A 111,082-nucleotide genomic window follows, 5' to 3' on the forward strand; every position below is an offset into this window, starting at 1 on the left:
GAGGAAGGAAGGAAGATGAAGAGGAGAGAAAGAGAGAATGAAAGAGAGAAAAAGAAAAGAGAAAGCAAAAAAGGAAGAGAGAATGAAAGAGAAAGAGAAAAGAGAAAAAGAAAAGAGAAAAAGGAAGAAAAGAGAAAAGAGAAAGGGAGAAGAGAAGAAAAGAGAGAAAGATATACAAGCTTATATTAGAAATTAAAAGAGATTAGATTAATTAGATTAAAGGGGATCATCATAGACTTCTAGAAAGTGGAATTTTAGTTAATACTTGAAGGAAATTGGGGAATCCAGGAGGTGGTGAAATAAGGAGGGAGCATATTCTAGGCATGGGGAATATTCAGTGAAATGCTTGGAGTAGGGAGATGGAGTGTTTATGTGGAAGAAATAGCAAGGAGGCCACTGATATCATATTGTAGAGTATGTGTGTATGGGGGCGGGGAAGGATTAATGTGTAAGACTGGAAAGGTAGGAAGGGGTCATGTTATGAAGGACTTTAGATACCAAACATAGGGTTTTATATTTTATCTTCAAAATGATAGAGAGTCATTAGAGTTTATTAAACAGGGAGATCTATTGACATGACCAGATGTGCATTTAGGGGAAAAAATAATGAGTTCAGTTCTGGACGTGTTGAGTTTAATATGCCCATGGGACATTCAGTTTAAAAGTCTAATAAGCAGTTGGAGATGGAAGACTGAGGTCATTAGAGAGGTTAGGGCTGGATAAGTTGGTTTGAGAGTCATCAGCATAGAGATAATAATTGAAACCATGGGAGCTGATGAGGTCACTACATGAAATAATGTGGAAGGAAAACAGGAGAATCTTGGTCCAATACAGATCCCTGAGGAGAATTCATATTTGGAGGGTGTGATCTGGACCAAAATCTAGAGAAAGAGTAGTCATACAGGTAGGATAATCTATTCTATTCAGACTGCACAATGGTTCTTCTCCATGAAGGTGTCACACAGCTTTGGCTCATTGTCTGATGCCTTGCTTGATATTAATGATCATAAAGCTGTTGAAAAATATTTCTATTTTTTTATCTTTCAAGAAATACTTATACAATTATGCTATCGGAGTTGTAGGTACCTTATTGAAGTAATGTATTTAAGGAGACATTCTGCTCCACTAAATGAAATGTTTTTATTCTTAAATGATAAATAAAATGAGATCTCCTATGCTCTAAAGTTTTCAATCAATTGTGTTACTTTAAAGATGTAATCTGCTGTAATCAATCACTTCAGAAGGGCTACTTGTTCCATTTTCCTATTTTCATCTTTCACAGGCCTTTGGCATCCTCTCTTCTTTCATATAACTTAAAGAAATGATCACTCAGAATTTTAGAATTATTTTGCTTTTGGCTTTAGGTTCTTCTATGTATATTTGGTCTGTTTGAGCTACTCTTCCCACTTTTTAAAATATTTTGGCTATATTCTGCTGTCTCAGGTGGCATATCTTGGACTGTGAAATAAGAGACCAAATGCAGTGACTTCACTGTCTTCAATGGTATTGAGAGTTTTTAAAAAAATTTTTTTCAATTTTTGTTCATTATATTTTAATTACATTTTTCAAAGCTCTTACCTTCTGTCATAGAATCATAACTATTATTTCAAAGCCAGAAGAGCAGTAAGGGCTAGACAACTGGAAGGAAAGTAGCTTCTGTATTCTAGCAGATATGTAGTTTGCACAATATTTTCCTCTTGAAGAATAGGGAATCAGATGGTGGGATACAAGAGAATAACTGAACATATCACTTATCTCCTTGGAGCCTCCATTTCTTCACATATAAAATGAATCTTTAGACTTTCTTTTAACATAGACATTCAATGATGTCTAAATGTTATTTGCCTTTCTACCCTATTTGGCAAAACCTTTTAAGGATTTCATCTTAAAATCATAGGATTAAATTGTAGAGGAACTTAAGAGATCATTTAGTCTAAGCTTCTTATTTTATAAATTGAGAAACTGAGGCCAAGAGAGGTGATGTTGACTTGCCCAATGTCACATAGGTAGTAGCAGCAGAGCTAAGATTTGAACCTAGTTCAGAGAAACATAGATTTAAAGTTGGGACTTTATAGGTCATCTACACCATTATTTTCATTATACAGATGAGAAAACCAACGCCCAGAGAGAACAGTTATAGATCTAGAGCAGTAGGGGATCTCATTGGCCAGTCAAACCTTTATAGCTGAGAAAACTAAGAACCTAATGAAATTTAGTGACTTGTCTAAGGTAACTTGCCCCAGGTACTGTCATAGGTGATATATCAAGGTCCTCTTAAGAGGTTAGGTGACTACTTAGGTTTAAATGACAATAGGGTGATCCAATTGTTTTATGGGTTTTTATTTCTTTTTTCAGTGGGGAGGTATGGGAGAGAGAGAAAATGGATTTTTGAAACTGAAAATGTTTTTTAACATTATTGTAAGAAATATTGTAAGAAATGGAGGTATACATGATCATGCATTTCTCTTCATCATCCATTTCTCTGAAAGATTAGCTGGTGAAACGATGTGTTGGCAGTTCATCAATATTTACTCAGATAAAGAACAGATGTTTATTTTTAATTTAAGAGATATTGTAAGAAGAGAAAAAAGGGCTCTTTGTTTAAGGTTAAGACACAAGTCAGTATGAATCAAAAGAAAGAAAATGTAGATCTTTCGAGCCAGACTATGGATTTTTGTGCTTTAGCCTAAAACAACTTGAAACCACTGAGTATTTTTAGTGTGAGAATTAGTCTATTCCCTCCTGGTAAAAGGCATGGATTTCAAGAATGAAGATGAAAAGTGACATTTAGAGACTTATAATGATAAAACCCTAGGAATCTAAAGGCCTGTATTCACCTTAAAGTGACAACTGCAGTCAGTCAATAAATATTTATAAAGCATCTACTCTGTGCCAGATACTATACTCAGGATACAAAAAAAGGCAAAAGAAAATCCCTGTCCTCAAGAAGCTTATGATTTAATGGAGGGAAGACAAGATACAAAAGAAATAAGAAAAATAGGTAGAAAGTGGTAAAGGTTCCCAGTGCAAGGGAAATCCATGATCCAGTGATAGATGGAATCTTATTATTTAATATGAAAAAAACAACATTTTATGCAATGTTTGCTATGTACCCTAGCACAAACACATAATATTTATGCAAAAAACCTAAGTCAAGAATTATTCCTTTTGAACCTGTCTTTTCGGTTTCTTGGTCCTTTAATGCCAACTACTATTGGCTCACTATCTGGTCTGGTTTTGTATTGAGGGAATACTCACCCCAAAAAACCCAGATTCAAGGTTTTTAAGGCAATAGGTAGGCCTTTTCCTAGTAGTTGGCAAGGATGATAAACTCTGCTCATTTTGGGGGCAATGGTAGCTTCTCTAACCAGTCTTCTTTCAATTTACAGTCTCACTTCTAAGATGCTTCAATAACTTCCCTGGTTTTCTAACCCTACCCCTCAACCCCCCTCTCCTAAATGCCTGCAAAGTAGCTGAAGGTTACTGAAAAACAAAAGGACTAAGGAATTAAGGGAACACAGTTATTTCCCAGAATATGTAGTGGCTTGTGACATAAAACATTTTTTTTCTAGTTTGAAAAATGAAGAACTAAATTTGTTAAATTTTTCTCGTCAAGTTATCAAAATTTGTCTAATGTCAAATGTTAATTTATTGCAATAATCTCCTTTGTAGCTTCTAACTGGTTGGGTACTATTCTACAGTATCACTAACGATGTCATCAACAACACCATGAGGATGACCTGCCATCATTGTTGTAGCCCAGTCTAGGCTCTTTCAAGTATTTCTTTAATGGTTTCAGAGAGGTCTCTTGTTGGGAACTGGTGCCTCATCTGTTGAGTAATATTGATAATCTCACTGAGACTATTTAATTTTCTGCTTCTTTCTTTCCTGAGGAGGTTCTTTTAAGGGTTTGATGATTGAGGCTGAGGCAGAAGACAAAACCTCACTCTGGATCACCTGGTACTGAATGATGTTTCACTGTGATCCTTAGCCCTTTCCTATCATCAGTTGCCTTGGCAATGTTATCACCAACCATTTTTGGGAACAAGCCCCAAGGGACCAATTTTTGGGTTGAGAGTAGATATGGCACCAACTTCACCATCAATGACTCTGATTTCATTAGAGCCAAACTTGGGCAGCTTGGTGCAGTGGCAAAGCTGGAGGCTTCAACTGGATGCTGCAGGGCAACTTCCAGTGTCAGATGAACCCAGATTTGGGATGACTGAAATTGCACCTTACCTCTCATGAGCTGGGAGCCAAAAGCTGGATGGAATATTTCAATGGGAAGAGATTCTATATATAGTTTCAGATAAGAACAAAATTAATTTTTTTCTAATATTTAAGCCAGCCATCATACAAGTCTGGCAAGAAGAGTTTTGAAGCCTTTCTCCTTCCTCTCTACTTCTTCTGAACTTCCTTTTCTGGCTTTTATTTCTTTTATCAATCCTCAAAGGTAGATGCTCTGGCCATCTCTTTTCTCTCTGCGCCCTCTCTCGACAGTCTAACTTATTCCCTAAATGTCAACTACTACCTCTTGGTAGATAATTTAAAATTTTATATTTCTACTAGTGACCTCTCTTGACCCACATTCAAGAGGTACATTGCTTAACCTCGTAAAGAGTGAATTTTCTCATCTTTAGAATGATCTCAAACTATATGATCTCCAAGTTATAAATTTTTCTTTTAGTTATAAATCTCACCATTTCCCATTGTCTGATGGACATTTGCTATTACCTACTAGAAACTCAGATTTAAGGTGTCCAAAACCAACTTTATTATCTTTTCCCCAAACTTGTTCTTCCTACTGACTTTACTGTTTCTATCTGTGACCACATCATTTCCTTAGTCATTACCCAAGTCTGAAAGAATGGTAGGATCTCTGACTTTTTCCTCCTCTTCATTTATCTTTTCCAATCAGTTACTCTATTGATTCTAATTCTTACTATTACTTAAATCTATCCCATCTTATCAATTTTCACCATTGGTGGACATCTGGAATTCACTTTCTGTAGACATTAGTAAGCCAAACAGTAGCTTTCTGGGATAAACCGAATTGGAAATAAGGTGATTACATGACCTCCTGAAGTCCTTTTAAGTCCTCAAATTCTCTGATTAGTTAAATGGATGTAGCTTCCATAGCTTCTAGTGCCTGAACAGTACATTCTACTAATGGTGCTTAATATATATCAATTAAGTTTTGTTGAAAAACAGGGTCACTACTAGAAAAAATGAGGTGGGCAGTTGATCTTAGTACAGCTTGATGGAAAGGTGAAGTGAAAGAACTCAGTTGGTTATACAGATGGAATCTCTGCAGTGGGTCCCTTCTCTTTATCCTGCTCTTCCCTCCACTGCCTAGAAAATAAACATCAATTGATGATGTCATTATGATATCCATGAGTATGATTTGGCAGCAACATCAAAGCACTTCTCTGTCTCTCCTCGTCAGCACTCTTCCAGATGCAGGATGGATGTGGTATCCATGGGAACAGTTACAGGATTTAGACCATAGCCCCATTTGGCTTCTACAGATAATGGAATTGGCTTGCACTGTGGTCTCCTTTGCAAGCCTCATGGCTTGGCTGGATTTTGCAGGAGGAAAGAACTTTGAAGTTCTTTGGTATTAGAACTGAGCCCTGACAAGCTGCTTTGATACTTTGCTTTTGGATGGCAGCCACAGAAAGCCTTTTGCTTTTCTTTGTTAGATTCTGAAATGGGTTGGGCATTAATTAATTGTTTTTAAGTTTATGAAACCACACTAAGGTATTGTTTGTACCCAATTCAGAGAAACTTGCACCTGATGGCTGATTAGATACCACACAGACTATCCTTTCAGTGGTATTAGCAATGAGAAGTTAATGATTCTTATAAGATTTAAATCTCCTAATAATACAAAGTGAAAAGGAAACTCTGATCACATAATGTGAATTCAGAATTTTTGAAGGAGTCAGTCACACAGCATAAAAGACAATTATTTGCCTCATATTACTGATATGTTTAAAAAATAAGCTGAATTAGCACTGATAACAAGTTATAATATCTTACACTTATAGAGCATTTTCCAAGCTCTTTCCAAGCAAGTCTGTAAGGTCAGTAGTGCAAGTATTATTATCTTCACTTTACAAGTAAGGAAACTGAGGCTTAGAGAGATTAAGTAACTTGCTAAAGGCCACACAATTATTAAGTGGAGAGCCAGGATTCCAACCTAGGCCTCTAATGGAGTTCTGATACCAGGTGTCTAGATTGTTCTCAAGGGACACTATTTACAGCCTTCAATGTTTTTTTGAGAAAAAACTTGATCACAATAGTTACATATCATTCACTTTCATCTTTAAATGTACTTTGTTATTGTCAATGCTTAAACTGTTTTCTTGGTTCTGGTCATTTAACTTTTTATCAGACCATATATCTTCCTATCTTACTCTGAATCCTTAAGTCATCATTTCTGACACAATGATCTCATATTCATGTACCAAATTTAATTTGGCTTTCTCTAATTGTTGGATATCTACTTTATTTCTAGTTCTCTGCTACTATACAGTGTTTATTACTTCTTTTTATTATGTTACCTAATAGCTTTGCATTGACTAATAGTTTCATTTGACAAATAAAAGTAATCATATTGGAACAAGCCTGTGATTTATAATTTTGGGATGGATGTGAACCTACAGAGTACTTTAAGTCTGGAGTAGTCTTTTCTGGGGGAATCTATGTGTGAGCTACAGGGGGTAACCTTTCAAGTGATACTATGGCATGAGTTATTATAGTAGTATAAAAGATTATGGCTTCTATTTCTTCTAAATCTTCTATTTTCTAACTTAAAAAAAATCACATGTCCCATCTTTTATTGAAGTCAATTAATAAAGAGGTAAGTATTGACTTAGTTTGGTTTGGAAATTTCATTCACTAATGTCTATCAGTAACTTACCTATAACTTAAAGAGTTTTAGAGAAATAGTTAAGACCCTGAGAGTTTGAGTGACTTGCCTATGGTCACACAGCTAGAATATATCAGAAGGAAGACTTGATTGAACTCTAATTTCTTCTAATTTGAAAATGAGCTTTCTACCCCATGTGTAAAGCTATCATTTTTACATATATATGTATATATATATATATTTTAAATTTTTAAATTTAAAATATCTTAAAGTGAGGTTAGGAGTGATTAAACACCTTGTCTGGGGTCTCTTGAGAAATGTGAGGTGTAATTTAACAATTCAAGAAATATTTATGAAACCCTTTAACTATCTTTTATATAAGGAGGATTGTGTTAGTCCCTCAGATAAATCTAAAATTTAAGTTGAGAGTCCTGTCCCAAAGGAATTTATAGATACACAAATAACTGTTATAGAAAATAGTATACAAGAACTACAAGAAGGGATGTAAAGAAAGTAGTAGTCTAGTAGGGGAATTTGAAATATACCAAGTAAGGTATTACCTTTAAAGATAATAAGGAATTAAAATGTTGGGGGAGAGAACATTTAGTATCAGAAAGTGTAAGCAAAGGTAGAGTCAGGAAGTGTTGCTAGTGTATTACTAGGACAGTGAAGAGGGAAGTTAGATTTGGAAATAGAATACCTGGGGAATAAAAGCTTAGGGAGACCTCAGAGGTCCCTTAGTCTATAATCTCTTCATTGTAAAGATAAGGAAACTGAGGCTTAGGGAGGTTGAATAGGTAGTAAGAAGGGCTTTACTTCTAATCTAGGCATTCTGATTCCATATTCAGTCCTTCCTACTATATTATGTAGCCTCTGGTTGTATTAGCCCTTGGGGCTAAGACATATGAACTTGATTTGGTAGGCAACTGGGAGCCAGTGCAGATCTATGACCAGATCTTTGTATAGCCATTATGTATTCATTCAAGCACTTCATCTAAAATTAAAACACCCCAGAATCAGAGGGAACCTTAGAACTTGAAGGGCCCTTCACCATTGGCTCCAAACTCCCTTGTATGGCTCTTATGGTGCAGTCATACTGTTTAAGTCTAATTTCATCCTCACACTCAATATGTTTCTCTTGGTAGGACTGGTTTCCCTTCTCTTCCACCTCTTTTACATGTTCTCTCCCTCTCCCTCACCTTTCCTCATTCCTCCTCCTTTTCTTTGTTCTCCCTTTTCTCATTCTCTCTTGGCTTTCTCTCCCCTCTGCCCCTCAAACCTTTATTTCTTTTTCATTTCTACTCATGGCTGCCATCTCTTCTGAAGTTCTTCCTAATTCTTGCCTCCCTTAGACCTCAAGCTGGTGCTTCACCCCAACCCCTTTCTCCCTGCCCTGCCCCACCCACTCCTCTTTCCTCTCACCCCAGCCCTCAAACAAAAATAAATAAAAAGACCATAATGTTATTATTTGGGTGTATGGGATAAAGTCGTGTATTATTTCCCAGCATACATTAATTAATATTGATCATCTTAGACTGGCAACTTCCTATAGAAAATTGATGAAAGTTAGGTGCCCTTCAGAAGGGAGACACCAATCTCTCCTTATGAAGAGTAGAAAAATCCCCTTCCCCAAGCAGCTTTATATATACATAAATATACATCTTTAATTCACTCTTTTCTAATGTGGCCAACTCCCTCCCTCCCCCTTTTTCTTCTTCCCATGGGAAGAGTCTTAAAACTTAGTTATAATCTTAGTTCCCTGTCCTAAATGTTTCAGCCTAAAAGGCCTCTGACATGTCTAAATTCTGATTCATCTTAGAAATTGCAAACTTAAGGAATGCTTCCATGGGTTTGAGAGTGCTGGGAAACTTAAGAAGGGTAGGACAAGATAAAGAAAATATAATATACACAGATATTGTGTTACATACAGGTGGTGGACGACAAAAAAGAGGAGCATTGTGTTAATTTCCTATAAATTCTGTGTGTGAATATCTTTGGACACTTGCTTTGGGTCCACCATTCAGAGAAGTGCCACCGTCCCCTTCTCTTCCTATTAAAGGTCGCATTTTCTCTGCAAGCATCTCCTGTCTGCTCATTAGAGTGACTTTGGGGTGTAGACCCCAAATTTCCACTCCACATATTATGAATACTAGTATATGGCACCTTGAAGGAAGGGTTGTTTCACTTTTGTCCATATTCTCACAGTAGGCGCTTCACAGGGCTTGAGATCTGGACCAACCGCCTCACTTTACAGGTGAGGCCACTAAACCCCAGAAAGGTTATTCGATTATCTAAGGGTAGACAGGTAGAAATGAACAGGGTGGAGAGTCGAACCCGTGAGCTCCCAAATTCTTCATTCATACTTTCCCATACCCCATCCTCTCTTCCCTTCCCTCGCCCCAGCTCCTAGACCCCACCTCTCCCAGGAGACCCAGCGCGTCGCTTCGCCCTCTTTGAAGCCTCTTCCGGTCCCAGGTGGGGCCTCACTGCGCAGGCGCCAGCGCAGGCGCGCTCGGTTTGAAAAAAAATGGCGACCGCGTCTAAGTTAGTACTGTCGGAAGAGAAGATCCAGGAGAAGATCGGCGTCTGCTTTCGTGATATGGGTAATCTGGGGAACCACTGCCTCCAAACGTCCTCGGGGCCCCGAGAAACCTTCCCATTTTCATCCTGTCTAGCGGCTCCAAGGCCCTTGGAGCCCGCGCTCCGCTAACCCCTGGAGGGCTTGAGTCCCTCGGGTTAAAACGGCCCCAGGCCGCTGGGGAGCCAGGTGGGAGTGGGGTGGGGTAGGGTGGGATGGGGGGAGGGCGGGACCAGGGCCTGTTCTTGTCTGGACCACAAGAGTAATCAACACACCCACAGACCTCCGTGTTTTGCAGCCCCTCCCCCACATATGTGTGTACACTTCAGGACAAACCATGGTTAACCCCCTTCCCCACATGTGTGTTTACCACCTCCACCTCCTCTCCCCACTGCAACCCCATGGTTAACTGCCCCTTCTCACATACACACCCCTCTACCCAGGACAGCCTGTTGTTTATAGAAAGTCATTCACATAGCAACCAATTCTTTGTGCTTCCAGTGCAACTCAGACTGTTGTACTAGAGTCAGCTTGTGGAAGCCAGCTGTAGCTGAATTGACTAGTAGTTATTTATTTTCGGGTTTGAAAAGGGGTAGTAAGTATATTTGCAACAATTATAGTTTCAGTTTCCTCTTAAGCCTGAACATTGACCTAAGTTAGTAAGGTTAGATTAAGGACTGGTTTAAAAAAAAAAAGCATCACTTGTGATTACTTTTATAATTTCATATTGAACATGAATAAAGACACTGATATTTGACAAAATAATTTTTTGAAGCTCTCCAATTTAGATTTTTATATATAAAATTTCAATTGTTGTTCTGGTTAAAATGCTTTTTGTTAGAAGAAATGAATGTGTTGCAGCAGAGCTCTGCTATGGAAGCCAGCCCTTTCTAAAGGACAGCAAAAATAAGAGAAGGGCTAGTTTTGTTTTAAGAAGTGCAGGTTGTTTGAAAATTGAAACCAGGTATCCCTTTGATGCTTATTAGAATCTTCTTGGGGGCAGCTGGGTGGCTCATTGGTTTGAGAACCAGGCCTAGAGATGGAAGGGCTTAGGTTTAATTCTGGACTCAAACACCTGTTAGTTGTGTGACACCGGGCAAGTCACAACCCCCTTACATAGCCTTACCACTCTTCTGCCTTTGAACCATTACACAGTATTGATTCTAAGACAGAAGGTAAGGGTTTAAAACAAAAAAAAGAATCTTGATTAGCAAAGCACTGATTTCCATTTAGGGGAGTGATTTTCATTTCTTTAGAATGGTAAAGAGAATAGTGTTTAAAGTTGGAAGAGATCTTAGAATCTATTATATGGCCATTGGCTTCTCCATAATGAATTGTCTATACCAGAAAAACGAGGAATTTTCTATGGACATACGTAATGGCTATTGAGACCAGTGCTATTTGTGGGAGGTATAAAGAGATAAAGCCACACAATCAACAAGCATTTGTGAAATACCTACTGCAGAGGGCTACCAAATCCCACCCTGAATTATATATTCTAGATTACTGAAGACAGTTGTCTGAGTTGAAATTTGAATCCAAGTATTCCTGATCCCTAAGCCTAATGCCCTAGTCTATTCTGTCTTATGCTTCTCATTCCATGGGACTGGTTGAATGACCAGATTGAAAAAAGTAATCTTTAATGGATTGATGTCATCCTGGAGGGACTTTTTCAATGAAGTGTTCCAGGGAATTATATTTGGACTTGTGCTGTTTAAAGACATAAATGGAATGCTTATCATATTTGAAGGTGAGAAGAAGCTGAAAGGAATAATTAATACATTAGATGACAGATTTGGAATTCAAATAAGATTTTGAATGACTAGAACTTTGGTCTAGGAATAAATGTAAAGCTTTATACTTGGTTTCAGGATCAAGTACAAATTAGGGGAGATAATGTTTGTTTTGAAAAGATCTGACAGCTTTGGTGGACTAAAAGCTTCATTATGTCAAGCCTGAGGTGGCATGCTTAAGAAACTTATATTGTCTTAGGTTGTTATGACACATGCAAGATGACATTTTGCATTGATATTGATCAGGAGAGAGATTTAAGACAAAATTATGCATTCAACTGCCCAAGTGAGATAAAAACTTTTTTGATTGCATGCATGAAGAATATATGGAGAAAAACACATCTGCAAGGTAACATTTATAGAACCATAAAGTGACCTTTAGGAATTAAAGTAGCTCTATCAACTTCGCACATTTGCATATACTTTTCTATAAAAGGCAACAGCATCTTTGTGCATAGAACATCAATACAATAACTGAAAAGGCAAGTAAGGCAGATTTTAGGTATAAGTAAATAATTTTTTTCCTACTCTAGCTGTTAAGAGGCTGTACATTTTTCAGGATTAGAAAGATTATATTTTGCCTGTCAGACCATATATTATGTTCTGTTTGGAGCACCATATTTTAGGACGTTGATAAACAGGATCCAGAGAAGGACATCTAGGCTAGTGAAAGACCTCCAATTTATGCAGTATAAGGATTAGTTTAAATAATTGGGAATGGTTAGCTTAAATAAGAGAGTAGAGGCATGTTAGCTTTCCTTAAGTATTGTTATGTGAGAAAGGGATTGGAATTTTTCTGGATATATCACAGGGCAGAACTATGACTTGGATAGAAGTTAAAAAGACAAATTTAGGCTCTATGTACAGTGGATGATTTACAGTAGAGCTTAGTGAAGATTAGAAGTTAGTCAAGATTCATTCCTTGAAAGATATGAACAACAGGAAGAACCTTGTTCTGCAACCCATTGATCACAAATCACAGGCAAGGCATAAAACAAGTATGGTTCTACGTAAATTAACTGGAACAAAGTAAAATAATTACATTTATTGATTTAGGTTTTTTTTTTTTTACATATTTCTGTCCTTTTGTTTCATTCATTTATTTTACATGATTTTTCATGGAGTTCACAGTATTTTAACACATATTATTCAATTTATCATGAAACCTCAGGTTTACCATATTGGATACCTTTAATAATCCAGTTTTCCAAATCTAGCTTGGGTCATAGTAGGTTTTCAAATGGAGTATACATCAGGTACATTCCTAGATCATTAAACTTCTTTATTACCATATTTCAGAGAAATTTATTAATCATTTGTGATATATAGTTGTTTATGCCAGTTTCTGGTGATTTGGAAAGAATTCTTCTCAGTATGTAAATATACTTATCTGGGTTCATTATTTCTTAGTGAGGACAAGGCTTCCACAACCAGTGGAAGTAAAAAAATCCCTAAAATACTTTTTTTCTGGGTGGATGTTTTGCAGTCTGTTGAAGATGCTCAAATATTACAGGCAAATGAGTATGAATTCTGATAAAGGTTTTGGTATAAACTTGAATAAAAAGGTGAGTTTCATTAGTAAAAATGACCTTTTTATTGTTGTATAACTTTGCATTTTTGTTTTTTTTTTTTTAAATATAGCTCAATGGTTAACATCTGTTAGATTTTACTGTTTTCCCTGTTCTTCCAACTTGGAAGTCCATCTGGTACTGTAGATTAATCACTATACCTCCTAAATTTTTCAGGTTCCTTTGAAGTGCTTTACTTTGATATTGAATTAGGCAAGTTTTGCAACAATAATTTGCGAACTTGAGACATTGGTTTTTGTTTTTTTACTGCATCTCTATTTGCACTTCAGTGCTGACTGATTTTTTATTGTTGGCTTAAATGATCCTTGAAATTCTTTATTTTTCTCCAGCAACAGCCATTGCAATATCTAAAACAGACATTGAAATATGAATTTTTGGGGGGATTCTTTGGTACATTTCATTGTAGTAATAGCCATTCTTAAAAACTTCAGAATTAAAAACAGCAAAAGTGCAACGAAAAACATGTACATGGCCTATGAGTTTCATCACTAAACAGAGAAGGAACTAACTAAAAGGTAGGGAAATCTGCTAAATCCTATTTCTTTCGCTCAAGGACACACTTCTGAGTTAGAGTTATGAGTAGAAGCACACAAGAATGGCCATTGATAATCACAAAATGAAACCATATCAAAATTATTGGTTGTTCCAGCAATTTATGTACTGCCATATATTTTGATGAGAGTGTTCACTGTCATGAAGGAGATCCAGCACAGATTTCAACTTGGAAATGAATTCCCTATGGATGGTGAAATTCTCTATGTACTTCTATTTGTGGATGGCATTGAGCTGGAGCACTACAGAACTTCTTAGAAAGTATCTGTAACCACTAAGAAGAATTTGGCCTCGCTCTCCATCTAGAAAAAATCAACAGCAACAAGTGGATGAAGAATTCCTAATGTTCAAATTGTGATGTAGAGCCTGTAGAACTTCATCTTACAAAGTATGTATGTATGTGGATGGACAGTCCAATTGCTTAATTATATGTAAATAAGAGGAGAGTGGGTTTGGATTGCACATGAGTATTTTCATAGCTCCTTTAATGACCTCAAACTTAGGCCCAGAAATGTTAGGTCTCATGGAAACAGGATTTGAACTCAACTCCTCTTGCTCCAGTCTATGACTTTCTTCCATCTAACACCAACCTACTTTTCCTAGCTTAGCTTAACTTTATCAATAGAGTTGTGAACACTTAACCTTATTGTAAGGGGTTGAGGAAAAAATTGAAGGTATCTGGCGTAGAGAAAGTTGAAGTAGGAGTTGGATGGGTTTGAAAAGATTGAGCTTTGGGAAGACCTGATTATATTTGTAAATAGATGAGGAGCCAGAAAATGGAAGATTGAACATACATGTAAGAGGGAAATCTCTGCATGTCAAGGTCTTATATGGGTGAGGTGAGAGGGGATAGGATCATAGGCATTGATAGGAGATATGTTTCTGGCACTCGACTCAATGATTGGAAATGCATTTTCCAATAGAAATATTTTTACAGAGAACAAGACAGCCTCTTCGGTACCAAACTTTGGATTACAGTGATCCCTCACCTGTTGCAGGAGTTACATTCCAGAGATCCCTGTGGTAGGTGAAAATCTGCGAAGTAGTGGCATTCAATGCCAGAAGCCTCAGAAGGTGCAGAACTTTTGGGTGGCATAAATAAGGCTTGAAATAAATTCAGACTTCTATGAAAACTTCACAAAACCACACCACCACAGAGCAACACTATGTGCAACTTAAGTTGCAAGAGCAGCTATCAGATGTGGATGTGAGGTGGACAAGGAGAGATGCTGAACTTATGGGCACACGGTGGGAGAGCAAACAGACCAGTGCTATAATCACTGAGCCAATCAGCGCCCATGATACAGCACACAGTGCTGTGACTTTTATCCCATCAGCCAAAAGAATGCCATGTAGAATCTCACTTTCCCAAACTTGCATGGTGGCATACTGCATTTCCATTGTGTACAGTACGGTACTCATCCGCAAAAACCTGTGATATGGCGAAAAATCCACGATATAGATTTAGATTTTCTTTTTTTTTTAAACCTACAATACAGTGAAACCATGATAATTGAACCATGATCTAGAGCTGAGAGACTGTATTCCTTTGCCTAGGAGGAGATAGGTGAATGATAATTCAGCAATGGAGTCTGAAAAGGAGGGCTGGACATGTAGAACTAAGAGAACATTGTCATACTATCCAAGATAGGAGAGACTGTCTTAGATGAGGTCAGTAGATTAGGGTCAGTAGTGTCTGAAGCTACTGAGAGGGCAAAGATGATGAAAATGGAAGTTATTTTATAAAGAATTCTGGATATCAATCAGTCTAAAAATTGATATTGCTGTTCATTTTTATTTCTAGGTTTCTCCTGGTTACATAAACAGACTCACTTTACCATTATTTTGTTTGTTGTCAGTGAAATACAAACTTATTTTATATTAACAAACCTTTTAGAAAGGTATCACTTAAAAATCATGTGATACATTCTAAAACCAAATTTAAAAAAATGCCTTTTTTTGTAGTGCACGTTCAGTCTTGTTTGTGTCATCTTCAGTATCAGTGCACCTTGTTGAGTGCTGACTTCTCAGTTGTTATATCCATAAATAGAACCAGAAACCTTTTTGTATTAAATCTCTTAAAAGTTCTTTAAGATAGTTAAAAGAAGCACATATGATGGTAAGATATAAAATAGGTTGTTATCTGCGTAGCTGGGGTGGTATCCATATCATTGATATCAGAGATCTTTCAGTGGAATACTTTAATGTAGTCAACATTTTACAAGGATCTGGGACGGAGTAAATAACTCATTTTGACTTAAAAAGTAAAATATAGTGACAGTCTTAAAATTTTCTATTCTTAGGTATACTTCATTCACTATCTATACCTGGAACTTACCAAGAAAAGATAACTCATCTGGGAAATTCTTTGAAGAATTTAACTTGTTTAAAGTCTCTAGACCTTTCACGAAATTCATTGATTTGTCTAGAGGTAAATTTTTGTGTTTTTTTTAATTTGATAGAAACAATTGTAATTAAGATTAAAGCAAAAGAAAATAAAATTAACTAATAATATAATTTCCTTTAAAAGTAAATTAAGTGTATTTGTATTTATTTTGTACTGTAAATTAGCTCTCATTAATTGAGGTGTAATATAAAGAAATAAGTAAAAGAAAATGTCTTGGATGAAAAATGAATAACTACTTTTATTGCAAAAAAGATTGAAATACTAAGAAACACATCCCAAATTTTATATTCATGACAAGATTCAGACAAATTTTTAAACTTACATTGAAAATAAGATGACTAATTTTAAAAATGAGGACCCTGTGAACTTCCCCAGTAGTCATATTACTGTGTCAAAACTCTTTTTGGATATCTGCCTTAATGACAGTGGTAACATATTAGAATATTTTCTAAAGATTGTAAACCAATTTTTCTTTTTTTTTTTTTTTTTTCTGTTAACAGGGTATTGAGTACCTCACATTGTTAGAAAGTCTCAATCTGTACTACAATAACATTTCCTCACTAACAGAAGTATTTCGGCTTCACCAGTTACCTGAACTAAAGGATGTGGATCTGCGACTGAATCCTGTAGCTAAGAATGAACCTGATTATCGTCTTTTTCTTGTGTATATAATTCCAAGACTTAGACAATTAGGTAGGAGAGACAATATTTATCAAAGACTTAATTTTTTTTTCCCTAAATGTTTATACTGTACAGAACTGGAATGATAATCTTTTATATATATATAGGCAACTATACTGAGAAATTCAGATTTGTGTGTTTTTTTCCTCATTTGTGATAATGTATTTGCTTTTATATTTCTATTTGGACCATTGTCCTATGTTTCTTTGAAGCATGAGTTTTCAAAATGGGTGGCTTGGGTTAGGAGAGCAGTTTTTGAGCATGTAAAAATGGACATCTGACTAGCCTCAGTGATAGATCAGTCTTGTGATCTTGGCCTTGATTTGGTTGTAGTGAGTAAAACTCAGTTTTTTTTAATTGTCTAGCAAAAGTAAATTAAATAGTTAAGTAATTCATTCATATAGTGCCTAGTGTCACATTTAAAACTCTGATAGATTAAAATTTTCTTTTTTCCATACTTAGAAAAAGTAATAGGTCACACAATTTTCTAAGGCTTATATAATGAACTTTTCTCACAATTACCTCTACAGTATGCAGTATGAGTAGACTGGTGAAATTTGAGAAGAGACAGTTGCTTTCTTCTTTGGATTAAAATATTTCAAAGCAGGAAATTAAAAAAAATATTTCCTTTAGATAAACGCTATATAAAATTTATTTAAGAAAGTAAAATTTTATTTAGCATTAAAAAATTAGAACTGACTTGTAGGCCTTAAAAGTCAACCCTATCTGCTATAAAAATTGTAGAACCAGTACAGAATTGTGAGTCAGAAAGATAAAATGTAATCTTATTGGTCTAATTTTTCCACTTACAATGAGGAAAAATAATGCTATGTTTCTCAGAACAATATTGAGAGGGTCAAAGTACTTGGAAAATATTTTGATATTTGTTAAATTTGTTAGACCTAATTATCCTTTACATAGGTCCCATCATGATAAGACATTAACGCCTTTTTGTCCTTTATCAAAAGTGAGAGGTGCTTACAGTATAAAATGTGGCATTCTTATGTATATTGATGGTCTACAAGACACTTGGAGAGTTGGTTTATCAAAACCCCACTTCATTTTATTATTACTACTTCTACTTTCCATAAATTAGACTTGAATAATGTCATCCACACTGTTGACTTTTTCATATCTTTAAAGGATTTATTGAATTCTCCTCAGTTCTTCAATGTAGTATTTTATTCCTACTAGTATATAGTGGTTGGAGTTTGAATGAACTCTTTATTTCCTTTTACTAATCATTTTTAAAGCCCTACATACCCTGGCTTCAGGCTATCTTTCCATCCTCATTAGATATCATCCTCCATTTTTACTCTCTGTGATCCAAACTGGTCTTCTCTCTTTTTTTTATGTGCCACTTCATCTTCTGTCTCTGTGCTTTGCACTGTCATTCACATGCTTATGATGTAGTTCCTTCCTTACCTTCACCTTATAGAAGCTGTCTCTACCCCTAAAATGTATCTTGACTTCTTTATGAAGCCTTACTTGGTACCATCAACAGTGTCCTCCCCACAAAACTACCTTCTATATAATTATTTTCCCTATACTTCTATGTTTTTATATTTTATTGTGTGGACTTTTCTCCCTCAGATAATCGTTTAGTCAGAGAGAGTGAACGAAAAGCATCTCTTGCTCATTTTTCTATGGAAGAACCATTTGAATTGAAACAGATGTCTTCAGATTCATTGAAAAATCAATCAGAAAGGTATGAACAAAAATGATATTTAAATTTTCAGAAAATTAAGTTTAAAAGTGTCAAAAATTTAGGCCCAAGTTAAAAACATGTTAACTGAGTACATATTCTTTTTTTAAAATTATGTTTATTTTTTACCATTCATTTTTAAATTTTGCAATCCAAATTCTCTCTCTTTCTCTAACCCTTCTCCTATTCACTGAGAAGGCAAGCAGTATGATATCCATTATACATATGAAGTTGTGCAAACCATTCAATAATGGCCACGTTGCAAAACAAAACCAAAACAAGAAAACTGAAGAAAATTGAAATATGCTTCAATTTACTTGAGTACATAGTCTTAATTTAAGTGTCTCCCTCCACTCCCAAAAACCATGGCATCCCAATGTAAGATTTAAAATTAGGTTTTAGCTCAGTATGAGAGTTATAAAAGTGGTTTCTGTTTATAAAATATTAGCCCCTCAGTCAAAATGACTGTTAGCAGCTTTTATTTACAACAAGGTAGAGATAGTGAAAATGGGAAATATAGGAAGGAGACAAAGCCTGGTCTAGTCTACCAGCCCTAAGTGCTTCTCTGGTGAAAATCTGGCTCAGCCCCCAGCACAGTCTCCCTCAAGTCACTATCTCCACATGGAAGTCCCAGTAGTCCTCAGCTAGAAGTCCTGGTGGTGTCTGCAGCCAGAGTTCCACCAACCCAGAATGACTCCAAGAAAAAGTGTATCTCTTCAGCTCTACTCACCTACACAGAATCCAAGGGAAGAATTTCTCCAAAAGCCAAGTAAGGAATGGTCTCCAAGGAACCAATCTCTCTAAAAACCAAGGAAGGAAAGAAAAGCCCAGACCATGTTGGTCTCTTCTTTTATACTCCTTTTTTCCAAGTCATTTCCTGTCTCTCCCTCTCTTCACAGGAACCAGTTGCAGTCTCCCAATTTGCCTAGTGGCAGTGCTTTTGTGGCTTTTGGGGGTGTGAACTAGTAAGTGTGAGCTCTCTTACCTAATGGTAAGCTAGCTACTAGGTAGGGGTACTTTAAGTTCTTGATTTGCTTAAATAAAAATAGACAAAGGGAGAGTTAATTCTATCTTCACAATCCCCTCCATTATTCTGTTGGGAGACAAGCATGTTGAAATCTCTCAGATTTATATGCCTAGTCTTCCCAATGAATCATCTGACATAACTAGCTTATACCTTTAAAGATCTTCTAGCTAAAGGTGCATACAATATTGCACTTTCAAAGAGGAAATTACAATAGCTGGAGATAAGAGGGAAATAAAGGAGAGAGAGCAAAATCAATGATTGGTAGGCGCATTGACAAAAACTAATTAGGTGGCAATCCCCATTGGTATAAGAGTTTACGTTCAGAATAAATGTGTCCAATCCCCTTCAGTTTGGTTGACTACATCCCAAAATTCATTCTGGATCTTCGATGAAGTTGTGTGGTTTCTGCAAGCTTCTTTATGGCACTTTCTCCAAACAGTTCACTTTTCTCCATTCAGGGAGTTGCAAGCTTCTTTTTCCTGAAATTTTTCTCAAAAATTTTAAAATCTTGGATTTTGCGAAAATTAATACTTTACTTAATTTGTGGAATGTTTCTAAAAAGTCCAAGGTCAAGAATGACTAAAGCTAATGCATTAAAAAAATATATTTTAAGGTAATACTCTTTAGTAGCATTGAGTAGAAGTCATTCGTTGCTACTTGAATTTATATATTCTTGTAATATTTCAAAACCCTAGAGGATTGGACCTTTGTTAAAAGTCCATATACAGATATCTGGGAATTTTTGATGTTTATAAGCACAGTATTATCCACCATTGTGTTATCTGTAGGTATAAAATAAAATTCTAGAATTTTAGTCTGTATTAACAGTGTGGGATGCTGTCATTAAAATGCTTTAAAAACGGGCAGCTGGGTGGCTCAGTGGATTGAGAGTCAGGCCTAGAGATAGGAGGTCCTGGGTTCAAATCTGGCCTTAGACACTTCTCAACTACGTGACTGTGGGCAAGTCACTTAACCCCCATTGCCTAGCCCTTGCCACTCTTCTGCCTTAGAACCAATACAGAATATTGATTCTAAGATGGAAGGTAAAGATTTAAAAAAAGAAAGAAAGAAAGAAAGAAAGAAAGAAAGAAAGAAAGAAAGAAAGAAAGAAAGAAAGAAAATACTTTAAAAACTTATGTAAAGCTCAATAGCCATTTTCAATGTAATATTCAATGTAAAAACCAAATATTCAAGTAATAAGTTAGAGGAATCCATAAAATATATTAACTAAAGAAGATAATTTTCTTGTATCCCATCCTGATTTCTCTTTTGAAAAATATTGCTATTTATGTAGTTGAAGTCACTGTATGTATTTGACTTATATTCTTTACTCTTAACAATTAATAATTTTTCCATATTTCTTTGTATTTTTTAGATTCATTTCTTCTTTTGCCATAGTAGTAGGCAATTGTTTTCATAAGTTATTTAGTCATTTCCAATTGTTGGAAATAGTTTCCACTCTTTTATTATTATGAATTAATTTAATTATTTAAATAATAAGATAATTTAACTTAAAATTTTATAATTTATCATTAATATTTTACACAGTAAGGTTTTGATTACTTTTAGTAACATTCTCATTGATACTGGTTGTATGTGATCATGAGGTCAAAGAGTATGACCAGTTTTGTAATTGTTATATCACTCAATCAACAAGCTTATATTAAATATCTACTATGTGCCAGTCATTGTGTATGCAGATACCAAATAAACAAATTTCTACTCTCAGGGAACTTATATTCTATAATTTTGTATTTCCATATTTCTCCATTTCTTCTTTCTTTTCTAAAACCCTTACCATCTGTCTTAAAATCAATACTAAGTGTCAGTCCCAAGACAGAATCACAGTTAGGGATAGGCAACTGAGGTTGAGTAATTTGCCCAGGATCACATAGCCAGGAAGTTTCTGAGGCCATATATGAAAAATAGGACCTTCTGTCTCTAGGCCTGGTTCTCTATCCCCTGAGACATCTATCTGTCCCTATATTTTTAAAAAATATTGTACCATATCACAATTCCAACATCTCATTTTTAAAGTTAGCTACCAAGTAAAGGATATAAAGTAGTATTTCGGAATTGTATTTTAACTCTTAAGTATCAATTCTTTTGTACTCTGTACTGGTTAGACTGTATATCTATAATATTATGTTAAAATTCCAGTCATTACACTGTAAGAGGGACAGTGATAAAATAGAATATGTACAGAAAAGATAGTGAAGGGGACTATTTTGAATTAACCTCTTTTAATACAAAAGAGAATGGCAGAATTTCAGGAAAAAAAACAAAAAAAATTTGTATACATGAAACTTGAAACTAAAGATATATTTAGAGCAACTAAGAAGGAGGTCTCATTGAATCCAAACCCTTGAAACCCTTATTTGGAATATTAAGTTTAATTGTGCATGCTGCTGTTTTTTGTTTTTGTTTTCAAAAACTTTACCTTCCATCATAGGATCAATACTGAGTATTGGTTCCAAGGCAGAAGAGTGGTAACAGCTAGACAATAGGGGTTAGGTGACTTGCCCAGGGTCACACAGCTAGGGGATATCTAAGGCTGAATTTAAAGTTTAGGACCTGGCTCTCAATCCACCTTAGGTACTGCTGGTTTAAGAATATTTATAAATTGTAACATGTCAAAGAGCTACTGGAAGTGTGAAGAACCTTCTATTCATAACAGGATTGAAAGAATGAAGAAGAAGGTTTTGTCTGGAGAAAAGTTTCTGAAAGACATTAACTGACTTAGGTGTAGGAGGCATTAGCCTTGTTTTAATTGGTCCTGGATGGTAGAACCAAGAGCAATGGATGGAAGGTGCAAGAGGCCAATTTTGTCTTAATGTCAGGAAAGATTTCCTAATAAGTAGAGTTCTTCAAAAGGAAAATGGGCTTACTTCAGAGATGAGGGTTATTGCTTAGAGGTCCCAAACAGAGACTGATTAATTACTTGTAGGCTAAATTATAGAGGGGTTTCCTTTTGGTGGTGGGTTAAACTAGGTGACTGCTGAAATACCACTGCTTAAATTCCATAATTCAATAAAAATCACCAAAACTATCAGCATTTTAATAAAGTAGTTTTTTTAAAAAAGCAATTGGAAACCTGCAAAAGGAAAATTCCATTGAAAGTATTCTACAAAATCTATGAAATGTTTGAGTGTAATATGTACTGAGCCACATTGATGACTAACAAAGTACTTTTAAATATATTCAAAACACTATTCAGTATCTAATAATAATGAAAGAGAGTAAGCTCCGGGGATTCTGGGAAGATGGTGGCTTAGACGCAGCAAAACTCTGATCAAAAACAAAGTGCTTTGAGGGGACAGAAAACCAAATCTAACAGCAGAACAGAGCTAGGGAATCCTCCTGCTGGACCCAACTTAAAGGCACATAGAACCAAAAAGCCTGAATTCTTGGTTCTAGGGAAAAGAAGAAGGAAGATCCCAGGTCCTCTCCCCCACCTACTGTGCTGAGTCTCCAGTGGATCCTGGAATCTCTGGGTGTGCAAGGGCACTAGTCCGGAGACAGTGCCTTGCTGGCACAGCTGTGCCAGGCTCAGGGTATTGAACACAGATGGCAGGGAGGCAGCTGGAGGAGAAGCACTGAGAGGGCAGCGTAATCATAGCCAAAACACTCCATTTTGCCCCCCACCCTTTCTCAAAGTTTTGGCTTCAGGGGACATCCAGCTCTGTCTCTCAACTCCCACCTGGCTTAATTTTATCAATAGGGCAGATAAGTCTTCAGAGGGTAGGGAAGCTCCAACACCCCTCCCCCCATAGACTGCAGTGAATGTAGCTGTAATCATATCTTCGTCTTCTGCTGCCAGCTGGGGAAGATCTGACCTCAGGGCTCATTAACCTAATAAATTGGCAGAGCAGTGAAGAAGCCCCTTCTGGACAGAGTAGCCCAAACCCACAGATCCAGCAAATAATCAGAGGAGCAAGAATTACAGGGAGGGAAGAAGGAAAAAATATGAGTAAACAACAGAAAAAGAAAATATTGCAATCAACAGCTTCTATCCAGGAAATGAACAAAGAATAGATGGAACAGAGAAGGACCAAGCAACACCAAGAAAAAACACAGAAACTCTAGTGAAATAGATGGCTTCCGAAAAACTCAAAATTCAATTAACTCAAGAACTCAAAATTCAATTAATTCAAGAACCCCAAATTCAATTAACTTAAGAACTCAAAAAACAATCAAGAGATGCTGAAGACAATTGGGAAAAGAAAATACATGAAGTAAAACAAGAAAATAGTGTCTTGAAAGCCAAAATTGACCAGCTTGAAAAGGAGGCAAGGAAGATGAAAGATGACTAACAAAGAAAATCAGACCAGAAGGAAAGGAAAAATTGATGACAAAAAACCAGGGATGAAATTCAGTCTTTAAAAATTAGAATCCAACAACTAGAAGCAAATGACTTCACAACGCAGCAAGAATCTATATAACAAAATCAAAAGAATGAAAAAATTGAGGAAAATATGAAATGCCTCATTGACAAAACCTCAGATCTTGAAAACAGATTGAGGAGAGACAACTTAAGAATTATTGGACTATTGGAAGATCATGACAAAAGGAAAACCTGGCCATCATTCTATAGGAAATTATTCAAGAAAACTGCCCTAACATTCTTGAACAAGAGGGAAAAGTGGAATTTGAAAGAATCCACAGATTACCTGCTACATTTAATTCCCAGTTGACAACTCCTAGGAATGTTCTAGCCAAATTCAAGAACTACCAGACCAAGGAAAAAATATTAACAAGCTGAAGTCATTCAGATACCATGGAGCTATAGTTAGGTTAACACAGGATCTATACTGAAGGACCAGAAGGCATGGAATACAATATTCTGGAAAGCAAGGGAACTAGGCCTACAACCGAAAATCAACTATCCAGCAAAACTGACTGTATTCTTACAGGGAAAAGTATTGTCACTTATTAAAATAGAATTCCAAGCATTCATAAAGAAAATACTGGACTGAAACAGGAAATTTGATGTCCAAACACAGAACTCAAGATAATTACCAAAAGGTAATTCAGAGAGGGGAAAAACAACAACAAAAAAAAAAACAAACTTTTTTTTAAGGGACCCAATAAATCCAAATGATTTGTATTCCTATAAGAAAAGATGATACTGGTAATTCAGAAAAATTGTTATTGTCATTAGGACACCTAGAAGAAGTATACTTAGAGGGAACAGTGACAAACACTGTATAGGATGAAATGTCAATATATATATATATATGTATATGTATGTATTTATAAATATATATAAAAAACTAGAGGTAAAGAAAGAGGATAATATTAAGAATAATGGGAAAAGAGACAAAATGGGGTAATTTATATTTCATAAGGAAGCACATGGTAGGAGCAGGGGAGAAGACCAATGCACTGGAAGGGTAAAGAGGTTGGAGACAGGAAATACTTAATTCTTAATGTGCATTGAAATTGACTCAAACAGGGAAGAACAATCAGATCCATTGGGGCAGAGAATTGATTCCTGCTCTATAGATAAGTAGAAGGGTAACAGATGGAATGGTGTGGAGGGAAGTAATACTAGGGAGGGAGAATGTGTGGGGTAACTCAAAACACTTTCCACACAATTAAAACTAGTTCTAAGTAATTGGAAAAACATTAATTGCTTTGTGGGAAGGATGAGTAAACATAATAAAAATGACAATCCTACCCAAATTAATCTCTTTAGTGCCATACATATCAAACTACCAAGAAACTTTTTTACCAAATAAGAAAAAACTATTAACAATGTTCATTTGGAAGAACAAAAGATCAAGAATATCAAGGGAAATAATGAAAAAAATGTGAAGGAAGGTGGCCTAGCAGTACCAGATCTTAAATTGTACTATAAAGCAGTGGTCATCAAAACAATACAGTACTAAGAGACAGAAGGGAGGATTAGTGGAATAGACTTGGGTTAAGAGACCTCAGCAAGATAGTCTATGATAAACCCAGAGATCCCAGCTTTTGGGACAGAAATCCACTATTTGACAAAAACTGCTGAGAAAATTGGAAAACAATATGGAAGAGATTAGGTTTAGATCAACATCTCACACCCTACACCAAGATAAATTCAGAATGGGTGAATGACTTGAATATAAAGAGGGAAACTATAAATAAGTTAAGTGAACACAGAATAGTATACTTGTCAGATCTCTGGGAAAGGAAAGATTTTAAAACCAAGCAAGAGTTAAGAGAAAATTACAAAATGTAAAATAAATAATTTTGATTATATTAAATTAAAAAGGTTTTGTACAAATAAAACCAATGCAACCCAAATTAGAAGGGAAGCAACAAATTGGGAAACATATTTATAACAAAAACCTGATAAAGGTCTAATTGCTCAAATTTATAAGGAGCTAAATCAGTTGTACAAAAAAAGCAAGCCACTTCCCAATTAATAAGTGGGCAAGGGACATGAATAGGTAATTTTCAGATAAAGAAATCAAAGTTATCATTAAGCACATAAAACAATGTTCTAAATCTCTAATAATTAGAGAAATGCAAATCAAAACGACTGAGGTAGCACCTCACACCTAGCAGATTGGCTAACATTGGCAAATGTTAAGATTGGCAAAGGAAAGTAATAAATGTGGAGGTGATGTGGCAAAATTGGGACATTAATGCATTGCTGGTATAGTTGTGAATTGATCCAACCATTCTGGATGGCAATTTGGAACTACGCCCAAAGGGCACTAAAAGACTGCCTTTCCTTTGATCCAGCTGCCTGGTTTTACTCTAAAGAGGTCATAAGGAAAAAGACTTATAGAAAAATATTTATAGCTGCACTCTTTGTTCTGGCAAAAAATTGGAAAACAAGGTATGCCCTTCATTTGGAGAAAGGCTGAACAAATTGTGTTATCAGTTGGTGATGGAATACTATTGTGCTCAAAGGAATAATGAACTGGAGGAATTCCATGTGAACTGGAATGACCTTTAGGAATTGATGCAGAGTGAAAGGAGAAGAACCAGGAGAACTTTATACACAGAGAGTAATACACTGTGGTATAATTGAATGTAATGGACTTCTCTACTAGCAGCAATGCAATGATCCAGGACAACTCTGAGGGACTTATGAGAAAGAGTGCTATCTACATTCAGAGGAAGAACTGTGGGAGTCGAAACACAGAAGAAAAACAACTGCTTGGTCACATGGGTTGATGGGGAATATGATTGGGGTTATGGACTCTAAATGATCACCCTAGTGCAAAGATCAATAATATGGAAATAGGTCTTGATCAATGATACATGTAAAACCCAGTGGAATTGTATGTTGGCTGTGGGAGGAGGGGAGGGAAAGAACATAAATCCTATATCCATGGAAAAATGCTCTAAATTAATTAATTAAATGAAAATTTAAAAAAATAATAAAAATAATGAAAGACTCAAACAGTTGGAAAGATTTCTTGGGGGCAGCCCATATAAAGAAATAATATTACTTAAATTTATATATATATATAATATGCCTGTCAAGTTGCCATAATAACACTTATATGGCACTTTAAGATTTATAAAGTATTTTACATATGTTATCTCATTTGATCTTCATAATAGCTCTGTGAGGTAAGTGCTTTTATCATTATTCAAGTTAGAGGTTTCTTTAATGATGGGAGTAATATAAATAAAATATCATAGAAAATAGATGATTATGTTTTTGACACTGCCATAATCTAATACTTTATAAATACTATTGTCTGGTTGGAAGTTCATATAGTTGGAATCTTGGTGTAGTAAAATTAGTGCTAAACTTGAGGTCTTGAGAAGAGATTTGTGTTTGAATCCCAGCTTTAGCTGAGTGATCATGGACAAATAATTTTTTCCTCATCTGTAAAATAGAATACTTAGACCAGAAGAACAAAATGCCAAGAGTAGGAAAAGAATTAATTTTTTAAAATGTAAAGGAAAAAGGTCCTAGCAGTACCAGATTTTAAACTCTATAATAAAACAGTAGTTAATAAAACTATCTCCTACTAAGAAATAGAAAGGTAGATCAGTGGAATAGAACAAACAGAAACAGTAGCAAAAGCTTATAGGAACTTTACATTTCACAAAAATACAGATCTAGGCTTTTGGGATAATAAACCACTATTTGGTAAAAATTGCTGGGACAACTGGAAAGTAATTTTGCAGAAACTAGTTATAGACTAAAAGCTTACCCCATTCATTCGCCAAGTTAAGATCAAAATGGATACATGACCTAGATAAAAAATGTAATATGAGCAAATTAGAAGAACAGGGAGCATATTGCCTATCAGATTTATAGATAGGAGAGGAATTTATGAGTCAACAAAGGATGGTGAGCACTTACCAGATGTAAAATGGATCATTTTGAGTGTATCAAATTGAAAAGTTTTTGTACAAATAAAACAAATGTTGTCAATATTTGAAGAAAAGCAGAAACTATTAATGTTCACCTCCAGAGAATGAATTGAGAAATGGAAACAAAATACAATCTATGTTTTGCTGTATGTTGCCTTTTTTGGTGTGGGGAGGGGAGAGGTGCTCACTAAAATAATTTTTTTTTTAAAGAAGGAAATCAGATAATTGGGAGAACATTTTTATACAGTCTTATATTGAAAATATGAGGTGTCATATTGAAAATATATAAAGAACTTTGTAAAATTTATATGAATAAGAGCCATCTCTCAATAAATAGGCAAACAATATGAACAGGCAGTTTTTGGATGAAGAAATCAAAGCCACCCAATGGGTACTTGTAAAAATGCTCTAAAACTACTGATTAAGGAAATGCAAACGAAAACACTTCTGAGGTATTTCATACCCATCAGACTGGCTAAAATGACAACAGGACAAAATGGCACATGTTGAAGGGGATGTAGAAATTTTTTAATTAATTACTTCTGGTGGAACTGTGAAATGATTCAGTCATTTTGGAGAACAATTTGTAATTAATGTCCAGAGAATTATAAAACTGTATACCCATTGATTCAGCAATACGATTGCCAGGCCCGTTTCCCAAAGAGATCATAGAAAAGGGAAAAGAGAATATATATCCCAAAATATAGCAGCTCTCTTTATGGTGGCAAAGAACTAGAAATCAAGGGGATACCCATCAGGATATGATGAGGAGTGGCTAAATAAATTGTGGTATATGATTGTGATGGCTAAATAATTGTGGTATATGATTGTGATGGAATACTACTGCACCATAAGAAAGAGTGAGCAGATTAATTTTTTTTAAAACTTGGAAGGGACTACATGAAATAAAGAAAAGTGAAAGGAGTAGAACCAAGAGAATGTTATATACAGCTACTAGTTTAATATTTGAAGAATAACTTGTGAATGTTTGCCTCTAAAGAATGAGCCGAAAAGAAGAAACACTAAAGACATGATTTGCCAAATGGAACATTTTATAATATGGTGAGGGGAAGAAGGGACTGAATAAAAAAAAAGAAAAAGAAAAAAAAGTTAAAAAAATAGAACTTGTATTATCTCAAAAGAGTACTTTGAGGAACATACTTTATAAGCTATCAACTTTGTTATTTAAGCTACATTATTTGAGCTTAAGCATGAATCAAATTGTCTTGTAATGTCTTTAGATTTCCTTTGCTTGAGAATGGCTAAATTAATCATTGAATTTAGAAGATAACTTGGAGAGACCATGTAATCCAGTTCTTTACTTATGAAACCGATTCAACTATAAAAAAATTTAAATTAAATATAGATCATAGCAATAATAATAAAAAGACTATTTTAACACTGCCTTTCTTTGCCCACCAAAAAGCAAGAAATTTGATACCAATTATATATATATATATTATGTAAAAATCCTTCCCAGTCAGTATCTATATACTATAGAGCAACAGTTGGCAACCTTTTTGGCCATGAGAGCTATAAACGACTGTGGAAGGAGGAGGATGGAGGCAGAAGGTGCTGGAATATGGGGCGGGGGCTGAAGGGCCCCCTGGGGCACATCCTGGGGCACTGCCCGGACTGAAGGTCAGTAGGTGGAGCCAGATATGGCTCAAGAACCATACATTGCCAACCCCTGCTATAGAGCCATGTTGTCAAACTCAAGTGAAAAAACAGTCACTAAATTCTACAAAAGGATCCCAGCAGCTATTCCTTATATTCCTTAGAAAACTTCCTTATTAACATTTGTATTGTACTTTTATTTTGTTAAATATTTTCCAATTACATTTTAATCTAGTTTGGGTTTCATTTAGGAGTGTTACAGAAGGTGACACTTCAGCTATTGAGAATAGTGCTGATATAGAATGATAATTAATGTAATTAATGATTTTGCTTTCTTTGGTAGAGATCGACAATCTAGAACAAAATACATTGATTCTCTAGCAAAGAAGTGTTCAGTCATGGATGCAGAAGATGAAGCTGTTCTAAATCTAATTGCTGAATGTGAAATGGATTTAAGTAAACCACCTGGGCTTGCAAGTACCAGTAAAAAAGACTGTGCTGTACCTGAATTTCATAATTTGTCAGGTATTATACTATGGCTAATGTTTAATCATTATTGATTGTGGGCCATACCACACATGCTACTCTTTCTAATTAGGGTTTTTTATTTTTTAAACAATATGATTTTGTAGCAATAGCTCTGCATTTGGAGTTAAAGGCCCTGGATTTGAATTCTGATTGTTCGGACCACCCAGGAGAAAATCTGTAAAATAAAGAAGTTTAACTAGGTGACCATTAAGGGCCCCATCAGTCTTTTGATCTACATTTTGGACTCTGTAGAAAACTTGGCTTATTTATGCAGGGTCTTCCTAAAGTTTTTAAGAAGTTTTAAATTTTAATAATTAAAGTTTTAGATATGACAAAAAGAAAACAACAAATGGCGTTTAAAAGAATTTATTAAAGTTTAGGACAGACGTATTAGTTTCACAGTGTATAGTTATTTCAGAGCTGACAAAAAAAAATAAAAAATGTCTCTTCCAGAAAAGATTTTTATTTTTTTTTTCATCTTTTGTTTCCTTATCTTGCCTAGTACAGTGCTTAAGAATGTTCGTTGAATTAGATCGAGAAGGTAAAATATATTCTGTCCACTCTCAGAAAAAAATTCTGTGCCTTCAAATGTTATTTATAGATCACTTTATAGTTTACTATGCCTTGATAATTTCATAAGTACTTTATTAAGATTTTGTATGTTTATAAACTTTTATTGTTGAAACTCCCCTACTAATACAGGTTAGCACATTCTTTGAAGAGATGTCAGTCTCTCCTGAGTGCCTCTGGAACCAGATTAAAATTGGAAAATATTTAACTAGATAAATAAACTATAGTAAAATGTATTAATAGGAGTTGTTTTTTTTTAAAAAGACAATAATACCTCTGCAGGGATCCTTTTGTAAAGTTTTAATAGCCCCTATTTCTCTTTATTTGACATTGGCCTTATTAGAGAATTGCCTGGAACACTGATGAATTAGTTAACTTGCTTAGACTTACACAGCCAGTATATAACAGAGGCAGAACTTGAATTCGGGTATTATTGTCCACTGTCTCTTAAACTCTACTCCATGCTGACAGTTATCTATCTCGTTTGTGTGTTTATTCATACACACATATGTGTTTAAAGTTTCTCATTATTTGATGAAATCTTCAATTATGGAGAATACATATTTTCATTTTTCTGAAAAAAATTTATTCAACAAAGAAGACAAAGCTACTATATTCTGCTCTAAAAGAAATTATATTGTTTCAAATTGTCTACATGAGATCTTAAAAAAAAACTTTCAGGGAATTCCAGCCAAGCAATATTATCTTTTTGACATTAAAGTAAATTCTGTTGTTTATTAACTTAAAATTCAACCATAAAAAGGATCATTTAATATGTACAGATAAAGAAAGAAAGTAGAATTGCATATGAAAATATAACTACCATAAAGGCTTGTTATTGTTGTTTTAAGTAAATATTAATTTCAACATGATAATAATACTAATATGAAAAGAAATATCATCTTTAAGTAATTCTCTCTTTGTCTTTGCAAATATCTTTACTTTTTTGGCCATGTACTTTGTTTTTAGACTGAATACAGTTCCCAGCAACTAATTAAATATGATTGTGATCAGAGGTAGTGATGTGGATATGGAAATGATTTCTTTCTGAGTATAATTTTGATAAATAAAACTTCAGTTTTTTGCTATGATTTATCATAGGACAAGGCTGTGTGTTCATATGAACAGATTTCTGCCCTCATTATTGAGTAAAATGGAAAGGGAAACACAATAGCATGATAATCAGCTGGGACTGTATTCTTAGAGTCAAAGGTCATATTCCAGCTCTTCACCTTAGTAAATTATGACCTTTTAGTAGTCTACTTGTAAATCCACTCAGTAATTCAATGATTAATTTTATCATCAAATAAAATGAAGGCTTTGGAATAGGTATTCTCTAATATCCAGTTACAAATTATTTATTATGAACTTTTAAAAAGTCATTTAATTGATGACATTTTCTAATCATCCCCAAGGTAGAGAAGAGTAGATTAATTCCTTGAGATATGCAAAACTATATGTAACACAGTAGGTATGGGATATCTAGATAGATAGAGAGAGAGAGAGAGGTAGATACAGATAGCTATGGATATGGAATAGATATAGATATTTTCCCCCTTCCTTTCTCTTTTGTACTCAAGGAACTCAGAATCCAGGGAGTATCTCAGGAAAAGGTGAGATAACTTTCTGGCTGAAGTCAGAGGCACCAAGGTACCATATAGTATAATTTGTCTGATATTAGATTGATGTCAAGTGACATCTTTTAAAAAATGGCTTGTTTAATCTGATGAGGATAAGAACTTGTCTGAGAATAATCACTCTGAAAGATCCAAGATTTTTGTAGAATTCTTGCATATATTTGCTCTATCCAATTCATGCCTTTGTTCCTGGCCTTGAGGATATTAAATTTCATTAGGTGAAAGGAGAACACACAACATGGAAATGAGTAAATACAATGATGGAGAGAGCAGTAATTATTAGAGGGATCAAAAAATTCTTCCCAGAGAAGGTTGAGCTTTGAAGGAGGAAGGTCAAGATCCTAAGAAGTAGAAGCTAGGGGAGAACATATTCTTGGTATGTGACAGCTTGTGCAATAGCACAGAGATGGGATATTAAGTATGGAAAGATGGATTAGTGGACCAGTCTGTGGTTGTACTCTAGAAGAAGAGAGTACATTTTTGCCCCAAGCAAGCTGCTTGTGTGGGTAGAATCCCTTTTCCTTCCCTTTCCCTGCCCCTTTCACCACCTCCCTTTCTGTCTGCTGTTTTCTCTGAATAAAGCAGCTTTTCTCTGCCAGCATCTTATCAAATCTCCTATCTGCTCATTAGAGTGATTTCTGGAGGTAATGAGCCCCCCTCAGAATTCCACTCCACACACTACTGTCCCCATTATCCCATATTCCCACCATTTGTCATTTTAGCCAGTCTAATGGGCGTGAGATGATATCTCAGAATTGTTTTGGTTTGCATTTCTAATCAATAATGATTTAGACCATTTTTTCATGTCCCCATATGTAGCTTTGATTTCTTCATCCAAAAATTGTCTGCATATCTTTTGCTCATTTGTCAATTGGGGAATAGCTCTTGTTCTTATAAATTTAACAAAGTTTTCTATATAGTTTAGGTATGAGACTTCTATCCAAGAGACTGTCCATGAGAATTTTCCCCCAGTTTTCTGCTTTCCTTCTAATCTTGGCAAAATTTGTTTTGTTTGTAAAAAAAAAAAATCTTTTCAATTTAATATATTAAAAATTACTCATTTTACATTTCATAATGCTCTTCATTTTTTGTTGACTCATAAATTCATCTCCTATCCATGAATCCTATAGGTAATATATTCGTTGTTCTTCTAATTTACTTATATCACCTTTTATGTCTAGACTGTGTATCCATTTTGATCTTATTTTAGTGAATGGTGTAAGATATTGGTCTGTACCTAGTCTCTGCCAATCTACTTTCCCATTGTCCCAAAAATTTTTACCATGTAGTGATTTCTTATCCTTAAAACCTGGATTTATGCTTTTGTCAAATACAAGGTTACCTTTTAGTGCTATTTATTGTGTGTCTGTTTAGGGCTATTTGCTGTATGTTGTGTGGAACACAGGAAACAGGAACAGGAACTGTGATCTACCTTTGTTTCTTAGCTAGTACCAGATAGTTTTGATATTTACTGCTTTATAATGCTATTTAAAAATCTGTGGTCTGATCCTTTGCTTCAAAGCAGCTTTATTTCAAAACTTAAAAATCCTTTAGGACTGTATTTAATTATCACTTATGTGTTTTTGAAACAGAATTTCATATTTTTATTTTCTCATCAGTGAACAACTATATAAAGTTTATTGTTTTAGATGGTTTGAACTATTTTGTTTTGGATGTCTGAACTATAATGTTTAGTATATATTGCTAATGAATTCTTATCTACTAGTTATCTTAACTCTTCACCTGTCAAAATAAGAAGTGAGCAGTAGATAGCACATGAGGCCAGGGGGTTAAGTAATTGAGTAAATTCTCAAGGTTTCATTTCTTTTCCTAGATGATCACAGGGGGAAATTTGATAACTACCCTGGATTTACTTTCTTGGGAGTTAATTGGGAAATTGTTTACCATTTAGCATATCTAAGTGAGAATGCTTGTCTTCGTATAGATATTCATTATAGTAAATTATGGTGGAATAATTTCTATAGTTCCATTTTAATTATAACTAATTATTTATAATTATTATATTTATAAAGATTTATACTTCTAACCCTTTAAATTGGTTTCAGAGTTGGAGCAAATATCTGATAGGTCATATTTTGCTATGACTATATTTGTACATAGGTATACTTTTCCTTTATTACTTTTTTCCTCATGCTGATTAAGGTGCAGAAAAGGGAACATAATGGAAGGAATGCATGTTGCCATTACCCTCAGTATTTCTCTTCCTTGGTTCCATTTAGTTGTTTAATATTAGAGGATGACTTTATGTAAAACCTAACAACTCGGTCATGGAAATAGCTTGTTTTTATGATCCTTGTTTGAATAATGTGGGCCTGGGAAGACTTTTGGTTTCATATAATGGAAAAGGATTTCAGAATTGTTATAATAATTTTATTATAGCATGAACTCTAGAAACAGTATAGTTTAGATAATTTTCAAAACAAAACCATTGCCATACATTTTAAAAATAGTTATACATGTATGATACATGCATGTACATATATATACATATACACACGTGTGTGTGTATGTATATATATATATATATATATATAAAGTGTGCTCTGAAAGTTGATTTTAAAGGCCAGTTCTTTATTTTAAATGAAATTTTTTTTAGACTTTGAACTTAATTGTCTTGCTAGTAACTAGCTGTGCATGACATATTCAAATTGTTTCACTTCTGGGCCTAAGTTTCCTCACTGGCTTCTAGCTATAATATGCTGTGGCTCTTTGAGAAAAAATAGAACACTGTTCTATTTTGTATAGCCTGAACTTTGAACAACTCAAGTAATTTTCAGGTTAAAATGTTAAGCTTATTGAGAATATAGGTTTGATCATCTTTGTGGAGAAAATGAAATTCTTTCAATTTAAAATTATACTTAAAACATAATATTTTCTTACCTTTGGAAAATAATTTTTCTACTGATCCATTTTGTTTTGTAGTAATGGACATTGGTTATAATGTTAGATGTCAGATTATTAAACTATACTGACTTTCATAATTGAATTTTATTTGATATTTTATACATTTTAGGAAAATATACTTTTCTGATGTTACTTGTCCATTTGAAAATGTATTTATATTTGTTGTTTTAACTGATAAAGCTACTTTTTATAATGTTGATTTTTAAAAACCCAGGTTCTAGACCTCTCCAAAGTCCTAAACCAATGCCACGTGCCTCTGAAGATACCTTAAGGGGCTATGATAAAAAAAAAAGCAGTAGCAAAGTGAATTTTCTGGATGATAAACTTCTTGAACATTCCAGTGTGAAAAGTCAAGATGAAATAGAAATGCAACGTAAATATATGTCTTCTGGCCATTTTGACCTCCAACTCTCAGGTAATTAAATTTGAAATTTCTATTTAAACAAGTTTTTTTGTTTTTGTTTTTATTATATGTGATACAGGCTTATCCTTTTCTTTGTTTATTGAAAGCATATTTAATACATCTTAGTTTGCTATCAAATTGCATATTAGTTTTCTATATTTCCTTTTGAATTTAGAGTACATTTTAAAATTTCATCCCCTTTTTCTTTTCCTATAATTTTTTTCGTGGCATCATGTTACATAATATTATGTAGCTTTTGTTAGTTAAGTGGCATCATGGAATAGTGGATAGAGAACTGCCCTTGAAGTCAAGAAGACCTGGAATCAAATTCTACCTCTGGGTTGTGATCCTGGGCAGAACACTTACTCTTTCAGTTCGTTAGGCAGCTAAGAGTATAAGTTGCAGAGAAGGTATGTATTGCTAAGATGTTCCTCACTAGAATCTCCCTAGATTAGTGAGATTCCATCTTGGCTGTCTATCTGTGTAGTCTTAGTTTTAGCCGTATAGGTGGTAAAGTTCTCAAGTGGAATTTTCTTTTGAAGATTTTTTGATTCAAAATAAAATATTTTCAGAATATACATTACTATTTAAAATAATACATATAAAGTGGTATTCTTTTAGAACATGCTGTATTTTAAATTGGTAATTGATTTATTAACATCTAGGATTATCATATTTTTAAATTCTTTGAATAAATCTCATATTTTGAATAATTATTGTTCCATAGATTAGGAAGTTTTATATTTTTTGGTTTTTTTTTCCCTCCCTTTATCTAGGACACTACCTACTGTAATTAAATTTAGTTTTGGTCATTTAAAAGTTCAATGAATCATAATATTTTTGAAGTTAAAATGCTATTTTTGAATTTCACAATATTTTACCTTTGCAATATGTTAAATAATTTTTAGTCTTAAAGTTAAAATAAATTTTGATTTTTTTGAGGATTTCATTGATTAACTCAAGAAAACTAGAAATATTGTTAACTCTTAGTGTTTAAAAAATTTCTGTATATTTTCTTACAACTTTAATGCATGCTATCTTCATTTGTGTTTTACATATTTTTATTGTAAATTATATTTTTTCCACATGATAGAAACATTCATAATAATTTTGCTGCTACCAAACCAACTAACAAAAAAAATTTCTATAATCATTGAATAACACAGAAGCATAGGAAAGGCCTATTTCATCTATCATCTATTCTAGGTTTCATTTTGTTTTAAACTCATGCTCATATTTTCTTTTTTTTTCCTTTCACTTCTTTCATCTCTTTTTATTTTGCTTTACTCTGTTATTCCCCTGACTCTTACAGAATTTGACATTTTTAACAAAGCCTTTTTATACAGAAATGGTGATTCTTTGGTATTTACTTTTTTCTTTCAGTTTAGACCTATTATTAATAGCTATTAATAACCTACCTCTGACAGATATTTCTTATGGGACCATTATCAAGTTACTTAACCTCTCCTTGTCCCTAGTCAACTCTCTAAGACTTGTTGCAGAACAGTTTCTCATTTAGAATTTATAGAGACTGTTTTCTCATCAGGAATTTAGTTTCCAGCACTGTGCAGAGCATTGTGATACAAACACAAAAGTGAAAATACTCCTTGAGTTTAAGAAGTTTACATAGTAATGAAAGGAGACAACACATGAAATGATAGGGGTATTGGTAGTGGTATTTTGGTTTGGAAATTTTATAAGTGTTGTAAATGGAGACATAGAAGATGTATTCCTTTCTAGGAGCAATTGCAGTTTTGGTTTGATTATGGCTCCAGAACAGAAAAGCAGGAGTTAGAGGAAAAGAGTGGTTTATTAGACATGTGCATGGTGGCAAAGAGCTTAATGAGGAGTTGACTGAGTAATAGTAGGAAGCATGGTTAAAGTCAACCTAGCAGGATATAATTGGTCCCTATGATGTACTTCATCTATCAGGACAATAGGGTCCTGGTTTGGCAGTTATGACTGTAAAACAGTTAAATCCTTCAGTGCATAGTCTCTGATCTGGATGACAAAGCAGATAATGAGGACATGGGTGAAACTCAGCATGGATGGAGCTGGCCTAATCTCAAATAATAGGTCGCAGAAAGGGGATTGGAAGTGGTTAGGGGAAGGTAGGAAAGGACACAATAAAAATTCTGGAGATGAAAGGGTTAAATTCTATAGGTGTTGCATAGTCTTTGGACTGGATGGCAGGGTAGATGGTTAGGAGCAATCTCTTAAAACAATAAAAAAAATTAATGAAAAAAAGGCAGTTTTAGGGGGCAGTGGGGTAGCTCAGTGGATTAAGAGTCAGGCCTATAGACGGGAGGTCCTAGGTTCAAATCCGGCCTCAGACACTTCCCAGCTGGGTGACCCTGGGCAAGTCGCTTGACCCCCCATTGCCCACCCTTACCACTCTTCCACCTATGAGCCAATACACAGAAGTTAAGGGTTAAAAAAAAAAAGGCAGTTTTGCAAAATTCCCAAGGTGTGTTAAAATTTGATAGTATGGATCATCGCATAGTCAGTCAGCAAGCATTTAAGTTCTTTCTATGTGCCAGGTACCGTGATGAAAGATTGGGATACCAAAAAATTGCATAAATAGATAAACACACAACCCTTGCTCTCAAGGATTGATTATATTTTCTAATCGAGGCTACAATATGTAAACATCTAAATGTATATGTAAACTATGTACAGCCTATATGAAGGTATGAATAAGGCATTAGCATCTGATAAGACCAGGAAAGGCCTACAGAAAAGTAAGATTTGAGCAGAGAAGAAAGCTAGAAAAACTTAAGAGATGGTAGTGTGGGGGCTGAGTATTCCAGGCATTGAGGATCACCAGTGCAAAGACACAAAAATGAGTAATGAATGTTGTTTTCAAGGAACTATAAGTAAATGGATTATAGGATTAGGAGTAAAATGTGAGAGGGCATAAAAGGTAGAAAGTGCATACTATGAAGAAATTTATATACCAAACAGTGGACTTTTATATTTGATCCTAGAGGTAATTTGGAGCCATTGGAATGAGTGGGGTTACATGGTTAGATCTATGCTTTAGGAAAATCACCTTGGCTGTTGAGTATAGGAATGGGGACAGACTTTGAGGCAAGGAGATCATTCTAATAGTCTAGGAGGCTATTATAGTAGTAGTATTCTATTAAGAAAGCAAGAGGTGCTAGGGACCTGGACTAGAGTTATAATTGTATGAAGGAAGAGAAAAACGACATAATGAATATAGAAGTGACAAGGCATGATAATGAATTTGGATATATTGGGTGAATAAGAATGAGGAGTTGAGAAAAACACCAAGATTGCATTTAAAACATTCAATTTATCAAATGTATTTTTGCAGTGAAGCATGTTATCAATTTTTGCATAATTCAATCCAATACTAAAGATCTGTGAACACATAGTTTTCTTAAGGAAGCCTAGAATATCTTAATAGTTCATTCATTAAGTAAACTTCAAATGTGAAAAATCATTTTTGTTACCGCTTAATTTCTTTTTTTATTTGTTATTTTTGTTATTTTTGAATGGTGATGTTAACTTGAGAGTACCAAAACTAATGGGTTAGGGGATATGATAATTTGCTCCTCACTTTGTAGAATCTACAGGAATAGAGGGATCATTCAATAGTCCAATACAGAAGAAAGTTACATCAGCTCAAAAGATGCTAAAAACTTTAGCTACTTCTGGAATAATATATAAAAGAAAAATGCTTAACAGAAGATTACAGTCAATTCAAGAAGAGAATTGTCAGGATCTCTTGGAAAGAAATAGTATGTTGGAAAGAAATAGTAGATTATCCAGTTCTGACGAAAGTATTTTCAACCAACAAGTGGAAAGAACCCTAGAATCAGAAAGAAAAAATGACAGAAGCTTTTCTAACTTTGATAGATCTGAACCTGATAGATCTGAACAGCCAAGGACTAAAAGCATAAATGCATCTCTCAAAGAGGTAAGCCAGAAAATGTGATCGTTTTGGCAGAATATAAGACTCTAATAATTCTTATTTAATAATCATTGGATATTAATGTTTCTTTTTTTTTGGTTTATAGATTATAATTTTTTTTATCCTCCGAGTATCATTAAATGTTTAATATTAACTTAGATATATTAAATTTGCTTCCATGATAAATATAGTTTCATAAACTTTATTAGTTTTGGTTATATGGTTACATATTTCTTTAAAACTTATTTCTCTGCTTTAAAAGATCTTATACAATGTGAAATTGTTGAATTAGAAATATAATAATAAAGATTATATACTAGAATTTAGTTTTTGCTTTTACATGTCTATTTTTTTAATGTTGTAATTCAGTCATTCCTGCCACCTGGTGGCAGAATCATCTTTATCACTGTCAGAATCCTGGAAAGGCTGGTTCAGTTGTGAGACAAATGTCTCAGCTTACACTGACCAGTAATACTCCTTTTATTTTTTTGTTTGCTTGGCTCATTTGTAGCTTTGGATATAATTGTCTCAAACTGGGGGGGGGGGGGTGTGTGTGTGGAAGACAACAGTGTCCTTGCAGCTAGAATACAAAGAGGTTTGAATTTGAAGTCAATCGGCCTCAAATCCTTACTCTGTTTTCGCCTATCTATGTAAACTGTGGGCCTTAGTTTCTGTGAAATATAGGGAAAGATCACCCATTAGCTTCAAAACTATGACATTGTGATTCCCTCAGCCAGATAAGTTTTACTCTGGAGAAGGAATTTCTAAAGAGAATATACCAAGTAGGGCATTAACTATAACCTAGATTTTAGTCACATCTTCCAGTTGATTTCTAATATATTTATTGCACCCAAGGTCAGTAGAGATTCTTGGCTGTCAGGTTGCCCTTAAAGTTGGAGAGAATTTCAAATGGCTAGTCCAACCTCTCCCCAAATCATGAATCAACTCAACAGCATTCTCAGTAAGTGGTCATCTATCCTCTTTTTAAAGACTTTAGTGATGGGAAACTCACTGCCCCATTAGGCAATAACATAATTAGTTGCAGTACATTTCTCCATTTTGGAGTCAGGGAATACATTCAAGCCCAGGCAGTAAACTGGGAATAATAATACTTTTTGCATCCCCCATATGACTGGAGTTAGGAAGATATTTTTAAAACTTGATAATACTATGTAAATATGAGCTTTTACTACTATCTTCATCATTATCATTCCATATTTGGATAGTTCTGATTTTTAGGACATTTTTATATGTATTGAGCTGAGTTCTACTCCTCCATGATTTATTTAGCCTTAAGTTGGATAGGGCAGTCATGTAAAAATAAGTCTGATTCCTACTCCATAAAATACTTACATGATTACTAGCTAGCTACCTATGAGATCTTTTACACTGTCTTTTCTAATCTAAGCTAAAAATCTCTTCCTTTGACAGGGTTTCAAGTACTCTTGCTATACTAGTTATTGTTCTTGGATTTAGAGTCAAAAGATCTGACTTTGAACCCTTGCTCTGTTCTTGATTTCCTCTGTGGCCTTGAGCAAATGACTTAATTTCTTTGGGTTTCAGTCTTCATTTATAGAATAAGGAAATTGAAATAAATGACCTCTAAGGTCTCTCCCAGCTCTAATTCATTGATCCTATGTTTTGTGAAAAGAGTTAAGGACACAGTTGTCAGGGTATGACAATAGAATTGGGCAGTTAAAATGAAAAAAAAAATTCTCTTAACAGTTCCTGTGCCTTCCTTTTCTCCCACCCTAATCTCTTATTCACCAAAAACTTGACCTCCTGAGGAGAATTTAAATCAGGTCTTGTAGTCCTACAACTACTTTTCCTGCTTTGACTTCCACTCAAAGTCATTAATAATATGAACAGACAGGAGCAAGAAACACCAGATATTTACAAGTACTAATGAAAACTCATTTCTTGACAGCTGGTACATATTATTTCCTTTTTCCCATTTATCAATTCCTTGTCTAGGGCCTAACAGTTTTGTTTCTTCAAATGATCTTCATATGAAGTAGTAGAGAATTTCCTATCTCCATGTAAAATAGAATGGGGACATAAATCCTTCTCTGGCTATTACATGGATTATGGAAGTTATCTTAAGCCAAAAAGCTTCCCCAGGATGAGTGACATAATTATAGGGATTGTGGTGGTACCAGCTGTTAGGTATAAATACATTTTGGGGGCCTATACCTTATTAATAAATGCTAGAATTTAAGCAATAGTACATTTGATGTTACACAAAATTAAAAAGAATCTTTATAATCTTATTTTCTAATTCAGGCATCAAGTTCTCATTCAACACAGACACTGAATAAGGATGTATTCAAAATTACTCTCTTGGATACTCTTTTGGATTTGGTGGATAAATATTGGAATGGTCGTAAATCACTGCATTCCAATGAGAAGTTTCTGTGTAAGTCAAAACAAAACAAGCAAACAAACATAGTGCTTAATAATTAATAATTATAATTATTAATAATTCCAGGAATTGATGAGCCCAGCATTTGATTGTTGAATTGGGTTCTTAGAAATACATTAATTTTACTTGTTCCTTAGATACTTACTTTGTATAACCGGGGGAATTACATGAATTTTTTTGTTATGAGACATTTCAACAGGAGAGAGAATACAACTGGCATAGTCAGGTGCACGGTTGAGAACCCATATAAAACTTTGCTAAGGTTGGATTGGGACAAACCTATACTGCTTCATCCAAGACCTGTGCTTTTTTTTAATTTTTAAAATTTTTTATTGATTAAGAAAAATTTTCCATGATTCCATGAATGTTCTTTCTCTCCCCTCCTCTCACTCCCCTCCCATAGCCAATATGCAGTTCCACTGGTCATTGATCAAGATCTATTTCCATATTCTTGATATTTGCACTAGGGTGATCATTTAGAGTCTACATCCCCAATCATATCCCCACCAATCCCTGTGATCAAGCAGTTATTCTTTTTTTTTAAAACAATAATAAATTTTTCACTTAAGTTTTCTGAAGTTATATATCCAAATTGTCTCCATCTCTCCTCTCCTCCCCACTCCTGGAGATGGCAGGCAATTCAGTTTGGGTTATATATATATATATATATATGTATTATCACGCAAAACACATTTCTATATTGTTCATTTTTGTGAGTGACTAATCTTATAAAACCAAAACACCTAAATATACCAAATAAAAAAGGGAAAAATCATCTGCATTCCTACTCCTGCAGTTTTTAGAGGTGACTAGCATTCTTTGTCATAAGTCCCTCAGAGTTGTCCTGGATCATTATATTGCTGAGAGTAGTTAAATTTAGCATTTTTGATCACTTTCCACAATATTGCTTACTGTGTACAGTGTCTCCTGGTTCTGCTTATTTTACTCTGCATCAGTTTACCTAGGTCTTTCCAGCTCTTTCTCTTCAGCATTCCTTATAGCATAATAGTATTCCATCACCCATTCCACAATTGATGGACATCTCTTAGTTTCCGATTCTTTGCCACCACAAAAATATTTTTGTACAAGTAGATCTTTTCCCATTAAAAAAAATCTCTTTGGGATACAAATCTAGCAGTAGTATTACTTGATCAAAGGGTATATGCATTGTTTTAGAGCCCTTTGGGCATAATTCCAAATTGCCCTCCGGAATGGTTGGATCAGTTCACAAACTCCACCAGCAATGCATTAATGTCCCAATTTTGCCACATCCTTCCCAACATTTGTCATTTTCCTTTACTGCCATATTGGCCAATCTGATAGGTTAGGTATAAGGTGGTACCATAGAGTTGTTTTCATTTGCATTTCTCTAATCAAGAAGAATTTCGAACTTTTTTCATATGGTTATTGGTAGCTTTGATATTTTTTCCATCTGAAAACTGTTTATTCATCTATTTTGACCATTTGTCAGTTAGGGAATTATTGTTTTTTATTTTTTAAAGAAATTGTGACTACTGCTATTGCATCTACAAAATTTCTATTCTATGACTCATGTTTGGTATTTTGTGCCCTGGATTTTCCAAGACTTTATCAATGGAGCATAACTTTGACAGCTTCCGCCAAGTTGCAGATAGTTTAAATATGAACCCAGTAGCATAATATGTCTTGTGGACAAAGATTAGCTAAGTTATAGAGGTCATTGCCAGTAGATTGACTACAGAATGATGAATTCTTTAATGATGGCAATCTATGAAACAAGAGTAATAAGTGATTCAGTGCTGAGCGGTCCGTTTTTGTTGAGAATGTGGGTAGAGAGGTGCAAAAGGGCACTGAGGTTACAGAGAATTATATCGTTTTTGTTCCCACAAATAAACAACTGTTGTTAAATACGAACTATTTGTTCTGAAACTATGAATTGATATATTGCTGGAAGAATTGAACTGTATCAGTTCTTATAGTTCTTAATGTAAATGAACCAGAAATCATAAGGAGCTGCTAGTAAATTAAAGGATTAGTCAATCAACAAGTATTTCTTAAGTGCTTACTAAAGATAAAAATACAATGAATAAAACAATCTCTACCTTTAAGGAATTGCATTCTAATGGAGAATTTATGGTTGATTGCTATCCTTTGTACTCAAATACTAAAGGGACATCATTGGTATGATGTCATTTGCCTTAAGCATGAATTGGATTTAATTGAGGCAGAGATGTTCTGTGTCACCCTCAATGTCTCTTCCAGAGTACCTAAAGTCCAATGACAACTCTAAAATCAAGATGACTGATGATGGCCTGGGATGCAGTGAATGACCTTGGCTTCTATGTCTAAACAAGCTCTAAACACTCCACAGCCCTTGCTTCTTTGGAATTGTTCTCAACTGTCCTTTCTGTGGGAGGGCTTCGTATGCATGCCCCTCTAGCTCACTGATGGATTTGAGGCCTGTGGGTTACACTCAACCTGATTTAGCTGGCCTGCTGAGACTGTTTACCAGGGTGTGGCCAGTCCACATGCCACAGGTTTTTTTTTTTTAATTTATTTTTATTTTTTAGAAAAATTTTCCATGGTTACATGATTTATGTTCTTACTTTCCCCTTCACCCGCCCCCCTGAGCCCCCCTCCCCCATAGCCAACTCACATTTCCACTTTTTTTAAAAATTTTTAATCATTTATTAATATTAATTTTTAACATGGTTACATGATTCATGCTCCTACTTTCCCCTTCACCCCCCACATTCCCCCCACCCATGGCCTATGCACATTTCCACTGGTTTTGTCATGTGTCCTTGATCAAGACCCATTTCCAAATTGTTGGTAGTTGCATTGGTGTGGTAGTTCCGAGTCCACATCCCCAATCATGTCCTCCTCACCCCATGCATTCAAGCATTTGTTTTTCTTATATGTTTCCTCTCCTGTAGTCCTTCCTCTGAATGTGGGTAGCATCTTTACCATAAATCCTTCAGAGCTGTCCTGTGTCATTGCTTTCTGCTGGTACAGAAGTCCATTGCATTCGAATTTTACCATAGTATATCAATCTCTGTGTACAGTGTTCTTCTGGCTCTGCTCCTTTCACTCTGCATCAGTTCCTGGAGGTCTTTCCAGTTCACCTGGAACTCCTCTAGTTTATTATTCCTTTTAGCACAATAGTATTCCATCGCCGGCATATACCACAGTTTGTTCAGCCATTCCCCAATTGAAGGACATACTCTCCTTTTCCAGGTCTTTGCCACCACAAAAAGCATGGCTATAAATATTTTTGTATAAGTCTGTTTATCTATGATCTCTTTGGGGTACAAACCCAACAATAGTATGGCTGGATCAAAGGGCAGGCATTCTTTTATAGCCCTTTGAGCATAGTTCCAAATTGCCAGCCAGAATGGTTGGATCAGTTTACAACTCCACCAGCAATGCACTAATGTCCCAATTTTGCCACATCCCCTCCAGCATTCATTACTCTCCCCTTCTTTCATTTTAGCCAATCTGCTAGGTGTGAGGTGATACCTCAGAGTTATTTTGATTTGCATTTCTCTAATTATTAGCGATTTAGAACACTTTCTCATGTGCTTATTGATACTTTTGATTTCTTTATCTGAAAATTGCCTATTCATGTCCCTTGCCCATTTATCAATTGGGACAATTGATTTAGCTTCTTGTATATTTGAATAATTAGACCCCTGTCAGAGGTTTTTGTTATAAAGATTTTTTTCCAAGTTTGTTGTTTCCCTTCTGATTTTGACTACATTGTTTTTGTTTGTACAAAAGCGTTTTAGCTTAATATAATCAAAACCATTTAATTTACATTTTGTAATTTTCTCTAACTCTTGCTTAGTTTTAAAATCTTTCCTTTCCCAGAGATCTGACAAGTATACTATTCTGTGTTCACTTAATTTACTTATAGTTTCCTTCTTTATATTTAAGTCATTCACCCATTCTGAATTTATCTTGGTGTAGCGTGTGAGATGTTGATCTAAAACTAATCTCTCCCATATTGTTTTCCAATTTTTCCAGCAGTTTTTGTCAAATAGTGGATTTTTGTCCCAAAAGTTGGGCACCTTGGGTTTATCATACACAGTCTGGCTGATGTCATTTACACCAAGTCTATTCCACTGATCTACCCGTCTGTCTCTTAGCCAGTACCATATTGTTTTGATGACTGCTGCTTTATAGTATAGTTTAATATCTGGTACTGCTAGGCCATGTTCCTTCATTTTTTTTTTTCATTATTTCCCTTGATATTCTTGATCTTTTGTTCTTCCAAATGAACTTTGTTATATTTTTTTCTAATTCAGTAAAAAAGTTTTTTGGTAGTTTGATAGGTATGGCACTAAATAAGTAAATTAATTTGGGAAGAATGGTCATTTTTATTATGTTAGCTCATCCTACCCATTAGCTATCAATGTTTTCCCAATTGTTTAGATCTAGTTTTTTTTTTTTTTTTTAAACCCTTAACTTCCGTCTTGGAGTCAATACTGTGTATTGGCTCCACAGCAGAAGAGTGGTAAGGATAGGCAATGGGAGTCAAGTGACTTGCCCGGGGTCACACAGCTGGGAAGTGGCTGAGGCCAGATTTGAACCTAGGACCTCCCTAGGGCTGGCTCTCAATCCTCTGAGCTACCCAGCTGCCCTCTAGATCTAGTTTTAATTGTTTGGAAAGTGTTTTGTAGTTGTGTTTCTATAATTCCTGTGTTTGTTTTGGTAGATAGATTTCTAAGCATTTCATATTGTCTAGGGTGATTTTAAATGGTGTTTCTCTTTCTACCTCTTGCTGCTGTGATGTGTTGGAAATATATAGAAATGCTGATGATTTATATGCATTTATTGTGTATTCTGCAACTTTGCTAAAGTTGTTAATTGTTCCTACTAGCTTTTTAGTTGATTCTCTAGGATTTTTTAAGTATACATCATATCATCTGCAAATAGTGATAGCTTAGTCTCCTCATTGCCTATTTTTATACCTTCAATTTCTTTTTCTTCTCTAATTGCTACTGCTAGTGTTTCTAGTACAATGTTAAATAATAGAGGTGATAATGGGCATCCTTGTTTCACACCTGATCTTACTGGGAAGGCTTCTGATTTATCCCCATTGCATATGATGCTTGTTTATGGTTTATATATACTGTTTACTATTTTTAGGAAAGGTCCTTCTATTCCTATACTTTCTAATGTTTTCAATAGGAATGGTTGTTGTATTTTCTGAAAAGCTTTTTCAGCATCTATTGAGATAATCATGTGATTTTTGTTTGTTAGCTTGTTGATATGGCCAATTATGTGGATGGTTTTCCTAATGTTGAACCATCCTTGCATTCCTGGTATAAATCCCACCTGATCATGGTGGATGATCTTCTTAATTACTTGCTGGAGTCTTTTCATTTGTATTCTATTTAAGATTTTTGCATCTATGTTCATTAGGGAGATTGGTCTGTAGTTTTTTTTTCATCTGTTTTTGATCTACCTGGCTTTGGAATCAGTATCTTATTTGTGTCATAAAAGGAGTTTGGTAGGATTCCTTCTTTGCTTATTATATCAAATAATTTGTATAGTATTGGGATTAGTTGTTCTTTGAATTCACTTGTGAATCCAACAGGCCCTGGCAATTTTTTCTTAGGGAGTTCTTTGATGGCTTGTTCAATTTCTTTTTCTGATATGGGATTATTTAATTAATCTATTTCTTCTGCTATTAATCTAGGCAATTTATATTTTTGTAAATATTCATCCATATCTCCTAGATTGCTGTATTTATTGCCATATAATTGGGCAAAATAGTTTTTAATGATTGCCTTAATTTCCTCTTCATTAGAGGTAAGGTCTTCCTTTTCATCTTTGATACTGTTAATTTGGTTTTCTTCTTTCTTTTTTTTTTTATATTAGATTTACCAGTACTTTGTCTATTTTATCTGATTTTTCAAAATACCAGCTTCTAGTCTTATTTATCAATTCAATAGTTCTTTTACTTTTGATTTTATTAATTTCTTCTTTGATTTTTACTATTTCTAATTTAGTTTTCATCTGAGGATTTTTAATTTGTTCATTTTCTAGTTTAAGTTGCATGCCCTATTCATTAAACTCTGCCCTCCCTAATTTGTTAATATGTGCACTCAGTGATATGAATTTTCCCCTTAGAACTGCTTTGACTGTATCCTATAGGTTTTGGTAAGAAGTCTCATCATTGTCATTGTCTTCAGTGAAATTATTAATTGTTTCTATGATTTGTTCTTTTACTAAATTATTGTGGAGAATCATATTATTTAATTTCCAAGTAGTTTTTGGTTTGCCTCTCCATGTATTTTTTTTTTTTAACCCTTGTACTTCGGTGTATTGTCTCATAGGTGGAAGATTGGTAAGGGTGGGCAATGGGGGTCAAGTGACTTGCCCAGGGTCACACAGCTGGGAAGTGGCTGAGGCCGGGTTTGAACCTAGGACCTCCTGTCTCTAGGCCTGACTCTCACTCCACTGAGCTACCCAGCTGCCCCCTCCATGTATTCTTACTAATAACTTTTTATTGCGTTATGATCTGATAAGGTTGCATTTATTATTTCTGCTTTTTTGCATTTGTTTGCCATGTTTCTATGCCCTAGTACATGGTCAGTCTTTGTGAATGTTCCATGTGCTGCTGAAAAGGTATATTCCTTTTTGTCCCTATTTATTTTTCTCCATATATCTATTAACTCTAATTTTTCTAGGATTTCATTCACCTCTCTTATCTCTTTCTTCTTTATTTTTTGGTTTGATTTATCTAGATCTGATAGGAGAAGGTTGAGGTCACCCACTAGTATAGTTTTGCTATCTATTTCGTCCTTGAGTTCCACTAGCTTCTCCTTTAGAAAATTGGCTATACCATTTGGTGCTGCATACATGTTGAGTACTAATATTTCTTCATTGTTTATACTGCCTTTTATTAGGATCTAATTACCTTCCCTATTTCTTTTAACCAGATCTATTTTTACTTTGGCTCTTTCCGAGATTATGATGGCAACCCCTGCCTTCTTTTTCTCATTTGAAGCCCAATAGATTTTTCTCCTTCCTTTCATTTTCACTCTATGTATGTCTGCCTGTCTCGTGTGTTTCTTGTAGACAATATATGGTAGGGTTTTGGTTTCTAATCCACTCTGCTATTTGCTATGGTTTTATGGGCGAGTTCATCCTATTCACATTCAGAGTTATAATTATCAACTGTGTATTCCCAGACATTTTGATTCTCTCTCCTTGACTTGTCTTTTCTTCTTTGGCAGGATAGAGGATATAAGGTAGCCCTAACAGCCACTTAGAGAAAGCTTCAGGTGGGGGAAGGGAAGCAGGAACGTGAGACTGAGAAAGGACCTGCCTTAACTCAGCTCTCAGGTGGTTTTGTAATCAATGGGGTTAGGAAAGTTGGATACAAAGATTCAATAGATAATTTGTTGCAAGGGTAAGCCCTATTTGACTATTTAAAATATCAAGTTTAAACTAACACTCTGAACTACCCTCCTTTCAAACCCTCACAGAAATTCAGGCAGGGAAGGTAGGTTAGAAAGATTCAAAGGAAATAACTAAGCTAACAAATTTTTAAGAGAAAAGCTGCAAAATATAGGCCAGGTTTCAATCTAAAGAAGGAGCTCAGATGGACCCTGGTTCTCTCCATGAGTTCCTAGGACTAACTGTCCTCTTTCCAAGATTCTAAACTCTTCTTAACTTACAGGAGAATTCTGCAAAGCAGTTATGCCCCATGTCTGCACCACAGTTATCCTAACTATGGCTCCCTGGTATTTGAATGACTTCTTCTTAGCAGCTTGTAATATTTTTTCCTTAGTCTGGTAGTTTTTGAATTTGGCTATAATATTTTTGGAAGTTGTCAGTTGTGGATTAAATGTGATCTGTGGATTCTTTCTATTTCCACTTTCCCCACCTTGTTCGAGAATGTCAGGACAGTTCTCTTGTATAATTTCCTGTGGGATGATGTCCTGTAGGATGATTGTCATGATCAGTAATTCCTAAATTGTCTCTTCGAGATCTGTTTTCCAGATCAGTGGTTGTGTCAATGAGGTGTTTCATATTTTCCTCAAATTTTTCATTTTTAAAATTTTGTTTTATATATTCTTGCTGCCTTGTGAAGTCATTTACTTCTAGTTGTTGAATTCTAATTTTTAAAGAATGAATTTCATCCCTGGCTTTTTCCTCATCCTTGTCTGGTTTTTCTTTGTAGATCAGATCATCTTTCATCTTCTTTGCTTCATTTTTCAGCTGGTCAATTTGGGCTTTTAAGACATTATTTTCTTGTTTTAGATCATATATTTCCTTTTCCCAATTGTTTTCAGCCTCTGTTGATTGTTTTCTGAGTTCTTGAGTTATTTGAGTTTTGAGTGCTTGAGTTGATTGAATTTTGAGTTCTTCCAAAACCTTTGTCCATTTCACTGGAGTTTCTATGTTTTTGCTTGGTGTTCCTTTATCTTCTTCTGGTCCATTTGCTCTGTTCAACTTCTGGATAGAAACTGTCTATTGTGGTTTCTTTTTTCTTTTTCTGTTGTTTACTCATGTTTTTTTTCCTTCTTTCTCCCCTGTAGTTGGCTGTAATTTTGATCCTCTGATCATATTTTTTTATCTGTGGGTTTGGACTATTCAGCCCTGGGAGGGCTTCTTTTCTGTTTTGTTGATTAATTAGGTTAGTAGGACCTAGGCCAGATTTTCCCCAGCTGGTGGCAAAAGCTAAAGAAGTGAATTTGACTACTTTCCTTATAGTCTCTGGGGGAGGGTTGTTGGAGCTTCCCTGTCCTCTGAAGACTTCTGCAATTCTGATAGGATTAAGTCATGTGGGGATTGATCTGCACAGCTCCAAGTGCCTTGAGGTTAGATTTTACCCAGCTGGTAGTAAAAGCCAGAGAGGTGAGTTGGGCTTCATTCACTCTAGTCTGTGGGGGAGGGGTGTTGGAGCTTCCCTGCCCTCTGAAGACTTCTTGTCTGCTGTATTGATACTATTAAACCTGGGTGTGGTCTTGAGGTCAAAGCCTCAAGGGAAAGGGCCCATCCTCTCCCCCCCATGATGGAGGGTATGTTCACTTTCTCTGGGTTTATTCAGCAGGTTCCCTGTTGTCTGATCAAAGCCTTGAGTTTGACACAGCTATGCCAGTGAGGCACTTCCTTGGACTAGTGCCCCAGGCCCCCCCGCCCCATATTCCAGGATTCACTGGAGACTCGGCTGGGTTCTTCCTCCTTTCTTTCCCCTCCCACCTGAGAGTTCCAAGAATTCAGCCTTTTTTTCCTCTCTCTACCCCCACTCCCCCCATACCTTTTAAGTTGGCTTCAGTTGGAGGATCCCCTGGCTCTGTTGTGTTTTCATATTTTGTTTTCTGTTCCCTTGGAGCCCTTTGGGCTTGATTGGTGATGAAGAGCCTTATGGAGGTCTGGAGCCTTGCTGCTTCTAAGCCACCATCTTCCCAGAATCCATGCCACAGGTTCTTGAAGTCACAGGTTGGAGTTGGGTGATAGGTAGAAACCAAAGAAGTCACATTGAAAAAGGTTCAGCAAGCCCTCACACCAAAGGTATTAGTGTTCCCTGAACACTCCATATACCCCAGAGTATCTGGAGAATTTATACATATACAATATGAATAACAAGTATATTTTTTACCTATATGTTTATGTCATAAGCACAAAGTAGTTACATATAGCACAGTTTGAGTCAGTCAATAAGCACTTATTAATTACTTGTCATGTGTCAGACACTATACCCAATGTTGGGAATACAAAGAAAAGAAAAAGATAGTTCCTGCTTACAAGGTTTCTGATATAATCATCCTCAGATAAGAATATACAGGAGCTCCTTGGCTTCCTGTTTTAAAAAATATCCTGGGTAGGAAATGCTTCTACTCATTTAAGGCAATAATATCTCTTATAATAAAATATATAAAAGCTTTATCCTTTAAGACAACAATTCTTAAGGATTTAAAGTAAAAGTTAAAAATACCTCTTGTAAAATTACAAGGTAATATTCAAAGCATGGAAACTTCAAGGTTCTTTACCAAGACAGAATAAATTTTAAAAACATGTGCTCTTATAAATACAGTATACATAAGGCAAGTTACAACATAAAAAATGTGTAGGAAATATAACGTGAGTATCAGAGTAACAAGCTGGTCAAAACCTCTTACCACTTCTAATAGATTTTTCTCATTATTTGGGAGTTACAATAAAATCATAAACAGAATTAATCTAGCAGCCACAAACTTCATTAACGTAAAATGATTTAGTGCAACAGGAAAATCAATGAAATAAACAAGATTAATTTACAAAACTAATTAACAAAATACAGTAAGATATAGTCTTTTTAAAACAGAAATAAAACTCATTCAGTTCCGAGGTTTAAAAGTTCACCCCTTGTTCAATTTAAGGTTCTTTTGATTTAGTTCTGCTGAGTTTAAGGAGTTTTTTTTATAATCAGTCTTTGCTCTCAGTTCAAAGTTCTGAGCAGGTATGGGGGTGAATATTTCTTCCCCTGAGTTCAGTTTTTAATCACAAGCAAGTCTGAATAGGCCATGCGGCCCCATTAAAGGTAAATGCTAGGTCCACGTGGTGTCGGGTCATGGGCTCAGGGCTAGAGAAAAACTTAAAGTCAGTTTTGTAGAAAATCCCAGGTAGAGCTTGTGGGGGTGCCTAAATTAGGTCTTTAGAGAAACACGTGGAGGGCTAGAATGCAGGCCATTACCAAACCAAGAGGGGGGGGGGGTAGTGGGGACAATACCAAATCCTAAGGAGCAGCGGTGGAAGTCTCCGAAGATCTAGGCAAAAGTGGTAGGTCATTGCTGTTGGGGCTCCGGGTTCTGGAACTAGCAGGATTAGCAGCAGGATCGAAGAAGAGGCACTGGAATGCTGGCAGGCTTGTGGTATGGCAGGAATGTAGATCAGCAGCAGAGACACACTGGCTGGGCTCTGGCATTTTAGTTTTAAAGCCAAAAGCCAAAATGGGCTGGCCTTACCTCCCAAGGTGTATTGGGCTAGACTGGCTGGCTGAGTCCCGCTGGAGGCGAAAACGTGTTGTTGCTTTTAGCAAAAGCATGGCAAGGAAAGCCACTTTCCTTTTTAAAAAAAGTGCTCAAAAGAGCTGAGCCAGATGGCCAAAAAGCAGGCATGGCTATCGTTTCTGAAAGGCTATCTGGAAAATTGAGAATTCGAATTTCGACCGTGTGGTTGCCATAATTATAACAATAAAAAATGATAAAGGCTGCTATAAATATAAAAATTAGTAATTTAATTAAAGCCATGCTGATAGATAAAGTCATTAGACCACGCGCTTGTAAGAATTCAAAACTGCTGCCCGCGCCATTATTGTCTCCCGTCTCTTCCCGAGTCTGCTGGCCAAGAGGCCACTCCCCCCTAACCCAGGAGCTTTTAAACTGTTCAGTGTGGAGACGTAGGCGTTCCCACACCCAAAGAACCAGAAACGGAAACCCGTTGGAACACGGGAAATGTAGTTTGATAATTTCCATGTGTCCATAGAAAATATATATACTTTTAGATGGCATCTCCCAAATTTCACTTTTACAGCATAGAGGTAGTAAATTAATCCATAGGAGCTGATGAGATCACCAAGTGAAATAGTATATAGAGAAAAGAGCCTAGGATAGAGTACTGTGGAACACTGACTACTAGCAGGTGTTAGTTAGATGAGGTTACAATCAGATAGGAAGAACATGATAGTGTCATGAGAAATTAAGAGAAGGGAGTATCAAAGAAATGAAAGATCAGTAGTGTCAAAGGCTACAAGACCAGAACAGTAAGAACGAGAAAAAATGTATTAGATTTGATGGTTAAATCATTGGTAATGTTGGAGAGAGTTTCATTTGAATTATGGGGTTGAAAGCCAGATTATAGAGAGTTTGGAAGAAAGATGAAAGTAAGTGGAGGCATTGGTTATATTTGACCTTCTAATGGAAATTAATCATAAAAAGGAGACATGGAGAGACACTTGTTGAAATGATTATCTGGGACAAGATGGATGGCACTTTGAATGACAGGACCGGCAGTTGAGAACCTTGTAATGTCCCTAGGTGCCATGAGCCAAGGGCAAAAAGCAGTTGGCCCCAGTCCTATAAATACCCCCAAGTGAAAAGATAAAGAGGCTCAGATTGGAGCAGGGACTTGGGAAGGTGGGAGGTGAAGGATGAAGGGTAGGCCTGAAACCTGTTATCCTAATGAAAGAGCTAGAGAGCAATCACCATCATTGTTAATAAAGCTGAGAGAGTTTACTGATATCATCAATCAAGATCATCAAATAGCCTTCCCTAATCTCTGGCTTGGCTATGGCCAAGTCAGGTCAGAGTTAGAGAGAGGGTGAAGAACCACCAGTTCCCACTGAACCTAGCAATCTCTAGACCTTGATCATTCGCCTGGTTAATTAGCAGTATGGTTCCTAAATCCTCAGTCCTATTACTTTGTTTCCTAACCCCATTAATAGATTTAAATACAGTGTTTACCATCAAGTACCTTTCCTGAGTGTTGATTATACCAAAGCCCTTGGGAAGGGGAGATCAATATGTAGTCAAATTTCACCGTTATTCAATAGCTAATCAATAGCCCTTATCAACAAATATTCCAACCCCAGGTTGGGACCTAGAGAAGTTAACCATCCACACAACCTCTCAGGGGTTCCCTGCCTGGGCAAACTGTTAGAAGGGAATAACTGACAAGCCTATCCAACCAAGTCTGACAGGGAGGAGAGGCATAGCTTTTTACCAGCAACAACTGCACAGAGGCCTGTGAGAGGAGGATGTCCTTTCTCCCTTACCAAATCCAAGCAGCTTAGGCTTGGGCATATAATCTACCTCCATCTATACCGTCTATTCTCTAAGATCCTCAGATATCTATATAACACAATGAATCATCTAATTGTGTTTTGAGAATGAGAGAGACATATTTTGGGCAGTTGGGAATTAGAAAGGGAAAGACTGAAGATAAGTAAGAGAGTAGGGATAATAGAGAGGGCATTCTGCTACAGAAGACAGGATAGAACAAGATCACTTGCTTGTAGAAGAGTTTGTCTTGGCAAGAAAGGCCAGCTCTTCACATAGGACTGAAGTGAAGGAAGAGATGCAAAAGGCATCTGAATTTTGTGAGATGAGGGGGAAAAGAGGAAGCTCTTGGCAAATGGTGATTCAAAAATAGTTACCACTTTAGGAGATTGTAGGTCCACCTTTCACTTGATGATTCCAAGTGAATACTGTAGGTCCAATTTTGGGATGTGAAAGGGACATTGTTTAGTCAATTTTTGGATTGCTCTAAACTGTAAGAAGCCAAAATTTACTTTTCTAAAACTTCCAGCCAATTACTCCTATTTCTGCGCTCAGGTTAACTTGGTTTTGAAAATTTTATCAAGTTCTTAATATTATTTTTTTTAATTCTTCATCCCCTACAATAAATTCTAGTGGATAAACTAAAATTATCTCCATAGTGGTCTTTTAAAAAATTTAGCTCATTAAAAGCACTTAAAGGAGAGATTACCAAGTGTCCAATGAGGTGATGTGTTTTTATCGTCCATGTGTACAGGATGAAACCAATTTTGCCAATTTCTTTGTCTCTAAAATGAACTTATAAGCCCTCCCTTCTCACCTCTATTTCTCTTCCTTCAAAGCACAGCTCAGGTGCTTCCTTCTTTTGTTGTTGTTCAGTCATTTAGTTGTCTGATTCTTTGTGATCCCATAGATCATAGCTTTCAGTGAAGTTTTCTTGGAAAGGATATTGGAATGATTTTCCATTTCCTTATCCAGTGGATTCTTTTGTCATGCAATCAGAAATTAAGTTCAAGATCACAGCTAGGAAGAGTTTGAGACTGGATTTCAACTCAGGTGTTCCTGACTCCAGACCCAATGCTCTTAACCACTGAGACACAGCTGCCTCTCAATCTTTTCATCCCTCCTAAAACATCTTTCCCTTCTTTTCACCCTTTCTAGCTGAGAATCTTGCCTCATATTACCCTGAAAAACTTGGGGAGTAAGAAGAGTAATTTTATATGAGAACTTAAAATGTGGAAACTATGGTGGTATGGTCAGATAAATAGATGGAAAACTAAGAATAGTGCCATAGAAGTCACTGGAGAAGAAAATATCAAATAGGTACCAGAGGTGCTGAAGAGGCAAGTAGGATGAAAACTTGAAAAGACCATTAGGTTCAGCAATCAAGAGGCTGTTAGTAACCTTGGTAAAGGTGGGCTCAGAAACCAATCACAAAAAACATAAGAAAAGAATTGGACATCATGAGAAGTGGTGACAAAAATCTGTCACAAACTCCCGAAAATCTCTTATCCTGCACCAGGAGGAACAATGAAAAAACCAAAGAGAATGGCTATAAGCTCCTTTTCCAGTCTGGTATTGCAAGTTCAGACTGCAAGAATTCTTCAGAAATTCTAAGCAGAGACAAGTGAGGATAAACAGAAGGCAAAGTACACAAGAAACTGACCTAGAGATGGAAAAAGTAACAGACCAGTGCGGTGCTACCTTAAGCCATAGGAAGAAAAAGGATCAGAGCAACACCTAGCAATGCAGTGCTAAGGTAGCCCCAGTCATGGAATTATAGGAGACAGGACCAGGTCAGAATCAGCACTAAAAAATGTCCAGGTCAGTACCTGGAAAAAAAAAAAACAAAACAAGAACAGAGCCTGGAGTTTTACAGAATGCTGCTGTCATTAACATCTGTACAGACTGATCTGTCATGCTCATAGCAAGAGATAAGAGCCAATTATGAGTTCAAGGCTTTGTTCAGAAGAAAATTCAGAGAAAGAAATCAAGTCCAAAACCCAGTTTGAGTGTCTAGGATAGTTATCTCCTACCCAGATATTTCTGCAAAAGGTGGGACTTAATCTTAGCTACCATTTCCAGGACTTAGCAACACCTACTCTTAGCATCCAAGAATACAGAGTGCTGCAGAGTCTGACCCAGGTACAAAATTCCAATCCAAAAATTGAAGCAAGAGCTATAAGTAAACAGAAGAAAATACCAAATACAATGAAGAAACAGTATGGACTAAGAGAAGCCCAAGAGAAAAACTCAAAACAAGAGAGTAACTCCACCACAAATCCAAGTAAAGCTTCTTAGAAAATAAATTCTTGGGATAGATAGGTGGCTTAGAGGATAGAGATGGAAGGTCCTAGGTTCAAATTTGGCCTCAAGGCATTTCTTAGCTGTGTGACTTGGGCAAGTCACATAACTCCAATTGCCTTGCCTAACCTTACTAATTTTCTGCCTTGGAACTGGTACTTTGTGTCAATTCTAAAACAGAAGGTAAGGATTTTTTAAAAAGAAAGAAAGAAAAACCAAATTATTGGCCCAAAACACTAATAAAGCACGTGGGGAAAATTAATTGAAATACAAAATGTAATATGAAAGGAAAGATAAAAGAAAATTAATAGTAAAAATAATAACAGCTAGTATTTATATAATGTTTTAAGGTTTACCAAACACCTTATAAATATTATTTCATTTTATCTTTATAACAACCCTGAAAGTAGGTACTGTTGTTAACCTCAGGCAGACAAAGGCTATGTGATTTAGCCAAGTTTAAACAGTTATGTTCTGAGACCAGATTTGAACTAAGTTCTAACTATAAGCCTCGCATATGTTCCATTTGCACCACCTGCTTGCCTCTAATAGAATAGATGATACTAAAATTTACTCCAAAATTGAATGTCTTAAAATTAATATGAATCAAACTGAAAGTAGTATCTCTGACACTACAAGAAATATTCAAATCAAAGGATAAAGGAAAACAAAAGAAAATTTTTATACTATCAAAGATGATTAAACTATAAAACAAGTCAAAGAGATCATATTCGAATCATTAGATTACCTTGAAAATCAAAACAAAAAGTCTAAATTCTTAATTTCAAGAAATGCTAGACAATAACTGTTCATGTCTTTTAGAACTGGAAGGCAATCTGGACATAGATTTTTACTGGGTTAAATACTGAAAGAAAACTCAAAATGAAAATTCCAAAGGATGTTAGAGCCAAAATCCAAGTTTATAGGTCAGAGAAAAATTACTGCCAGCAGCCAGATGGGGGAAAAAGTTAAAATTGTAAAGAAGTTAAAGTCAGGATCACTAGACATTGCAATTCCTACTTTCAAGGAAAGGAGAACTTGTAATTCAGTTCCAAAAGACAAAAGAAAAAGGCTTAAACCAAGAATAACCTATGTGACAAAGCTGAATTGAATCCTATAGGAGAAAAAAAAATCCATTTTTAATGAAAGAGAGTTTTCAAAAGATTCCTGATAAAAAAAAGATCAAAGTAGAAATCTTGAATTGTGAAAATAGGAGTTATGAGAAACATTGATAAATATCTTTTATCAATTTGAAGGGTCTATATAATGATAAATTATGTACATCCTAACAATGGGGAAAAGAAGGGAACATCTTCAGAACTCTTAATGTCTTCAAGTTACATAGTTTAGTAAGATAGGCACAAAGTCTGAGGGCAGTTTTGTGTTTGAATGGTCCAAGGAGGAAAAAAGTGATTACTTATTGTATATTTCCCTTTTGCCTGTTCTCTAATATTTTTTTTCTATTTGCCTTATTACAGGACAGCTGAATAACAGGACAAAATCAATTTATTGCAAATAGGCTCAATTTTTAAAAAAGGCACAACCAATCAAGAGTATCTCATAACCTATTAAATAGGAAAGAATAACAGTATGGATTGAAAGCAGAAAAAGAGAAACGGGATGGGGGAGGGTAGATAGCTGGGTGGCTCAGTGTATTGAGAGCCAGGCCTAGAGATGGAAGGTCCTGGGTTCAAATTTGGACGCATACACTTCCCAGCCCTGTTGCCTAGCCCTTACCATTCTTCTGCCTTGGAACCAAATACATAGTAAGGATTTAAAAAAAGAGAGAAGCAAGGATGCTACATTATGCTTAATAGAGCCATAGATAAATTCATTACTAGATATGTATCAAATATCCCTTTTAGTCAAGGAAAATGTAGTAATTACTGCTACAATTACAATTCTGCATTACCAGAAGAAAAAGAGAAGTTAATGACCTGAAGAGAACTTTAGAAAACTTAAAAAGATAGACTTCTGATGTGATTACCAAATGGAAACAATTATGAGTTTATATATCTCAGCCCTCCATGGTTCTTTTACAAAAATTGCTGATATTGAAGAAGTTTTATTAATAGAGAGAAACCCAATGAAAAAGAAGAAGAAAACATCAAAATCAGTCCAATTAAAACTTTGTGAAAGATAGTGTCTTTGCCATGAGGGCTACAAAAATGATTGTCTAGGTCAGAAAGGGATACATTATAGTACCCCCTACTATTATAATTTTACTTTATGTGTTTCTATATAATTCAGTTTACTTGTTCTTCAAGTGTTCGTAGTCCATGTTAATAACAAAATCAAAATCCCTCCAATTATATTAATAGATGCTGAAAAAACTTTTGACAAAACAATACCTGTTTCTGTTAAAAGCACTAAAAATGTTCATTCCCTTTGATCTAGAGGCTCCATGACCTTCTCAAGAAATCCATTGTTAAGAATAAAATCCACACGTACTCTAAGCAGAACTTTTTGTGATAGCAAAGGATTGGGGGGGAAAAGTAGGTGTCTGTTGATTGGGAAATCACTAAGCAAATTGTGGTACATGAAAGTTATGTAGTATCACTGTCCTGTAAGAAATGATATATATGAGGCATATAGAAGAGCCTGGAAAGATCTACTAGAACTGATAGAGGGCAAAATAAGCAGTGGAGAAACCATGTATACATTAACTGCCACAATGTAAAATAAAGAACAACAGTAGCAAAATTCAAAAGTGAATGTAACTAGGGGGCAGCTGGGTAGCTCAGTGGAGTGAGAGTCAGGCCTAGAGACAGGAGGTCCTAGGTTCAAACCCGGCCTCAGCCACTTCCCAGCTGTGTGACCCTGGGCAAGTCACTTGACCCCCATTGCCCACCCTTACCAATCTTCCACCTATGAGACAATACACCGAAGTACAAGGGTTTAAAAAAAAAAAAGTGAATGTAACTAAATTATAAAGACTAAGCATGACTCAAATGAAGACAAATGAAGATACCTCTAATCAGCTACCCTTTGGTTAAGGAAGTGAGAAGTATACAAGCATTATATGTTGCACATTTTCAGATTTTTTTTCAATGTCTCAACCAGTTGGGCTTATTTTTCCCTTTAAAAAAATAGTATTATATAAGATGGCTCAGTGAGGAGGGAGAATATTGGGAACAACTATTAAGATAAAAGAAACAGAAGACATCAAAAATTATTTTAAAAACCACAAGAAAGTATGAAAATAATATGGCAAGTAGTAACTATCAAAACCTAAAGTTCCATGTTAAAGAAAAAAACTAGAAGCCTATACAATAAAATCCAAGTAAAGCAAGGATGTCCAGTGTCAGCCCTATTGTTTTACATAGTGTTAGAAATATTACTAGCAATAATCCTAAAAAAATGTCAGAGATAGTAGTAGTCAATATTTGAACCAACATTATATTTGATCTTAAGGATAGCTTAATAAACAGTTAATTAAGAATAAGAGGGTCAGACTTAGGATAATCACTGACAGCTATGTGGAGGACAGATTGTAGTATGCTAGCAACTCTAGATAGTTTGGTGTGCAAAAGACACTTAACTTCCAGATTATCCTCACCCCTATTCTGGTCTTTATTTTTTCAAATTATATTAGCTTATATATCAGTTAATACACAAAAGAAAAGTAAGTGAATAAGAAATTCATACTGCCCAGATTATGGCATACATTTGGATGGATACTTCATCAAGATGCTTTACCAGATCATGTATCTTGAAATAGTAGCCCAGCAGTTAAACAGTGAGCTAGGCCCATAGTTAAATAGGAGGAAGAGAATAGATCGAACTCATTGTGATGTTATTCTCCTAGGTTTATTATCGTTTGGGTCTCTCGGGTCATACTACTTCTAAATGGTCGATTTTTATTTTAAAAAAATGCAGAACTGAGATATATGTAAACTCATTTCTTTTCCCATTCAGTAGTCATTAGTGGTTTCTAAAGTTATTTTGAGGTCATTAACTTTAAGTCATCCTAAGCTTCTTTTTAGCACAAAACTTCATCTTTTAAATAATAGCAATGCAATATAAATGTGAATCATGGAAGGCCACAAATTAAAAAGAATGAAGATCTTCATTGACACACAGAAAAATAGAAATACATTTTAGTTGTAAGTAGGCTGAAATATATTGCCAACTGTGATTTTCATAGAAGTAGCATGAAAGACATTATTGAAGATATATAATTAAAATAAGAGATAAACTCATTATGGAATGAAAGTGAGGAATGAATATCCAGAGTACTGTATTGGTAACCATAAATTTTTTTAATCCTCTTAACATTTTAGATAATCTATGGGAGATTTAAGAGGGACATAGATAAGAATTGCATAGATAAATAGATGTGAATAAATTGCAGTTTGCATTGATACAATACCCATATCATTGTTATCACAGACTGTTAGAGCTGATGCTATCTAAAATTAGAATTTTGAAGACCATATTTTATTTGTAGTAGAGTTGTAAAGGAAGTACTTTGAATATTTAAAACAGATTCCTGATACTATCTTTCATCCTTAAATTATTTTAATACTTGTTTTTTAATTCTCAGATCAGGCAAGACATGTTTTGTCTGCTATACAAGCAGCTGTACCCAATCAGGAAGATTCATCAATCATGAGTGAAAAGATTAGTCACTTGATTTTAGAAAATGAAGCATTACAAAGTCTTGCTGAACAGGAACAGCAGTACAATATGAAGATTAATGAGCTGATGTTGGAATTAAACAATACACATAAAGAGATGGTGAGCCATGCGTGATCATTCTTAGATGTGTAAGGTGGGGGACAGAAGAATAAAGAAGAATAATTAATAGAAGAATAATATTACAGGAAGTAATATTTCTATTGTACTCTTCCCAAGTCTGTCTTATGTTCAGGAGTACAAACAACTTTTGACTTATGAAAGGGGAAGAGTTGTATTTGAAAAGTTTGCTTGTTAAGTTGGTTTGTGTAATTTGGAACACATTTATGCAAAGATATAATATCCCTGGTCAATATGTAAAAGCTTGTTTAGTTCATATGAAGCACACTTATATAATGGTACTATTTCAGCTATAACTAACTGCTATTTGTACCATTGTTTCTGTGGAAAATGAGTTCTAGTTTCTAAAGGATTTCAGAAATTATTTCCTTTCCTCTCGGTGGCTTTTTGGCATAGATACAGCAGGAAGGATATAATTATTTGTTTGAACAAAGGATCTCTCCTATTTCAAAAACTAGCACCTATAGCAGACAGCTTTACTGTATGGAATAAAACTTTACTTTGGTGAAAAATCTGTGAGACCTTATTGGTCCACAGAAAGCCACTAAAACAAAATTCAAGAGAGCCGGACATACTTGGAATCATCAGCAAAACCCACTCCTGGCAAGCAATTTGATATTGGTTATACATATGCAGTTATGCAAAATGTATTTCAATATTAGTCATGTGATCTGCATTCAGACTCCATGAACTCATTCTCTGGAGGTAGATAGCATTTTTTCATTATAAGTCCTTTGCAATCATCTTAGATCATTGTATTGCTGAGAATAGTGAAGTCATTTATAATTGATTACTGTAGTACAATATTGCTGTTACTGTGTACATTGTTCTCCTGGGTCTGCTTATTTCACTTTACATCAATTAATGTAAGTCCAGTTTTTTTCCGAAAACATCCTCCTCATCACTTCTTATAGCACAATAGTATTCCATCATGATCATATACCATACTTTGTTCAGTTGTTTCCCAATGGATGAGTATCTCCTTAATTTTAAATTCTTTGCCACCACAAAAAAGCTGCTATAAATATTTTTGTACATATAGGTCCTTTTTTCTTTTTTATCTTTTTGGGATAGGGTATGCATAATTTTGCAGCCCTTTGGGCATAGTTCTAGATCATTATCCAGAATTTGTGCATTTGTGCCCTAGTTGCCCCCCCCTCCCCAATATTTTTCATTTTCCTTTTCTGACATATTAGCCAATAGGCTAGGTATGGATGGTACATCAGATTTCATTTAATTTGTGTTTCTCTAATCAATAATGATTTAGAATATTTTTTCATATGACTATAGATTGCTTTTATTACTTAGCTTTCTAACTATCTTATACTACTTGCAGAAATTTACTTTCTCTTTAGACTATTCTAATATAAACTATTTGACCAGAAGTGTCAAACGTATGTCCCACAATATTCCTGAGTGCAACCTGTACCAGATTAAAATATAACTGAGAAATACTTTACAAAATAAAATTTAATAATACAATAAAACATATTAAATTACAGTTTTCTAAGACAATATCTTTTTTCTTCCAGGGATCCTTATGTACAATTTAGTGCCTCATGTTTCTGTTGGGTATGACACCATTGTATTAGATTCTTCTGGATTCTTGTTTTGTCATTCTCTTATCACTGCTTCATTCTTCATATATTCCTTGATACCTGGAATAGACTTTTACTAAATTTTCCTATTTTCCTCTGTGATGGCCTTCTAAAAATCTCTTCAGTATTGTCTTTGTCTTCAAATCCCTAATGACACTTTTTTTGGACTTATAAAAATAGTAATGATAACTATATTATTATTTGGGTGACTATTTCTTGTTTACAAAATGCTTCATGTTCATTACTTTTTAACATTCATATGTTTTTTAATATTTGAATACATGTCTTATGTCTTTCAAAAAGTTCCTTAAAGGCAGTGAATTTTGCTTAATTTTGGTAATTCCTTAAAGCACCTAATAATTTAAATTAAAACTGATAAAATTATGAGGAATATTAATACTTTAGAGCAGTAATGAGCAAACTACGGCCTGCGGGTCAGATGCGGACCCCTGAAATGTTCTACTTGCCTGCACCTGCATCACATTATTCCTAATCTGACGAATACAATGAGTAGGATACAGTACAATGAAACTTTGAAATAGTTGCCTTAGAAACAGACTGACAGATGAGCATTTCCTTTCTTTTGGCCCCCTCCTTAAAAAGTTTGCCCATTACTGCTTTAGAGAGTTCTGTGAATACTTGTATTATCAAAAATAATGAAAAGATCTAATGGCTCAGAGATTAAAATATGCTGTTGCCAAAGCCTAAGGGTAATTTAGTCAGTTTTGTTTTTCTTATATCTGTATGTTTATGCCATTAGGATAGCTTGAAAAAACAATTAAGCAATTCATTGGAAGAAAACAAAAATTTGAAATCACAGTTGTTAAGTGTGGAACAAAATACCAAACATGGAGAGGCTACAACTCTACTAACTGTACAGGTTACTGGTGAGTTTAAAGTTCATTCAGTTACATTTCTTAGATATAAGAAGCCACATTGGTATTGATATATTTATTTTTATTATTTTAGTATTTAATCACATGCAAGATTAAATACTAAATAATAGAAATTATTTTTTATTAATCTAATATACACATCTAAGAATATCCATGTCTTCTAAATTATAAAGCAAGACAAGTAAGAAACAACATGTTGACATACTTTACCTGATGCCATTTTTTTATTTTTAATTTATTTTTAAAAATTAATTTAATTAATTTAGACAATTTTCCCATGGTTACATGATTCATATTCTTTCCCTCCCTTCCTCACTCCCCCATCCCAGAGCCAATGAGCAATTCCACTGGATTTTAAATTGTTCAAAACCTATTTCCATATTATTAATATTTGCAATAGAGTGATAATTTAAAGTCAGCATCCCCAATCATATCCCCATCAAACCATGTGATTGATCATGTTTTTCTTCTGTGATTCTATTCCTATAGTTCTTTCTCCTGGATTCAAATTTGAATCCAAGATCTTGTGTCTCTAGTCCTGGCTCTCAATCCACTGAGCCAAATAGCTGTCTTGAACTTGTATAATATTATTTTTTAATTTAAATTTATTTACTTAAACATTTTTCCCATGGTTATATGATTCATGTTCTTTCTCTCCCCTACCCCCTCCCAGAGCTGACAAGCAATTCCACTGGATTATACATGTATTGTTGCTCAAAACCTGTTTCCACGTTATTCATATTTGTAGTAATGTTTTAATGCCAAACCCCAGTCATATCCCCATTGAACCATCCATCATATGTTTTTCTTCTCCGTTTCTGTTCCCACAGTTCTTTCTCTGATGTGGATAGCTTTCTTTCTCATAAGTTCCTCTGAATTGTCCTGGGTCATTGCATTGCTGCTAGTAGAGAAGTCTATCACATTCAATTGTGCCACAGTGTATCTATCTCTGTGTACAATGTTCTCCTGGTTCTGCTCCTTTCACTCTGCATCAGTTCCTGGAGGTCTTTCCAATTTACATAGAATACCTCCAGTTCATTATTCCTTTCAGCACAATAGAATTCCACCACCATTAGATACCACAGTTTGTTCAGCTATTTCCTAATCGATGGACACCCCCTCATTTTTCAATTTTTTGCCACCACAAAGAGTGTAGCTGTAAATATTTTTGTACAAATATTTTTCCTTATCTCTTTGGGGTAAAGACCAGCAGTGGTATGGCTGGATTGAAGGGCTGGTAGTCTTTTAAAGTGCTTTGGACATAATTCCAAATTGCCTTCCAGAATGGTTGGATTAATTCACAGCTCCACCAGCAATGTATTAGTGTTCCAATTTTGCCACATCCCCTTCAACATTTATTACTTTCCTTTGCTGCCATATTGGTCATTTTGCTATGGGTGAGGTGGTACCTCAGAGTTTTGATTTGCGTTTCACTAAATATGAGAGATTTAGAACGTTTTTTCATGTACTTATTGATAGTTTTGATCTCTTTATTTGAAAACTGCCTATTCATGCCCATTATCCATTTATCAATTGGGGAATGGCTTAATATAGAGAGCCAACTCTATATCAGCAGGGATTTGAATGGCTTAAAGTGGCGTCGGATTGATAAGAACGAAGCAGAAAATTGAGAACAGCCAGGCTAATGGTTAGCTCAAGACTGCTCCATCAGGCATTGAGCTTGGGGTTTATTATATGTATTTTTCAAGAGCAGATTCTTACAAAGCACAGTTGAGTTTGCAGCTGTACAGATACCCAAGGTTACAGTTACATCATGATTGACATATGACTTATAAAAAATTTCTCTCATGAAGATTTTGCCCAGATGAGACAAGGTCGAAGGTTAAAAATGAGTCTCACTTTATCTAAGAGTTATTTTAGTAAAAAAGCTTCCATACTTTTTTAAGATTGTGGGGTGTATTTTGTCATGAAAGTACCTAAGTGAGAATGAAATTTTGTCTGGATCTGCCTACAGTGTCCTTTGGCTGTCTGAAATAGAAAGTAAGAGATACATACAGAACAGCTTCTTCTAATTTCTCCTTTTTTTGGCTTGGGGAAAAATTGTTAACTCTTTAATTGCTAGTTTACTATATGATATTTAGAGGTTTTCTGTAAAACTTGAGGATATCAAAGAAAATTAAATTAATATGTTTTCAATAATAAAGGGAGCCACCAGGAGAGGTCCAGATTTTTATTTCAGACAAGCCATCCTGTCTTTGTCCTGACTTGCAGGATAGAAAAATCAAAACACAGGGCCTTGCTTGACTGTATTGATCTTGAATGGGATCCAGATGAAAAGATTCTATTAAATAACCCTATTTCTCTGAGTGGCTCTTGACAGCTTAATTTTTTTGTACAATTGATTTGGCTCCTTATAAATTTAGACCTTTGACAGAGGTTTTTGTTATAAAGATTTTTTCCCAATTTATTGCTTCCCTTTTAATTTTGTTTGCATTGGTTTTGTTTGTACAAAACCTTTTTTAATTTAATGTAACCAAAATTATTCATTTTACATTTTGTAATACTCTCTATCTCTTGCTTGGATTTAAATTCTTTCCTTTCCCATAGATCTGACAAGTATACTATTCTATGTTCACCTAATTTACTTATAGTTTCTTCCTTATATTTAAGTCATTTACCCATTCTGAATTTTTCTTATTAAGGGGTATAAGATGCTGTTCTAAACCCAATTTCTCCCATACTGTTTTCCAACTTTCCCATCAGTTTTTGTCAGATATTGGGTTCTTCTCCCAAAAGCACATAAATCATCAGCATTTCTATATATTTCCAACACATCACAGCAGCAAGAGGTAGAAAGAGAAATACCACTTAAAATCACCCTAGACAATATAAAATACTTAGAAATCTATCTACCCAAACGAACATAGGAATTATACAAACACAACTACAAAACACTTTCCAAACAATTAAAACTAGATCCAAACAACTGGGAAAACATTGATTGCTCATGGGTAGGATGAGCTAACATAATAAATATGACCATTCTACCCAAATTAATTTACTTATTTAGAGCCATACCTATCAAACTACCAAAAAAACTTCTTTACTGAATTAGAAAAACCTATAACAAAGTTCATTTGGAAGAACAAAAGATCAAGGATATCTAGGAAACTAATGAAAAAAAAAATGTGAAGTAAGGTGGCCTAGCAGTACCAGATATTAAACTATACTATAAAGCAGCAGTCATCAAAACAGTATGGTACTGGCTAAGAGTCAGAAGGGAGGATCAGTGGAATAGACTTGGGGTAAGTGACATCAGCAAGATAGTGCATGATAAACCCAAAAAGCCCAACTTTTGGGACAAAAATCCACTATTTGACAAAAACTGCTGGGAAAATTGGAAAACAATATGGGAGAGATTAGTTTTAGATCAACATTTCACACCCTACACCAAGATAAATTCAGAATGGGTGAATGACTTGAATATAAAAAGGGAAACTATAAATAAATTAAGTGAACACAGAATAGTATACTTGTTAGATCTCTGGGAAAGGAAAGATTTTAAAACCAAGCAAGAGTTAGAGAAAATTACAAAACATAAAATAAATGATTTTGATTATACTAAATTAAAAAGCTTTTGTACAAACAAAAACAATGCAGCCAAAATCAGAAGGGAAACAACAAATTGGGAAAAAAATCTTTATAACAAAAACCTCTGACAGGAGTCTAATTACTCAAATATACAAGGAGTTAAATCAGTTGTATAAAAAAATCAAGCCATTCCCCAATTGATAAATGGGCAAGGGACATGAATAGGCAATTTTCAAATAAAGAAATCAGAATTATCAATATGCACATGAGAAAGTGTTCTAAATCTCTAATAATTAGAGAAATGCAAATCAAAACAACTCTGAGGTATCACCTCACACCTAGCAGATTGGCTAAAATGAAAGAAGGGGAGAGTAATGAATGCTGATGGGGATGTGGCCAAATTGGGACATTAATACATTGCTGGTAGAGTTGTGAACTGATCCAACCATTCTGGATGGCTATTTGGAACTATACTCAAAGGGCTATAAAAGAATGCCTGCCCTTTGATCCAGTCATACCATTGTTAGGTTTGTACCCCAAAGAGATCATAAATAAACAGACTTGTACAAAAATATTTATAGCCATGCTTTTTGTGGTGGCAAAAAACTGGGAAAAAAAAGAGGGTATGCCCTTCTATTGGGGAATGGCTGAACAAATTGTAGTATATGCTGGTGATGGAATACTATTGTGCTAAAAGTAATAATAAACTGGAGGGGTTCCATGTGAACTGGAAAGACCTCCAGGAATTGATGCAGAGTGAAAAGAGCAGAGCCAGAAGAACATTGTATACAGAGACCAATACACTATGGTAAAATAGAATGTAATGGACTTCTGTACTGGTAGCAATTCTGAGGGATTAATGGAAAAGAACACTACCCACATTCAGAGGAAGAACTAGAGGAGAGGAAATACAGAAGAAAAGCAACTGAACTACTAAAACATGGTTTGAGGAGGACATTATTGGGGATGTAGACTCGAAACTACCACACCAATGCAACTATCAACAATTTGGAAATAAGTCTTGGTCGATGACACATGTTAAAACCAGTGGAAATGCACATCAGCTATGGGGGGGGAGGAGGGATTTTGGGGGGTGAAGGGGAAAGTAAGAACATGAATCATATAACCATGATAACTCTTCTAAAAAAATAAAAATTATTAAAAAAAATTGATTCCACTTAGAGTAAGGTTTAAGTATTAGCTATTACTACTTTCTTCCTCTTCATTGTCTAATAATATTCTTCCCTATACCTAACTCCCCACCCACCATGTGCCTCTTTACGTGGTATAATTTATCCTATTTTTCTTTATCCTTCAAGTTTTTCTTAGTATCATCCTCTGTTCCCACTCCTCCCTTTTTTTGATATATATCATCTTAAAAAACCTAGTATCCTAATCTCTGCCCATGAGTAATTCTTCTATCTACTATGATAATGAAAACAATATTTTAAGAGTTGCAGATATCATTTTTCCATATAAAGATATAATCAGTTTAACCTTACTGAAGTCCTTAAAATTTTTTCCCCCTCTTTCTTGTTTACCTTTTTATGGTTATCTTGAATTTTGTATTTGGACATCAGATTTTCCTTTTAATGCTGGTCTTTTCTTTACAATCTTGGAAATCTTCTCTTTCATTTAATGCCTATACTTTCTCCAGGAAGTATTTAGTCAGTTTTGATGGGTTGGTGATCTTTGGTTGTAGACCAAATTCTCTGGCCTTCTTGAATATCATATTCTAAGCCTTGCAGTCCTTTACTTTGGAGGCTGCCAGGTCCTGTGTAATTCTAACTGGGGCTCCTTTATATCTTAATTGTCTCTAGCTGTTTGCATATTTTCTCCTGGGCTTAGAAGCTCTTGAATTTGTGGGGTTGTCTTTTGAGGATTTAGTGTAGAGAGTGATCTATGGACTCTTTCAATGTCTATTTCACCCTTTTGTTCACAAATATTAGGGCAGTTTTCTTGGATAATTTCTCGTAGTATGTAGTACTATTTTTTTTCCAGGTTTTCTGGTAGACCAATGATTCTCAAATTATCTCTCCTACACCTGTTTTCTTGGTTAGTTGTCTTTTCATGAGATAGTTCGTGTTTCCTTTTATTTTGTCATTCTTTTGACTTTGCTTTATTAATTCTTACTGTCTCGTGAGATCATTAACTTCTACTTGTCTAATTCTAGTCTTTTAAGACTGGTTTTCAGCTATGATCTTTTGATTCTCCTTTTCGGTTTGGCCTATCCTGCTTTTCATGGCTTCCAGCAAGTGAATTTTGCTCTACAATTTGCTTATTACATCATTTGATTTCTGTGCCTCTTTTTCAGTGTGGACATTTTTGTCTTTTTAGCTGTTATTTTCTTTTTGAATTACTTCAATTTCTTTTTCTCACTTTTTCCCCCAATTTTCTTTTATCTTTCTTACTTGATTCTTGAACTCTTTTTTTTCCATTTTTAACATTTATTAATATTCATTTTTAACCTGTTTACATGCTTCATACCCCTACTTTCCCCTTCACCCCCCACATTCCCCCCACCCATGGCCAACGCACATTTCCACTGGTTGTAACTTGTGTCCTTGTTTAGGGCCTATTTCCCCATTGTTGTTAGTTGCATTTGTGTGGTCGTTTCGAGTCTACATCCCCAATCATGTCCACCTCAGCCCATGCATTCAAGCATTTGTTTTTCTTATATGTTTCTTCTCCTGCAGTTCTTCCTCTGAATGTGGGTAGCGTTCTTTACCATAAATCCCTCATAGCTGTCTTGTGTCATTGCATTACTGCTGGTACAGAAGTCCATTGCATTTGATTTTACCATAGTATATCAGTCTCTGTGTACAATATTCTTCTGGCTCTGCTCCTTTCACTCTCTGCATCACTTCCTGGAGGTCTCTCCAATTTGCATGGAATTCCTCCAGTTTATTATTCCTTTTATTGCAATAGTATTCCATCACCCACATATACGACAATTTGTTCAGCCATTCCCCAATTGAAGGACATCCCCTCATTTTCCAGTTTTTTGCCACTACAAAAAGCGCAGCTATAAATATTTTCGTACAAGTCTGTTTATCTTTGATCTCTTTGGGGTACAAACCCAACAATGGTATGGCTGGATCAAAGGGCAGGCATTCTTTTATAGCCCTTTGAGCATAGTTCCAAATTGCCAGCCAGAATGGTTGGATCAATTCACAACTCCACCAGCAATGCATTATTGTCCCAATTTTGTCACATCCCCTCCAGCATTCATTACTCTCCCCTTCTTTCATTTTAGCCAATCTGCTAGGTGTGAGGTGATACCTCAGAGTTATTTTGATTTGCATTTCTCTAATTATTAGAGATTTAGAATACTTTCTCATGTGCTTATTAATACTTTTGATTTCTTTACCTGAGAATTGCCTATTCATGTCTCTGCCCTCCTTAATTTGTTAATATATGCACTCAATGATATAAATTTTCCCCTGATTACTGCCTTGGCATTTCTCCACCTAGTAATACAGATAATTAGATCTTATTTATGCCGTGAAAGAGTCAAGTTTAAAAGACTATGAGTTTTCTTTCTTTTCCCTCTCTTTCTTGTTTACCTTTTCATCTTTCTCTTGATATTTGTGGTTGAGTGTCAAACTTTCCATTTAGTCCCGGTCTCTTTTGTGCAAAAACTTGGAATTCTTCAATTTTGTTGAATGCCCATACTTTCCCCTGAAAGTATATGGTTAGTTTCGCTGGGTAGTTGATTCGTGGCTGAAGGCCCAGCTCTCTTGCCTTTCTGAATATTGTATTCCAAGCCTTGCGGTCTTTTAGCGTTGAGGCTGCCAGATCCTATGTGATCCTTATTGGTGCTCCTTGATATTTGAATTGTCTCTTTCTGGCTTCTCGTAAGATTTTTTCTTTTACTTGAAAGGTCTTCAATTTCCCTATTATATTCCTGGGTGTTGACTTTTCTAGGTCCAGTGTAGAGGGTGATCTATAGATCCTTTCAATGTCTATATTGCTCTCTTGTTGTAGAACTTCAGGGTAATTTTGCTGAATAATTTCTTTGAGTATGGAGTCCAAGTTTCTATTAATTTCTGCCTTTTCTGGGAGACCAATGATTCTCACATTGTCTCTTCTAGCCCGGTTTTCTTGGTCTGTCACTCTCTCATTGAGATATTTCATGTTTCCTTCTATTTTATCAGTCTTTTGACTTTGCTTTATTTGTTCTTGTTGTCTTGAGAGATCATTGGTTTCTAAATGTTCGATTCTAGCCTTTAAGGACTGGTTTTCGACTATAATCTTTTGGTTTTCGGCTTTAATATTTTGGTTTTCCTTTTCAATCTGGTCATTTCTGGTCTTCAGTTGACTTGTCTCACTTTCCAATTGCGAAATTCTGCCTTTTAAACTGTTATTTTCTTGCCAGATTTCTTCCATCTTCCTCAGCATTTCATTTTTGAACTCTTCAATAGCTTGTGACCAGCTTTCATTTTTGGGGGGAGGTTTCGATTTTTGTTTTCCCTCCTCTGTTGTCTGGATTTTCTCTGTGTAGAAGTTGTCGAGTGTTCCAGAGTTTCTCTTGATAGTCTTTTTCTTCTGGGCTTCCCTATTGCTTGCCATTGTTAGCCCTGTCCCTTTTCAGCTTTGTCTTCACACTCAGCGTCTGCTTCTGCTTTCTAAGCTTCCGATGGCTCCGGTCTTCTTGTCCTCTGGGTCCGGTCTCCTGGTAGTTCCGATCTGCCCCTCTGTTCGAGGCTCCTTCAGCGGTCTCGGGGGCTGCTTCCGCAGCCGAGCTCCTGTCTGCCCTGGGTCCTCACTAGATGTCCTAGCCTGTGCTGGAAATCTTTATTCCGCCCGGGGCACTGCCTTTGCTGAGTAGAAGCTGGGGGAAGTCCCTGCTTTAGGGATCTTTATTCCACTCGGATTCTGCCTGGGGCGTTGTGCGTGGTGTGTGTGGGGGCGGGGTGGAGGGGCTTCTTCCTCTCCCGTTTTAGTGAGAGCTGTTTCATCCCTTTATAGTGTGGAAATGCCCCGATTCTGCGTACCTTCAATGCTGCGCCCTGTTGTGGGGTTCCTTCGTTAATCTGGATTTGTTTTTATGTCCCCTTGAGGTGTCTTGTATGCATCGGTTAGGAGAGATCGAGCAGCTGCTCCTTACTGTGCCACCATCTTAACCAGAAGTCCCCTGGGTAGGCCTCTCGAACTCCTTTTTGAGTTCCTTGAGAGCTTGTGACCAATTTCCATTTTTTTTTGGAAGGTTTGGATGTTTGCTTGTTTATCACTCTCTCCTATTGCTTCTGTATTTTGCTCTTTTTCTCCATAGATATTATCCAGGATTAAAATCTTTTTCTGCTGCTGCTTATTTCTTTTGCTACTTTTGAATTGCGGTTCCTGCATGTTAGTGGACATTGCTTTCTTAGCTTCTGTCTTGCAGGGCTTTGCTTTGGTAATATCTTTCCTTCCTTGTCAGAAGTCTGAGTGAGGAGAGCAGACAGTTCTTTGTGTAGTGTGCTTTAAAGTGGTTTGCCCTGAGGCTATTTTTCCAGGCCCAACTGCCTCCACTGTGGCCATTCTCACTCCTGCCCATACTCTTCATTCTTGGTTCAGAAGTCTTGCTGCCATGGCCTTGCATTGCCCTCAGGGGTAAGTCTGTGGTGCCTTCAGCCAGGCCCTGAGAATTGGGGGAGGGGTGATCAGCTCATGCTTTGATAAGTGTAGTTTCTCCCCCTTATAGTGTGGAAATCCCCAAATACTGACTATCTTTAAGACTGTGCCCCATGGGAGAGCCCCTTTACTCATCTGATTTTGATTTTTGTCCTTTTGGGAAGCTTTGTAGTTATCAGTTGGAAGGAGATCCCGAAAGTTCCTGCTACTCCATGGACATCTTAGCTCTGCCCCCCGAAATGCCATTTTAAATTATTTCCTTGACTATATATTATTAGTCAAGAGAATACCAGGTTATTTAATTCTGTTGAAGCAAAGATGTAAATGAGTATACATGAGTGCTCAAAATTCAGTCAGAAACATAAATGGGCAAATAAGAAATGATTTTATCTTTCTCTTTCTTTTGCCCTAAGCTCTTATCCCTTGTTTACTGAAAAGCTTTCTTTTGAATGTCCACCACTCTCTACCCACTACCAATAATAGGGTGGGTGTTTTACAGGAAAATGTAGGGGGAAAAGTATCATCTTTTGCTCCCTAATACCAGAATTTGGTTAAAATATTGCTACTGTTATTTTGAAATTTTGTTGGTTAATTCAGTGTTGCCTATGTTATACTTGTATACTGAAACAAGTGAAAAGAGAATAGAGCCAAAGTGAACGTTTTATATTTCTGCAATGACTTTGTGATTCATCTTTAGAGAAGTCAAAGTATAGAAGGACTAACTCAGTTGGATCTATCATTCCTAAATTTATTTAGCTTCTCTTTGAACCTTTTTTCTATTTTGGGGCCGTTTACTTTCTTAAAATAAACTGTTTTCTACATTTACAATTACTAGCATAAATTTTTACTTGTCCCAAAATGTCTTCTTTCAAGTTCTTATATTCCCATATTTGTTAAGCAGATTTATGGTCACATAACTATATATTCATATTTTATAGACATTGATCATAATACCATTTCTTTTAATAAAAAAGTTCCTTAACCTGTCTTTGTCATTCTATTTCTCCCATTCTTGGCCAATTTTAATTGCCCTTTCCTGGATTACTGCCATACCAATATTGTTTTTCTTGACCTTTGACTTTGAGAAATATATACTCTCTTTCAAACCCAATTACATAACATTTTGAACAGGAATAAAGTAATGTTTTCTCTTTTATTTCTAAAAAGTTTTTGAGAGAGCTCATCATTTCTTGATATTTTGTTTATAGTAGTTCTGTGTACTTCAGGGAAGTTTGTAATGATTCCTCTATCCTTTTTCTGGATCTTAACTGAAAGTTTAGAACACACTCTCATATAAATATGATTTAGACTTATATAATTATTTATGTTTGCATTATAACTCATCTTCCAGTTCTTCTGCCTTTTTAACAGCATTTTTGAGGTGTGTCAAAATTTCCTCTTAGTTTAATATTTTGCTACTTATAAGATAACAGATTTTTCACTGTGCATCCTATTTTCCTAATATTTTATAAAAATATTAAATCATAACAGTAACCAGCACTGATAGCTGGGAGACAGACTTATTTAAAATTTTTTTCCATCCAGAGAAGTGTTCATTTATCCCCATCTCTGTTTCCTTGCCTCCCACACAAACTCCTACTTTGATGCCTCTTTGAGTTATGGAGTTGATTCTGCGTTCTTGAAGACTATACCACTGGACTGTAAGCTATCGTAGGTTCTCTCACTCTGAAAAGACATTTAATATGGATTTAGATTCTTGTTTTAGCTACTAATAAGAAAAAGGTTATATATGAAACCACATATATAGAGAGAGAGAGAGAAAGAAAGAAAGAAACTTGGTCTCACCTTTTAAGCAATTTTCTCCACCCATTAGGTCTTCCATGTAACATCTCAGGAACCAATCACAGTTCCTTAATTAGCCTGTGAGGTCATTTTTTGGTCTCATTGGTTTCAACTTCATTTCTCTGAAGGCTTGTCTACCCCTGCACATCTCAGTGTTAAATGACCTCCAGGTCACTGATTGATGACATCAAAATAAAGTGACAGTGGGGAGAGGAACTTCTTTCTCACAATCCCTTCTTTGATTCTATTGGGAGATGAGCATGTTGAAACCCTTCCCACAGATCCTTGTCTTGATCAGTATAACTGAGTCTTTCAAAGTCAATCATCCTTACAATATTTTTTTAACTATTGCCTTCTGTCTTAGTAAGAACTCTAAGACAGAAGGTCAAGGGCTAGGCAAATGGGGTTAAGTGACTTGCTGAGGGTCACACAGCTAGGAACTATTTGGGAGTAGATTTGAACTCAGGTCCTCCCAACTCTAGGCCTAGCACTCTCTCTACTCTACCACCTAGATGCTCCGTACCCATCCCTATCCCTGCAGTATTGCTGTTACTGTGTACAATATTGTTCTGGTTCTTCTCACTTTACTTTGTGTCAGTTGATGTTAAGTCTTCCCAGGTTTTTCTGAATCTGTTCTGCTTGTCATTCTTTATAGCTCCATAGTATTCTATCACAGTCAGAGAGCACAACTTGTTCAACCATTACCTAATTGATGAGCATCCTCTCAGTTTCCAGTTTTTTGCCATCACAGAAATAACTGGCACAATAATTACATTTACATACCATAATTTTTTCCACCTTTCTGCAATTGATTGATATATCTAATGTTTTTTACAGTTTTTCCTATGCCAAAAGAAAATGCTATGGTAATTTTTTAAAGGGCCCTGTCTTTTTGTCTTTGATTTCTTTTGTATGTATGCCTTGTTAGTATTATTGTTGTGCCAAAAGGTATTCAGGCTATATTTATTTGGAGAATCTGGTTCCAAAGTGCTTTATAGAATAGTTGGTATTTCTGCCTACCTAAAACCCTTCTAACAATTTGCTTGTTTTTTGTCATCTTTGCTAATCCAGTGAGTGTAGTTTTAATTTACATTTTTTTTTTTTTGTAATAGTGATTTTTTCCACATAGTTTATCTTCTTTTGAGAAATACATAACCTTTTACCATTTATCTTTTGGAGAATGGCTATTGTTCCTCTCTCTGTATATTTTTATATATCAGTTCCCTATATGCCTTGTATAGGAAGTATAAAAGAAACATGTTGCAAAAATTTTTTCCAGTTAACTATTTCTCTTCTAATTACAAAAGCATTTTGTTTTTTCAAAAATTTAAATTACATGTAATAAATTTTTTTTTTCCAATTTATCTTCTGTGATCCTATTGAGTCCTTGCTTGGTTAAGAACTCTTCCCTTAACTATATTTCTGAAAACTATTTCCTTCTCTAATTTGTTTATATGACTTTTAAAATATGTCATATAGCCATTTGGAGCTTATTGTGGTACATTGTATGAGATGTGGGTCTAAACATATTTTATACAACATGTTTTCCAGTTTCCCTGGCAACTTTTTGCTTATTTCAATATTTTGTGTCCATGAGTTGATTAAACACTATGCTAAAGAGTTCTATTACTGCTAGGTCTGTGTACCTAATCTATATATAGATTAACATTTTTTTTTTAACTAATACCAAATAGTCTAATTATTATTGCTTTATAGTATAGTTTATAACCTAGTAATATGAAGATCTTTTCCTTTCAACTTTTTTTTCTTTATTTCCTTTTATATTCTTGACCTTTTGTTCTTATAGATAAATATAATTTTCTCTAGTTATATAAATTGGTGGTTTGGTTGATATTGAATCTGTAAATTAATATAGGTAATGATTTTTTATTATATTAGCATATCCTGTTGTTCAGTAATTCTTCAATTATACCTAACTGTATGACCCCACTTGGGGTTTTCTTGGCAAAAATATTGGAGAGGTTTGCCATTTCTTATTTTGGCTCATTTTATAGATGAGGAAACTGAGGCAATGAGGGTTACATGACTAGCCCAGTTTTCATACAGCTAGTAAGTGTTTGAGGTCAGATTTGAATTCTGGAAGATGAGTCTTCTCAACTCTACTCCCATGATTCTATTCATTGAGCCATTTACCTGCTCATATATTAGCACATCCTAAGTGTTAGCAATTAATTCTCCTCTAAATATTTGTGTTTCCGAATTTATGTAGAGTTATTTTAAAATTGTATTTTCATAATTCCTGTCTTTGTTAGTGGACTGTAAAAATTTTTTTTACATGCTAAAATAATTTGGAATGGGATGTTTTCTTCCTTTTTGCTGGATTTTTTCATCAGTGTACAGAAGGCTTGATGATGATATTTATGAACTTGTTTATATTCCTCTATTGTACTAAAGTTAGTAATCATTTCTCTTAATTTTTAGTAGACTCTCTTGGGTTCTCTAAGTAAGTTTATCATATAAAGAAGGGACATTTTAATTTATTCTTTGTCACCTTTCTCAATTTATTTTTTTACCTTCTTATTGCTTGGCTGCTTTTTCTGAAACTATATCACATAATAGTGCTGGCAAGGGACACGTTGTCTCAGTAGAAGATAGCCAGCTGGAGATGGGAGGTCCTGGATTTGAATATGGCCTTAGATACTTCTTAATTGTGTGACTCTGGACAAGTCACTTAACCTCATTTGAGGTTTTTTGATTCGTTGTGTTTTTTTTTCAGGTTTTTTTTTTTTTTTTAATGTTCTGTGGTGTTTGTTTTAGCTATGTGCCCAGTTCGTCAGTTCTCTCTTTTGTTAAATAAAATATTAAGTATTCATAGAGATAAACTCTATATGGAAAAGGAAGGAGTAAGTGGGAGATGGAGGAAAGGAGGACAAAGACTGTTTCTTTCCAAAATTTTTTAAATCTTTGGTCTCATAGGAGCCCTTTTCAGATAACTTATTAGGGTGAAAGTGGGAAAGCTAGGTAGACTCCTGTTCAACTTCTCATGTTTCCATTTTAACTGGAAGTTTGCCCCATAACATTTTAGTAAATTGTAACTAAACCTCTCCATAAAATAACAAAACTTTACTGTAACTCTGTTTAGCAAATTACCAATTTATAGCTTTGATTATCATTCCTTTAGAACTTATTGCCCCGTGTTAGAATCATTTTACTTTACATATTGTTGTTTTTTCCAGAACTAGTTAAAGATAATGTTTTCATTTACAATAGTCAAAATCTCTAGATGACAATCTTAGGGTGCATATAATTGAAATCCTGAGAAATATTCACTTTTTAGTTTAATCTATTTTTGATGCTCTCTTATGTATTCTTTATTATCAAGATATAATTATATTATTTAAGTAATTCTTCGAAGATGCAATTGTCATTTGTAGAAAAAAAAAGTCAGTTGTAGTAAAAGTAGATTGGCAGTCAAGAGACCTCAGTTCTACTTCTGCCTCTGGCTAGTTAGAGGTAGGTCATTACACATCTCTGGACCATAGTTTCAGTATCTGTGAAATGTAGATCATCTTAAATTTCTAAGGTTTTTTTCCAGCTACAAGATTCAATTTTGGGAACTTCTGGGTGGCTCAGTGGATTGAAAGCCAAGCCCAGAGATGAGAAGTTCTGGGTTCAAACCTGGCCATAGACACTTCCTAATTATATGACCCTGGGCAAGTCACCCCATTGCCTGGCCCTTACTATTCTTTTGCCTTGAAATCAATACACAGTATTGATTCTAAGATGGAAGGTAAGGGTTTGGAAAAAAAATATTCAGTGATTCATAATTAAAATAGGTAAATTTAGCCATGTTAAGCATTTAATTATCTAAATACTATTATGAAATAATTCCCGTGTTACACTCCTAAAGTTATAGTGTAGCAAAATCTTTCTCCTAGTCAAGTTTCCATGATCATTTCTTTGGTCTGGAGTTCTACCCCAACTTCTGAGCCTTGGACCCATCAAGGCTTGCCTTTGTAGATCTCTTGATAAGTGATTTGTTTAATAAATGATAAAGCAGGTCTTTCCCCTTAAAGATGATGGCATAAAAATATCTTTTCTTCCAAGTACTTATATCCCAATTTCCAATTCAATTATGCAATTCATAAAAGCAGAAAATAACTTTTCATTCTCTGGCTTAGACCCTGTGAATGCATCCTTCTCTATTAGGATCAAAATTTGCTTCCATTGTCATGGCAACCAGCTGTTGTTACCATTTCTACCTTTTTTTCTATGTTCTTTGGGCAGGATATGTTTCACAGCTTCTCCATTTCACATCTGCCAAATTCAACTTTATCTTGTGTTGAGTTCACTTGCTAACTGTTGTAATGTTGCTGTTTTTTTTTTTTTCACTCTCATGTCTATAGTTTAATTGCTGTAAGATTTATTTATTTGAAATACAATGGGGGCTCGTTTCCTACATCCAAAGAAGCACTAACTCACATAATGGCCTTATGCTAATAGAACTTTTTAGTTTTTAAAAACTACTACATTTTTAAAGAAGATATAACGTGACAGTTTTTTAGTTATAGCAACACATTTTTCCTATCCTTCTTCATTCATATGATTGGTAGTTTACAGTGTTATTCCTTCTTTCAGAAAGCATGTTGCCTTTCCTTTAACAGGTTATATTTGAAGTATTTAGAGCTAGGACTAGGAATAGCGAAAAGAATAGTACTTGTAACTTCATTGGTATAGGGAATTCTAGATAAAGAAATTCTTTCCATGTTCTTGGCATCCTGTACCCTGTAAACTTAGAAAGTTTCCTAGAGCTCTTAAATGTTAAGGGAATTGTTCAAAATAGCACAGCCAGAATGGTATTAAATGCAATCCTTGACCCTTCTTAGTTCTGAGGTCAGCTTTCTTTTCCAGTATACCATGCTTCTTCACTCTTCAGGGATACCAACTTTTATTTTAAACTTCATTGCCTTGCTTAATATGAAGAACTCACTGGTTTTTAATTTCTAAGAATTCCCTGAATTCCTTTTATGTATGAGGATCTACCATTTCAACCTTATCTAACTGTACTTATCCCCACACATACCCTACAGTCCATCTCCCACCTCTGTGCATTCACCTCTAGGCATCTCTTACAGGTGTAGTTACTTGCTTGCCCTTTCCACCTTTTAGAACTCAAATGCCACTTCTTCTATGGAGAAATTTTTAGTTCCCATCTGTGTGGATAGAATTTGCTCCCCAATACTCTCTTAGCAATCCCATTTCCATATGTTCACACAGAGTTTGCATGCAGCGTAACCACACAAATGGTCTACTGGGTAAGAGAATCTTGGGGAGCAAATTCTGTCCACACACATCACTACCACAAACTTAGAATGCTCTTCTTTTTTTAGGTTACTTTTTGTTTACTTCTCTAGGTAAAAGTTGAATCTTCTTCTCTTCTCCCCTACTCTTTTTGCCCGAGTATAGACTTTTGAGAACAGAATGTATTCTAGTCTTGTTTCTTTTTCTCTAGCACCTAATGCTTTGCACATAGAAGGCACATGGCAAATGTTGAACAGAACTGCTGGAAAAGCAAGTCAAGAGTAAAGGCAATTTTGAGTGGTTGATTTTGAAGAAAGTAAAACTCATAGATTAAGAATATCTTTTTTTGGATAGCTTTTGCTTTTATAGTTTCATTTGTTGTTTGAGAAGACTGTCAGGACACATCTACTAGAAGAACCAGGGGCAGAAGATTCAAGAATGGAGGATAACTCCTGGGTTTGTACCCCAAAGAGATAAGGAAAAATACTTGTACAAAAATATTTATCATCACGTTTTTTGTGGTGGCAAAAAAATTGGAAAATGAGGGGGTGTCTTTCAATTGGGGAATGGCTGAACAAATTGTGGTATCTGTTGGTGATGGAATACTATTGTGCTGCAAGGAATGATGAACCGGAGAATTTCCATGTGAACTGGAAAGACCTCCAGGAATTGATGCAGAGTGAAAGGAGCAGATCCAGGAGAACATTATACACAGAGACTGACACATAATGGCATAATCAAATGTAATAGATTTTCCTACCAGCAACAATATAAAGATCCAGGACAATCCAGAGGAATTTATGAGAAAGAACACTATCCACATTCCAGAGAAAGAACTGGGAGTAGAAACACAAAAGAAAAACATATGATCGATCATGTGGTTTGATTGGGGTTTGGATGTTGAAATATCATTCCATAGCAAATACGAATAACATGGAAGAAATAGGCTTTGAAAAATGATACATGTATAATCCAGTGGAATTGCTTGTTAGCTCTGGGAAGGGGGAGGGAAAACGGGGAGGGAAAAATCATGAATCATATAGTTATGAAGAGATATTCTAAATAAATAAGTTAAAAAAAGAGTAGAGGATAAAGTATAATCAAATTCATCAATCTTAGGTAGAATGCAAATTTCTTGAAGTCAAGTTCTGTTTTGGGGAGGAAAGATTTATCTTTGTGTCTCCTGTATGTAGTACTGTTATTGGGCCTTATATAATAGGTACTTAATAAATACTTAGTGATTTGCATAAGGCTCAGACTATAAGGGGAAGAAAATGAAACGAGAACATAAGTGATAGACTAGGAAAACTGGGATGGATTGAAAGACTAGCAGTGTATATCTGTTGATAAAATATTGCAACTTTATCTTTTTTCAAGGATTACCATAGATGGCACTTGCTTTTTATAAGAAGCACAGGATAGATGTTGTTTGTTAAAATTTATCTTAGAGCAATTTTATTTCTAAATTTATTTTTAATTAACTTTGTGACTCATGTAGAAAAATTGTTTTTTTCAAATTATCTTTTCTTTTTTAGAATTCAACTCTTATCAAATTTTAAAAATTAAGTTTAAATTCACCAGTTTATAGAAGTGACTAACAAAATTTAGTAATAAGATTTCATTTCTATTTTAGAACTTCAAAACAGTAATCAGGAATTAGCCAGTGAAATTGATAACTTAAAGGAACATCTTGAACACTATGCCAAGATTCAGGAACTCACAGAGATGCTTCAGGAAAGTCACAGGTACATTATTACTGGGAATGTATGATTTTAAGGTGCTACTACTTACAAAATCATATGAGGGAAAGCATTTAGAGGTTTGATGATAATTTTGAAAGGAACAGTGACCTGGGAGACCTGTATTCTCATCCTGATCCTGAGACTAACTGTCTAGTTAATGTTAATTTAACCTTGCTGAGCCTAGATTCTCCTCTATAAAATAAATCTGATCCCTTATAGTGTGTTCGGTTCTAAAATTCTGATGTTTTACTTTCAGTTTTAACCTTACCTGATATGAATTATGGGAGAAGAGGGTTGCATGATGATCCGGGGGAGGGAAGGGCAATGATGGAAGGTTAAAAGAATGTCAGGAAGTCAAAAGTGTGAATTATTATCCTGCTACATTTTCTAATTCCCCATATAGATATTCACACTTATCCATTTACTTCTAATACCAGTACACTTAGCTGAGCCTTTTGGGAAAGGGAACTAAAACTGGGAACTCACCCTTTCTTAATAGAAACTATGAACAAGAGGAATTTCCTAGATTATTCACACAGAAATTAAATAACTCGATTCCTATTACTGATACTTGAAATATTTTGCTGTCATTATTTCTCCAACCAGAAAAATGCTTGTTTATTCCTTTTATTTCCTGCTCATAATATTATTCCATATCCTGTATAAAGTATTTTTGCTAATCTCATGGTCATGGTGACTCAATTTTTAAAAGTAGTTTTTAGTGTGGAAATAATTAAGAGATCTTGGGTTGTAAATTAGAAGAACAGCATGCCAAAAAAAAGTTAAGACTTTAAAGAGGAGTATAACAAGAGGTATATTTTGAAGGTTAGATTGAGTAAAGTTTACAATAGAAGTGAGTAATGGGGAGATAGTGTTGAAGGATGAGACACTAAAGATCAGGGTGAAAAAATATTGGAAGAAATTTCTCTGATTTGGAAATAGTGCAGGTACATGCTTGTTCTTGGAGTATGCATGTCTTTCTTACATGGCAGCCGTCATAAGTCTACAATGTAAATTTTCTTTTTCTCTCCACCCATCCTTTTTCCCTCTTTGGGGCCAAAGGTGGGAATGCTGCTGTTAGAAGCCTTAAAGAGTCAGGGAACAAAATCTATTATTTCCATCATTACCCACCTACAGTGATAGTCTATCTCACATCTGCTAGCCATATCACTACCATGCAGAAATTGAAAGTTAAAAGAAACCAGTTTTGTTTTAAGAGAGCAGTGAAATTTTGTCAGATGAGAAATGCCTGGAGTGAATGAGCAATGAAGCCAACCTGGTGGGAAGTCTATAGGTGGAATCATGTAGCTAGTATTATGCAAACCTAAAGAACTTTTCCAAGAGTCATTTGATTTGCCAAATGATAATAGATACAAATGGGCAGTTTTCAGAGAAAGAAATTAAAGTTATCGGTAGTAATGTGACCAATTAGAGAAATGCAAATTAGAACAACTCTCAGATGCTACCTCATACCTCTCATATTAGCTGAGTTAATAAAAAAGGAAAATGATAAATGTGGGAAGGGCTAAGAGAAAATAAGTACACAAATATTCTATTAGTGGAGTTGTGAAATAGTTCAACTGTTCTGGAAAACAATTTGAAACTATGCCCAAAAAGCTGTTAAACTGTGTATACCCTTTCAGTCATCATTCATTACTCATCATCACAAACTTTCCTATTTTTATGGAAGGTGCCCACCTCTCAACTTTGGAGTTCCATGTCTAGTCTGGTTGTCAAGTTTTATCAGTATCTCTTGAATCCATTAGCTTCTCTTCACTTATACTGTCACTAGCCTAGATGAGGCCCTTAACACCTCTGCCTTAGAGAACTTAATTAGGCACACAAATTGGATTGAATTCATTTTCACTCAGCTTCCCAAACCATAGATTCTGATTCATAGATTTAGAGCCAGAAGTGGCTTTAGAGGTCTTCTAATTCAATCCCTTCGTTGAGTAGATAAGACAGTTGAGGAACAAAGAATTGCTTATGTGGCTTGCCTAAGTTTGAGGTGAATTTCAAACCCAGATGACATAAGTCCAAATACAACATTTTTACTGTTCCACTACATCTTCTTAAATTAACAAACTTGACCTTTTTGTTTCCTTGCTCAAAAACTACACTTGATTCCTAAGTGTGGTCAGTATAAAATAATGATTCCTCAAAAGTCTGACTTTTAAGACCCTTCATAATCTGGTTCCAATCTTCCTTTCTTGCTTTATTTAATTTCATTTTCTTTCAAATGGTTTCCATTGCAATCAATATGGAAAATTAATTGCTTCATGGACTTCACAGTCCATCTCCTCCTTCTGTGTATTTATCCAAATAAAGCCTGGAATTCATTCCTCATTACTGCTTCTCAGAATTCTTACCTTACTTCAAGGTTCATCCCATCTGTCCTCTATATGGAGCCTTTTCTCATCTTAAACCATTTCCAGTTGATACTGCTCTCTTACTCAAGTATTTATTTGTATTTATTTGTCCATGTACATGATGCATCCTGTGGCTGCTACACAGTACCTTTCCCATGTATGATTACTTATAAAGAGTAAGCACTTGAATGCTTGCTAAATTGATTTTTAAAATTAAGGCTTCTTGTGTAGAAAAGATATTACCTTTAGTATGTAGATGAATAGGTATATTTTTGCAAAAGTTATAATGTTTATCTGAATGAAATAGTTTTGTTCCTTTTATTCTGTCTTTAAGACTCTATTCATTGTTTCTGGAAAGCAAAATATGCAATTAAATCTTTAATTTTTGAATGGTAATTTTAAAATGTTTCAGATCTTTTGGCTGGATTTTATATTAATATTATAATTATATGTTATATTTTATATACAATATATTATAATTACATAAAACATATCAACATAAAATGTTATATAAATTAATAATATTTATTAATTAAAATTTTTAATTAAAAACATCATTTTAGAGAGAAAAAAATCAAGTAATTTGTTTTCTTTATTTTTCTTACAGTTCTTTGATTTCTACTAATGAACATCTTTTGCAAGAACTTACTCAGACCCGTATTCGACACAAGGCTGAAGTTGAGCAGTTACACTGGAGTTATAATGAGTTAAAAAAGACAATGTCTCAGTTCCCTCTTAGCAACTCTGACCTCAGCAGTAGTTAATATTTGTGGAATGCTGGAGAACATAATTTTAACTCTTCAGTCCATATTTTTGTACCTATATTTTTAAATTATAATGAAACTGTTCTTACCTCAGATATTTGTATTCATATTTCATTGCTCAGGAAAGATTTCATTAAGACATTTATTTTCTGATTTTGGAAATATGTGTGGAGATATCTTTTTTTTAAGTTTCTTAAAAATCAAAGGGGAATAAAAACACAAAGAATTTTTCTTTTTGGGGAAATCTAAAACCTAAATATGTAAATAAAGAATACTTGTATTAGAATTTCTCATGAAAGCACGAGTATAATATGTAGACAGATATTTAGAGAGATAGCCTTTTATTTTCTGTAATCTAAAACTGCTAAATTATTAAAATATTGTCATTTGGTAGAAATATCTACAAGGAAAATTCATTTGTAGATATTTCTTATGTAGTCATAAAAATTGGATAGAAAGTGATTCTTTGTAAATTAATACTAAATTCTCATTGAGTTCCATAATTTTCATTGTTATGAATGAGAGATGCATTTTCACAGAAACAAAATTTGGCCTCAAAATCAGAATCCTCATTAAGATTCAAGAAATAATCTATTTTTATAAGAAAACATTTTTAATTATAATCAAAATAAGTTAGAAAATATAAATAAGTCCATTGACTGCCCCATTTTTAACTATAATGTCTCTTGGGGAACTCAAAATCATCATCAGGTAGTTTGATTTTTCTCATAGAAAAAACACATTGTATTTAGTGGTTGAATTCTTGCCCAGGGTCCTTGGTATCAGTAGCATATTTTGAAACCAAAGATAATGACAATTCATTGTAATCATTTAAAAATTTTGCCTTAGAATTTTACAACTAAAATTAGTGCAACTTCTAATTTTGTAACTCAGGAAACCTGATGATATACATGCAATTTAAGTGAATTTTTAAAATTATTATGATAATAGATCAGAGGCTAGAACTCAGGTCTCTAGAATTTCTAGAGAATGCAATTTCCACTATTTCAGGTTTTCTCTCTTATGATGGTCCTATAAAATGGGCATAAATTTGCTATATGTGTTATGCAAAGTTCCTCAGTATTCATGTAATATAGATTTAAATAACAGACATTCACAAAATAAAGGTCTGCTTTATCACCAATTTGACATATCTAAAGCTAAAGTGCTGGTGAAAATCTAAAACTAAAAAAATAATAACAATTTTCCCTTGAAATATTTAAAGCTTTTAAGATTCCAAGATGGTAAGAAAAATTGTTACCCAAGTTAATGTTAATTCTAGCTTTAGATATGTCAGATTTGTGATAGATTTTGTGTAGATCTCTTGTTTATATCTACATTCCATGAATTTAATTTTAAAAGGATGACTTGAACACTGTGCTTATTTTATAAAGCTCTAAAAGAGAGTTTAAACAGATATCTTCCCCCTCAAATAAATGTTTCTGTTAACAAGTAGAGGCATTAGAAATGTTTTTACTTTTTTCTCCCTCCCAAATAGAGCCTTTCTTGCAGTAACTACAAGGGGAAAAGCTCTGAAAAGAGTGTCAAGAGACTGACTCTCAGTCTTGGCATTATCTTGGCATGGCCTTGGACAAGGTGCTATACCTTCTCTGAGCTTCAGTTTTCTTATCTATAAAATTGAATACGTTGACTTTTTATTTTTAAGTTTGCAAATTTTTCTGATGCTTACCTTAATATTAAGGACAGAATAGACAATAATTATAAATTGACCAAAAATTTTACATTATGTATATTTTTTCAGTCACCTTAAAGCATTAGGATGTGGTTACTCTTTACTTACAATCTTCATGTACTCTTAACCTAAAGTTTGTTGACTTGAAACATTCAGCAATGTCAATCTATTCCTCCAGACCCTCCAGCTCAGTCTGAATCTTAATTTGAAGAGGTTGACATCGGACTACTCTTCCACCTTTTCATCTCGTCTCTTCTTTGCTTTCCCTTTGGTTTGTAATTTGTCCACTAGGTCCTGAAGCCTAAGAATTTTCTTATGGTCTTCTCGGTGAGTTCCTGAACCACGTTTTCCATCTCACCCTGGATCTGAGTTTTCTTCTTGGTGTTGATCAGGCGAGTGTTCTGCATGTACAGAAATTATACTTGTTCACTAGCATCCATAAATTCTTGCTTACCTGCCTTTTAACTTCTCTCACTTTGTTCTAGAGAATCTCTTAACTCTTTAGTCTCAGCCTGCATCAAGCTAACTCCTCTCAACCACAACTAACTATTCCTTAAGACCCTCTTAGCCTCTAATGTTGTCATCCAGATGCAGTTGGGTATTTCAAGACACCTTGCATGTTTCTCATCTTCCTTAGGGCCTCTTCATCTTGGCAGTTGGCATGGTTCATCTGGATTTCCATTTCATTCAGAACTCCCCCAATCTTCTTTATCCTAAGGGCATCACCTACTTCTGCTCACAGCATTCAGTGTGCATGCACTGCATTGACTCCACAATGGTTCCTCTTTTAGCTGAGCAATTTTTCTCAGCAATTTTCCTGTCAATTTCAGATTTTACCTGGATGCACAGGATTTTGACACCTTCATGCTGAAGTGATGTGTCTGCTTCCTCCAGAGCAGACTGCAGTTCTCCTTTTTTCTTGTTCAATCTGTTTTATTTTCTCATGAATCTACTTCCCTCCTGCTGCGATCTGCTCAATTAAGTCAGAAATATCCTGCTCCCAGTTCTTGTTCTCTTCCCTTCAGGGTTTCCATCTGATCCAAGGATTCCTCATAAGCATTTTTCATCATGACTCCTGGGTAGCTTCAAGCTCAGTCTGAGTTTTCTGATATGTTAACATTCTGACAACACCTTATCAAAATTCTTTTTTCTTTTTTTAATTAAGAATAATATAGGCAGAAATATCTGAGCATGCAAAAAATCTCATATGTACCTTGACAGGGTGGTGTAACTTGGGAAAATAGGATAAAATAAATCACACAGCATTCTTTCTTTAAGAGTGCTCAATGAAATTGGGATAACATAAGAGATTGCAGTTCCAGTAGTACCTGAACTTGGAATGACATGGCAGCAATTTTGATGACACTGAAGATAAAGGATATATAGAAAACTTTCCAATTCCTAAAGGCTTTATCGGAAATTAGCTGCCTTTTACAGGTTTTACCTACTACAGAGAAAATTTGTTGTTAAGTGACTCTTCATCCTGTAGGGAAAATAGTTCTATACAATCAAGAAAAAATTGAGCAATCTGTACAGATTCAAAACAATACAGAATTATTAGAAAAACATCTCAATGGTGAGATATTAGCCAAAGAGGACCTGGACTAGAAGTGCAAATTGGTCAACACTCAACCAGATAAGATATAATAAATGAACTAGAAGAATGCAATCTGTACAGATTCAAAACAATACAGAGTTATTAGAAAAACATCTCAATGGTGAGATATTAGCCAATGGACTAGAAGTGCAAACTGGTCAACACTCAACCAAATAAGATATAATAAATGAAATAGAAGAAAAGGTTACCTCAAAAAAGAACGTAGAATCTACCTTAAGACAATTAGAAAAGGCTATCCTTCTACAACACAAAAAGACAGAATCCTAGTGGAACATGAAGCAGAAAAAAAATGGAATCTAGAAAATGATGTTAATGACTTGAAAGATCAGCTTGAAGTTTAAAAAAAAAAACTGAAACTTTCAGATATCTAATGAAAAAGCCATTTCAGTTTCAGAAGCAAATAGATGAAACTGATGCTTTGCTGTGAACTGAAATTGATAGTATAGCCTGGTTACAGAAAAACCAGACAGAATGTTCAAAACAAATTTAGCAGCTGGAATCTAATAGGGAGCTACAAGACAAAAATTGCATGTTAGAGAAAGTTAAACTGAAACTCGAAAAAGGACTTCATCAATATTCATGAAGTCAGCTCTAGAATCTGAAAGGACAGATCGAACCCATGGATCTGAGATGATAAATGATTTATAAGGTAGAATATTTGGTTTGGAAGAAGTTATTAAAAATGGTAAAGTTTCATTATTAAAAATGGAGTCAGAGAAGAGAGCTATAAGAGATATTTACAGATTTAGAAAAGGAAAAAAGTAACTTAGAAATAGACATGACATACAAACTGAAAGTTATACAGCAAAGCTTGGGACAGGAAAAAGCAGAACATAAAACCTCAAAAGTCTGGTTAGTAGATAAGAATAAGATTTATGAATATATTGAGGAGGCCAAGTTAGAAGCAATGAACGAAAGAAATAGAAAAACTCTTGAAGGAATTTTAAAGTAAAAGATGAGTATGGATTAACACAAGAGTTTCCAGAAAAAGATGTGGCAATGGCATCTCTTGAAGAGGCTAATAGGACATTAACTAGTGATGTAACTAGTCCCATAAATGAGAAAGAATAACAATAATAAAGCAAAAAAGTCCAAGAACAAATGTCAAGGTTTAAAGATGAAGAAACAAATATATCAGTTATTAAATCACAATTTTGGAAACAGCTTTTAACCGAAAGAATCCTAAGAACTTGGCATTATTGGATATTATGAATCAAAAAGAAATCAGAAAGAAATTCCAAAGTATTGTGCTGACAGATAGGAGGAATGAGAAAGAGAACAGAAAGCAACATATAGAACTTAAATTGGAATGTTAAAAGTTAACAGATAATCAAATATCAAAAAGAATTGAATAAAATGCATCCAAATAACTAAAGAAAGCCAAATTTGAATTGAACTGCAAATGATCCTAGACAGTAAAGACAGTGATATTGAACAGTTTTGATTGCAGCTCCACACCTTATACATTGGTCTGGATAGTTCCAGTATAGGCAGTGGGCCAGAGGAAGCTGAGGCAGAATCAAACTTAGAAGGATGACTTTCATTGCCTGGATAAAACAATACTAAGAAGTGTGGATGGGTTACAAAGTATGTGATTATAAGCAGTCTGAAGATTCTTTTCTATGACAATAAACAAGATAAAGAATAGTCTAATCCTCACATGATGTTAGACATCGACAAGTTGTTCCATGTCCAGTCAGTCACAGACAGATGTTTATAGAGCTGATTTCAAAGTGGATATTTGATCCTGTATGCTAATCACGGCGAAAGCAAAAAAGAACAAGAATTTCCCATGAAACCACTTGGGGAGAAGTCAAACTGCATTTGCCACAAAAGACAAAAATTTATTTCTATACTTTATCATTTTCTAGCTAATTGTGAGGCCTGTATGAAGCCATTTTGGCACATGTTTAAACCTCCACCTGTTCTTGAATGCTGCTGTTATCATATCAAATACCATAAAGACCACATGGACAGAAAGGGAGGCTATAGTCCCCCTACAAAGTATATTATGGCACTTAATCAGCAAAGAATCTACTATTATTAATTCATTCTCCTGAAGACCAACAGAAGCGGGCAAGTTGCTTGGTAAAAAAAGATTTCTAAAAAGCCCATAAAAAGACTATTTCCATGATCATCTCCTAGAACATCTATAAAGGTAAAGCCCAATCAATCTATAAGATGACCAAGTTGATAGCTTTCTCCAAGCAAACCAAGTTAACTGTCTTCTGTAAATTCAGTCATCTGTGGGAATCATTTTCTTGCTGTTATGAAATGCAATAGTCCCGAATTTATTAATTGAATGAAAGAAACTATATAAAGTCCCAACTCGGTGTTTTTTTTTTTATTTATTCTAACTTGTGAAGTTTTGTAGAATAGTAATCTCTTCAGTCTGATGCTCTTTTGTGTTCTTTTATGTTCTCTTTCTTCCAAATAATAACAAATGAAAGTGGTTTTCTTCATCAAAAAATACTTCCTTCACTTGTTTGCTGATGCCTATAAGAAGTCACCTAATAAAGACCCAAAGAGTCAATCACTCCTTTGCTTTGGTGACTGTTTGTGTAAAAGATTTGTCATTGATTTGAATGGAGAACAGCCTCCCAAGTTTTGTTTTATTGCAAAAGCTGAGCAAAAAGGGTTAGTGACACATTATTTTTTAGTAAGAGATGTGGAATATGCAGGTCTTTTGGAGCATGTGAAAGAAGTACAAAGCTTAGAAAAGGCAGAACTGCCTATACTAAAATTATTGTGCAAACAGTATAGGTTGGATCTTTGTAAAAAGGCAATTTGGAAAAAGCATTGGATTGGGAGACAGATGATCTAAGTTCAAGTACTAGCCAATTACTATTATGTGACCTTGAGTAAGTGAAGTTACACCACTTGGCCTTGATTCCTCATCAGTACAATGAAATATTTGAATAGGATGATTTCTGCGGCATTCTAGACTCTGTGTACTTGGTATGCTGCTATTTAAATGATGTCCGTAATTCTAGCTTTGCTGTTGTAAAGTTGTGGATTGTTTTTTTTGTTTGTTTGTTTTTCTGTGTCTGACTCTTACTGTCCCTGTTTGGGGTTTTCTTGGCAAAAATACTGGAGTAGTTTGCCATTTCCTTTTCCAGCTCATTTTATAGATGAGGAAACTAAGGCAAACAGGTGATTTGCCAAGGGTCACACAGTGTGTCAGAGCCTGGATTTGAACTCAGGAAGATAAGCTAGAATGCTTCACTCCAAGGCAAATAGTTTTATTAACTTGGTGAAAGTGGTGATTATGATTAACTATAAGACCCAAAAGAAATCGTGCTTTATATATAAGCCAGAATGTTCTATATGCACAGATATTTTTCTAAAGGTGCTTACTGAGCCAAATTTTTGAAAGAATTTGCTTTTTGATTTTTAACATGCTTTTAAAGGAGAATGAAGCTTGAAAAGAAATGGAAGTGTGTGATTAAAATTTGGTTTTGAAACTTTATTTTATACCTTGATAATGACGTGGCAGAAGGAAGCCAAGTGTAAATGGAAAGAGGACTAGAGTAGCAGTCAGAGAATCTTAGAATATGAGTTGAGATGAGCATTTCATAATGGGAATGGAGTCCAACTGTCTTATCTGGTGGTGTAATTTTTTCTTGCAAGTGGCCATCTAGCCTCTCCTTGAGCAGCTTTGGTGAATTCTGCCTCCTGCTAACTTTCTTTATTGGTGTTCTGTGGGGCCAAGCAAAATAATAAGCCTGCTTCTTTTACTTGACAGCCTTATAAATATTTGAAGATAGCCAACATGTCTGCCTTCTTTTCTCCCATCTAATCATACCTAATTCTTTTCATTGATGATCTTCTTAAGGAATAGTTTTTGAGTCCCTTCATCATACTGGTCACTTTCCTTCATCCTCAGTCAGTGTCAGCAGACTTTCCTAAAATGTATCCAGAAGTAGAATTGTCTGATTTGGGCAGAGAACAGCAGAATGATCATCTTCCTAATTTTTGATGCCATTCTAACCAAGCCTAACATAATATTAAAACTTTGCACAGATGTAGAATACTTGGTACTCATTTACTTTGAAGATAACTATAAACTTTGAGTTCATTGAAGGCATTTAGAAGCCATAGAAATGACCCCAAGAGATTCATCTGAATCTTGAATTGAACCCAAGGGGGATGTCTAGGCACAATGAGGAGGAGAAAATTGGCATCATGAAGAGGTAGTAAGAGAACCTTCCTGGAGGCCCCTCTATTACAGAGTGCTACTTATTAGATCTCTTGGTAAACAGCAAATAGAATATAATGTATAATAATATAGGTGACTAAACCTGAGGGCACAAGATATTAGTCATCTTTTTACCCAGATCTAGGGGGAAAAAAAGATTGAGAAGGAGCAGGTCCAGCAACACTACAGAAGGTCAGTACACTGTACTAAGCAAGAATTTGTCCTAATGACAGTGTCATTACTTATGTATACAACAGAAATATGCAAAAGAACATTTTTTAAAGTTCAAAAGGATATGAGAAAAAACTAGTTAATTCCAAAAATAAATTTAGTATACTACTAAAAAAAACAACATATAACAATTCAGTTTTATACACAATCTCCTTTTTGCTTCTTTTTTTATGTTGGCCCCCAAAACGAGGCAACTTGACTCCTAAGAAAGGTATGGCTTACTCTCTCCTATCTTTCCAGAGATACCTTTTTTTATTATGAACTTAATCATCAACACACACACACACACACACAAAAAGATTGTGTATGAAACTATGAACTCTTGTTATGTACAGTTTGTCTTTTTTAGTGTACACTAAATTTAATTTTAGCAATTAACTAGTTTATTATTATATTCTTTTGGACTTAAAAATGTTCTTTTGTGTATTTTTGTTGTATTGATGTTCCTTTTTTTTTTTTTTAAATTTGTGTCACTTGGCACTGACTCTTTTGACCCAGATGGAGTGATCACTGTACATATAAGTCAAGCCCAGGAAATCAAAACACTGGCCATTTCTGAAAATACGTTTTATTCTTTACCACTAGTCTACCACAACTCAGCCAAGTAGCCTAGGGAAAGTCTAATAATTATTCCTCTGGAATTAGTCATGACATTGATTTTGAAGTCTTTCCGTTATTTTTCTTTACATTATCATTGTCATTAATTTAAATTGTCCAGCTTCTGCTTATTTTTTTCCATATCAGTTCATTTGAGTGTTTCCAAGTTTCTCTGATATCTTATTTAACATTTCTTATGTCACAGTAATAATAGTCCATTATATTCATATGATATGTTCAGCTGTTCTCCAGTCAATGAGCACTCACTGTTACCTGTCCTTTTACTACCATGAAATAATAGTGCTGCTATAAACAATTTTGTTTATATGGATCCTTTCCCACTAGCTTTGATATTCTTGGGTATTTGCATAGTATTGACATTGCTGTGTCAAAGCTTAGATGTAGTTTAGTGACTTTTTGGATATAATGCAAAATGGTCTTTAAGAGTGATTAGACCAGTTAACAATGCTTTTCCTTTCACAGCACCTCCAATATTTTATTTTTCTTTTTTGTTCTTTTAATTTGCACTTTTCTTATTAGTGATTTGCCATTCTTTCATATGATTAGATATTTTTCTTATGAAAACTTCCAATTCATTTCCACTGCAGAATGGTTCTTGTTCTTACGTATTCATATTAATTCTCTATGTGTGTTGAATATCATACCTTTTTAAAGTATTCTATACTTTATTGACATTGATAATAAAGTGAAAAATACCCTCTTAGGAGGTGGATAATGTTTGGAAGAACAATTGTAAATATTATGTGCAAGTAATTGGATTTACAACAGCCACTGGACATTTAAGTCTGATAAATTCTTATGGAATTCCAAAATTTTGTTGTGTGGTTTGTTTTGTTTTTTTTTTAACCAGTTTTACTATAAATCTAGAAGCAAATTTTTTTGCCCAAGATTTTGTTGGGCAGCTCATCTTTTAGCGCCTCCATGGCTATAGTTATTGCTTGCATCATTTCTTTCACAACTTTAGTATTAAATTCTTTTGTGGCTCATAGCTGATGCTATCTAACTGAAGTGAGCTCCTTTGAAAATATGATATGTTCTTCCATTTCTTACTGAAAAATGTTGGCTCTTTAAAGGTTTTCTAGCAGTCTTTCTTTTTTCTGATTTCCCTCAGAAAACTGATGTGACAATGGTTCTTATGTCCACTTCCTAGCATAAAATGTATTGCTTGGAAAAGCTCAGAAATAGACATCCCAATTCTCTTAGAATCCAACATTCATGCATCATTTAAACTTTGAGGGACTTCTTTCACTGACATTAAAGCGATTCCTGTCTCATTAATTTCAGTTATTTGCTGTAAAGATGTTCTCTTAATTCTGACTGCATGGGCAGCTTTGTAGAGAAACAGGCCTGGAGTCAGATGGACTTGGGCTGAAATCTGGCCTCAAGACACTTCCTGGCTCTGTGACCCTGGGCAATTCACTTAACTCCAATTGTCTACCCCTTGCCACTCTTCTTTCATAGAACTTAGACTGACAGGTAAGGATTTAAAAAAAATTCTGACTGCATTGATTTTCTCATTTTCATTTTATATAATTAAAATTGTCTATTTTGTCTTTTATGATTACCACTATACCTTGTTTAATTATTAATGCTTCCCCTGGCCATGGATGTATTTTTTTTTTGATGACATGACCTTTATATTTATGTCATGTATACATTTGGGGCTTATTGTGGCACATGGCATTAGAGGATCTGCCTAACCCTATTTTCATCTAGACTGCTTTTCAATTTTCCCAGCTGTTTTTGTCAAATTAAGTCTTTTCTCCCTATACTTGCTGTCTTTTAAGTTTGCCAAACACTATAATACTATGTTTTATTATTTTTTGTTTACCTCCTCTGTTGTATTAAACAATGTTCCTATTTTTGACTAGTACCAAATAATTTTGATACTGAATTTTTATGTCTAATGGTTTTTATGTTTTTTACTTTTCCTAGTTTCCTTTAAGTTTCTCGATTTTTTTTCTCCCATCCAGAAGGATTTTTTTTATTATTTTGTATAGCTCTATAAAGAGACTTCTTAGTAGTTTGAGTGGTATGGCACTAGATTGTACATTAATTTAAGTATCATCATTTTTATTACATTAGCATGGTCTAACCATGAACAACTAACATCTGTCAAATAATTTGTGTCTTTATTTCCTAAGACCTTTTCTCTACAAGTTTTACCTTCCAATTTTACTGTACTTTTCTATTTGAATGCATGTTATTTGCTTTCCTTCTCATGAATCCAAGTACCTTCTTTCTTATGTGTGTTTCTTCTCTGCCTGTTAACTAGTATAATTTGTTAAAACTGAGTTTATCATGCAAAGCAGTTATCTGACTTGATTTATTATTTTTGCACAATGATTTACATTCTTGGCCCACTCAATATGGATTTATTGTCCAGTAACAAAAAGTATTCTAAGGTTAACAAATCTTATCAGGTTTCTGGTGCAATGGTTCTTTGGTGCATCATTGGCTAAAAGTATTATAGATCCATTTCTGCTTGTGATTTTAGCAAGCTTTTTTTTTTTTTTTACAGACTGATATTTGTCATCATGGATAATAAATGTAACTTATATTTGATCAATATCCAGTTGTGGATCATTAGTAAATCTAAATTCTAGTCATTTAATTTCAATAACCTAAGAATTAGTGGGCCTGGAGCTTCTTACTTTGTTTTTAATTGTTGATATATTTTTAATATCACTAAAATTTTCCCCAACAAACCTCCTCTCCCTTCCAGAGTCATCCTATATTAAGTAATTTTTTTTAAAGAAAATGGAAAACAAGTGGAAGAGGTAGAAAAATTTAGCAAAACCTGTCAATGCATTGAAAAAAAATCTCATTGTATATGCAATGTGCCATACTCATGGACCTCTGACTTAAGAACAATGAGGCAGGGGCATGTTCTCACCTCTCTTCTTTGGAGCCATGCTTATTCTTTATAATTTTATAAGATTCACTTTTGATTGCTTTATCATTGTTCTTTTAATTTACATCATTGTAGTCCTTGTGTATATTGTTTTCTTGGGTCTGCTTGCTTTACTTTGCCTTAGATCTTATAAGTTTTGCTGTTCTTCTCTGTATTTGTTACAGTTGTTATTTCTTACTGCTTAGTGATATTCCATTACATTTATATACCATAATTTATTTGGCTGTTCTCCAAGTAGATTTCCTATCTGCTTTGCTTCCAATTCTTTGCTATCACAAAAAGTGCTGTTACAAATGTTTTGGTGTCTCAAGCCTTTTTCTTATCATGATCTCTTTGTGATATAAGCCTAGTAGTAGAATTTCTTAGTCAAAGAACATATTTTAGACATGTCATTTGCATAATTAGAAATTGCCTTCCAAAATGGTTGTGATGATTCATAAATCCACCAATAACTCATTAGTTATTTCCCCATATCACCCTACATTGATTATCCCTATTTTTTTCATCTTTTCAAATTGAAATCTTAGTCATTTTTTAAAATGTGCATTTCTTATTATTAATGATTTGGAGGATTCTTTGATATGGTTAATAGTTTGAAATGCTCATTTCTTAGAACTGTTTATTCATATTTTTGACTACTTAACTATTTGGTAGTGGCTTTTGATTTTATATGTAGATATAGAAATTATGTATCTATTCCTTAGTTATTGTATATGTGTATATGGTGTCTATAAATTTTGAATACTAAACCCTTATCCAAAAAACTTGATCCCAAAAGCTTTTTTTCTCCTTATTTGACCACTTTCCCTATCCTAAGACTCATTAATTTTGCTTGTGGAGAAGCTTTTCAGTTTCATATAATCTTATTGATCCTTTTTTGAATTTTCAGGGCATTTCTAAATATGACCTATATCTATAGACCTTTCTTGCTGGGAGAATACCTAGCTTGGGTCTAGATTTCTAAGAGTTTTGGCACATTAAATAATAATATGCTCATAAGCACCCCAAATACCTTTGAATCTAGACCCACCCTCCCCACTTACCTAGGCTTTTTTAGAATGGGATCATTTCCTGGGAATTTGGAGAGGAGGCAGGCAGAGAACTTGACTCTTACTCAAAATCTACTGAACAAAAATTTCCATTCTCTCATAGCTATAGTTTATTGTACCTAGATAGACAAGATTGAATAAGAATAAACATTATTCCTATTATAAAGCCAAGATAATATTTCATCTTCAAATTGTTTTCATAAGGTGAGAAACTTCCCTGTGCCTGTTGGTATCCCTTACTTCCTTCAAGACTCTGTATAAGAACTATCTTCTACATATAGCCTTTCCTGAATCCCCCACCTGATAGTAACTTACTTTGGGAATTTGTCTCCTATTTTTCATTTATATTTATATATGTACACATTGTCTTCCTTGATAGAATGTAAGACCCCTGAGGGCAGGGATTATTTCATCTATTCCCAGTGCCTGATTGTTCCAGGTAAATAGTAGGCACTTATACTTATTTGAGAATTTATTCTGAATGAACAAGATATTAATGACCTAAATTAAGATTTGAAAATAAGAGAGGGTGGATGAAGTGCTCCACTTTACTAACACTGGGTAGAAATCTCATGGGGGGGTCAGCTGGCAGCCCATCAAGGGTTATTTGACAAGTTACTTTGTCCTGTCTGGTCCCTGAGCAGGGTGGTGGAATTTTTTTTTTTAAATATTGTTTCTTTTTTTTTTTTTTTTTTTTTTAATTTTATTTTTTTTTAAACCCTTGTACTTCGGTGTATTGCCTCATAGGTGGAAGATTGGTAAGGGTGGGCAATGGGGGTCAAGTGACTTGCCCAGGGTCACACAGCTGGGAAGTGGCTGAGGCCGGATTTGAACCTAGGACCTCCCGTCTCTAGGCCTGACTCTCACTCCACTGAGCTACCCAGCTGCCCTAGGGTGGTGGAATTTTTGATGGCTCGTGTAAATATTAATGACTTCTACATACTTTGCTTATAAGATGGAATGACTTGACATTCAGGTTCATTTATTTCAAGGATGACAATCAGTCCCATATTTTAACACATTTATTAATCACTTTGCCAGCTGAACGTATAATTGTATACAATCAATAGCAAAAAACATACACCATGAGTTGCAATCCTCCAGAAGAAATGATGTCCATACAATATTCATTATATTAAAGGTTTGCAAGCCAAGCTTTTTCTAGTCAGACAATGGCTACATTGGAACTTCAGGTTTATTCTGGTTGACTCCAGAGAGATGGCTATATATCAAGAAAAGCAATGCTCATTTTTGACAATATAGCTTATCCATGATTAATACAGTTTTAGAAGTTAGTGACACCACCTCACAAAGTTTCAATGTTCAAAATATTGTCATGACTTATACATATAAAGTGAAACATTTAATACTTTCTAGCATTAATAAAACAGTGTAAAAATATATCACATATATATATATATAAATTTGTTTCCTTTTCCTGAAAAACTTAGTACAAACTAGTAGTATGTGATCCCTTTCAAGTTTCTTTTAAGTTTTCTTCCCCCTCCCAACCCTTACCCACAATAGCATAAGGACAAGATGGCAGTTCATTGAAGAGTTCAAAGTTCAGTACGATGCCTCCTGTTGTGCTTACCCTTCACCAGGGCTCTCACTCTCAAGATGGAAGCCTGTTGATGCCCTTGGATCATATATTTCAGTTTTTCTAGAAGACATCTGACTGCCACAATCAAAAAAGTTAAGCACCAATGCCCATGTGCTCATTTTGCCACTACAGTCCTGATTAAGGAATACCCATCCTCCCCAGCTCTAAAAAGCTAAGCTGTTTACTTGCAGAATTTAAGCAAGCAGTCAGTAGTAAGTCAATAGAAAACAACTTTGCAAGTTTAGTGCTGGGTTCCCCAATCCTCCCTCTAGCCCCCCCCCCCAAGGCTTTTTAGTAGATCAAAAACTTCACAGTAGAGCTGAATGTTAATCTAAGATGCTATATTCAACACTGCAAAAGACAAAACAAAAAGCACACAGCAACTTTTTGGTTGGAGTTAGGATGTAGGGTTGGGCGAAGTTCACTGAAGCTATTGGTACATTTACCTCAAGGAAGACAAACCCAACAGCCATCTTAACTTTTCAACCAGGCACCTAAAGTGGGAACAGATTCTATTCCAGGCAGCTGGATCCCAGCTGCCGAATAGAAAACTGGCATGCCCAGGCTCATGCGTGTCCAGGCATCATCGGGAGGTTATAGTCAGAACCTGACCTAACGTTGAGGTGGAACAGCACAAGACAACAATTAGTCAGGGAACCTGGAGACTAAAGAACACGACTACATGTGATAACAAACCTCCCATGCTTCGTAAGTTGTGATTTCTTGGCATTACCATCATTTTCATCTGTTCAGAACTTGAAAGATTTAAAGGCATTAAGACATTTGAAAAATACTCCTATATAAATATATATAGATGTATATAGATGTGTGTGTGTGTGTATATATATATATATGTATATATATATATCTAACTCTTGCTATGACCTTTTATATTTATAGTATAATTAGAATTTGGATTTTGGTACCTATCTGCTAAACCTGTCTCTTCTGCACTGACCATTTGTCTATCTTATGTAGCACTTAAATAGAAACATAAATACTTTTGTATGGTCAGCATTATGAGACAAACTCTTACCTTTCTCTCTTGAGGCCAAGACACCCTCCTATACACCCCCTTTCTATGACAGAAATTTGTCTTGTCTGTAAGATGAGTGTTTTCAGGGTGTAAACTGTGTAGGTCCCTCCCCCATCCCAACTCCCAGCTAAGAAAAGTTTAATGATTTAACCTTGATTAAGAAAAGCTAGTTGGCATTGCATAAAACCATGCAACAAAGGCAAACATCCAGGCTATATGCTATATACAGTATCCAGAAACTGAACCGAGGAAAATACACAGACATGTTTTGGGGGCACAGATTTCAAATCCAGGCAAAGGGTCATCATTTAACACACATGATGGAGCCCACTGACCAACTCACTGGGACATTTAAATGGTGTTGTGATGCTCGCTAGGATTATTTTAATATTTATCACCCCTTTGTTGCAGATAAATGATGAAATACAACTAGGCAAGTGAGCATATATTCTCAAAGCTTTATTTGGAGTTTAAAATGACTTTTTAAAGGAAAGATGCCTCTATCCTCGGCTATACATAAGCAAAGAGAGGCTTGTATGTACTCAAATGATAGGAAGCAAAATGCTGAAATACTCTGCTGTAAAAATTAGACCCTGGATCTCCTCACAGGTTATCTGTTCAATTGGAAAAATGTCATAATTTCAACCACACGTACTGATTCACTAATTTGTCTCCTACCAAAAATGGTGGGGAGTCAGAAGTGTCAGGCCTGTCGCCCAGGTATAGCTGAACAGTTTTCGAGGAATAAAATGAATCTTATTTTACAGCCATAGAATCAGACATTTAAAGCCAGATGGGATCTTAGAAGCTGTTAAGTTCAACTCTCTCATTTTAAAGGTGAAGGAAGCATCTACATTTTTCCTAGATAAATTTTCTTGAACATTCTTGAACTTTGGTCTTTAAGAGTGAATTTGTTTCTATTTTATAAAATTCTCGGGGGGGGGGGGTGCCTGGTTGGTGTGAATTGCTTAATTTCCTCCCTCTATCCCTCCCGGTCAATTCACTTTTGAGGGGGTAAAAGGACCTTACCCCTTGAGAGGCATAATTTGTTAAGTGAATTAAACCTTGATATCCTAAAGAATAGTTCTTGAGTATTTGAGTACTTGAACTTGACTCACTAACATTTGAGAGCATTAGACTCTTTGTTCCTTAGCTGGTCACACTTGCCACATTCTCCTTTTAAGGAAAATATCTTCTGCATTTGGGTAGAAATTGAAGAATGGAGCGTAAAAGTTTGTTGGGGGTGGGGGGGTTTGGGGGGAAAGACACCCAAGTACCAGCAGGGTCCCCGATGGCTGGCTTAGTACCCCACTCCCCATCCACCCCGACACAGCTAAACAGGGTGAAGAAACCTTAGTTGGAGTTTCCTTTGACACTAAAGTTAGGAAGAGATTTTGTAAACTTCTCAGCCCAGAGATCATAAATGACAGCATGGTACTTAAGGGAAGAAGAAAGGCTCAAGTTTTACAGGCAACAGGTGGCATACCCCATCTCTTACCCCGCCATTTTAAAAGGCCATTACAGGGTAATGGATCTAGTGATCTGGTGGCCTCAGGCATAGACCTTATAAGTACTGAGCCTGAAAGGCAATCAGGGCTCTTGGGCCCTACTTAAACCAGAAATGCCCTGAAAATTCAAGCCAATGTTTCTGCTTTCCTTGGTATTAATTATCCTGATCGCTGTTGCAAACCTCCGTTTTACTCTAGCGAACAGACTACTAGACTTGCAGTCAGAGAAACCTGGGTTCAAATCCCACCTTTGACACTAATGTGATCATGGACAAGTCATTTACACCTTCCTCATCCTCAGTTCTTCATCTATAAAATGATGTGAAGTCCTCTAAGATCCCTTCTCTGTCTACATCCTTGATCCTATGTATGGAATCACACCTTGTCTCAACCCAAGGGATTCTTTGCTGGCTAATAAACTTCCCCCTCACTTCCCTTTGATTTCTTTAAGACCACTTAGTGCAAATGCATCAAAAACACAAGGGAAATGACTGAGGCATCTTTGTTCTATTTCCTGCCTCACCTCAGCCCAAATGTCCAGGAGCTGGCATTAGTATTTCATGAGCAGGTGGCTTCAGAAGCTCTTTTGCTGGGGATGGAAAATTAGAGAAGAGCCTTTTACTCTTTCTGCTGGGAAAAAGCAAACTGAATTGCCAATTTGTGGACTAAACCTGAGTGGGAAGCAAAATCCACCCAAAGGTTTGCTTCCCAGGTCGTAGGCCCACAAACTAAAGCAAAACAAGGCCTGGCAAAAATGGAGTTAGGATAATTTAATCCCCAGGGGCATTGTGTGAATCAATTACCCAATATCGGATCGGCTGGCATACTTAATATCCTAAGGCAGAATTTGTTTATATAATAGTATAAAAGACTGTGCTTTAATTCTGTCTCCCCTATTAGTTTGTGACCTCCTTGGGTGCAGGGACCATATCACATAGCTTTACATCTCCCCCAGTGCCTAGCACAGTGTCTTGCACTCGGCCGATAAGGAGTGTAATTTTTGTTGAACTAGTGAATGAGTGAAAAGAATGATAAAGTTAATGAGCGTGTTGGCATGTGGTAACTGTGGGGAGGCTGTGGCAGGAAATCTTTCAGTATCTTAATTCTATGTCATTATCTGTTGAAACTAAATAGGAGACTACACAGAAATGACCCATTTCCAGCTTCTTTATGGCCCAAAGTGAGACTGCTGCCAGCTAGGGGATCCTTCGCGGCTTAGGGAGCAGGACCCTTGGGCCCCGAGGTATTCAGCGCACAGTCTGTATCTGCCCATCTATTTAAAAAACAAAAACAACAAGAAGCACCAACACCACAAGACACGGGGTTTATGTTTCAGGCTCTCCGGGTTCAGGGTGGGAGGGGAGAAACATTCCAGAGCTTTCCCTGCCTTTATGCCTGACTAGCAAGTCAATACATTCACTCTTGGGCCGAGGCCCAGCCCTGCTAGTTATCCAAGCCTCCACGTAATACTCAAAACCTATGGTCGCCTCTTACAGAAAGGTATAAATATTCCCATGACTAAAATGGTGTTAAACACAAAGTAAAGATTCCTGAGACCTAAACAAACATGCGTGTTTAACAAATTGGCAAATATAGTAATACTATGAAAATGTTACCTCAGCCACAAATATTGAGCATGGATGCGGGTGGAAATGTTTGTAGACGCTTACTCTCTTTTATGGTTTGTGCATGAGGCAGGGACCCTGTTTGATCTGTTTAAAAAGACAGACATAACCACAGCAACAACAGAAATGTTTAGATCCTCTGTCATACCTGCACAAAGATATCTTGGTATCTTCAAGAAACCTGAATAGATTCAGGGATGGCAAAAAGGTTGGGAGACCATAACACAAGTAGTGGTCAGGGCGTGCTGAAAAATGGACTCACGGTTGTGTTTCTCTTTTCTCACAAACACAAAACAAAATCCAAACAAAAATCCAGGGCCTGAGAGAGACTTCTTTCCTCTGTTTATTTTTGTTGTTTTGGTTTCATGTCCTGTTAGGAATTGGAACAGTTCAGGGGAGGCCAAGTTTATAAAGAAGGCTTCCAAGGGAAAGTCAGTTAAGAGTAAATTGCTGTAAAAAAGCAAAAGACAGTGTAAGAGTTTTTAAAAAGTGGGGGCAGGGGATGAGGGGTGGATTCTGACTGGATGTTATTGTCTATACCAGAAGGTATTATTGACTTTGTGTGCAAAGCCAGCATACATAATCCCGTCCAGACTCCACTGTGAAAGATGCTCCTAATCTGTACTGAATCCAAAAAGGGAAAAGGGACAAACAGAAAGAGACTGTAAAGTTGATTAACTTTTAATAGTCAAAGTTACATATAATTAAAGTTAATGCATGAACTCCATTTCACAAAAGGAAAAGCAAAGCTTTAAATGGTCAACTGCAAATACCCAGGCTTAAAAAAAAAAAATCATCAGGCAGTTTCATTGCATGTTTTGGACTTAATGACGTGTTGGGTTTAGTTTCAAAGAAGGGAAAAGTAGTGACAAATAATGGTTTTGTTCTGGACTTCTGCTTGCAGGATGTAAGACATAAAAACCATCGCAATGGCTAGAACTGTTTTTTGTATTAAGTAATATGAAATGAGCATTCTGATGCATATAGAGAACCAATGCCTTTCCTAATTTGCTCACACGCTTCATAAATATTAGGAAACTTTCACATCAAACTCTTGGGTCATTTGTCTGTGGCCCTAGAGGAGGAGGAGAGGCGAGGGGTTGATTCACTTTTTGTAAACTGAGAGATTTTCCCATTCAAACTCAAAAGACTTCCTTGTCTCTCGTTTGACCGTGCTATTTGAGATTTCAAACTTGTGACCTCAGAGCTAGCAGAAAAGATATTGATGTGCAGAGTGGTGCTCACATGTACTAGATTCCTGCCCCCCCATAAATACACACAACATGGCCAAATTCTGGGCAAAACCTCTCAGCGATGCTAGGTTTTAGTTATACATGGATGTGAGACTACCAGTGCCCTTCACACCCACTATGTGGCAGTGCAAGCCTAGAAACAAATTGTGGCCATCCTTCAATCTTGATTTCCCCCACTTAAGCCTTAATTTAGTTGTCTTTTTTTCCCCTAGTTAGTAGATTAGCTCTAAGTGCATCCTTCACCTCCTCCCCCTTGCTGTTTTGATCCTTTTGTCCACAGTGGTGATTTGGACGAAAGTGAGAATGGTTCACAAAAGGGGAAGAGACCACCTTAGACACTCGGAGATTGCCCTGTGATCCCCCTGCTCACATGCCCATCATCCCAGAGCTACATTTCTCTGGCTTTCTAGGAAGAAACTTCCTCTGCTCTCAAATAGGGTGGTCATGTGGATGGAGAAACAGCCATTTATTTCCCAGTTTAATGCTCAGCATTTCGTCTCTGAAAGCAGAGTGGACTCATTAGAAAGGAATCAACCCACTCATGGGGGACATGAAGTGGGCCAGGAGAACACTCCCCCCTCCCCCGAAGCCACGCTGAACATTTGGGAATGTTTTTGGCCTCTTGGCACTACTGATATGGTGCAGATCAGAGAAAAGAACAAAGAAAAAGGCCCTTCCATTTGATTTCTTGTCTAAAGCTCAGAAACTTGTTTTTTGTGGGGTTTTTTTTTTTTGCTTGTTTTTTTTTGTCCCTTTGCTTTTGCCCACGTTAAACACGAGGAATGTAAAGAAGTGTTGCCCTGTGCTGTGAGGACCTCAGCAGGTGGTAGAATAAGTTCCAGTTCCTGAAAGCGTTTTTCAACATCATCACCTTCGCATTCATGCCAACCTGAACAGTGTGCCATTGCCATCCCGACAAGGCTCGCTCGTTCTCCGCAGGCGACTCCTATTTCCCTCCTTGGACTTTATGGTCGTACGTGCCCGCGTGCTTATATCCAGGCACGTAGCCTGACTCATCCACCAAGTCCACTCGCCCTGCCTTGCCTTTCCCCTTGCCGGATGGGTCGAACCTCTCCTTGTGGGAACCGGTGAATTTGGATGTGTCTGTGAGTCGTGACACGGTCGGAGAGGAGATGGCTTTCTGTAGAGGCGAATGCAGGAAGGTCCACCAGGAATGGGGAGGACAAGGGAGGGAGAAAAGAAGAGGGAAAAAGGTGAAAAATGTTAAGACAGATTTCAACCAAGTTCAATTCAATTAGTCATATACGAAGGCATTAGGATAGTCAATAGAGTTACAGAGATACATCCAATCCAGGTCTTACTCTCCAGGAAAGAGGGTCTCGATAAAGTGAAATAGTTTGATGACTATTCCAATATAATTGCTTTTCTTTATAATTCTTTAAGTATTTTATTTGATTCATTTAAAAACATTATTCTGAGAAGGAGTTCATAGACTTCACCAGACAGCCAGAGGGGTCCATAAAGAAAAAATAAAGTGTAAGAACCTCTGTTCTATAGGTTAAAAATGTGTTGGAAGATCAACCAGTACATAACAACAATGATAATAGCTGGCATTTATATAGCCCTTTAAGGTTTTCAAAGCACTTTACATACACTGTGTCACTACAATAACCCTATGAGATAGATCTGATATTATCCCAATTTTATAGACAAGGAAACTGAGGCAGACAAAGGTTAAGTGCCTAGTCCAGAGTCACACACTTAGTAAGTGTCTCAGGTTTTCCTGACTCCAGGTTCAATATTCTATCAAATACAACAAATAAACAACTATGTATGGAGGGAAGAAGAGGGTGATCTTCACAAATGAGATCTAGGAAAGAGGATAAGATAACTTTGAGGAGAGGGAGATCATTTTAACTTGTGGGTTCGGGGAAATCTCTTTGGAGAAGGGGGTGAGGTATCTGAAATAAATTGTTTTTTTAATCTCTTACTTTCTGTGTGAATCAATTTCTCTGTGAATCAATACTGTGCCTTGGTTCCAAGGCAAAAGATTAGTAAGGGCTAGGCAGTGGGGGTAAAGTGACTTGCCCAGGGTTACACAGCTAGGAAGTGTCTAATGCCAGATTTGAACCCTGGACCTCCCATCTCTAGACCTGGCCCTCCATCCACTAAGCCACCCAGCTGCCCTGAAATAAATTTTTAATGAAAAGAGGGATTTGAATAGACAGAAATAGGTGGAAGAGATCTCTATTCCAAAGGGAAATGGCTCTCTCGCCCATCCATTTCAGTCTATTCTGTCTTTTTATTAAAGATTTATTTCAAGAGCCTCCCAGGTGGTAGGGAAAAAGGCAGAAGAAACCTCAATAGATTTTATTTGACAATCTAGGGCTCCTAGTGAGTCTGGAACCTAGGCATTTGAAAAGGCATTTTAAATACACATGTAAGGAATAATGGGTGGTGTAAGGAACCATGGCACAAATATACTGATTTTATGTTCTGCTGTCATAAACTGTAGGGATAACAAAGGCCCAGAATAACCTCTACCCTGGGCTCAACCAAGGCCTGAACTCATGGACTTTTGAAACTGAATGCTATTGATTCTGTGGCCCAGTGAAGGCTCAGAACTTTACTTCCCCCAAATAATGAATCTGCAAGATCTATTATTGTGTTCCCCTCCACATCTGTCTGCCATGCACCTGCTACTGTATGCTATCTTTAACTAGGTTTTTTAGGAATTTCATCCATCTATTGTCTTTAAGAATAGTCCAGGTCGTCCTGGTGAATACTGCTCAAAACAAACTATAAAAGAAACCCTGGGCTCAAGCAATTCTGTGTGACCAGTGAAATTGGAATTTGCTGAACCTGTATGAGTAACCCTTCTCCACACCCTCTTAAAACTTCAGTGAATGATCCTTTGATTGTTGTACTCCCAGCCCAAGTGAATCACTTGAGAGAACAGAAACATGGCTTACCCAAATGCTCAGTATCCTATAAAAAGAAAATGAGAAGGGAACTGAGGATCCCAGTAAAATCAAACCACTCTTTTCCCCAAATGAACTAGAAATTCCTTGAGGATGTGGAATGTTTGATTGTTATCTATTTCCCCAATTTCTAGCACAATGCTTGGCACACAGTAGGTGCTTGATAAAATAATTCACTGCAAAAGAATTCTTTTAGACACCTATTTCACAAGTCACAAGAGGTATTATCTTATCTTTCTTGCAGACTATAACAAAAGTAGAGTGAGAAAACCCATAGTCAGAAGTGCTAAGTGAAGTTGGTCTTTGAAGACTAAACTGGGTAATTCCACTGGACAGAGTGCAGACTAGAAAATCCATTAATTTGGCCTCTTGTTATATAACTGATATAGGTTAATGCATAGACATTTCATTCTCAGAAATTTGTACCCATACCATACTTTTAAATTTATTCTGAATTCTTTATTCTGAATTTATTCTGGATCTCATTGGCCATATTATGGCTGTATACAAACTACATGGAGCTCTGACTGACCTGGAATGTAGACACTGACCATGTATTTTTTAATCTGAGAGTGTCAAATGAGCCTCAGCCCTTCTTAGAAGACATTTATGGTGCAGAGGGGGAAAAAAAAAACATTGGAGAAAGATGGAGATTCTTGTCTAGACTCTGCCATTGGTGACCTATGTGACCTTGGGCAAGTCCTCTGAGCCTTTGGCCTCAACTTCCTCATCAACAAATGGCAGAAGTCATGCCTGCACTACCAACCTTACAGGGTGGGTGTGAAGCTCAAAGGAAATTGTGGCATGCAAGTACCTTGTAAACCTTAAACTTATCATCCCTCCTTATAGCATTCCTGACAGATGGCCATTCAGCCTCTACTTTAATACTTCTAGTGATAAAGAACTCATTATCTCACAAAATTTTAGCCACTGCATTTTTGAACAATTCTGACTGTTATTCCCTCAACTTCTGAATGTTAGAGGACCCTATTGACAGTCTAAACGGGCCAAAAAGAAAAAAAAAAGTGGGGGTAAAGTAGCCAGTACATGGTAAACAAAACAGAAAATAGAATTTATTGCTCTTTTGTTAACCTAGTCAAGTAAGAATAAAGTGAATAGTCTTAAGCTCAAGACAACCATTTTACTTTATCTTCTTCAGAATTCAAGGATGTTATAAAATGCTACCTAACTCTCCAAAAAATCTTTTCTTAGACACTTGGACAGTGGTATCACTAACAAACCAGTAGAGTGTAGCAAGATGGTCCTCAGAGTTTTGGGACTTGTGATCCCTTTGTACTAGTAAATTTTTTGGTGCCTTGGTTTCTTTATCTGTAAAATAAGGGAGTTGATGACCTCTAAGATATTTTCCAGGTCTAAACCTATCATCCTACAATCTTTCTTGGGTCTTTCTGGTAGCCTATGAGTTATTACATCTTGGAACATCCTGGAACAGTCTTATGGCTTCATCTCTAGCTGCTTGGTTGGTATTTGAATTGTTAATCCTTTTCTGTGGCCTCTGATAGTGAAGGCCAGTACAAAATTGTCAAATCTAGGAGATTTGTCTTCATCACCATCCTTGGAATCTTTCTTCTTCTGTTAGTTTCTCTCTCAATCTCAAGACGCATTGCTCCCATGCATTCTTAACTGCTTAGTTTTTAAAATCTGCCCCTCAAAAAGGATCAGATAGATTCATTTGTACTGAGATAAGTGACTGAAAGAGTTGGAGAATTACCGTTCCAAAGGAAAGAGCCTTGAAATAATGAATTGAATGGTAGATTTTCAGTTATCTGTGACTAGCAAAAAGAGGGTATATTAGAAAGAGAGAAGTAAAAGACATTTTCCCCTTCAAATTATTGCAAGCAGGCACCTCATCTGTCTTGTTTATTATGTAGCAGAGTGACTGAAACCCTTCACAAGCCGATTAATGTTCAATGGGGCTAGTGAAAACAAAACAAATAGAACTCATTACTCTATCTTCTGTGAATAGATAATACTTGGTTCCTTAAAATCTATGGATACTTAGAGCTAATATCCTTGAAGTCTAATCAAAATGTTGGTTTCAATCATAGATTGTTCTATGAGATTAAGAAGTGGTTGGGTTTATCTCCAACATCTTACAGGTAAGTTTACTGAGGATGAGAGAAATTAAGTGACTTAGTACCCAGAGCAGTAAGGAGTTAGAGACATTTGAACTCAGGCCCTCTGACTTAAAATCCAGAATATTCTATTGCAGGAATGTCAAACTCAAATAAAAACAGAATGGAGATCACCAAACCATCCATAAGGACCCGTATGGGTTACATATTGACTGAGAAAATGACATACTAAAAAACTTTGCTATTTTGATCAAGACAGTGACTCAAGTTAATTCCAATGGACCTATAATGAAAAATGCTATCTCCAGAAAGAGAACTGATAAACTCTGGGTGTAGATTGAAGAGTGTTTTTTTTACTTTGTTTTTCTTGTCTCTATGTGTGTTTGCAACACAGCTAATATGGAACTATATTTTGCATGAATCACAAAAATAACCACATTTTGGTTCCGGGTTAAGATGGCGGCAGAGTAAGAAGCAGCTCTTAACCTCTCCTGACCAAAACATACAAAACTCCTCAAGGGGACATAAAAACAAGTCCAGACGAACGGAGGAACCCCTCAACAGGGCACAGCGTGGAAGGTACGTGGAATCGAGGCATTTCCATGCTATAAAGGGGTGAAACAGCTCTCACTAAATCGCGGGCTGAGCAACCACCCCACCCCCACCCCCTCCACACACAACACCTATAGTGCCGAGGACAGCTAAAAAGAAATAGAGCAAGTTTGGGGCACCCATCGAGTCATTGGCAGCTCCGGGGCCTGTTCCTGAGAGCAGCAAGATTCAGGACCCCAAAAAGCTAAGGAACGCACACAAAATTTGAGCGAGGGAGCAGGGCGCCGAGAGCGGGCGCAGACACGGGCGGAGGCGTGGGTGGAGGCAGACACAGCCAGGAGCTAAAGCTCTGAAACCCTGAGTGGGGAACCAGTGCAGACGGGCATACGACTGTGGAAGCAGCGCCCTGAGACTTGTAAAGAAACCTTCTGCAGAGGTTCAAGCAAGGGGGTCCACCAGGGAGCTTGACATTGGAAAAAACCAGAACTCAGACCTCAGGAGCCAATAGACCGCGGACAGACCCTGAGCGCCAGGATAAGCCTGAGAAGCTGCTGGGCTAATGATGGCTACCCAGGCTCAGGAAGTTCAGAAGAGAAAGAATAACAACAAGAAAAAGAAGTCTTTAACACTGGTCAACTTTTACACAGAGAAAATCCAGACAACCGAGCAAACAGAGGAGGAGAACAAACAAGCATCCAGACCCTCCTCAAATAAGGAAAACTCCCCACAAGCTATGGAAGAGTTCAAAACTGAGATTTTGAGGAAAATGGAAGAGCTCTGGCAAGAAAATAACTGTTTAAAAGGTAGAATCTTGCAAATGGAAAGTGAGGCTCAGAAACCAAATGAACTGATAAGCAAATTGAACACCAGAAATGTCCAGATTGAAAAGGAATACCAGAAGATTACAGCCGAAAATCAAAAGATCATAGCCGAAAACCGAAAGATTATAGCTGAAAACCAATCCCTAGAGGCTAGAATTGAGCAATTAGAAGCTAATAATCTCTCAAGACAACAAGAACAAATAAAACAAAGTCAAAAGACTGAAAAAATAGAAGGAAACATGAAATATCTCAATGAGAGAGTGACAGACCAAGAAAACCGGTCTAGAAGAGACAATTTGAGAATAATTGGTCTTCCAGAAAAACCAGAAATTAATA

General features: G+C 35.5%; 1 protein-coding gene and 1 pseudogene across 1 annotated transcript; both read left to right on the forward strand.

Moving 5' to 3' along the window:
* Positions 1 to 9,401: 9,401 nt before the first annotated feature.
* On the forward strand, positions 9,402 to 85,103 carry CEP72 (centrosomal protein 72). Its single transcript, XM_044665172.1, has 12 exons — positions 9,402 to 9,477; positions 15,690 to 15,817; positions 16,294 to 16,486; positions 18,068 to 18,182; positions 29,495 to 29,676; positions 35,026 to 35,226; positions 38,805 to 39,157; positions 41,435 to 41,567; positions 61,176 to 61,369; positions 63,746 to 63,872; positions 81,748 to 81,859; positions 84,833 to 85,103. Exons 1-12 carry the CDS (start codon positions 9,402 to 9,404, stop codon positions 84,987 to 84,989), a joined length of 1,971 nt encoding a protein of 656 aa, XP_044521107.1. The 3' UTR covers positions 84,990 to 85,103.
* A 2,240-nt stretch (positions 85,104 to 87,343) lies between these two features.
* On the forward strand, positions 87,344 to 90,045 carry LOC123252441 (annotated as a pseudogene).
* The last annotated feature ends 21,037 nt before the right edge of the window (positions 90,046 to 111,082 follow it).

The sequence above is a fragment of the Gracilinanus agilis genome, chromosome 1, assembly GCF_016433145.1.
Source record: "Gracilinanus agilis isolate LMUSP501 chromosome 1, AgileGrace, whole genome shotgun sequence".
NCBI lineage: Eukaryota > Metazoa > Chordata > Mammalia > Didelphimorphia > Didelphidae > Gracilinanus > Gracilinanus agilis.

Coding starts and splice junctions, on each gene's coding strand:
- CEP72 (XM_044665172.1), top strand. CDS start 9,402: ATGGCGACCGCGTCTAAGTTAGTACTGTCGGAAGAGAAGATCCAGGAG. Junction 9,478..15,689: donor CGTCTGCTTTCGTGATATGG/GTAATCTGGGGA, acceptor TTCTATTCTTAG/GTATACTTCATTCACTATCT. Junction 35,227..38,804: donor TTTTGACCTCCAACTCTCAG/GTAATTAAATTT, acceptor CTCACTTTGTAG/AATCTACAGGAATAGAGGGA.